This window comes from Schistocerca piceifrons, chromosome 8, assembly GCF_021461385.2.
Source record: "Schistocerca piceifrons isolate TAMUIC-IGC-003096 chromosome 8, iqSchPice1.1, whole genome shotgun sequence".
Lineage (NCBI taxonomy): Eukaryota > Metazoa > Arthropoda > Insecta > Orthoptera > Acrididae > Schistocerca > Schistocerca piceifrons.
This window is the reverse complement of record NC_060145.1, coordinates 296,390,477-296,534,655: the sequence shown is the minus strand read 5'-3', so window position 1 is coordinate 296,534,655 and position 144,179 is coordinate 296,390,477.

The window sequence follows — 144,179 nt, the reverse complement described above, 5'->3', positions numbered from 1 at the left end:
CAGTCGCCTAGAACTTAGAACTACTCAAACCTAAGGACATCACACACATCCATGCCCGAGGCAGGATTCAAACCTGCGACCGTAGCGATCGCGCGGTTACAGACTGTAGCGCCTAGAACCGCTCGGCCACTTCGGCTGGCGAAAATTTGCTGTGGTAGGAGAAAAACACAACACTCTCAGTGTGGAAGACAGCTCTTGTGGGCCAAAGGAGGTCACAGTTGTTCATGTTTTGCTTTTATAAGGAAGCCCCATAGTGCACTCATAGTAATTATTTTGTTACTGCAGATGAGACTCGGAGGTGCATAAATGGAAATGCTTCTATTGGCTCAAACACAAAAATGTACACATAGTGTGACATAATTTCTGTCTACCACTCCTCTCTATGAGAGAAACCGATCAATATTAGCTAACCATTACAGTTTTGTAACTGTAATGTAAATTTTCTGAAAGGGGTTGGCAGAAAGCTTTACCTTGAAGTATTACTTGGTACTTTTCATTTGACGTTAGTTATTAATTTTCCTACTCGGGTTCTACAGGAAATCAGCACACTGATAGATAATGTTTTTATAGGCCAAGACAAATATAATCAACTAAAATATTTTCCTGCTAAGAATGGTCTGTCTGATCATGATACACTGCTAAATACGCTACATGGTATAGCTCCATACAGTAATACACAACAGTCCTCCAAAATAGTGCATTCAAATAATTGTTATCAATTGAAAATTTTAATGGAAGCTTGCAACAGTTAGACTGCGATGAGGTGTACAGGGAATATGATGCTAATATAAAATTTAACCTATTTCATGATAGCTTTGTGAGTATATTTGAAAACAGTTTCCCTAAGAAAACAGTAAATATAATTTTAAGAAACAACCCAAAAAGCCTTGGTTTACTAAAGGGATAAAAATATCTTGTAAACAGAGAATGGAAATGTATCTTATACCTAGGAGGAGTAATAATCCAGTAACAATAAAACATAAAAACTATTGCTATGTTAAGAAAAGTTATTAAAAAGACCAGAAATACGTGAATTATGTCTGCAATTAGAATATCTGATAATAAATTTAAAACAATTTGGAATATTGTTAAAAGAGAAACATGGCAACTGAGACCACAGGAAGACTGTATTTCAATCAAACCTAATGAAAATTTGTTAAAAAAAATCAGAAGTAGAAAATACTTTTTATAATCATTCCTAAGTGTTGTAGAGAAAATAGGATACAGACATTTATTAGAAAAAGCAGGCCAGTATATGGACGAGGCAATACGTATACAATTTGATACAACTGATATTCAATCCACCTCTCCTGCCGAAATTAGGAAAACAATAAATTCACTGAAAGGTAAAAGGAACTAATAGTATTTCCAACACGGTACTAAAAGCTTGTCCCTAACAGATAAATAGGATTCTCAGCCACATATGTAGTAGTTCACTAATATAATGCATTATACCAGATTTAATGAAATACGCTTTTGTTAAACCATTGTGTAAAAAAAAGGGGATAGGTCTGATGCTAGCAACTACTGCCCAATACCGCTTCTGACAGCTTATCCAAAATTCCTGAAAAAGTAATGTGTGCTGACGTATACGACGTCAGTCTATCCACGAGCGTTAGGGCAACGGGCTGTCTGGTATTTCAGATTTCTCACCCACAGCAAAGAACGTGTTCATAACGAGATCGTGAGAGACTGTTATGCAGTTGGGGAAGGCGGTTGCAAGGGTAACTGATTTTCTCCTCCGATACTGCGAAATAAACTACTACAGACGAACATCCTTATAAACAGAGGTATTACTATGTCCTAGAGCTGTAACGAAAAAGCTTTCGATGGATAATAAAATTCTTGGAACTACCGCCATGTCCTGTTGGAATGGACGGGCTATAAAAGTTGTGCCGCTCTGCAGTTTTTATAGCTGCGGCCAATGTCGCAGATAGGGAATACAGGAACCCGGCAGCGAGCTGCAACTTTCAGCTTGTTTGCCGGCTCTCGCTGTGGATACGCGTAGGCCAGTGAGAAATGGTGCGGTCGTTTCTCGATAACAACCTGCCTGCAGCATTCCCACCGCCATCGACAAGCCTCGGCGAATTACTCATTGGGTCTGTGTAACATTCTGGATCGTTATGGATTATTTACTGCCGTCGTATCCTTCATTCTGTCGACTGCCGTATCTGACTTTTCCGGAGAACGCGCGAGGACTGATGTGAAGTAGTGGCGTGCGGTGCCGATTTGCTTACTTTGCTGATGTACTACTGTCGCGTTAGCTTTACTCACTCATTTTACACTGTCGTAAATCACTTTGTTTGTTTTTTTCTTTAAGATGAAAGCTTATTGAACTTGCAGTGAATGAGGACAGGCTGATGCGCCACATCATAATCGCGATGCGATGCAATCGCCAAATTCAGAATGAGCATAATCGAATATGACTTCCACGAGAATTGTGCCCTCCGCTACACACCGCTTGGTGGCTAGCGGAGTATATATGTAGATGTAAAAATAATGTGGAATTTGTTGCGGGACGTCATGGGATATTCCAGCCTCTGTACTTTCCTGATGCCTCGATAAGTGGTGGCTCCATAGGTACATAGCCTTTAAAATGGCTTCTGGAACGGAAGTACGTTCCAAGCAGAGAGCTGTCATTCAGGTTCTTTTGGCAGAATGGCAGAACCTCGCAAATATTCGTATGCCCTTGAAGAATGTCTACGGGGACCTGGCAGTGAATAGAAGCAAGGTATGCCGTTGGGCGAGGCGTCTGTCATCATCGTAACAAGGTCGCGCAAACCCTCTTCTGCGGGCCGACCGGCCACACAAACCTGTGGCTCGATTTCTTCAGCACTTTGGTCCCATAGGAAGTTACCACCATCAGTCCTACAATGCTGGAATGTGAGGACACTCTCATTTAAGTTGGTCGATGGATCACAATGAAACACCTTTCTGTGCAATCGATCGTCTCTGTTGTTAGTGCGGACACACTGTTGACATACCCTAAGGTGTCCTTCCTCATTCATTCTACAGCCCAGATCTCGCACCTTCCGACCTCCCATCTCTTTGGCCCAACGAAGGATGCACTCCGCGGGAAGCAGTACATGGCTGATGGGGACGGTACTGATTCAGCAAGAGGTTGGCTACGAAGTCGACCAACACAGTGGTACAATGGAGGTTGCTGAAAAATGGGCTGTTGCAGCCAAAAAGGTGGGGAATAATAAGGCCTATTGGAATCTTAAATGGAACAACAAGCTCGCAGAAAAAAATGTGTTGCATAACGTATTGAACACACATCGTATATATGTAACATTTGCTTTCCTCCAGCCGTGAATGGAAATGAGGTAACGAGCTATTCAGTCTACAACAGCCTAACCTCGATATGTTAGCTAAAATACATGTTTAAAGTCGCTGGTACAAATAAAACGTCGTCCGAAATAGTACTAAACGCTTTCTCCAAAAATTATTTTGAATAATTACTTCTGGAGCCGATTCAGCAAGGGAGGGGGGGGGGGGGGGGAAGGGAAGGTTAGTGAAAAAGTATTTAACCTCTTAGCAATAAATAATTCGGAGAAAATAGTTAGCATCTAGACTGATACAAGGATTAGTGACCACAATTCCGTTGTAGAGAGATTGAGTACCATAACACCCAAACCCACCAAGAATTAAAGCAAAAACACATCGATTTAAGAAAGTAGAAAGAAATTCCCTTGACGGTATCCAAAGAGATAGTGTCCACTCCTTCCAAACTATGGAAGTTGATAGGCTTACAGTGAATAAATTAATGAGAGATAGAACTGATCCATCGCGGTACACAAAACAGGTCGGAACATTGTTACAGAAGGAATGAAAAAAGCATGCTAAGTTTTAAAAAAATTCAAACTCCCCAAGATCGACGAGGTTTCACTGAAGCACCAAATTTAGTGCGGACTAAAGTGGCAGATGCTTTTAATAGCTTTCACAATGAAATTCTGTCTCGAAATCCAGTAAAGAGTCCAAAAACATTGAAACTAGTTCGTAATTAATTTTATAATTATTATTTGCTCTGGTGAAATATGTACAGAAACGTGAGTGTGACGATACGTCTCTGACAATAACTAGACTTCTGAAACAGAAACAGAAAATTATTTACTCTTCAAAGAAAATCATAGGAAATCAATTCCTTAGTATCTGACTACGATTTTAAAATATTCTCTAAGATCTCTGCGATGCTCCTGTACACAACAGACAACTTACCTCGTCTTGCCGCTGCAACTGAGTGATCAGCAACATGCTAAAATATTTCAAAAGTAACACTGCGATTCGTACAGAGTGCAATGCATGGACACAGTAATTGCAATGACGACTGCCATATTCTTATATACCTTTAGAAATTGAATGATCAGAAGGAGTTTGGTCAACTAACCTTAAACGTTGTTAAAAAGTAAAGAAACCAATAAAGACTTTAACCAACTATATTTGCAATATATGTTGTTTCACACTGACAAACTTTACACAGAATATTAATTATTCCAGGACATCTATGCGCAATAAACATGTTCTGGCCACAATAAAGGTAGGAATATTATTCTCACTGTATGCATACACAAATCTAACAAACTCCCCAGTGCGCAAGCAACCAACAACTACGTGCAGCAAAAAGGCAAATTTACCAAAAATCCTCAACTAATAACAAAGTCTTCTCCAGCGCTACTAGTACGATCACGGCAGCTTGCAACCTGTCATGTCGCGGGTTTTCTCTCCACCGCGTGCTTCATCCGACCACTTCCAGCTTTTCTCAATGACAATTGTTTGCTATCTACTGTTCGTGATATTAATATTTCAGAGTTTGTGTATGGGCATAATCATTGGTCAACTTTCCAAAGAAATATCAACTTTCATAACCCCCCACCCTCACTCTTAAGAATTTTGTGGGATGATTCTTGCCTAACATGTTGAGAAGGAGCAAATGCAAAATTCTTAGATAACATAATTAAGAAAAATAGCATAAAATGGTTTAAAAAGTGGCAGAATATATAAACATAATCATAAGATTACGTAAGTTATGTATATAATAGAAAATTGATAAGTTGTAGAATGCAGTCAAGAAAAAATAATGTACAAGTATCATGTTGTGGCTGTAGGCACTCATCTGCACACAACATTGATAGTACTTAATTTGACAGGATACCAAAATGTTATTTATAGTTCTTCACGAGTATAAAAATGTCTTACAGTTGTGTAGATACAAATATTTCATAGAACTGCAAATAGTGCAACAAATAGTGCAAACAGAGAGAAAATAAGTATACAAGTATCACTGGACAGGTAAGGGCTCTTATCTGCATGACACTGGCGGTTGTTCATTTGACAAGGTAATAAAATGTTATTTACAGCTATCTGAGACAGTAAAAATCATCTGCCAATAGAAAATCATGTAAAGAAACACATGTTCTAGTAGCAGTTGACTCAGGGACAGTTCACACTATGTCCACTGACAACCACAACATAATGTTAATATATTCATTTGAGAACACACAAATTTGAGGTGTAAGCATACTCAGGGACTCATTGCATACAATTTTGTCCACTGAAACCACTTCTCAATGTTAATATATTCATTTGATGACACACACAAATTTTTGGTTTAAGCAGACTCAGTGAATCATTACAGAAATAACAGACATATTGTTGAAAGACATTAACAGTGACATATCTAAAAATCTTACAATTTATCAGAGATCCCAGAGTTGATATGTATACATAATAGATACATGTCATTTAAATTATCATACAATAGAAAATTAGCATTGCTCAAAGAGACATTTACATACACAGTAAAATTACAGGTAAACAATCAAAATATGAAGTTCATATAATCCAATTCCTGTGGTAGATATTTAAGAAAAATATATGAGTATAAATGCAATTCCTTCTTGTAGACTATAAGATACTTCAGCTCGAGTCAGAGTAAGTTAGTAAGGAATGTCATTTCTTATGAGTGCATATTCAATTTAGTTCTCATAACTTATTACATATTTGGTGATTGAGTAATAGGTCTGTGATTATAACAAGTATTTCCTTATTTACTAAAATGTAATCATTTCATGTTTTAAAATTGTAGTAATGTTTACATGATGATCATCGAGTAGAAAATAGTAAATAGCACCACAAGGTAAATATCGTCAGATGTTAAAAGTCAATTTGTCTTTGTGTGGAGTCAGAATGGTATGAAGTTGGAATAGTATGGCGTCAAAATGTTATGGAGTCAGAATGGTATAGAGTTATAGTCTCACGCAGTCAGAATCGTGTATATGGCCACACAACAGCAAAATAAATACGACATTCAAAAGGTGTATCTTATAAAACAACCAATAATTACATAACCCACTCTAAAATGCAACACAAAAAAGATTTATCTTGAACTGTTAAGTAGTAGCTGAAAGAAATGGTTTATTAATCGAAAATGAATGAAATAACTTCTCTTGAGCTTTAATATTGCTTAACGATAAGAAAAGCAGAAGAGAAAGTCTGAAATAAAATTTTTTAATAGAAAGACACTAAAGTACTGAAGTAATGTATTTTACGCAATTATATACAACCATGAAAATTTAGCTGACCATCGTGCATGAAGCTGTGAATATGCTACACACTGAAACGAAAAGCTGGTGAAATTGCGTAACATATTTATATACAAGACATGGATCACTGAATTTAGCACGCCTGGGTACTTCTGGAATATCTGTTTCTCCATAACAGACCACTGCAACATCCGTATTGTTAGAATATAACTCGCTCGCTACGTATGTTACGCTCCGATCTGAAAACATTGTTTAGTTCATACAAATGCATGGAGTTGTGTGTTTTTTTATTATTTATGAAACAGAAAAAATTCGGTTATGATCATGTCACACACAAAAAAGTATAGTAAGTGTGTAAGGTTTTGATGACAGAACAACTGTATAAGCTGTAAACATTTTTGGTCGAATGTTGTAATCTTATCACATTTACACAGTTTACAATGTGACAATGCTACGACAGTTGTCAAACTAACGCATCTTGTCCTCAGAAAGTAAAATAATGCTAAATACAACAATGGTAAATTTTAATTAGAAGTTTCTTTACAAAATTATTCTTACAACTATGTCATGATGTTGGCCAGTACTATGATAAATTGCCAATTCCAGTTCAAAGTTTGGTACTATTTAGGATGACAATCAAGTCTATGGAGGATAGTAAGTTTTGTGATAAGCTGAGCAAAAGATTACCCAAGGTCGCTCGAGTTTACTGTGGATGCAAGCTGGTGAACCAACAAGTATACACCGCTGCTCGAAATCTTCACCTTAGCTGCGATGAGCTGTCATCTGCATGGCTGCTATCATCCTCTGAAATTCCTGTAAAATCTAATTAAAGCTTTGCTGATTTTTCCAGCACAAACTCTCCCTTTGTTTCTCATTATGCAAGAAAACATGTACTCATCCCTAGTCTTGGAATATGGCGATATGCACGCGCATGGAGCAGCGTGCATATTAAAATGCCGTCTCAGTCATCGCAAGAACAATTAACTAATTGCCGGGTTCGTTTCTCCACAGTTGGAGTTCAACGATGTTACAGCTAATACACTCCTGGAAATGGAAAAAAGAACACATTGACACCGGTGTGTCAGACCCACCATACTTGCTCCGGACACTGCGAGAGGGCTGTACAAGCAACGATCACACGCACGGCACAGCGGACACACCAGGAACCGCGGTGTTGGCCGTCGAATGGCGCTAGCTGCGCAGCATTTGTGCACCGCCGCCGTCAGTGTCAGCCAGTTTGCCGTGCCATACGGAGCTCCATCGCAGTCTTTAACACTGGTAGCATGCCGCGACAGCGTGGACGTGAACCGTATGTGCAGTTGACGGACTTTGAGCGAGGGCGTATAGTGGGCATGCGGGAGGCCGGGTGGACGTACCGCCGAATTGCTCAACACGTGGGGCGTGAGGTCTCCACAGCACATCGATGTTGTCGCCAGTGGTCGGCGGAAGGTGCACGTGCCCGTCGACCTGGGACCGGACCGCAGCGGCGCACGGATGCACGCCAAGACCGTAGGATCCTACGCAGTGCCGTAGGGGACCGCATCGCCACTTCCCAGCAAATTAGGGACACTGTTGCTCCTGGGGTATCGGCGAGGACCATTCGCAACCGTCTCCACGAAGCTGGGCTACGGTCCCGCACACCGTTAGGCCGTCTTCCGCTCACGCCCCAACATCGTGCAGCCCGCCTCCAGTGGTGTCGCGACAGGCGTGAATGGAGGGACGAATGGAGACGTGTCGTCTTCAGCGATGAGAGTCTCTTCTGCCTTGGTGCCAATGATGGTCGTATGCGTGTTTGGCGCCGTGCAGGTGAGCGCCACAATCAGGACTGCATACGACCGAGGCACACAGGGCCAACACCCGGCATCACGGTGTGGGGAGCGATCTCCTACACTGACCGTACACCACTGGTGATCGTCGAGGGGACACTGAATAGTGCACGGTACATCCAAACCGTCATCGAACCCATCGTTCTACCATTCCTAGACCGGCAAGAGAACTTGCCGTTCCAACAGGACAATGCACGTCCGCATGTATCCCGTGCCACCCAACGTGCTCTAGAAGGTGTAAGTCAACTACCCTGGCCAGCAAGATCTCCGGATCTGTCCCCCATTGAGCATGTTTGGGACTGGATGAAGCGTCGTCTCACGCGGTCTGCACGTCCAGCACGAACGCTGGTCCAACTGAGGCGCCAGGTGGAAATGGCATGGCAAGCCGTTCCACAGGACTACATCCAGCATCTCTACGATCGTCTCCATGGGAGAATAGTAGCCTGCATTGCTGCGAAAGGTGGATATACACTGTACTAGTGCCGACATTGTGCATGCTCTGTTGCCTGTGTCTATGTGCCTGTGGTTCTGTCAGTGTGATCATGTGATGTATCTGACTCCAGGAATGTGTCAATAAAGTTTCCCCATCCTGGGACAATGAATTCACGGTGTTCTTATTTCGATTTCCAGGAGTGTATATAGCTGAATGTCAGCCGCAGTGAACACAGTGTTCACACAAATTTCTCCTCTGCATCGTACCGAGCATTATGTGCTGCATTCTGCACTGGAAACCAGTTCAGAGAAGAATCCTCGAAAATTTCGCTCTTGTCTTTCTCGTAGCCGAACAGTCTTTCCGCCTGGGTTCTTTCGTTCTCCATGTCACAGCTTTTTTCGACCAACAAGAGCGTTCCTCTTGTTTTTTGTTGAAACTCTCTCTGCCAATCGCAAGGGCCCTACCACTAAACTGTGGTGAAATCTGGGCAGTTTATTCCTTCCTAGTTCGTTTCCACCAATCAGACGTTTTGCGCCAACTCCAGATGACTAAAAGTTACATGCGTACATAATATGTGTACCAGTCGCTGTTCACGTGATCAACTATGTCACTGGTTTCGTTCATATCCATTTGGAATTTCCAAATGCAGTTTTCTAAAGCTTCTTTCTGTTCTACTTCTGGTGGCCTGTTACTTGCTCTCCAGTAGGTGACACCTGTCTGGACGCTGACTCCTGCTGTGCCCCCCCCCCCCCCCCCAAGAGGTTTCCATGGTTCCCACTTGCTTACACACAAAACGTTTCCTCTCGCTGCTTGTTTCACCTTCTGCTCATTGACATGTATTATACAGGAGCAGTATGTTAATACTGTCGATTGAGTGTCATCCCTTTTGCATTACGTACTTATAGGCAAACCTGGTCATTAGCACCGAAGTAAATTAGGTGTCATATTCAGCTTCCCGTTATGATGTATAAAACTCTTGTGTAAGGTGCGAAATTGACCTTCATTTATTCTGCCACCTTACAAGTGTAAACAATAATAAATATAGAGACAAAATTTTGCACTGTGACTATTTCAACTGGCATCTTCGCAAAGCTAGGAAATTCATTTCAAGTATACCTCACATAATTCAGCAACAGAGAAAAAATCTTTGTAAAGCTATCCATGCTCGTTACTCGACAGATACATCCACATACACACCCTTATCTCCAAGTGGGTGAAAAGAAAAGTGTCATCTGCAAGTGCTGGTGTTTCATACAGGTAAAAGTATTGTGCTTTCTGGAGTTTACAATGTTTATAGAAGATATGATTGGTATCACAAACCGTAATTTGTTTCCAGAATGGGATTTTCGTTCTGCAGCGGAATGTGCGCTGATTTGAAACTTCTTGGCGGATTAAAACTGCGTGTCGAACCGAGACTCGAAGTCGGGACCATTCCCTTTCACGGGCAAGTTCTCTACCGACTTTTTTTTCATTTTGTTCGTTGTATCTGGTTGTAGCAGACGTCACATGACATCCGTTGAAGTTCGTTGTTGATCACTCTGTGATTTTTTTTACTAGAGAGACTAGCCAGCTCTCTGACCAAGCACGCTAAGCTACAGTGCCGGCACCGACTGAGCTCACGACCTGTCCTCACAGCTTCAATTCTGCTAGTACCTCGTCTCCAACCTCCGTTTTCTTTCCAGTTTATAGCTCTTAACGTCAGAGTATATCTTGTCAGTAACAACAAAACTTCAAGAGTGCTGTCGTCTCGGAAATCCTTTGAATACAAAATAAATCTCTTATGAAGATATCACTGTGACTCTGCCTTCGTATAAAGTGCCACACAAACAGAACCTCCATGTATCTAGTACAGCTGGGGGTTATTTTCTTTAAAGACTGTACGTTCCTTACCTTGTCTTGTTCCATAAATAGCTGCAAAAAAATATTTCCTCACTAAATCTTATATAATGCTTCCTCTGTCTCCTTAGAACAACATATTTTATTAACCTTCAGCTAATATTCTACGAATCATAATCTACTTCATATAAATACCATAGTTGCACCATAATAAATCATGATAACATCATAAGCCTCACATGGTAATCGTAAAGCAAAGATTCTCATCATATTCCATATCCATATACCAAGTATTTCCAAGTATTTCCTAGATTCATCACATGTATGCACACAACTCCTCAAAACGCTTCACAAATAGTGGAACAAGAATCAGTCAGAAATGTTCCAAGTTAAACTACTGCCAATCAGATATACCTTTCTCAATTGAAAGCCATTCATTCACAGTCTCTCATTCAAAACGAAGTCAGCAGCTATACCTCTACAATTCATCACCTACTTTACAAAATATGTACCTACAGAAAATTAATCTCATGCACTTTCCTCAGAAATATCACAGTATTCTGTCTGGTAAAGGTAAAGCAAAACGTACATCATAAGTTACCACTAGACACAAGAAAATTAATTACATTTACGTACTATCTTCCTGAAGAAAAAATGAGTAACTTAGAACCTCAAAACCAATCCTACTTTTCTATACCAAGACCTCAAAAGAAAAATTTCAAACTCGTGAAGTAAGATGATGGTATAACATATCAATCAGGTATATCACCAGTAAAGTCAGAATAATACCACCTAAATATAATTTGTTGACAGATGGCCTACCAATCCATATGATCATAAAGCAAATGTAGATGCAATATATTGTCTGTTTATAGTGTATTATCAGCTTGTCAAACTACGGTTAGCAAATTCGAGGCACTTTTCTTCACATAACGCAAATGACAGATCATCTTTAAAATTCCTTTATAAATAGATTGACTGCAAGATATACATTAACAGATACACAGATTAGTTGAACAGTATGAAACAGTGTTGAAAGCTTAAGTAAGAAAACGTACTGCAAAAGCGGGGGCACCTACGCTCGCCACTGCATATGTTTATCAAAGTACATCAACCCCCCTAGGGTACTATTCTTTGTACAATTTGATGTTCGATATATGATGAAGACCTCGTGATTTTTGTGTGCGTATTGTTTCAAATCCCACAGTATTAGCATGTGCGATTCGCCGTATGTGAAAGGGACCTTGATACGCCAGAAACACTTGCTACTTAAAGACTTTCCTTTGTGAGATAAATGATCTGATTTGAGGAACGCTTTCAGACCTACCTGTAAACTCTTGATGTTTGCTAGTGGATTCTGTAGCTTCTTCCTTTTCTCTGCCGCTTTCTTAATGGTCTGCAATGCTAAATTAATTATTTCGCGGTGTCTTAAACGTCGTTGTGTCGGAAAGGCTGCTAACTGTTTTACACTATCTGGTGGTGATTTATTCTTTAACATAAGGAGTGGAGATAAAGTTGTAGAATCTTTTGGTAGTTCGTTGATATTTTCAAAATCGGATAGCTGTGAATCCCAATTCTTGTGTTGACGATAGCAATGTAATCTGTAAAGTTTACTTAATTCTTTCATTATGCGTTCAGAGGGGCTTAATACGTGATGTAAATATTATTCTAGTTCTCCTGCGTCTCAGTGTTTTTAGCCATACATTGGAACGAAATTTTGGGCCATTATCAGAAATTACTTTGACTTATCGCAGTATTTGATTCGTTTTGCCATTTCTCCTTTATCTCTTTCCAGGTTGGATCTTTTCCTGTTCATGAGCAACATCACATAACGAGGATGAAATGAAGATTTCAAAGACTACTCTTTGGATATGTAACAAACTGAAATTATTTCCTTTTTAATATTCTTCATTACTCTGGACTAAAACAATAGGTGAAAGTGAATCAGCAATGATGTTTTCCCACCCCGGAATGTAAATCACAGTGAAACTGAATTCCGGAAGGAACAAAGCCCATCATGATTCAGTTTATATGCCATAAGAACGTGAAGTGCCCGATGATCGGTATATACTTTGGTGTGTTTACCTTGTAGGGAGTAACGAAATTTATCAAATGCCCAACCTATGGCTAATGTTTCGAACTTAGTGGCAGAATAGTTACGTTCGGCTTTGGTTAAGACTCGATTGGTAAAAGCTATACTTTCCTGTGTATGAATTTCATTTTCTACAATTTCTTGAAACAAGTGTACACCAAATCCAGATTTTGAACCATCCGCCGAAAGGCAACAATCAAGAGATAATCGTGATGTGCTAATACGGAAGATACATTAAGCAATGAAGTTTTCAGATCGTCGTGCTTGGTCTCGGCGACATCATCTCAGTCCCAGACTGTATTCATACCTGTGAGTTGACATGAACGAGGTGTAGATAAGCTCTCTAAGCTGATGAAACGTCAATAAAAAATGACGAGATCTTAGAATCATGTCAGTTGTCGTTTGTTTATAGGTACAGGCATTTCTTCAATTGCTTTCAGCTTTTCTGGATCGCGCGATATACCTTTTGTAGAGAGAATGCGAAGAAGAAATTTAATTTTCGTTTTCCCAAATTCTGAATTTTCTAAGTTGACTGTAATGCCATGCCCAAGAAATGTCTGAAATAGTTCGCTTAGTACCTTGTTGTATACTGTCCACGAATTTTCCGAAACCAAAACGTCGTCAAAGGTGGTGATCCTGTATTTTAAATACTGTGGTAAGACAGTATTCAGACCTCGGATAAATGCCGCAGATGAAACATTGAGACCAAATGGCAATTTTCGAAATTGGCAGCATTTTCCAAAATAGAGAAAGGCTGTATATTTCCTACATTCAGAGTGTAATTTGATTTTCCAAACACTAGATCGTAAAACAAGAGGAGACATTATCTTTACACTCTGAAATTTCCGTAATAATTCGTTTAGTGTTTGTGGTCGATCCGTTTCTGGTTATATTATAGTGTTGATCTGTATGGAATCGAGAACATGTCTGATAGAATCGTCTTTACATCTACATCTACATCTACATTTACATACATACTCCGCAATCCACCATAGGGTGCGTGGCGGAGGGTACCTTGTACCACAACTAAGCATCTTCTCTCCCTGTTCCACCCCCAAACAGAACGAGGGAAAAATGACTGCCTATATGCCTCTGTACGAGCCCTAATCTCTCTTATCTTTGTGGTCTTTCCGCGAAATGTAAGTTGGCGGCAGTAAAATTGTACTGCAGTCAGTCTCATACTCAAATGCTGGTTCTCTAAATTTCCTCAGTAGCGATTCACGAAAAGAACGCCTCCTTTCCTCTAGAGACTCCCACCCGAGTTCTTGAAGTATTCCCGTAACACTCGCGTGATGATCAAACCTACCAGTAACAAATCTAGCAGCCCGCCTCTGAATTGCTTCTACGTCCTCCCTCAATCCGACCTGATATGGATCCAAAACGCTCGAGCAGTACTCAAGAATAGGTCGTATTAGTGTTTTATAAGCGGTCTCCTTTACAGTTGAACCACATCTTCCCAAAATTCTACCAATGAACCGAAGACGACTATCCGCCTTCCCCACATCTGCCATTACATGCTTGTCCCACTTCACATCGCTCTGCAATGTTACGCCCAAATATTTAATCGACGTGACTGTGTCAAGCGCTACACTACTAATGGAGTATTCAAACATTACAGGATTCTTTTTCCTATTCATCTGCATTAATTTACATTTATCTATAATTAGAGCTAGCTGACCTTCTTTACACCAATGACAAATCCTGTGCAAGTCATCTTTTATCCTCCAACAGTCACTCAACGACGACACCTTCCCGTACACCACAGCATCATCAGCAAACAGCCGCACATTGCTATCCACCCTATCCAAAAGATCATTTATGTAGATAGAAAACAACAGCGGACCTACCACACTTCCCTGCGGCACTCCATATGATACCCTCACCTCCGATAAACACTCACCATCGTGGACAACGTACTGGGTTCTTTTCAACGACATGTAACGGGGTGTTATATAAACTCACAGCATACTCAATAATTCTCTGATCCAGCATCGATTGCATTTCCTGCTTATCCTTTTCTCTGTATTCCTTAACCTAGAATTCGTAAAGAAAATTTCGAATAGTTAATGTCTAGTGAGAAAGAACTTCAGAATGTGACTATAAAATTTCTAATAATTCATGTGTGTCTGCATCATAATCTATTTCATCACTGAGTACTCACTTTTTAATTAACTGTTCTATGATAATAGATTGTTCACCTTGTCTATGAAATGTTTTTACGTCGTTCATGCAGTTGTCTTACAAATTCAGTGTGTTTTTGCTCGAGTGGAAAAGGAAAATGCAAACAATTCGCATCTTCGTCTTCCTTATTAGCCAACCTTGAAGTTTTGTAGCATTACTTCGGCATCGCAAAAGTCTAACATCGCTTTATGTTCTCGTAGAAACTCTACACCCAAAATTGCTTCTGTTGAGAAAAGAGGAACTATCAGAAAATTCGCAGAAAATTTGTGTCCCTGACACATGAAGACTAACAGAGTTTGATTACGTATATCTACACTCTTTCCTTGAATCACTCCCTTCAGTTTGGTTCTTAATGAAGGCAAAGTTAGACAAACAGATGATTGAGCACATTTACTAAACTCTGTCTCACTAATCACTTTAACTGGGCTAATAGAATCAACTACAGCAGAAAGTGAAACGTTTCCTATGGAAAGTTTTACAATAGATTGTACAAGTGTATTTTCACAGTCGTCATTTTCTTGTAATAATGTATCCCTAATGTCAGCAAAACCTACAAAGTTAATATGGTTCATCTGTAAACTGCCGGCAACTGCAAACGGTTTGTTTGTAGGCGTGGCTGCTAGTCATTGTTTTGCCTGTTCGTTTTGCCTGGAGTCGTTGCGTGGTTTGGGCAATCTGATTTCTATAATTGCTTCATGCTCAAAATTATAATATCTACGATCACGCCAGTTGCTGTTTGATCTGTCATCGTAATTATTTCGTCTTACGTAACTGTTAGCAGTGTTATTGTCCCGTGGGCTCGATGCCCTGATTTCTACAGCCTGAGCACCACGTTCGGAATTAAAATTTGTGCGGTCACGCCAATTTCGATTTAATCTCATTACCATCGGTTCTAAAACTGTCTTCATTGCCACTACGTCGATGTTCACGCGATCTGCGGTCTCTCTCCCTGTACTGATAATTCCTACGGTTACGGGAATCATTCCTCGGGCGTTTGTAGTCTGTACTGTAGGGCTGATGTCTCATATTATGCCTGCTTTCGTCGCGTCTTTCATCACATCGTTCACGCGAATTCCATCTACGTTTTCGGTTACGGTGATGACGGTAATTTTCCCAATACTGATTATTGTTGTCCCGCTATGTTTTATCATTATTGTCAAATCAAAGTTCTTGCAAAAGAGCTTGAAAGTTCCCAAGTCATTCTTACAACGTCATGCCAAAACGATGTGGTTTAGTCTGATAGGTAATTTAGTCAGATAAGTGCGGATTAATTCCGACGGACATTGCGGAATGGTTAAATATCTGTTCATTCGCATCATGTTCTCAAAATACTGTACAGGAGTTGAAAAATTCGACTGTTCATAATTTTGCATCATGATAATGTTATGTTTCAAGCGATCTTGAATTTTTTCGGGCCAGTAAGCGGACAAGTATGCATGATACCGTGCGTGTGACATACGTTCTTCTTCGAGATAACCGCAAATGAATTCCAGTTTGTGGCCAATTGGCCATGTTAGTGGTAAAGGAAAGTCAAATTGTTGTAACCACTCCCTTGGGTGAATTTCATTGCTAGCATTGCGAAAAATTTTGAGTTTCCTTAGATTGAGGAAATGTTTGTAATCAAAACCATCGTTTATCTAAACTAATGAGTTTTCTGTCATACCGTAACTCACATTCCATCCATTGTGTCCTGCAAACATATCACGTTCACGAGAAAAGTGATTAGCATTTCCAAAATTAGTGCGTTCATTGAGATTTTCCACGTGGTAATGATCGATCCTAATGGTTATCGTTAACGGGGCCGATATTTTTTCGATATTGGCAAGCTATTCCTGTGTCGTTTATTTTGCTGATTAATAGTCATCTGTCCTTCTTTAAAACGTTGCAGAGGCTGAAATTCTTAGGTATCAGTGAAATGAACCGGCTGAGTATCGTCTTACCTTTTGTCTGAATCATCGTTTGTTTGCGTCACTCTCTCGGATAATTCTTCAACACGTTTTACAACAGTCATCAACCAATTTTGCGTCTTTGAAACTTCAGTGCTAGATTGTAACTGTAATGTTTCGAACTTTTGTGCTAATTCCTGTATTTGCAAATTCTTGTTGTGAAGTCTATTGTTGCAACTCGAAAATACCAAAAGAATGGAAATGATCAAGTCTGGACTCAAGAGTATTAATATTAGACTTGAATCTCTCACGTACCTGAGTTTTCAACCGCTCTGACGTTCCCTCGAATTTACGATTTAAATTCTCATTAATCTCATCCCTAGATTCTTTGATCACGTTATTTATCTCATCACGAAACAATCTGAAGTTCTCTTCCTATAGCTTGAAATTATGTTCCTGTTATCTGCTAGATTCTTCGATCTCGCCACGTTGAGCTAGTATTAATTATGGAACATTATTACTGAAAGAGGGGAAGACAGAATTATTTTGCTCTGGAGAAGTAGAAGCAATACCTGAATCTCTCATAACGAAATAGGACTGTTTTATATTATTTTAGTCGCCTGAATTTCGTGTAGCTCCCTGCACTTCATCACTCATGATACGCAAATAATAGCCTAGACTCTGATTATTCACACTATTGGTCGGAAGTTTCTTGACTTAATTACCCTGAGAAGAATTTTGTACACCATGTTTAAAATTTTCTAAATTTTCGTCTGAAGCTACTTCTACTGTCTTGTCCATTTCTGCCCGTGCTCTAATTTTCATTGTCGTTACAGAAATAAATAAAATCACACAAAATACAAAACAAGTATCTTAACACAAAACTGTTAACTTCGCTGTTACACATTAAATTGCGAACTAGAAAACTGCTGAAATGAAAAGTTTTGAAATGACGCGAAGCAGCACGCAAGCAACGAAAAACACTATGCAACAACTACTGACCAACTGCTACTGCATAAAACTTTGCAAATCCAGCAACAAGGCGAAGCATCTCTAACTGCGCAATCATCCAACGAAACGAAATCGTGGGAGAGTCGTCAGGCGAAACGTATTCGTAGTTAATTATTTTAATTATTATTTGATCTGGTAAAACATGTAAGGTAACATGAGTGTGACGTTCTTTCTCTGACAATAATAGAATTCCGATTGAGAAGTAAAAAACAGAAAATCAATTAATCTACCAAAAAATTATAAGAAATCAATTCCTCAGTATCTGACTGCGAGTTTAAAATATTCTCTAACATCTCCTAACAACTGTTCTGCAATGCCCCTCTACGCAACAGACAACTTACCTCGTCATGCTGCTGCAACTTCGTGATCAGCAACACGCTAAAATATTTCAAAAGCAGTGCTGCGATTCATGCAGAGTGCAATGCATGATCATAATAATTGCAATAATCACTGCCATATTTTTATATACCTACAGAAATTCAGTATCAGGAGGAGTTTGGTCATCCAACCTTAAAGGGTGTAAATATACTAAAGAAACCAGTAAAGACTATAATCTACTACATTTGCAATACATATGATTTACGCACTGACAAACTTTACACAAATTTTTGATTATTCCACAATGTCTACAGTCAATAAACATGTGCTGGTCACAACAAAGGCACGAATATTATTCTGAATGTATACATACACAAATCTCACAGAAATCCGTCCAGTGCGCAAGCAACCAACAACAACGTGTAGCAAAACGGAAAATTTACCAAAAATCCTCAATTAATACCAAAGTCTCCTCCGGCGCTACTAGCGCGATCACGGCTGCTTGCAACCTTTCACGTCGCGCCGCTTCTCTCCACGACAGGCTGCAACCGACCACTTCCGACTCTTCTCAACAACTATTGTTCGCTCTCTACTACTCACCGCCTGGCCAAACAGGCCACCAGTAAACCATCTCTGGACATTGGCCTCCCGGAGTCTGATTTGCGAACAGTCTTCGAGCTTTGGGACACTGAATGGCGCAACCTGACCACACCAAACAAACTCGGTCCTATCAAGGAGACGACGAATGTGTGACGGTCATCCATGCGAGCCACTCGCAGGGACTCAGTTGTCCTTTGTCGGCTCCGCATTGGCCACACCCGCATGACACACAGCCATTTACTGCGCCATGAGGACCCGTCTCTATGTCGCCTGCGGGTCGGCTTTAACGGTGGTCGACATTCTGTTGGCCTGTCCCCTTTTAACTGTGCTCAGGCAGACGTTTGTGCTGCCTGATACGCTCCCTGCCCTTTTAACAGATGACACTGCTATGGAAGGCTTAGTTTTGCGTTTTATTCGGGCAGGAGGCTTTTATCACTTAATCTATTTGTCTTTTTTTGTGTTGAGTTCGGCCATTGGACTACGATTTTAGACTGTTTTTTTAGTGTGTTTCTGGGTGGTTAGCTTTTCCTTTTTTGTCTCTATGGTCGGCCAACCACTGTAACACTGTCTGATTTTAATACCTTTTTCCTAGTCTCTGTCCAAGTCTTTCTTATCCTGTGTTGTTTGTTGTGTTCTCTATTGTTCGTTTTTATTCTGTGTGGGTGTTTGCAGGTTTGGAAAAAGGGACCGATGACCGTAGCAGTTTGGTCCCTTCAATCCCTTAAACCAACCAATCTCTACTACTCACGATAATAATACCTCAAATTCAGAGTTTGTGTATGCACACCACAGCAGAGTCATTGGTCAACTTTTCTAAATAAACATTAACGTCCAACTTCTAGCATTCTGGTCTTCTATAAAACATACCAGCGGCAAAACACAATAAATATTTTTACTGCGCGATGGCAGTGATATTGTTATCGATGAGTGCCATTAAAGCGGAATTACTAGGTACAGTTTTCCGAAATACCTTCATAAAAGAAGGCGAAGTAAATATTCTAGAATTCGAATGAACTGCCAATATAAGTAACTTAATACTTAAGAAAGGAAATAGGAATAATCCGCTGAATTACAGATAAATATTACTAACGTCGATTTTCAGTAGGATTTTCGGACGTACACTGTTTTCGAACATCGTGAATTACCTCTGAGGAAACGATTTATCGACACACAGTCAACACTGTTTCACAAAATATCTTTCTCGTGAAACACAGCTAGCATTTCACGTAAGCGAGCTAACGAGTGCTACAGACAGGGGATCTCAAATTGATTCGATATTTCTAGATTCCCAGCAGGCTTTCCGCATCACTCGTCCCAAACATCTTATAATCAAATTGTGTACCCACGGAGTATCGCATCACAAGGAAATGTCACAAACTCCACCTTATATTTTAAGGAGGTACCAGCGTAACAAATCGATCCAGCGAGAAAAATTGCGTCATAATTCTGATAGTACACAATTACGGCATTCCGAAAGTACAGCTTTGAAACGTTCAGTCAGCCCGAGCGCGGAGTACTGTACACCAGAGTCCTCCTACTCGTGGAATACTGAAGGGAAGAGGAAGGGGGGAGGGCATGTAGATATATCTGCCCAAGTGGTTTTGAAAACCATTTTCGAGAACATATGTCATTCTACGAAAAAATAAACAAATAATATTATGTACAGTGGTGTCCAAAATTAAAGCAGAAAACGAAAATTTTGCAAGGTTGCGTTTATTTTGCAACAAAACAGTATAAACAGCTGATAGTAAAGTAAAAACAATGTAAACAACGCAGTACGTAATCAATGGCAACATGCGTAAATGTAGACGAAAATGTTCGTCGTTTTTTTTGCTCATTAATGCATCCCAGGCATCCCAGGCATGCTCTATGGGACTCAGATCGGGAGAGCGAGCAGCCCACGCCCCCCCCCCCCCCCCCAAAAAAAAAACAGCAATATCTCGTGCTCTATGAGGTCGAGAATTATTGTCAGTCAATACGGAGTCTGGGATCACGACACCTCGCAACAACAGCGCATGAGATCCCAAGAGCTTCTCAAGGTACGTGACAGCTGTTAAATCTTGCTGTTTCACCTGTACAGTTCGAGTGGTCAACATAGTCCCTACCGACACCATTAGGGATCCTTCTCGATATCGGTCTCTTTTCACAATGTTTGGGTTCCGAAATCGTGTTCCACCTGCCCTCCAGATGTGAATCCGTCGTGAATTGCTCTCCAGCCAAAATCGGGACTCATTTTTGAAAAGAACGTCTCCGCTCTAGACTTCCCCTTCTCTGAAGACACGCCAAAGGTAACAGGCAGCAGGTCTCCAACAATAAAGGCTACTCTGCTAAAGCCTACTGCACAACGTTTGCTTCGATACAACACGTCCACGGGATGCTGCGAGGTCAGATGCCAGCTGCAGTGCCGTTGTGCCGTTAGAGCCAAATAGCAGTCCACTCTTTCTATGTCACACATGGTCGGTTCTGCCCTGGTCTTTGGGGTACAGCTTCGATCGAAATGAACTGTTTCCACATCCGACAAACAACAGAACGATTCGCATTAAGCCATCTGGGCACACCAGTTTTGCGACTTTTCTGCTCCCATTCTTCCTATGGCCCTCCGCAGCAGAGATGTGTAGGCATCTTCTCTGTGGCATACTGCACCGTCTGTGACTGTACACATAACGATTGTGGATGTGGGACTATCCTGCAAACACTACCCTGCTTTATTGGTGCTCTGCGTCATTGCTGGCGTAGTTGTTCATTGATCGGAATGCCACCTTCCGTGCCGAACACGGTCGTGGGATCTGTTGACATTTTATATGATTATATCGTGAACTAGACAGAGGATGGGGAGATATCAGTTTGTTGCTTTAATTTTGGATACCAGTGTAATACAGCAGCCTCACGCACATATACTTTCAATATTATTCTAATAGTATTCTTGTATCGGTATTCTGCAGCTGTATATACACCTCAAAATCGAAATGAATAACCCTAATAATACACTCCTGGAAATGTAAAAAAGAACACATTGACACCGGTGTGTCAGACCCACCATACTTGCTCCGGACACTGCGAGAGGGCTGTACAAGCAATGATCACACGCACGGCACAGCGGACACGCCAGGAACCGCGGTGTTGGCCGTCGAATGGCGCTAGCTGCGCAGCATTTGTGCACCGCCGCCGTCAGTGTCAGCCAGTTTGCCGTGGCATACGGAGCTCCATCGCAGTCTTTAACACTGGTAGCATGCCGCGACAGCGTGGACGTGAACCGTATGTGCAGTTGACGGACTTTGAGCGAGGGCGTATAGTGGGCATGCGGGAGGCCGGGTGGACGTACCGCCGAATTGCTCAACACGTGGGGCGTGAGGTCTCCACAGTACATCGATGTTGTCGCCAGTGGTCGGCGGAAGGTGCACGTGCCCGTCGACCTGGGACCAGACCGCAGCGACGCACGGATGCACGCCAAGACCGTAGGATCCTACGCAGTGCCGTAGGGGACCGCACCGCCACTTCCCTGCAAATTAGGGACACTGTTGCTCCTGGGGTATCGGCGAGGACCATTCGCAACCGTCTGCATGAAGCTGGGCTACGGTCCCGCACACCGTTAGGCCGTCTTCCGCTCACGCCCCAACATCGTGCAGCCCGCCTCCAGTGGTGTCGCGACAGGCGTGAATGGAGGGACGAATGGAGACGTGTCGTCTTCAGCGATGAGAGTCGCTTCTGCCTTGGTGCCAATGATGGTCATATGCGTGTTTGGCGCCGTGCATGTGAGCGCCATAATCAGGACTGCGTACGACCGAGGCACACAGGGCCAACACCCGGCATCATGGTGTGGGGAGCGATCTCCTACACTGGCCGTACACCACTGGTGATCGTCGAGGGGACACTGAATAGTGCACGGTACATCCAAACCGTCATCGAACCCATCGTTCTACCATTCCTAGACCGGCAAGGGAACTTGCTGTTCCAACAGGACAATGCACGTCCGCATGTATCCCGTGCCACCCAACGTGCTCTAGAAGGTGTAAGTCAACTACCCTGGCCAGCAAGATCTCCGGATCTGTCCCCCATTGAGCATGTTTGGGACTGGATGAAGCGTCGTCTCACGTGGTCTGCACGTCCAGCACGAACGCTGGTTCAACTGAGGCGCCAGGTGGAAATGGCATGGCATGCCGTTCCACAGGACTACATCCAGCATCTCTACGATCGTCTCCATGGGAGAATAGCAGCCTGCATTGCTGCGAAAGGTGGATATACACTGTACTAGTGCCGACATTGTGCATGCTCTGTTGCCTGTGTCTATGTGCCTGTGGTTCTGTCAGTGTGATCATGTGATGTATCTGACCCCAGGAATGTGTCAATAAAGTTTCCCCTTCCTGGGACAATGAATTCACGGTGTTCTTATTTCAATTTCCAGGAGTGTAATAATTAAAGAGCGCTACGATGCTTATTTAATCATGCACTTGTACGTTTCATGGAATTTGTGTATCTCAACATAAAAATGATCAAAATAAAATGATCCCCCCGGTATCTACAAGCTAGAAACGCGCACTTTCATAAAATGAATAAAGAATGTTAACAATGTCAAAACAATGTTTCACAAACCTCCCACTCACTCCGCAGTACAGTACTTTGCGTTCAAGCAGTAGGCGGCTGTTGTGGGGGTGGGGCGAGTGACAAACAGGTGCGCGCCCATGTCTAAAACCTGTCCTTCCAGAAGGTCATTACTGCGTACCATCAAAATTGTGGTCTAAATTTTGGCTCGGGATCGCCTGCTGTGAACTGTGCTTTTTTTTTCTCCTTAAAATATGAGGTCAAGTTATTGATGCTTCCTAGTCAAACGTGCAACTAAATTCGCGATTTCCTGTGAGGAAGATCGCAGTTCGTAGTAACCGACGAAATCAAAAATGATATCGGGTGTTCCCCAAGGAAATGTTATAGCTTCTCTGCTGCAGCTGAACTATATAAACGGTTTGGGAGACAATCTGAGGTGCCCTCTTAGACGTTATGCAGATGATGCTGTCATTTACGGCCTAATAAGGTCATCAGGAGTTCAAAACCAATTGCAAGTAATGGAGACACGATAACTGCCCGGTGGAGAAAGTGGCAATCGACTTTAACTAATGAAAAGTGCAATGTCATCCAAATGAGTTTTAAAAGGAATCCATAAAAATTTCGGTTATATAATAAAGCAAACAGTTGTAAAGGCTGTCATATAACTAAATATCTGGGTTTTATAATAACAAACAAATTACAACGATCACATAGAAAATGATGTGGGGAAGGCGAACCAAAGACTGCATTTTATTGGCGGAACACATAGAAAATGTAGCAGTACTACTAAACAGACAGCCTGCATTACACTTCTCAATTTTCTTCTAGAATACTGCTGGTTGGTGAGTATGTGCTCCATGTAAGTTCGGCGGAGGACATGGAAAAGATCAAAGAAGGACGCCTTGTTTTTTATTAGCGCGAAACAGAGAAGAGAATGTTACATACATGATACACGAGTTGCGGTACAATAATTAAAACAAAGACATATTTCGTAGGGGTGAGATCTTTTCACGAAATTTAAATCGCCGGCTTTCTCCTCCAAATACGAAAATATTTTGTTAATGCCCGTCTACAGAGGTGGAAATGATCATCGTAATAAAATAAGTGAAACTGGACATCACACGGAGAGATTTAGGTTTTCTTTCTTCCTGTGCGCTCTTCGAGAACGCAACGGTGGACTAGTAGGATGGAAGCAATTCCATGAACCCTCTGCCAGGCAACTAAAGTACGCATTTTATAGACATGCAGATATGGATGAGATCTAAACAAACTGCACGTATTTCATAACAATAATACCATAGTTTTCTAAGAATATTATAGATCATTCGAGCACATTATTTTTAAACACAGTAAAAATGAACATTCAAAAATATCATAAAATGTTAGTATTTCACGGTCCAAAATACTGTCAAATACTCAAAAATACTCTCAAGTATACATAAATTCTTGAGCATTCTAGGAGGAACAGTCTGGCCAGTCTCTGCGTCTTCGGTTCCCTTAAGAAATCCATGGATGTGATGATCACTATTGATTTCTTCGATTTGAAATGTATTATATTAAAATGTATTTTTATTTACACAATTTTTTTCTGTTTTTTCGCATTGTATGTTTTTAATTTCTCAATGGATCTTGGATGTGAAGGATGTGAAGGAGTTTTTGTCATCAGCCTCACGCCAGTTTTTTTCTGTTAACGGAAACTGACAGGAAACCACTCCGATCTCTTTGGCGTGACCTGGCATGTCCGAAAAGCACAAAGTTTTTGAAGTGAAATGAAATTGGGGATATTGGTCCATTTCTACAGCTCCTCAGTACCATTATGGTATTCCTAGTCAAATTATACTTATCTTAATCCAGCGCAAAATCGGCCTGCCAGTTTATCCGACACAATTAATTAACATTTTAATACACATGATCTGCTAGACATCCATTCCTCCATCACTTTTTACTATTATCATTTGATATTCCTAATCCTTGTTCTACATTTGCCAAAGAGATGACGCTTCACAAATTTGTTGGACCTCGTTCAACGTTCTTTCTCTTTTCTCCCCCGCTTTAGATCTCACTGCAGCCGGATACAGACAGACGCATTTGACTCCTAGAAGTACCAAACGCTGACGATAATAAACATGCGTAATGAGATGCTACGAATGATCCAGAAAGTACTGTGCTAGAAAGAAATAAAGTCATCGTTAGATATGTGGAAGATTAGTAATGTTAAGAAACAATGGCATGTTCTATGCAACCTCATGTCGTACAGAGTACCTTTTGTATCGATCATAATTGCTGGGACTTTCTTCAACAATGCTTTCGTTATTGAAGAAACATGTAAAATTTTTCAACCTAAGACAAGAATTAAATAGTGATTTCATTTTGGTGGCAACAGGGTCTCCAGCCACCACACATTGCCTGAATTATAACATTTTATCACACTAGCTGCCACAGGATGAAGTACACTTCCGTTGACTTTGTTTCCATAAATGTATAACCGCACCTGTACAGTAATGGAAACTAAATAAAGTACAGTTTTACATCGTTCACTGATAGGTGTGTGGTAAAACGGTCGTACGGATGTTTGTTTCATAAATAATCGACCGAGAAAGGGACATCTAATGTTAGAAACAAGTTCAGTTACTGCCGTAAACTATTTCGGTTGAGGAACTCTGTATTGGGTAACAAATCTCTCTGGGCTGTAATTAAGGCTGTGTCGTGTTCCACATTTCAGTGATCATGAGACCATTCAGCAATCTCATTTTTAAAGCGCAGAGTTGTGTTCTACACAGTGCGGTTGTAACACGGCAGAATAACTTAACACGACTTCAAGTTTCAGATACAGGAAACAGTTACCCATAGAAGATGGTGTTTAATTCGACACGCAGAATGTGTTTCATTGTACCGGTTTGCTGTTGCTAACCTGCCAAACATTTCAGCTTTTTGAGTCAATTACTACTGAGACTTATTTCCGGGTGGGTGTGCGGTTTGCTGCCGAAAAGGATAGGTCTCGATTTACTGTTATTAGCGCTAGTTGGAAATTCCGGCGAATAGTGATTACCGTATCGATTGCCATTTGGATGCTATTACATAAAGGCATCGTCTGTGGCTGTGACTGAACTCAGAAAGCAGCAGTGGAACAGAGCTCGCTAATCGATGTTTTAACCTGGCATTAACCGAATTTTCTGAAGGACCGTACGTAATTTATGAATCTCCTCCTACCTCGGCGAAGTAGTTGTCATTGACACAAGAGTGAGCTTCCTGGTGGAGGGGAAAGACAATTGATAGCCAAAATTTAAATTTAAATTTAGTTTTAACTCCCTGGAATTCTATCAGTTTTTTCGAAATAGTTTGCATCTACATCTGCATTTACTTCCGAAGCTATCTTAGCGTGTGCGGCGAAGGGCACCGTTTAACACTGCTAGTCCTTTCCTTTCAAGTTCCACTCGCAAACAGAGCGAGGAAAATCCTACTGTCTATTGGATCCGTACATGTCCTGTTTCTCGTATGTTATCTTCGTAGTCCATACGAGAAATGTATGTTGGCAGCAGAAGAATCGTTCTGCAGTCAGATTCACATGCCGGTTCTCTAAATTTTCCCAATAGTATTTGTCAATAAGAACGTTGCCTTCCCTCTAGGGATTCCAGTTTGAGCTTCCCAAACTTTTTCCTTACTATTCGAGTGTTGTTCGAACCCACCTGTAACAAACCTAGCAGCTTGCTTCTGAATTACTTCTGGCGCGGATCTCAAACACTCGAACAGTACTCAAGAACAGGTCGCACTAGCGTCTTATATGATGTCTCACTTACAGATGAACCCCATTTCCCTAAAACGCTCCCAATAAACCGAAGTCGAATATTCGCTTTCCTTACCAAAATCCTCACATGCTCTTTCGATTTCATATTTAAAGGACGTGACTGAGTCCAAATGAGACTACTAATACCCCATCCGAAACTTATAGCTTTGTTTTTCCTACTGCTTTGCATTAAATTACATTTTTCTACAGTTAGACGTAGCTGCCATTCAACAATCAACTAGAAATTATATCTAACTCATATTGTATCTTCTCTACTCACTCACCATCGACATGATCCTGCATACCACAGCAACATGTCCGTCAGATCATTTATGTATGTTGAAAATGATAGCGGTCCTATCACATTTCCCTAGGTCACTCCTGAATGCACCCTTATCTCTGGTGAACAAACTCGCCGTCAATGAGCAACTTGAGAAGTCTTCGAGCCACTCACGGAGCACCGCGCCAACCGCTTTCAGAAATCTAAAAACATGGAATCTGCCTGTTGCCCTTCATCTATAGTTCGCATTTTATCCAATGGGAAAGGGTAAGCTGAGCTTCGTACGAGCGATGCTTTCTAAAACCGTGCTGATCCACGAACATTAGCTTTTCGGTCTTAAGGAAAACTCCACATGAGCTCTACTATGACTGATTTTCTGTTCGTCATCATATCAAGAGACATATTGAAACTTCCTCTTTGAATGTAAAGAATGACTGTGCTGGTAAAACTTCTGCATTACTTGATTTTCACACTTCAGAGTGAAACTGAACGTTGTAACCTCTCCACAGAAATTTATTATATAATTGAACCATATGTAACCTCCCAACAAAATTATTATAATTAAATGAAAACGTACCAAGTGTAACCTCCCCACAGAATTTATTTAGTATTTATAAATATGAACCAAGCGTAAACTCCCCACAACAATAATAATTAAATGAATTTTTTTAATATTGTAACCTCTGAACAAAATTGGCTCCCATTTATAATCTGTGTGCAGAAATGCATTCACATTTAATGTTCCCACAAAGTTCTTTTCTCATTTAATGTTAAGTTCGCAACAGAAAAATTCCTAAACACCAAAATAATAAAGAAAATTTAGTAACCTGGTAAATTTTATGACGACAGCAGCGCTGCGCCTCGGCCCTGCATTCTGAATAAAAAAAGCAAAAATTCTTACCTCAATAAAAACTGCAAATATGTCTGCTCTTACATAAAAATTTTCGGCACAGCTCCGTGCAATGCTGGCCCATGCTTTGTGATTCGTGAAAGGAATTAATTATTCATTGGATAAAATCTTTAAATTGAAATGAATGCTTTTTTTAAAAAAAGATTACTTTATATTATAAAAATTATTATTGGGACATTTTTTTGGAAGAAATTAAATGACAATTAATATACATTACTAGATATGCGCAAGGCTGCTTCTTTACCTTCTACAACAATACTCATCCTCCAGAGTCCTGACCAGAGTCCCGAGCAGAGCAGACAGCCGACTCACGCAGACAACTCAAGACTACTGTCGACACGCGCAGACTAGTGCAGACTCGCGACAAGCAACAACTAACGACATACTGCTCTCTGGTCAGAGCCTCTCCGAAGTCTTGCCCATTGCAGGCAGCGCATATAGCGCATACCTCACCTCTTACAACGTACTGAGACTGTTTTCTCTTTACTTATTCTGATCATTTATAAACTGACACACAAGACTTTAGCGCAACGCAATCTGACTTTCAATAATCCCTACAAAAGAATAGCCCTGACTAACCATAGGTCGGCCGGAGTGGCCGAGCGGTTCTAGGCGCTACAGTCTGGAGCAGCGCTACCGCTACGGTCGCAGGTTCGAATCCTGCCTCGGGCATGGATGTGTGTGTTGTATTTAGGTTAGTTAGGTTTAAATAGTTCTAAGTTCTAGGGGACTGATGACCTCAGAAGTTAAGTCCCATATTACTCAGAGCCATTTGAACCATTTGACTAACCATAACTTATGCCCTTCATGAATCACTTACCTCACCAAAATCTTCGTTACTGGAACTACTGCAATACAGCGAGCGCCAATACTGCCAACTAAATAAAAGATTCTAACTACTGTAGGCACTAACTGCTGATAGGCATATAGTTAGCAAATGAAAGATTTTGATAGTGAACATTGTATTTACCTTAATAGTGTTAAAAAAAAGTCATTATATATATAAATTCGTGACATCCAGTTTAACAAATTTCCTTTTTCTGCGGACACACATCCAGATCGTCCGCTTATATAAACATCTCCGAACTCTGGTATCTCTCTCCCAACATCTATCATTGCTGGCGGCTCACCTACAACTGCACAACGCTACAGGCTGTTCACATCCAACTGCCCAACACTACACTGGCGGAAAACTTCCAACAACAAGTCCTACCAGCCACAGACTGCACACAGCGCAGTCAGCGATTTTAATAGAGACCACTACGTGGCGTTAACAACATAAAAACCTGAACACCCTACTTACAATATGTGAGAGGAAGTGATAAGTTGTCAGACAGTTCTTCGATAGTAAGGTCTCGGAGATTCAGTATTGACATCGCCGTAACGCTCTCGCTCCGACTAAGCAACCCCGTGACTAAACGCATCGCACTACGTTGGATTTCCTCTGTCTTCTCCGTTAGCCCTAGCTGGTAAGGGTCCCAGTCTGATCAACAATATTCAAGAATCGGTCGAATAAGTGTTCATTAAATCACTTATGTCAGCATGTGTAGCTGAGTGCTCAGCACCGCTGAATATCTTGAGCGGGGCCCAGGTTCGATTCCTGGTACTACCAGGAATTTTTCCATTGTCTCAGCACTGTTACTGGGTGCACTCAGCCTCGTGAGGCCAACTGAGGAGCTGCTCGACAGATTAGTAGCAGTTGAAAGGTCCAGAAAACCGATGACGACAGGGAGACTTGTTTGCTGGCCGCAGGCCCCCCCCATGTTGCTTCCAATGGCGTCGTAGGAAAAGGATGATACGACGGTCGGCCACACCCGATTCTGCCGTCTAGGGCGACAACGTGGTAACTTCACCTTTGTATCTAAAGCCAGTCCTGTCATAGATGGATTGCAGTTACTTAAGAGTCTTCCAAGAGATTGACTGCCCAGATGGACCAAGGAGCTACGAACAGTGTCTCATCAATGATCATTCAGAGAATGTTGCAGCGTTGGGTCTCTGCTGCAGGTGCCTGCTTCATGAACCCAAGTTGACTGCTGTTCATCAGCGGCGATGGCTGGAAGTTGCATGCCAGTGCGCAACAGGACGTCAAATGAATGATGACACTTGGTCTTATTAGATGAACACGTTTAATGCTCCATCGGATTGACGGTTGTTGACGTGCACAGCTCGAAACGTCTGAAAGCAAACCCCTTATCAATCGTAGTAAATCGTATTAAAATTACTTATTCTCCTTGTGTCTTAAAACAGATACAAGTGCAAAAACATTTTGCATACTGTGCTTAATTTTGAAGATTCTTTTGGTACAACGCGCATGCTATACATAGTGCAATACATGTTTATTAGGAAAGGACGTTGAATAATTACAGCGAAATTAATACAACAAACTGTAAACAATAGGTACATAACGAATAAAATACAGAAACGAAAATATATCTGTATGATTCCAACGGGTTATTTTACGAGATAATATTCACAGTCACCTTCTATAATAGCCGCACTCAGTGGATATAGAATCTAAATCATGTCCTTCTGTGTTATTTCTTGAGCAATATTCTTCCTGGGCAACAATCGTAACTACGTTCCATTGTTTTTTTGCAATTTTCAGTCTTTCTTGTCCCCTCCTTCGACCACTTCCTCATCTTTCTCCTCTACTTCCTGTTACATCCTTGGTAACTTCTGTCTGGGAATGGGATATATTTTTATATAACTTCTGCTGAATTGGATGAATGTAGTTCTTCAGATCCTGAAGTATTTTCTATTTTTCAAATTTTATTTCAAAGTCATTTTGATGAAAAGATTAGAGAGGCGTACTAATGGGGGACCAGATCGGGCTTCGAAAAACCGCTTTTGTTAACTCTGCATCACGGCTTAGTGAATGCTTCAGCTGCATTGATAGAGGAGTTCCTTTGCTGATTCAGATCTATCTGATATTTAACCACTGAATTTTATATCCTTCTGTATCTTTAGCAAGTTTATCTTTTGTTTTGGCTTCCATGACTTTAATTGACAGAAAGTTCTTCCATTTCCTTTCCACTACGGTAAATATTTTTCTATCCCGTTTCCTTGCTTCCATCCCGTCTCAGGGAACCAATACGTGTCTGAAGTGCTTCTTTGCCTTTTCCGAGAGAGCAAAGTCGTAATCACATGTTATATATGTATGGCCAGGTTCAAGCACTTTACTATGTATTGTGTCAGTATGCTGATTTTGTCTCAAGATCTACAAGCGATATTTCAAAGTATGGTTGCAGTAAGTACTACTGTAAGTGCTCTTGAAAGTGTACACATTAGTCTATTGCTGTTCTTAAAAAAAATACATACCTTTAACTTCGTTATAAATACAGCAATCACTTATACCAGTTGCATTCTAAATGCAGTCCAGGCATCGGCTTAGAGCTTAAACCTTTTCATCAAAGAGGGCGGCACTAAGCAGGAAACCACTTCCAATTCTTTTACTCAGGTGAGATCCACACTTCCAAATGTGCATTTTCTTGTGAAATGTCATTTGTTCCACTTTTACTCTCAGCCCCTTAACTATCTGCATCAGTTCAACGATTCTCCTTGACAACAAGAATGAACTGCGCTTTATTTGCAGTCGCTTTGGGGTCTCAGTTGTTTCAGAGACCCATAACTACTAATAGTAAGAGACCAAGGTCTCCAAATATTCACTGTAGAATCCAACACATATCTAATACGTCACCGATGCTTTTCCAGTAATGAGCGATTTTGGTTGACTCTCCGCTCCACGTTCACTTGCCTCAACATCTGCCTTCCTGGCGTTCGTGGTATGATTGAAGGAAGGAATCATTTTACAATGGTCCACACCGAAACTGTTTCGGACTATTGAATTCAGTATTTCGGCTTGCTCTCTGTCTCCCCCGTTTCGGTGCCATTATGGTCAGTGAGTGACTGAATATATTATTTTAATATGCTTAGTAACCTTACGTAAGGCCAAACTGCAATGGCACATGTTCAGTGAAACTTTTTTTCTTCGAAATCACACCGTGAAAGCAATTTTTATGCTTCAATTCTTAAAGCAGTGTTTATTTTTGCACCACAGAGAATGGTTCGACCTGGTGAACATTGATCAAGTTAAAATTCACAGACGATTCCGGCGAACACGTTGAAGAGAGATTCATGGAGATTCAATACATTAGAACTTTTGCTTACTAATGATGAAGAAAGCCCTGTTGTATTAGATCACAGATGTGAGCTTCGAACAACTGATAGGGATACTGAAGATGTGCCATTTTCGGTCGTGGTAAATGAGAGTAACGAGAATGAACGATGAGAAAATACAAGCAACTGCGAAGCAGAATCCGAAGAGGAGGGAAATTGTGTGCTGGGTTAACCATCAGTCCTTGTGGCAGAAGTAACTGTTAATTGGGTGAACTATTTGAATGTTGGAGATGAAGAAGAAGTGTGTGAAGATAAAGCCTTGGAACACGTAGTCATCAGTGAGTCGGAAATTGAGGAGACCGAACACGTGGGCTTCAACGTCATTAGAGAGAGCTGTCAATTTTGATGTCTTCAGTGTTAGAAAAACTGTTGACGCTCAGCTGGCCACGCCAGAGGAACACCAGTGGAATCATTCCAGGACCGATTCGGATAGTTACGAGATTGTGTCACAAAACGAAAAAGAAAGATTTACGATGAGATTAAATAAGAGAAATTGGATGCTGGTATTTATGGAGATGCGGACGAGAAGAGGTATTTCTTATGAAGAGCAGAACAGTGTAGTTGAATATGATCCTTGAGGTAATCTGTTTGAATAAGCATTTGAGTAGACAGGTAGCTAGTCCATTGGTGCTGGGTGTACATGTTGATGATATTGAACAGAACAATGTTTCTCGGCCACGTTAATTTCACCTCTGTGTTAGACAACTTAAGTAAGCCGAGCGATAACGAATGTGGGTACTAATTCAACTGTGTTAATAAATGTAAGGGATGAGATAACTAGACAAAGTAATAAATTCTTATTGTTATCAGAATGATTAAGTTTGCTCTTGGGAAAAAATCCTTTTGAAATCGCAGAGGCGCTCGAAGCAGTGAAGTTATCTTTGCAGTAAGTTCTTTTGCATGTATTGTTGTCTTTCCCAGGTGAGAAAAATGTAGAACTTGAGGTGCTACGAAGTCTTAAGTCAAAAGGCGAACAACATATCACGAACATCAAGAAGTTCAAAGAGTAAGAGCTCTATCAAGACTACTTGTCTCACTATCCGTAGTAAGGTACGAGTAAGTCTGTGCAAAATGTGTGTAGCCCAATCCTTATTTTGATATTAATCGTGAGTTTACACAGATAATAATTTCTGTATACGGCGGTTTTCGGTCATATCCATTTGGGAATATTGCGTCATCGACACCTGAACGAGAAGCGTTATGTAAGTATTGCTGGAGAGTACCCAAAGTGATGATGTGTGCATGCTATACTGATTTTTCTTTATATGTGACATGATGTGTATGGATTATTGATAATATTGAGGTCACTTGAATTAAGTCGTGAAGGGAAATGATTAATGGAGCCAGTTGCGGGGAAAACACTAAGCCTATAACACAGCGAATTTATCTTGTTGTACTAATGTGAAAATGAAGAGTTGGAACACGTAGTCACACGTGTGTGAGAAGGTGCAGACTTGGAACACGTAGTCATCAGTGAGTCTGAAATCGAGGAGACCGGATACGTGGCCTTCAGCGTCATTAAAGAGATAGTCTACACTGAGGTGACACTAGTCAAGGGATGCCAAAAAGTTCTTGTAGGACAGCGAGAACTGTGTAAGTCTTTTTGTAAAATAAACAAACCGTACAACCGCTGCTTGAACCAAAATCTTTTATTGTGTACATGGCCGCTTTCGGAACACTTACAGTTCCATCATCTGTTTCAAACTGTAACAATGAAAACATTGTGTCGCACGAGAATGAGCGGTGATCCTCAAGTCTGGAATGTCAAATAAGCAACATTCTAAATTAAAATGGATTAAAAGAGAGAACAGGACGTTACTTGCAAATAAAGTCATCCTCACTCCAATATTTTCATGTGACCAAAGGTTCTATGTCAAAAGGATAAAAGGGACCTAAAAAGATCTGAAAAAACCGACATCGCGACCAGACACCAAAAGTTGCCAGAATGCTGAAACAGGTAAATGCAGTAAAAGTGGAAGGGAGGGGTGGAAACGGTGGGAGGGGGGTGGGGAGAAAAATCGCATGTTACATGGAATTACATAAATTCGACAAAAACCGTTCCCCGTGCGGCCGCGACCGGGAGCACAAACAGGAAAACTATGTGGTAAGAAATACTAGTTGCTAGTTGTGAGTACTTGAGGCGGCACGTGCCACATGGTACAGGCATGGTGCGAAACAGACGTGAGATTGGTGAACTGTCTACACTGAAAAAGTGGGGAATAGCAGCAGGAGGGACCAAGAATCATCAAATCATTAAGAGGGAATATGACCTGAACACACGAAAAAAATTAAATAAAATAAAAAAAAACAAATAAAAACACACAGAGAAAGTATTATGTTATTTCGACGCATTAACTTTCCTGGATAATGTCATAATTAACTGAAATATTTTTTGTGATACATGTCAGTGCGTTCATTAATTGTATCGAGAGAATGGGCATGAAGACTTCTTAGGATTTCGATTTCTTCCACGACATTGAGTATTTGACTCTGTAGTGTGTAAGACAATTAAGCTATCGCTAACTTGCTACAGCTGATGTTGATTGTCAATTACATGCACTGTCACAGCTAATCTGGAATTGACGAAGTCTTCATGTTATTTAAATCTTTTTTTCCCCTGTATAAAAATTCCTGCTTGTCACGCCAATGTATCTGCTCAGGTCAACAATTTGCTTCTGTTGCAAACGGGTTCTCAGGGGAAAGTCTACGACTTTACAAATTAGTTCTCTGGGTTACCTGCTCTTGAGAACAGTCACTGGTGTTATCTTAGTGATTCCATGTGGCATCTTGTTCATAACGTCCCGGAAGTGGCGCGGAAAAACACGCCAGGTGATGCATCGCTTCGCCCAGTATATACGGCAAAGGGTTTCTTCGCTTTTCATTATTCTCTTTCCCCGGGATGATTGGGGATGCCCTGCAAATGCGTATATCATTTTAATCCCGTGTTTTCTTAATACTGTTTGCAAGCTCTCTGGCTGGAACTGGGGTCAGATACTCTGTACGGTTGCCTTTTCTTGGGGAGGGGGGTGGGGGGAGAGGGAGGAGGTTAAGTTGACACAATTAGATGTCAGGCCCACTACTACCAGAATGTAACTACATCCCCTACCTGTGCACAAAAATCGGTTGTAGTAAGGTGTTTTAATTTAGATAGGATTATCGGATGCAGAGGTGCCTGCATTTTCACCGTAACATGCTTTAATTTCTGACAGGCTTTACACATCGACAAAAACCTGTGAATTTTTCTGTCCACATCTTTAAGATGACGCAGCGTACTTAATTTCAGGTTGTATTTCCTGGCTTCAAAATATGCGTAGATGAGTGTGCTAGATTATCTTGTTCACAAATTCATCTGGAATGCAAACACTGCAGGGCGCTACTCATCCTTCACCGCGAAGGAACAAGATTCCCTTTCGCTATAGGTAAAATTGCCCGAGCTCAGTTTCAATCCCGTCTTTTAATCTCTTCTTTAGGGAAAGTAGAGCTGGGTCATTCTACTTAATCCCGCTCATGTCCTTTAAGCTCATGGTGACATAATTCTCGAACGTCACCTTCTTAATATAATACAGGCTGTAGTGTTCTTCTTCTAGTCCGTTTGCACTACTTAATCCGATAGGAAAACGTGACAGCGCATACACAGTATGTTCTTCTTCCCTGGTATGTACGTACTTGTAAAATCGCACACCTGTAGCATGTGTACCCGTCTCGTGAGATACTTATTGTGGAATAGGAACTCCAAGGCTGTGTGATCGGAGAAGACTCTTGCTTTTCGAAGCCAAACACGACCGCCAAAGCTTCCAACTCAGTTACAGAGTAGTTTCTCTTGCATTTACTGCGAACACGGCTTCCAAAAGCGATGGTACCATGCACCATGCTTTCCCCTTCCTGATATCTCTGGAAGATCACTACGCCAAGTGCAGAGTATGAGATGCAAAATTTCGAGGTTTTGAGTTACCGTGTGAGCGATCCTCCGGACTCGAAGAGGTCCAATATAGATAGGGCAAAGTTGGTAGCAGAGCTGTTTCAGTTGGTTAGCCAGATGGAAACTTTTAAAGTGGGGTGCAACAAAATCGGTGCAATAACCAGCGTGGTTTTGGGATCATATCGTCCCAGTCCCACGGTGTCTTTTCCCCAGTGAGCTGCCACAGTCGTGGTGTAGCAGGTTCCTTTAGATGAATGAGTCTCGTGTATAAATTTGGCACGCCAAGAAAGCCACGGAATTCTTTCTTAGTTGTTCGAACAGCAAATTTGGCTATTCCCCCGATCTTGTCCATTTTTGGTAATATTCTTCCGCGGTGATGACGTTGCCGAGGAATTTTACTCGTGAGGTCCCAATGCATGACTTCGTGATGTTGGCTGTTATGCCGCATTCCTTGAAGGTCTGTAATATTCCTCTTCATATCACACTGTGTCCTGTCCATATCGGTTCCACAATCAAGAGATCGTTTCTGTAAGTGCTAATTCTTTGCTTTACGGCATCCTTTAAGATACTTTTAAGTCCCCTAATGAAGGCAGCTGAGGGCAGGTTTAACCCAAATAGTAGCCCTTCGAATCGCTAAAATCTACCGAAGGGGAGGATGGAGTGTATTTCCTGCAGTCTGGGTAGAGTGTAATTTGCCGGAAACCGGACTGCAAGTCGAGGGACGAGCATACTATTACGCCATGTAAGTTTTCTAGGAGTTCCTCCAGCTTGTCAGGACCATCTGTTCTACGATGGTATTAGTTTGGCGTGAATCCATCATCAAAACGGTTGAGTCGTCAGACTTTTCCACTACCATGAGGGTATTGTTGTACATGGAGGTTGCACGTCCAATGATGCTGTCGTCTACCATCCTCTTGATCTTTGTGGCATTAGGCGCATTGAATCTGATAGGATGGCAAGAAGAATTTTATGTCCTGGTGCACCCGGAATGCGTATTCAAAATTATGGATTTCTTCTGTTTTTGACAGAAATACATTTGCGTTTTGAAGTAAGATTTCTTCCAGATCCTCCTTGTCATTCGTTGGAATGTTTTCTACGTTTCACAACATGTTATCAATAGCGCAGCACACCTCAAATCGAATTTGTTCATGATCTTGCTTGGTGTAACTACGCTCCTGACGCCAAGATTGATTTCTATCTTCCTCCCGTTTTGTGGTGTAATTTAGGTTGAGACATTCGGCATGAATTTGCGCACATATTGCGTGATCAACAAATGTAATTTTTCTGACACCATCTGTTTTTTGTAATTTGAGCTCTCCTTGTATCACGTCTAATACAGCCTGCTGTTGGTTCCGTAAATCCATGCTGAATATTATTTGAATTGTCAATGAAGGGACGACCAAAAAGTTCGTTTCCAAAGTATTTCCTTGGCAGCTGAACATCAATCGGGTTTATATCCGCACCTCCATATGCTTTCCTCTCAGGGCGACAGTGATGTTCGTTTCCTCCAGCGTGAGTGCTGGTCAAGGGTGATTCGCAATACATTTCTTGTACGCAGATTCCGATATCACCGTAACATGACTTCCACTCTCTAAAATCCCAGTCACATTAACGGTGCCCACTGTGAGGTCAGTAATAGAATGTAGACTCGGTCGTGTTATGACTTCTTTATCCTACCGCGAAGTCTCACTTGTGTCTTCTTATTCTAACATGCTAATGTTGCTCGTTGCGATAGCGGCCTTGTTTAGAGCTGTGTCCGCAGCAACCGACAGTCAGTTTCTGCTTAGACTTCTGCTACGTTAGGTGGGTTAGGTGGCCTGGGTTAGGTGGCATAATCTGGATATTATGATCTTGTTGGTTATTTCGCTGACATTGACTCTTATTCTTTCAGCTGATTTTTTGCTACTGTGGTTCTCCTGGATTCTCTGGATGCCTGCTCTTTACACAACGGGCATTTACGACACTGTTGGAACGTCTTTGCCAGGAGACCCACTTTCTCTTCGGCGCTCCTGTCTCTGGGGTGTCCAGAAACATCTAACAAGTATATCCCGGTAGGCAATTTTTCGCTTCTTCAGCCGAAAGCATTGTCTGTGCACCGGAGCGAGAGATTCTTGGGACCAGCATTTTGTTCCCAGTGAGTGCTTTGAAATGTTCCTCACCCTAGCAGCTGCACTTGGCTTTCAAGCTCAAAATGCCCACTGCAAGCTTTTGTTGTTAAATGTCCAAACCGCCTGCTTGTTCTCATTCCTTGAATATACTATGGGAAGGAGAGCTACCACAAAGATCTCGCATGCATTGACAATGTAGTACATGCTCCCTTCAATGCCTGCTCATGCTGATAACTTCCTATCGTCTCACAAAAAATGATATCTAGGGTGTAATAACGACATTGCGGAAAAGTTGTGAATACAAAAATAAGTAAGAGAGTGATTTGTCCTCTCTCACTTCTATACACATAAATGATACTACAGGCGCCGGCCGCGGTGCCCGAGCAGTTCTAGGCGCTTCAGTCCGGATCCGCGCGACTGCTACGGTCGCAGGTTTGAATCCTGCCTCGGGCATGGATATGTGTGATGTCCTTAGGTTAGTTAGCTTTAAGTAGTTCTAAGTTCCGGGGGACTGATGACTTCAGATGTTAAGTCTGCTAGTGTTTAGAGCCGTTTGAACCATTTGATACGATAGACATGGTGAGCAGCATTTTACAGTTTCTGCGATGAGTGGCAGCTTGCTATAAATGTAGAAAAAAGTTGATGTAACTTTCTAGTATAACATTAGTTACATCGATTAGATGTCAGGGTGTAACGTTGGAATGTGCACGTCGTGTTAGTACTATTATTGAGTACTGTTCGAGCGTTTGGGATACGACGAGGTCAGATTCAAGAAGGACACTGAAAATATTCTGAGACGTGCTGCTACATTTCTTACTGCAAGGTTCGATCAGGGTGCAAACATTACAGAGATGCTTCGTGAACTCAACCGAGAATTCGTGGAGGAGATTTTTCGCAAGGCACTATTGAGTAAGTTTAGAGAACCGGCATGTTAGGTCGACTTCAGAACGATTCTTCTGCCGTCAACGTACACTTCGTATAAGGGATATGAAGATAAGAGACAGCTCTTCTTGGCCATCTCTAGAGCAGCATTTGAATTACACTGCACTTTGATACCACCCCTCAACATGCCACTGTACCATAGTAGCCCCAACAGACCCATTCACATGAAACTAGCTCTCTGTCATCCAGTGCGAGGAAACTGGTGGTTAGGTACGTGTCCAAAAACACAGGGTGCAGCAAATTTCCGCCCGCGACGTATGAATACACAGTTCCCAACACCGCGGACAAGACAGCCTGTGAATGAACGCAGATTGAAGTAATTCGTTAGCGCGGTATCCGGGGCGAAACACGGCAGGGGGAGGAAAGACTCGCGGCTTTCGGAGCCAGAGTCTCATCACGGACTCTTGTTTGCCGGTCTGTAATTACAGGTCCTGTGGCAATCAGTGGCCGCTTGTCACCAATCAGACGCATTCACGGCGGTGCGTGGCGCGTGCGGGCCGCCGTGCAGCGTGCGTGAGGGCGCTAAGCCGGTAACGAGCTCTTAGCGGCCCGGCTCTGCGCTCCACTCCCATCCACCTGCCCCGCTATCCGGCTTCCGCCCACGCGCTGCCGGTCCACGAGAGCAGGCCACCAGTCCTACACGTGTCCCCACCCTTCGTTCAGCGCTCTTCGCAAGCACGGCACTGCTCACGCGTTTTGCGATCAGGTGCTTGAATCAAAGATGAGATATTCAAGCAGGTGTGAAGTATTTTTTAAGCTGATAGGCTGCTGGTTCCCAGGCAACCACTGACCAGAAGAACGTGTTTCCGTTCGATGGCCTTGCAGGAGACGAACATCGCTACACGCAGAGGTATCTGTCTGTCTATGAACCTCACGACGTCCCTACAAAGACTGCTGCATACTTGGTCTAAAGCAGTGATCAATGTCCAAGCTGGATGTCGAAGACCAGATGTTTATGTGTGCCGACCAGACGTTCTCATACTTTTTATCTTATTCAACCATAGCATGACCACCACGAAGGGACACTACAGTTCAAAAGAAAACTCCTTCCGAAGCATTGCGTGCTCCAGATTTCTGGAGAAGATAAAAAGACTGTTTAAAGACTAGTGAAAAAATTGGGTTAATCTGCTACATCGTTTTGAAAAATCTCCTGTGATAAGGGCGATGACAACAAGATCACAAAATTGTTTCTGCTATTTACATCACCTATACTTTACTCATATATTTCATTATAGTAAAAAATACCGGCATGAGATGCAGCAGAAATCAATAAATTATTTACTATGTTACAAAAAGCTTTAAATACCTGCAATTCGTAAAATAAAGCGTTTTGAACAATACGCATGCCTCTTGAATAAAGCTGAAATTATTTGTTTAAACATTCGACTGTGCAAAGTCATCGAGTACAGTATCGTAGGCCTTCTGCTGTTCTGGATCTGTATAAACGACTTCGGAGGCAGTCTGAGTCGCCCTCTTAGATTTTTTTGCTTATAATGGTGTCATTTACCAGGCAAGATAGCTGTATGATGTGAAAAATTGTCAATTTACTCTAAATAATGAAATGTATGAAGTCATCCGCATGAGTACTAAATGGATTCTGTTAAGTTTCGATTACACGGTAAATAACACAAAGCTAAAGGCCATGTATTCAGCTAAATAGTTAGGAACTATAATTACCATTAATTTAAATTGGAACGATCACACAGATAATGTTATGCGGAAAGCATACCAAAGGTTGCGATTTATTGACAGAGCACTTAAAAAATGCAACATGTCCGCTAAAGATACATGTTGTGACTGACAATTGGCAATTTTTCACAAACACAACATTTATTGATGTAAGTTCACAAGGATGATGACTGAACAACAAACGAAAGGTAACAATAACGATGCCAGTAAAAGTCTCCTAATTGAGGCAAACAAAAGTTCACTTAAAATTGTTCACAAAGGTTCGTGGTAACACACTCACACACTAGTAACAGTCCAATTCAGAGACGAAGACGTAATCTTCAACGGCCCCAGTACACGACGTCGGCATCCAGCCTGAACTGAACTTTGGGGCTGGTTCTAGCCCCTAAATAGCTGTATCCAGCCAATCAGGTTTTGGCGTTGTGATACTTCCTGCAGGCCGTGGCTCGAGCTCCCTCTGCAGGAAGTAGTGCTCGAAATGTCTGTTTCCATTATCTTGTATGCAAATAGCCGGTGTTTATCATGGTGCTTTTGGTACGCCTTTGGCATAGACAACCTCGTCCTCTGTGATGTAATATGGGTTGCCGACCCTCAGGGGCTACCTTGGCTCCGGTATAACAATACCGACTACGTTACGAGTGCCCGTCGTCTTCTGAAGTGGGATTCACGTCAGATAGGACTGACGGGAGACATGGAACAAGTTTAAGGAAAGGCAACTCGTTCTGTTTTATCGCGAAACAGGGGAGTGAGTGGACGGATGTTATTCACGAGCTGGTGTCGCAATCATTAAATCAAACGCGTCTTTCGTTGCGGCAGAATGTTTTCATACAATTTCAATCTTCCACTCGCGAGTGAGAAAATATTTTGTTGTCGTTTCTACTCACGAAGAATTGATCATCACAATAAAATATGACAAATCGGAGCTCGCACGGAGGATTTAACGGTAGAGAAATAGCTTGAAGATGGTTCGATGAACCCCTGCAGACTGCAGACTAATCATATGGATGTAGATGGACTGATAAACGTTACGTGCGGGGTACCGCAAAACATCCTGATTTAAACATTTTTAAAAAGAAAAGAAATAGGACAAGTCAAAGGAACTGTTTTAACATGAATAATATCTGTGCAGTGGAAATTTTACATTTATTAAACAATGTGTCAGTCAAGTGTTGTCCTCTACTATCGATGCATTATTGTATGCGACTTCGGAATTTCTGCACCACTCTTATGAGTATTTCTTGAGAAGTTCAAATGGTTCAAACTGCTCTGAGCATTATGGGACTTAACTTCTGAGATCATCAGAACTTAGAACTACTTAAACCTAACTAATCTAAGGACATCACACACATCCATGCCCGATGCAAGATTCGAACCTGTGACCGTAGCGGTCGCGCGGTTCCAGACTGTAGCCCCTAGAACCGCTCAGCCACACCGGCCGGCTCTTGAGGAGTGAGACCGTTCTGCATTTCTTATGGCCTTAAGAACACCCCAAAAAAAAAAAAAAAAAATCGTAGAGGGTGATATACAGTCATCGTGCTGGCCACGCGAAGAAATTAAGTATCCGGGAAACATCGATCTCGGCACTTGGAGAGAAATCTGAGCTGTGTGAGCGATGGATCCGACCTGCTCAAACCAAACGTTCTTAATCTGCAGCACATTGAATCTTTATGAAATATATATATATATATATATATATATATATATATATATATATATTAATCACGCGGGTGCATCTCTACTGTTACAATAGCATCATCGTCTTAAAACAAGTGGGAACCAGAATGAGATTTTCACTCTGCAGCTGAGTGTGCGCTGATATGAAACTTCCTGGCAGATTAAAACTGTGTGCCCGACCGAGACTCGAACTCGGGACCTTTGCCTTTCGCGGGCAAGTGCTCTACCATCTGAGCTATCGAAGCACGACTCACGCCCGGTACTCACAGCTTTACTTCTGCCAGTATCTCGTCTCCTACCTTCCAAACTTTACAGAAGCTCTCCTGCGAACCTTGCAGAACTAGCACTCCTGAAAGAAAGGATATAGCGGAGACATGGCTTAGCCACAGCCTGGGGGATGTTTCCAGAATGAGATTTTCACTCTGCAGCGGAGTGTGCGCTGATATGAAACTTTCTGGCAGATTAAAACTGTGTGCCCGACCGAGACTCGAACTCGGGACCTTTGCCTTTCGCGGGCAAGTGCTCTACCATCTGAGCTACCGAAGCACGACTCACGCCCGGTACTCGCAGCTTTACTTCTGCCGGTATCTCGTCTCCTACCTTCCAAACTTTACAGAAGCTCTCCTGCGAACCTTGCAGAACTAGCACTCCTGAAAGAAAGGATATAGCGGAGACATGGCTTAGCCACAGCCTGGGGGATGTTTCCAGAATGAGATTTTCACTCTGCAGCGGAGTGTGCGCTGATATGAAACTTCCTGGCAGATTAAAACTGTGTGCCAGACTGAGACTCGAACTCGGGACCTTTGCCTTTCGCGGGCAAGTGCTCTGCCATCTGAGCTACCGAAGCACGACTCACGCCCGGTACTCACAGCTTTACTTCTGCCAGCATCTCGTCTCCTACCTTCCAAACTTTACAGAAGCTCTCCTGCGAACCTTGCAGAACTAGCACTCCTGAAAGAAAGGATATAGCGGAGACATGGCTTAGCCACAGCCTGGGGGATGTTTCCAGAATGAGTTCTGCAAGGTTCGCAGGAGAGCTGCTGTAAAGTTTGGAAGGTAGGAGACAAGATACTGGCAGAAGTAAAGCTGTGAGTACTGGGCGTGAGTCGTGCTTCGGTAGCTCAGATGGTAGAGCACTTGCCCGCGAAAGGCAAAGGTCCCGAGTTCGAGTCTCGGTCGGGCACACAGTTTTAATCTGCCAGGAAGTTTCAAGTGGGAACCAATTATCCCCACACTTCCAGCCGTGCACGATACAGTAACACGGTCATTATTTAGTGGCTTTTCTGGAAGTCCACGAGGGTTCTGTCCTCTTAAATATCGGTAATTTTGACGATTACCGCATCACGTGAAAATGTGCTTCATCACTGCAAAGGACCACAGCAAGATCACCACATTTCCTAGGGCGTTTGCACATTGCCACACGATCGCCACAGTTATGTTCAAGCAGTTGCGCAACAGTGACCATCTTATACGGGTGAAATTTCAAGGCCCGTTGCAAAATTCGACACACACTGCGCCAGATATCTGAAGAGCTCTAGCGTGTTTTCGAGCATATCTCCTTGGAGACAGCTGAAATTAACACCTTACACCACTGATGTTTTCTTGACTTAGAACGCTGCATGGCCTTCCTCCTCTTTTCCTAACCATGACACCACTTGTAAACGAAACTTACCATTTCATAGATATTCATGTCCACAAAGTTTATTTTTTCTGGTCCATCTGTTTTTTATTTGAACTTTAAATAAGGGAAAATGTTTTCCGAGCCTTTATAGGTATAGTAGGTACTTACTAAGTGTAAACTGACATTTAAATGTACAAGGGTACCTACGTTTCGATCTAAAAGGAAATAAGTTTTTGCATACGTGGTAAGCGTCGCCTAATAGCATTTATTTTGCCAGTCAACAAAATATACACACATCATAAATCTGAAGATATGTTCTCTTGAACAGATCTTAAGTATCGAGTTTTCAGGAAACTCTTCTGTATTTATGAATGCTACATGTGGCCTATTTTGTCAACACAAATGTCACGAATGGTGTCAGTTTCCTGCTCCATATTCACAGTAAAATTACAAAGTACCCGAAGTATTTCTGTGGTATCGTTGTGCAGAAAACAATGGAAATGGAAAATGGCTGGGACTTGTGTAGCTGTAAATACTTAAAAAGTATTAAACATGTTTGTTAACAACAGAATTAAATACGTTAGAGCTCATGAGTTAATGAAAAACACAGGAATATGATCAGCGTTCAGTCCTCAAATACTCATTACCTTCTTTATTATAACGTGGTAAACGGTAAAATTTCTGCCCTACACAATAATTTTAGTTCTACAGTGACAACGAAGGCACAATACAACAGCCAGTTGTACGACTAATACGTATACAAGCTAGAAGGAATGAGAGTAAAATAAAAGGTTCTAGTTGAGGCCACAAAGTCGAAAAATAAAGAAACTTGAGCAGAAGTATCAAAGTCCCAAAAACAAATACCGGTACCACTTATCAACAAAAGATAACGATACATAGATGACTAAAGCACGCAGAATCGGTCTACAAAAGGCTGGGCGTAGGACAAAATAAATTAGACCAGTAATTGAAGCCAGCATTAGAAGCCATAGAAGAATGTAGGTTATGCATAACTGACAATAAAATAAGGTACACACTTAGGGTTCAGTTCAAACCGAATCTTCTCCTACTGAAACTTGTTCAGATAGCAACACTAAGGAATTCAGTAGTCTTGTCGTCATAGCTCAATAAACAGTAACACAGCGTAAGCTGAAATCCAGCCAAACACTGATGTCTGCACAACCGCAGTTTTCCTCCGAGCACAACTGGCACAACTCTTCTTGTGTACCACCGTTCAGGAGCCCACGCACCACAGCTAACATCTGCATGGGTTCCACCAGTGTGACCTTCCCTGCACCAAAGCCGCCAGATACTGTTCGCTTACGCAGAATAGGAACCGACACCTCGGGTTGAAACAAGTCACTGCTCGCTCAGGCTCAGGCTCCACCAGGCTGTCTACACTGCTGGCGTCAAGACCTTGCGCTCTCTATCCTGACCAGCTGACTCCTATCACATTTGCTCTTATGTTGTGCTTCCTCACTGGGTCCTTGCACACTGTCCACGTCTCTCAAAGGGGCTCCTTTGGCTACTAGTCCACATGACAGTCACCACCTGATCCTCCATTTACACAGGGCCACCATCACTGGCTTCCAGTAGCCGACACCCCCCGTCCTCTCATGCACCGCTCTTGTCTGCCAAATTGTCGAAACAGCCACGCCGAGATGTAAAAAAGGCGAGACAGTCACCAATACGTGGCCCAGCACCATACACAAAGACGTGTCCTGCCGCTGCTGCCGGCCGTTGTGACCGAGCGGTTCTAGGCGCTACAGTCTGTAACCGCGCGACCGCTACGGTCGCAGGTTCGAATACTGCCTCGGGCATGGATGTGTGTGATGTCCTTAGGTTAGTTAGGTTTAACTAGTTCTGAATCTAGGGGAATGATGACCTCAGACGTTAAGTCCCATAGTTCTTACAACCATTTGCCATTTTTTTTTTTTGCCGCTGCTGCTCTTGGCCCACTCCCTTGTCACACAGCTAGCTCAGTGTGTTACGTCAGAGGGTTACCTTCTCCCTGTAATAAAAAAAAGTGAGACAATGGGTCAAAGGCGAACTAGAACGGATGTTATATTACGTCCACCTCGAACAAATGTGACTAATGGAAATGGAAATGAGCGTTTGGCGTCATTGGCCAGGAGGCCCCTTGCGGGGGAGGTCTTGCTACATTTGTTACATTCGACGCCACATTGGGCGACCTGCGCGCCGGATGGGGATGAAATGATGAAGACAGCACAACAGCCAGTCCCTGAGCGGAGAAAATCCCCGACCCAGCCGGGAATCGAACCCGGGTCCGTAGGACGGCAATCCGTCACGCTGACCACTCAGCTATCGGGGCGGACAATGCGACTAATGATAATGAACAAAAAAGAGAGGGAGATGGTGTACTGGTCCCCGTTCTACCTAGTAAGCAAAATTTTTCTCCTTGCCCCTTTGATATAAATCAAAGCCCACTGGCAGCTAATGTCTTTAATTCCTTTGTCCTTGATACAGGAACATTATTGCGGGTCAGTGGCATTCTTCCGTTCTTCATGTCTTCCCGAATGGCGATGGCACGTTCAATTAGGGTAACTGAGGGTGACTCAAGGCCCAGATTGGAGGAGAATATCATTGAACGTACGTTGCTACCTTGACGAACAGAATGACCAGATCTGAAATCGATGATACACTTTTGGGACAACATTGGACTGAAAATTCGTGACGCGCTGACAGACCAGTGTCCTATGATATACGGGAACTGGGTCACCTGATCGCAGACATCTGATGTCGCATGTCTCCGGAAACCTGCCAAGGACTTGTCGAATCCATGTATGCAAAATCGCTGCTGTGATGCATTCCAAAGGGTACCAACGCGCTGTTTGGTTGTGGTGACAATGGTTTGAATCGTCAGTGTAGAAGTGTAAGTGCGATGGTAAGAGCCAAAAATAAAGAGCAGCCCTGAGGACTGCAGCTGTGACTTCCAGGGAGAGAATAAACAGCAACATGCTAACGCGGTCCGTGCAGCCGCTGCCAGCATCGCAGACACGCACTGCGGCACCCTGCCGACTTGTTAGCGCCGACAGCGCGCCGTCTCACCTGGTAACGAGTTCGGTCGCGGGTCCACGCAGCGCTTGTCGCCCGAAGGCTCGTTACGGCTGCGAGGGCGTCAACCGGCTGCGATTGGTTCCAGCCAGGTGTAGGGAGCCCGCCACGTCCCTTGTTAACGCGGCCCGGCTTTGCAGGCGCGGCACGGACAGCGTGCCAACACAGTAATTTATTTCAAGTGGCCAGTTCGTCCGTTCGGTGCTGAATTTCCACCTCAGCACCTGTTTGCTCGCAGTGTGTCACTGACTAAGCCAAGAGAGATGAATGTCTAGAAAGATGATGATGATGATGTTTGGTTTGTGAAGCGCTCAACTGCTCGGTCATCAGCGCCCGCCCCAAGTTTTACACTGTCCAATTTTTACTCAATCCAATCCATCCACTGTCACAAATGATGATGACGACGATGATGATGATGATGATGATGATGACGACGAGGACAACACACCAGTCCCCGGGCAGAGGAAATCCCCAACCCGGCAGGGGATCGAACCTGGGACCTCGTGATCTAGTGGCAGCAGCGCTATCCACTAGACCACGAGCTGCGGACAAATATCTAGAAAGGTCTGTCATGCTGCAGTGAAATTTATGTTATTAGCAAGCTGCTTAACAGGTTAAAACAGTACACCGAACCACGATTCGCGTCAATCCCGTATGTCTAGGCACCAATAATCCGACTCAAATTTTACTGGGGGTGTTCCGTAAACATCTATACAGGCTGCTCATCGTAGGGACATATTTCTGCTCTTGTCAAGAAGAAAAGTCGCGGATCACCTTCCCTGTTGTTGCTGCAGACTACACGCAAGTACTACAATCCTTTTACAAGAATTTGGGTCACCGTTTCTGAGTTGAGTGACCATATTGTTAGCAACAGACGATGACAGGTTTTCCAACGCCAGGTAGGGATTCACTGTTGCCGCTGGTATCCGCATCTAAGACTAACATATCACAGACAATGGGCTGTATAAAAGTGCTCTATAACATTTGACTTTACAACAGTTATGCTGAATTGGTCTATTTGCAAGTATGTATGCTCTGTCTACAACGTGTATGTGTGTGAGGGAGGGAGAGAGAGAGAGAGAGAGAGAGAGAGAGAGAGAGAGAGAGAGAGAGGGATAGTACGTATGTTCGTGCAAGCAAACACATAAACATTCTATCACAAACTTTCTATCAGTACTTGCATATTTTGTGCAAGGATGAGCTGGACGTACGGTGTAAGCTAAAACCAAGGGGAAAGAAGGTGAAAAAAACTGATTCGAATCCGGACACTTGCCTCCCCCAGGGAAATGACCTTACGGGTAAAGGTATCTAAATGTTCTACGAAGGATATACATGTTCTTAATGGTCTCTGTTGGCCTACCGACAATTCCAACCTCATCAAACGGAAGCGACATTGTTCCGAAAAATAACTGAACATTAGAATATCGAGTTGCCACTAGGATGTTCATGGAACAACAACGTGATGACTGATAATCTAAATAAAGAAAATGTACGTGACATCTCGCTATAACCGTTACATTTTCATGATAACATATGAAAGTCGAAAGTATGAAAACATCCCAGCACTGTCAAAAGAGAGTGGTTCGTAGCGCTGTTATTTTGTTACTATTTGAACAACTTTCACGCTTGTTATGTCGCTGATGTGGCTGTTGGGCTCTGCAGTCACTTTAGCCGCCGTAGTCTTGTGTTGTTTTGATACAATTCATGTTAGCATACGACGATCCCTGTCATTTATATTTTTATCGGTGCCTAGCAAATCGCACAATGCCCCTTTTAATAAAATGCAGTCAGTATCCTTCTGAGCTATAAACGTTGAGTTTATTTTAGTTCCCCAGAAAATTCGTCACAGTGTCCGCTGTACCTTAGCAAATCTGCACCTTAGCAATGTTTCTGAACGTAATTGTAGTGGTTGTGTATCTGCTTCAGTCCGTATATGTAAAATAATACCAAAACTTATGGGATAACAAAAAATAAATACATGCTTGATGCTCCGCTCTTTGTGAGTAGCTGCTAAAAGCTATGAGATGCATGAGAAGTGTTTTAATTGCCAAGCTACTGACGATGAACCCTATGTCCAAATAACCGTCTGGCGATTAAGCGTCTACGTAAAGATCAAGGTGTTACAAGACATATTTTAGCAAACAAATAAAAAACTCTCATGGGGGAGGATGGGTGACATAATTTGAGAATGAACAACGGTCGCAAAAGCTCTTTTTTCTAGAAACAGAAATCTGTGTTTTACCAGAACATAGAAACGATAGTAGAAAACATGTTCATTGATTATTTGCGGCCGGCTGTTCTAGGCGCTTCAGTCCGGAACCGGGTGACCGCTACGGTCACAGGTTCGAATCCTGCCTCGGGCATGGATGTGTGTGATATCATTAGGTTAATTAGGTTTGAGCAGTTGTAAGTTCTAGGCGACTGATAACCTCAGATGTTAAGTCCCATTGTGCTCAGAACCGTTTGATTTTTTCTATTATTTGCGAGGAGGGGGTGGCAAGGAAAGCTATTCAATGATTTCGTCCAGCGTGAATTACACATACCTACATATTTCAGCACAATATCCGTTAAGCAAATATGAAATTGATATTGTGGGAATGTGTGGTAGGCAGTTAGTTCTACATGGTGGTGCACAAAAGTGTCACCATTTGTTTCATACATAATTTATGAGTCGCACTACACATCCCTTTGTGCCTCTCAATAGCAGTGATAGTAGAGCTTGGAGAAACAAATGAGTTACGAAATCATGCGTAACACGATACCGCCGCGAGGAGACTAGTGTTTACAACATGGGTGACAATGGAAGACTAACAACGCAGCAGCGATGGCCTGTTGTGTTATTTTTCCACGAACCTAAAAGTTGTTTGGTGACTTAGAGACGGTTTCTAAAACAGTTTAACACATGCTGTGTGATCGGTTTGTAGGGGAAGGATCAATACTGGAAGCGAAGCTACCTCGGCGCACAGTAATGAAGCGGTACAAGTTGCTCTGCAGAGGAACCTAAGCAAATTTTGATGGAATGCAGCAGTGCTATTGGGAACATATAGACTCACCATTCAACAGATTCTTAAATGTGTCCTCCGAAAGCACCGGTACAAGATGACGTCTGCTCAGAAGCTAAATGCAGAACATAAGCAGCAGAGGCTACTGTTTGCCCGATTGGGGGGGGGGGATAGGGAACAAACTAGCAACAACCTTTTATTTTCAGACGTGACACATTTTTGTTTAGACAGCGTAGTCAACAAACAAAATGCACGCTTTTGGGCTACTGAAAATCCTCAAATGCTTCATGAACGACAACGTCATGCTCCGAGGATTATAATATGGACCGCAAATTCCAGTCATAAAGTTATTGGACCTTTCTTCTCTGAAGGAACTGAGCCCTCCACTTTATTTGCGCATGCTCCGCAATAACTTCATTCCACAGTTGGCTGCTACTGTGTTGCCCTTCAGCACGCTGTGGTTCATGCAAGATGGTGCACGCCCACTTACTGCGAACACTGCTCACACGAACCGGGTGTCCTTCAGGTTTCCACGTCATTTCAGTGACAGGAAATTTTGACTCCCAATAGTCCAAATCTCAGCCCATATGACTTTTTTGTTTAGGTGTACCTAAAGGAATCAATTTTCCCAAAAGGTGCACATGATCTCACAGAGTTGATACAACTTTTTCTTCAAGATTATACTGAAATAGCAGAAGACACTTGCCGTAGGGTTGTCGCTAACTTCCCTGTTCGTATGAAGGAAGTTAGGAATTGGAATGGTCGAGATATCAAGCATGTGCTGCGTTAGAACAATTTGCCACAAGGTGTTTTCCTCGACTATATGCGTCCCGTTGAGTTTGCCTTGACAGTAAAGCGTTCATTAAAAAAAATGACACATTTAGTGCGCTTGTAAGTAGGCTGTTTAGGTTTTCTTATTGGTAACGCCACGTAGCGCTCTGTATGAAAATCACTGGCTGTGCTGTGTGCAGTCTGTGGCTAGTTTGCATTGTTGTCTGCCATTGTAGTGTTGGGCAGCTGGATGTTAACAGCGCATAGCGTGGCACAGTTGGAGGTGAGACGCCAGCAGTGGTGGATGCGGGGAGAGAAATGGCGGAGTTTTGAAATTTGTAAGACTGGATGTCATGAACTGCTATGTATATTATGATTTTTCAACACTATTACGGTAAATACATTGTTTGTTCTCTATTAAAATCTTTCATTTGCTAACTATGCCTATCAGTAGTTAGTGCCTTCCGTAGTTTGAATCTTTTATTTAGCTGGCAGTAGTGGCTCTCGCTGTATTGCAGTAGTCTGAGTAAGGAAGATTTTTGTGAGGTAAGTGATTTGTGAAAGGTATAGGCTAATGTTAGTCAGGGCCATTCTTTTGTAGGGATTATTGAAAGTCAGATTGCGTTGCGCTAAAAATATTGTGTCTCAGTTCAAGGACAGTCCTGTATAATTGTTTAAAGGGGACGTTTCACGCTTCTCTGTATGTTGTTCTACAAAGAGAAAGAAATCATTAATATTAAAAGTCGTAGATATGGGCTCAGTTTTATGGGTCTTGCTTCTTGGAATCAGTTTCGTTCTTTTGATTTTGATAAATGCGCCGAATAGCTGGCAAGACTTTAGATCTGCTTCTCGCAGACCACATTCGAAGAGTAATTCAGACTTACATTAGACCGCAATTATAAACGACCATTAACAAATTCTTATTTACTATTACTATTCTAGAAACACTGTGCACTACATATTAATAGAAAATAAAAATCATAATTCCTTTGAAAAAGAAGGCACTTATTTTGTTCCTTTTCAGACATCAAGCATACTATGTACAATTTCCAAACGTAGTTTTCCTTTCCAATATTCGAGAAAAAATTCCTTTGTGATACAAAATGTTGAAGTGTGTGTGAAATCTTATGGGACTTGACTGCTAAGGCCATCAGTCCCTAAGCTTACACACTACTTAACCTAAATTATCCTAAGGACAAACACAAACACCCATGCCCGAGGGAGGACTCGAACCTCCGCTTGGACCAGCCGCACAGTCCATGACTGCAGCGCCTGAGACCGCTCGGCTAACCCCGCGCGGCTCTGTGTGATACACAAAAGACTAATTTTCGCAGCCTTGTGTAGATGAACATGAAGGAAGAGTAGATGAGTTAGTCTCGACTGTGTCTTTGTTGATCGGGGGCGAGTTCCACGTCGTCGCAAAGTGCTGAATAACCTCTCAGAGGATGCTGACGATATTGAAACTGTCATAATCAGAATCATTAGGAGAATTATTTCAGAAACAGCTGTTTAAACCTAACATGTTCAGCAACAATTTACCTACGAATAGAAGATACATTACATGGTTTTACACTAGTCGTAATAGTTCGCATTATTTCGAACTGTCCATGAAGCCTTACAGGTTAATGTGTGTTACGTATGTACTCCAAGAAACTCTTTCAAACGTTATGCAGATGGAGGATTTGTTTGAAAGGACATGACAGCTACATTTGGAAGATGAAAGAATCACTTAAGACCCTCTTGACTGAACGTTCATTCAATCGGGCTCAGAAAGGGATCGAGAATCTGAAAAAAACCTTGTTTAAGTCTTCGTTTATGAGACTATTCTTAAGAAACAGACGATGTTTCTGTGTGTTTCAGTATTTACCTTAGTCGTAAGGTATTAAGGTATTTTGGGCATGCATCCGTGGTCTAGGGACAGACGGGGTCGGCATTCCGAGCAGCGCACCGCAGGTGTTGTTGTTTACCCGCTAGAGCGCGGTCATGCGTCACTGTATTGACTTACAGTCCTGGTACTGACCCGCCATGGCGTTATATCGACAAGCCACAATCAAACTAACGTTCAACGCATCGTACAGGAGACCCGAGACCCATGAAACAGAACGCTTTCTTCGAGACGCCATGCACATAGAACGGCAAGAAATGATAGGCATCCATTTGTCTATTGCATCTAGCACAGTATACCTCAAAGTGATTAATGAAGCGGCCTGTGATCTACGGCTTCCATTTCTGCCACGCTGACGGTAATGTGAGTGTGGTAGCACCTGACCATGCTGGTCTGGCGGTACGTACCGTACGCATCTCTGAATGCCGTTCGAAGTTGCCGCCAACATTGTCGTTGACGTTCTGTGGCCATATGGCACAGTTTTCAACCACACAGCGGAGAAACGGAATAAATTTCAGACGTACCCTGTACTTAACAGTGTACGCTAAGTGTGCAAAGAACTTAAGGAGCACGCCACAGTATATGTTTTCATTTGCGGGTGCCGCGCAATTGTTATGTATGATGGCCAACCGGGCTACAGCCTGGAAGGCCATGTCCGAATGAGTCTCTGCAGCGCCACCTTGTCCAGGTGCCATGTAATGAGCTTCCCCAGCTATCCACGATGACCTCTCTCCCACTAACGTATGTGTAAGTGGCACGACATGATGTGACGGATGACCAAAACCTGATACCACCTCAAGCCGCTACAAGTTCCGTTGAATAGTCGACAGCGACGGCGATGAGGATGCCACCGCAACCGAACAGTGTAGGGATTCCTGCAGCCTCTGCCCGGCCGGATCGGAAACAGCGATTCCCAAGGACTGCGTCGAGCCCCGCCCTCCAGTGGATGTTGAGTCTCGGACCCACAAGTAAAAATCCAAGAGGCACAAGAAGAGGCGATTGTCAGGGATATCAGACTCGTTGAAGACAACGACTCTGTTGCAGCGTCTACAATTGCAATGGATTCCTGCGGCGTCATTCTCCAGAAGGCGCAAGACAGTACGGGAAAATCGCCCACTCCTGGTGGCGCTGTAAACGGGTCGACTTCCAGAATGTGGGCTCCTGTGAAAGTGGCCAGCCACCACTGACCTCCCAATCCTCTGTTGGTGATTGGGCAGGCGACATGGAGGCAGATCGACATGGCCCCGCAGGCGTTAGCTGGGACAGATACAGGGGAAAACATCAGACAACGCCCGAAGGCCAATAGCTTGAATACGTGGAAGTTGTATGGAGCACGGGCAGGCACCGTTTCTCTAATAAAAGTTTGTCTTTTACCTTTAAAATTTTCCAACTTTATTAACTTGATTTTAAAATAGTAAGTGAACATTTGTTATCATGAACAGCAAGATTCTCAATATAGTTTCTCAATAAAAGTTCCTGAAGCATTATTTAATCAACAGTCTTTTGAATAATAACAGAGCAAAGAATAGTTCTCAGAATCAGTTTAAAGGGCTTAAACTCAAAATCCCTTTTTAAGGAAAGCAAAAAAAATACAAATTGCATAATGCAAGGTTAAATAAAAGATTCTAACGCCACATGGCAATACCAAAATCTTCCTAGATATCACCTGTGATCTCTAAAGGCGATAAAATATCGATCACAAAATTTTAATTCAAACAACAACTTAAATACAATAAAATCTGATTATTATCAACGTACACCCAGACCCCGTAAACTCTACCATGCGCACCGTATCACAAAAAAATTTCTTTCCTCTTAAACACTTTACACCATAAACCTCCCTACATCTAACACATACGACACTCAACGAATTATGACAAATAATTAAGCATAGTGAACCGTGATTTATTTTCAAAGAATATTCTTAAGAATTTGTTTTATTTACTAGCGATTCATCAAGAACATTAACACATTTAATCACACTATCTAAGCATGGAAGTAGTTGCCAGTGAGTAACATGAAATCACAACCAAATTCCTTTTAACAAATTGGAATTTTATGCACTTTAATAGTGCCTAAAAGCATTTTTTAAAAGAAACAGATTGAAAATTATAATCAGGAAGCGCCCTCTAAATATCAAAGTTACAATTTATTCAGAGGCAGAAAGAAACACGTTTTGACTGTATGAGCTTTCTTGCAGAGAACCTTGTCGCTCCCTTTTGACACGGCCGTAGTTACGACCGCCCACAACAGCCTCTGAAAGACTACACTGGTGCAAATCTGCCACACACCAGATTACTTTAAGAGTTTTAACAATTTACACAAGCACACAAACTATGCACCCCCAGTAGAAGGGATGGAAATGGTACAAAACACTAACAATTAAAATATTGACCTTGCCACCAAAGGTGCAACTTGATTTTAACTGCTAGGAAAAGTCTTACGGTGAAAGGGTGGCAATTTTATATGCTAAAATGATCATTTAAATAAAAGCCCATGAAATGCAATCTTATATAAAATTCTACAAGGTTGGCCAAACAGTAGTTAAGATGCTCTACACTACGCAGATACCGCCTCTCAAGATCATAGGCAATAATACAAAAGTTTCCAAAGATCAAAACATATTTCAGGTATTAGGCCGTTACACTCCAAGCAATAAATTCGTTAACACACCAAATTCGACAAACGTGACAGAGGCAGCTACTAACGTACGGTAGACTGATAGGGAGATTACCGAACAACCCGAACCAAAGGTTTCTCTAACCCACCCCTACTCGACAAGAGAAAAACGGACCACCCAATTTATAAACAACCACATTCCCACGAGTGGGCAAACGGAGAAGAATGGTGGGACGACCCCAAAGTGAAACGGCTGGTGACCTCACCAAGAAAACAAGTAGAATTTAACAAGAGTAAATCAAACAACATATCACCAATCACTTAACTTCTAATAAACTGCGATTTCTCGAGAAGACCTGGCGCAGCACCCTCAAATCGCTCTCGCGAACAATCTGCTGCCAGCCGCTTCAACGGACGCAGGAAGGCGCGCCCATCTCCCGTCTCACGGCGTCGCACCTCGCACCGGCCAGACCGATGTCGTGGGTTAACTCCTGTTGCTCTCGTGTCGACCGCGAAGTCACTACCCGTCTCTATACGCCGCGCGGCCCACTGGACTCACGTGCCGACCTCACACACGCCGACGCTCAAGACGGACAAGTCATCTTGTGTCTCAGTGCGTGACCGACCAACCAATCGATCCAACCGCCAATGACCATTGCCTTAGCAAACTCGAGCAGACTGGCGGCCTAACGCGCAGACTCAGATGCAGGAATTGAGCCGCGACCGGGCGACCACTCGCATGTTCTCTTAGTGGCGGAGTGGAAAGACTCTCATTTTGGCGACTTTGAAGGTTGATCCGAACGACAAACATGTACTAACTACCTAACAAATGCAGACGAGAGACAGACTAGCAAACTGGGGACGAGAGAGCGACCCAGACTGACCGACTGGCGAGCTCATAGCGCCCCTTAAATGCACGTGAATAGGCAACCTTTCCCCTTTCCCACCAGAGGGAGACACCAAAGTTGCAATTACCACAGCGGCGCCACCGCAAGAAACGGAGGGCGACTGCTTCACACTACGGCGCGCTCTTCAAAACAGCAATTTTTACCACGGCTCAAATAGATTATAATTAATCAGGTATCTAAATCTTTTCCTTTCAAAATAAATAAAAAAACACAAATCAATTCTTAAGCTGAGTGGTTACATCCGTTAAAAAAATATACAATACATATCTTTTGATTTCGTTGTGGTTACGTGCTGTTGCGCACCGTGCTGTCCTTCAGTATCATATGCGTCACTGGAGAGATTTTCCTCGTTAACAGGACGGAACCAACTTACACAAATTGTATACTGGGATTATACGTCGATATGGAGGCAGCTCGCAAATCTTAAAACGTGCGAGAGAGTAGATGCAGTATCACTGAACATTTCGACTACACCGCACCGCACCAAACAGACAAAAGACAAATCAACAGCTGTTGCAAGGGAACCTCAGCAAAGGCAGTAATAAAATATTTGGGGCTTTAAACTCTTGGGAGAGCTTCACCAAACCACATAATGATGTCCCTAGCTAAATTATGAAAATTCTATCGGCGATTTCGCAACGACAAGTAAATTACCATAAGAAGTGAACAGCAATTAATGCGATTCATAAGCGTCCGGCTAAAAAGCTCCACAGTCAGTCTTTCCACTACTAAGAACACTTAACAGTACCTCCAAAGTTCACTTGTGGACGCAATCAGAGTGTCAAATTACTCGTTATAACTGTAGACCCTGAGGGCCGACTTAGGTTGCTTAATAAGACAAGCAATGATTCGGTCCCTTCGGTGCAAAACAGTCATTTGTCTTAAGGCAACTAAATAGATGACAATGCCGATATCAACGCTCTCCTCCCAAGCAGCGCCCTAACTGGAGACTGCAGTACCGAAGCAAAGCTGTGAACCTTTTTACAATTCTTATGTTCACCTCATACACCAAACTTGGCATAATTATTCGTCGGAATTCAATGGCAGAACCAAAAAATCACCTGTCAGCCCTTGAATGACAACACGATGACCGCCATCGGGACAACACTGACTGTCCACACTAGGATCTTCGAGCCCACGTCGTTCCGTCCCCAACCGACTGCTTCCACCGGGCCCACCGACCAAGCGGCCTTGCCCTCCGACACCGATGTCGCTCCTTACGCACAGTCCAGAGGTAACTCACATCAACTCTGTTCTTCCTCGTTCTCGCGGCACGCGGTAAACCACTTCGCCAAAGATATGTGGCGACTAGAGACTTGAATCCTATCTCGATATTGAGATCGCGGCGCGTACTTAGAAGGCGGGTGATTCCAAAAACAAAACAAAAAAAAATTAAATAGCGAGCCGTAACGGCTCACAGATGATGCGCAGCACATATCGACAACTCCTCCAGTGCCCACAGATGACATTGAGTCCGGAGGGCCCTGTCCGCTGGTACATCATGTGGCACATCATGCGGCTGGACGGTTGTGTGGGCTTGACCCTGTGCTTTACTTCCACCAGTTGAGATGTCTTGAAAGGTCAATGTCAATAGTATCCACTCCACTGTAAAGACTCGCATGTTACACGACGTGATAAGAGCGGCAGAATTGGACATTGCCCTTCTCCAGGAGGTCCGTCCAGAGCTGCGTTCAGACATTTATGGCAACAGCACCGACAGCCTACCATCTGGTGACGGTGCAGGGGGAACGTCCATCCTTCTCCGAGATGGCATGGAAGCGGTGGACGTAACATATGTTCCGAACGCGCGAGGAATCGACTCACACTTGGTGCAGTCCGCCTCGTTAACGTCTACGCGCCCTCCGGTACTTCACATCGCAGCGACAAGCACGTTTTCTATTCGGATGAGGTCGCCTCAGTTTTGCAGGGAAACATGGATCATTACATACTGGGTTGTGGTTTTAACAGTGTTCTGCAGTCAGAGGATCAGATACTGCACTGGTACGTGACCTCGCGCTCCACGACACACGGCTCTTACATCATGGGAACCAGTGCGGATGTACGCATTTTGCTGGCCACTCTGGCAGACGGCTGGACCGGATATATGTCTCGCGTGGCTTTCGCACAGCGACTCGTGATGCAGAACTCTGACTGTTGCCCTTCACGGATCATCTCGCGTGTATCCGCACTATCACCTTACCCCCAGCAACTCCGCCGACGCAGCAGAGGCCCATGGACTCTAAACTTCACCCTCCCTTTCGAGGAAGCATGTCGTAAGCAGTTACCGATACGCGGCGCCGTTGTCTCAGACGCCTGCCCATCTACGCTTCCACGTTGCTGTGGTCGCTGGGATGTGTCAAACCTGCACTCCAAAAGACTCTGATGGCATACGGGCGTGACAGATCGAGCTGGCAAAGGACGACATCGGAATTTTACTATACAACGTTACGTGACCTGGAGATGCAACCGCCGTCTCCCGAACAACAATGTCCGTACTACAGATCAAGGCAGAGCACCTAGAAGGTGTCCGCAGTCGTGCGAGAGTGCAAGACTGCGTCCCCAAGGAAATGGCAGCAGTCTATCACATCGTGCGTGAGAGGGGCCACCGCACAGTGATAAACACGGAGGCGGGCGGCCGCGCAGTAATACAAACGGACATAGCGCACACGTTCGCCCGTCACTATGGGACCTTGCACATGGAAGATCCATGAAACGTACGTGATTATGAGGAGGTGCTGCACGATTTTCCCACCCCTAGGGCGTGGCACCCGATGATACCCTGCTGTTGCCCATTACATCGAACATAGGCCGAACAAATCGCCAGGGCCGGACGGTTTAACTCTGGAGTTCTACCGCACTTTTTAAGATATCTGGGAGACAAGTGGCTCCAAACGTTTCAAGAACTGGTCCGCCCTGATCTCACTGTCCCCATGGAATTCACAGACGGCATCCAGGTTGGTGGTTGTAGCTGGCAGGACATTCGCCCCCACACTCCTCAACAACGACTACAAGATCTTCGCCCGCATCCTCTGCGCGCGTCTCCACACAGCTATCGGGAATGTCATCCACCCCGATCAGACACATTTAGGTGGTGTGAGAAACATTGATACAGTGTTAGGAGCATGCCGGGACCTAATAGCATTGACAGCGGCCTGCAAAATACGAGACGTTCTTGTCGTCTATTTTGACCACGCATTCGACCGCGTCGCCCACGGATTCCTACGCGCAGTTTTTGAATGCATGGGACTCCCTCCAGAGTCTGCACAGGTCGTCCTTCGATTGATCTACGGGGTGCGTTTCCACACGATTGGGAACGCTTTCCAGTCTAGTATCATTGTTGTTGGATGGTTAGTGCGACAAGGATGCCGCTTGTCGGGCATATTATTTGCGTCAGCTCTTGAAACAGCTTTGCACGGTCTACAACGGCGATTAGCCGGCATTTGCGTATGGGACGTGACCTTTCGTTGTGGTGCATTCGCCGATGATATAGTGTTCCTGGCCAGTTCAGTGAATGAAATACGCATGGCGCTGCAGTGGCTACGCAAGTACGAGCCGGTCGCTGGGAGCGCCGTCAACATGAAGAAGACAAACTACGTGGATGTCGGAGGGGCGCTTTCCTATGCAACGGTGGTGCCCTTTGACGAGGTGCCCGTTCTCAAATGTTTAGGAGTGCTGTTCTATGGCAATGTTTGAAGCACGGCAGCAAGTACGTACCGCTGGCTGCTACACCAGGCACGTGCTCTGATAAAAGACAATAAATTGCGTCGAATGGATACGCTCCTACGAACACGTTACGTTAGCATCTGTCTCCTAATTGAACTATTTTGCGCATGTCCTCCCCTTGACGGTTACGATGACGGACAGATTCCAAGCACCATAAAGACATTTCGTGAGTGTCGGTCTTGTTTTTAAAGTCCGATACGCCACCCCGACACTGTCCCACACCCGTGATCGCTCCATTTCCACACTATGACCGAGCGAGGAGGCGCAGTGGTTAGCACACTGGACTCACATTCGGGAGGACGACGCTTGAATCCCGCGTCCGGCCATCCTGATTTAGGTTTTCCGTGATTTCCCTAAATCGCTCCAGGCAAATGCCGGGATGGTTCCTTTGAAAGGGCACGGCCGACTTCCTTCCCCGTCCTTCCCTAATCCGATGTGACCGATGACCTCGCTGTTTGGTCTCTTCCCCCAAACAATCCAAATCCACACTATGCGTCGCACACCAATCTGATGGGAACCCTGATAGCTGACGTGGCATTACTCTCTTTATATCCACCGGTTTCTGGGGGACACATTTCACCGGCACTCGCCCAAATCAGAGAGTTCTTGATTGACCTCACGATCACACCTTTCATCAGCACGGATGCCAAGTACGAAAGACTATTATCGCCTTTACCAACAGCAGCAACCTATCAATACGGTCGTGCACCGGCACTCCTAAGCCGGCTGGAACACGGTGCGGCGAGCAGTACAGGCGCCTTTTCCACCTACGACGGTGCGTTCGTTGTGGTACGTGGTTGTGAACGTGAAGTTCGCTACTCGTCAGAGGCTGCATTCCATTCATCTGACTGACGGCCCCTTGTGTCCGAGATGCTCAGTCATTGATTCGGATGCACACCGCCTGACTTGAACCGCGACAAGCGAGTGCTGGCTACTGACGCAGCGCATGCTGGCAGCGATTGCCGGAGTCTATCTCCCATGTGTTCCGTCAAGCCTCATCGTCAATCTTTCAGTGTCTAGGAAGCCTGTATACTCGGTTCGTTAAACAAACAAACAAACAAGTCGTGTTACAATAAGAAAATTACAAATACTTAACTTTGGAAATTACACAGATGTATCGCAAACAAAGGGCGACATACGAAATAATCAGTCTTTGCAGTGTCTGCTGATCACTAACTGACAGAAGTCATTCTTTAACTGCTGTCGAAGTGCCTAACGTTGACGCTGCTATCCAAGTCGCTAATCCTGAAGCTGCTATGGAACTAGGCCGTCACCAGTCGATCTCGGCGCTTATGTCATCTTCACATAGGGGCCGCTCCTGTCGCGCTGTCGTCCTGGAGGGAGGTCCGGTCAGGGTGCGGTTGGCTGATCTCTTCTCACAGCCATCTCTTTTGTGTCGTTCTCAATTGGCATGCCGACGCTTAACTCTACGCCGTAACACCCTGATGATATATTGCGCCCAGACGGCGTATACTTTCCACCAACCAGGACAAACGCCGTAAAATGCCAAAAGCCATGGCCCTTTACTGCATGTTTCGTGATGCACACAGAGGTAGACTCGACTTTTGGTCCCGAGCGATGACGACACATGCAGCTTTCAGCCGCCACGAGAAGTAGAGGACTCACTTAACTAATTATTTTGGTTCATTATTTGCGGACCCTCCTGCTCACTGGGGCGTTCCGGATATGAGGTGCCGTACCTGAAGAAGAGTCCTGGAGCATACGCCATAATGGGGAACCCATACCAACAAACGAGATGACGACTCGGACGCCAGCTACGGCAGTTTTAAGATCTTTTGCTAACACAAAAAATCAATAAATGCACAAAAAGAAAGAAATACAATAAATAAATAAAGATCGGTAAACCCGCTAAATGATATCCCTGATCCTTTGATCCTAGAACACGTTGCGTGGGTATGGTGACGGGATGGCTTGGTTCAAATAGCACTGAGCACTATGCGACTTAACTGCTCAAGTCATCAGTCGCCTAGAACTTAGAACTACTTAAAGCTAACTAACCTAAGGACATCACACACATCCATGCCCGAGGCAGGATTCGAACCTGCGACCGTAGCGGTCGCGCGATTCCAGACTGAAGCGCCTAGAACCGCTCGGCCAACCCTGCCGGCGGTTACGGGATAGCCAGGTGTCGGGTGTCGACCTCTGCCCTACCCGTCGTGTGCTGCTGCTGCAGCGCTTCCTTCGGTAGAACACTTGCACGCGAAAGGCAAAGGTCCCGAGTTCGAGCCTCGGCCAGACATACAGTTTTAATCTACCAGGCAGTTTCACTATACCTATTGTCATAATAATAATAAAAGAATTATTATTATTATTCCATATTGCTCCTGTACTAAAAATACAAAATGTACTGCCCTTCTTTGAACTTTTTCGATCAGTTCTATCTGATATGGATCCCACACTGGCAGCAGTTCTCCAGAAGAAGAGGGAAAAGCATAGTGTAAGTAGTCTCTTTAGAGGAACTGCTGCATTTTCTAAGTGTTCTATCAATAAATCGCAGTATTTGCTTTGATTTCCACACAACGTTATCCATGTGATAGTTGCATTTTAAGTTATTCGTCACCCTGCAAACCGAATTTAGCGGATTCCTTTCAGTAATCATGTGAATGACCGGAATTTTCATTATTTAGAGTCTATTTCCACTTTTCTCACCATACAGACATCTTGTCTAATTTGTTTTAACCTCTGACGACTTTATAAGACGGCACATCACAGCATCATCCGCAGTCTATGATGGCTGCTCAGATTGCCTCCTAATCGTTTATTAGATTAGGAACAGAGGAGCGCCTATAAAACTTCCTTGCGAACGCCAGATGTCACTTATATCACTTCTATTTTACTAGATCATTTTTCGTCGATTGCTACATACAGTGATCTTTCTGGCAGGAAATCACGAAACCAGTCGCACAACTAACACGATACTCCATAGGCATGCAGATTAATTAAAGTTGCTTGTGAGGCACTTCACCCCGTTGCCATCACATGACATTTTCATTTGGAAGTCACACTAAAATGTTTACAGGTACATATTCACAGCTATACTGCTATAAGAAAGTAACGTCAGTAACATCGACATCTGAATGAATAATTCGGTCAGTCTGTAAATGAGATTGCATTGTCGCAAAATAAGGCAACAGCGCAGCACGTGGGAGAGAGATTCTCGAAGTCTAGTTTGTAACTCGCGGCTAGCCGCTCGGAAAGAGAATGAACCCTATTGGCTACTAGCAGTTAATGGTGGAGGATGCGCAGAATTGTTGAAAATAGGGCCGCATTCCAACACGGAGCGAGCTATGGTAATAGCGAACACTCTGTTCAAGAATCACAAGAGGAGGAGGTATACTTGGAAAAGGCCGGGTGATACGGGAAGATTTCAGTTAGATTACATCAAGATTCGACAGAGATTCCGAAATCAGATACTGGATTGTAAGGCGTACCCAGTAGCAGATATAGACTCAGATCGCAATGTAGTAGTGATGAAGAGTAGGCTGAAGTTTAAGAAATTAGTCAGGAACAATCAATACGCAAAGAGGTGCGATACGGAAGTACTAAGAAATGAAGAGGTACGCCTGAAGTTCTCTGAAGCTATAGATGTAGCACTAAGGAATAGTTCAGTAGACAGTACGGTTGAAGAGGAATGGACATTTCTGAAAGGGCAATCACAGCAGTGGGAAAGGGAAACGTATGTACAAGGGAGGTAACTGTGAAGAAATCAAAGGAATACTCCAGTTGACAGACGACAGAAAAAAGTACAGAAATGTTCAGGGAAATTCAGGAATACAGAAATACAAGTTGCTGAGGAATGAAATAAATATGAAGTGCAGCAAAGCTAAGATGAAATGGGTGCATGAAAAACATGAAAAAATCGAAAAAGAAATCATTTTCAGAAGGTCTGACTCAGCTTATAGGAAAGTCAAAACAATGTTTGGTGAAATCAAAAACAAGGATCGTGACATTAAGAGTGCAACGGGAATTCCAATATTAAATGCAAGAGAGAGAGCGGATAGGTGGAAAGAGTACATTGAAGGCTTCTATGGGGGGGGGGGGGGGGGAAATTTTTCTGATGTGATAGAAGAAGAAACAGAGGATGATATAGAATAGAAGGAGGATACAGTATTAAAATCAGAAGCTGAGAGAGCTTTGGAGGACCCATGGATCAAATAAGGCACGAGGGACAGATAACATTTCATTCGAATTTCTAAAATCATTGGGGGAACTGGCAACAAAACGACTATTCTTTTTGGTGTGTAGAATGTATGAGTGGCGACGTACCAACTGATTTTTGGAAAAAATACCATCGATACAATTCCGAAGACTGCAAGAGCTGACTAGTGCGAGAAATTAAATGTCGTGTGGCTAGGACCTCCCGTCGGGTAGACCGGCCGCCTGGTGCAGGTCTTTCAAGTTGACGCCACTTCGGCGCCCTGCGCGTCGATGGGGATGAAATGATGATGATTAGAACAACACAACACCCAGTCCCTGAGTGGAGAAAATCTCCGACCCAGCCGGGAATCGAACCCGGGACCTTAGGATTGACATTCCGTCACGGTGACCACTCAACTACCGGGGCCGGACACTAGTACGAGAATCATCGCCCAATCAGCTTAAGAGCTCATGCGTCAAAGTTACTTACAAGAACAATATACAGAACAATGGAAAAGAAAATTGAGGATGTGTTAGATAACGATCAGTTCGGGCTTAGGGAAGATAAAGACACCAGAGAGGCAATACTGACGTTGTGGTTGATAATGGAAGCAAGAATAAAGAAAAATCAAAACACATTAATAGTATTTGTCGACCTGAAAAAAGCATTCGACAGTGTAAACTGGTGCAAGACGTTCGAAATCCAGAGAAAAATACTGTTAAGCTATATGGAGAGATTAGTTGGTTGTTGGTTGGTTGTTTTTGGGGAAGGAGACCAGACAGCGTGGTCATCGGTCTCATCGGATTAGGGAAGGATGGGGAAGGACGTCGGCCGTGCCCTTTCGGAGGAACCATCCCGGCATTTGCCTGGAGTGATTTAGAGAAATCACGGAAAACCCTAATCAGGATGGCCGGACGCGGGATTGAACCGTCGTCCTCCCGAATGCGAGTCCAGTGTCTAACCACTGCGCCACCTCGCTCGGTGGAGAGATTAGTAATATACAACATGTACAAGAGCCAAGAGGGAATAGTAAGAGTGGACGATCATGAACGAAGTGCTCGGATTGAAAAGGGTGTAAGACAGGGATGTAGTACTGTTCAATCTGTACATCGAAGAAGCAATGATAGCAATAAAATAAAGATTCAAGAGTGGAATAAGGTATCAGGATATCAATAATACGATTCGCTGATGGCATTGCTGTCTTGAGTGAAAGTGAAGAAGAATTACACGATCTCCTGAATGGAATGAGCTGTCTACTGAGCACGAAAGTAATGAGAAGAAGCAGAAATAAGAACAGCGAGAAACTAAACATCACGGCTGATAGTCACAAAGTAGAGGAAGTTATGGTATTCTGCTACCTAGGCAGCAAAATAACCAATGACGGACGGTGCAAGGACGACATCAAAAGCAGACTAGCACTGGCAAAAAGGGATTTCCTGGTGTGGTGTCACCGCCAGACACCACACTTGCTAGGTGGTAGCCTTTAAATCGGCCGCGGTCCAGCAGTATACGTCGGACCCGCTTGTCGTCACTATCAGTGATTGCAGACCGAGCGCCGCCACACGGCAGGTCTAGAGAGACTTCCTAGCACTCGCCCCAGTTGTACAGCCGACTTTGCTAGCGATGGTTCACTGCCTACTTACGTTCTCATTTGCCGAGACGATAGTTTAGCATAGCCTTGAGCTACGTCATTTGCTACGACCTAGCAAGGCGCTATTATCAGTTGCTATTGATATTGTGAATCATGTACCGTCAAGACCAACGTTCATCGTTAATGGATTAAAGTTAAGTATTCCACCAGCTACGTCGGTTTTTCTAAATTCTAATTTCCTTGTCCTGTTCCAGACCTCACGCCAGCCTGCGTGAGCTGAAACGCGTGCCTTTCGGCCTCTTCTAGTAACACAGTGTTGGCTTTCCTCCCAACCACAACATTGGCGACGAGGCACAACTGCGTTCGTATCGATATTGCCCTGATTTACTTGTGTAATGTCTTCGCCACAGTCTCTAGATGTAATGTCCGAATTTTATCGCTTACAGAATCAGCAGATACTGGCCTTACTGGATGCCCTTGGACAGCTCGTCCAGGGTCAACGTGCGATGCAAAACGATGCGGCAGCCGCCGCTCAACCGCTAACGCAGCCACAATACGCTGTTGAACCAACTTTTCAACCGTTTGATGCTGCACTGGAAAGCTGGACGGCGTGGTGACGCCAATTTGGATTCCATCTAGCCACCTACAGAATTCAAGGTAATGAGCGGCAGCCTTTTTTGTTAGGATCAGTCGGGGTGACCACATACCGTGTGATAGTCAAATTTTTTCTCCAACGTGACGTAGCAACTCTGTCCTACGAAGAAATTTTGTCTGCATTAGATGCATATTTCAAAGAATCAGTCAATGTGGTTGCGAAACGGTATACCTTCTTTCGTACAAAACGTACGGCAGGTCAGACTAATCGGGAGTGGGTTGCAACCTTGCAAGGCCTTACTAAGGATTGTGCTTTTGAGTGTCAATGTGGACTCCCTTATTCAGATACTATGGTACGTAATGCAATTGCGCAGAACGTTTCTGATGTTTGTATAAGGGAACCGATTTTGAAACTAGTCAATCCCTCCCTTCAACAAGTGATGGATATATTGGATCGGCAGGACACACTTGACTTTGCTGAGGAATCATTTGAAACTTCACCAGCCATGTGTCAGGTTAACTGGCCCGCCGGGCAAGCTGCACGGAGCAGTAAACAGCCCTCGCACCCGGCCGCGCCACTGCCGCCAGGCTCTAAGCCACGTGTGCCGCGCCGGCCAGCAAATGCAGTGCTCAAATCCTGCCCGCGGTGCACTATTAGACATTCGCATGAGAATTGCCCATCACGCCAAGCTATTTGCTTTTATTGTAATAAAAAAGGACATGCTCAGAGTGTTTGCCAGAAAAAGCTCAGATCGGAAACTCAAAACCATTCCAGGCCCTTTGCTTCATGCCAGAATCGGAATCGAACCAAGGATTCTCAGGCTCGCGAAACTTCGCCCACGGAAATTCATGTATTTCATTCCACTCTGCCCAGTGCCACTCTCTCTAACAGTGACTGTGTTTGTCCCACAAATAGTGTGCATCGACATCGCCAGAAATCCTGTCAAGTCGCAAGTGATTATGTACCAGTGTCCGATCAGATTGCACGAGACAGTCCCTCTTGTCATCAGCAGGACAATAAACTTTTTGTGGACTTGTACATTAACGGCAAAGTGATACCATTCCAGCTCAGTACCGGAGCTGCAGTTTCACTGATTAATCAAGTCACTTACAAAGAGCTGGGCACACCTTCATTGTGTGCCACAAATGTTAAGTTAACTAGTTACTCAGGTCACGATATGCCTGTGTTAGGACAGTGCAGCCTTCTTGCAACATACAAAGGACAAACAAAACTTGTGTCATTTTACGTCCTTCGTTCTTCTTCTGCAGTGAACTTGTTTGGTTTCGATTTATTTCAGTTGTTTAACTTGTCTATAGTAAATCAGGTCCTATCAGTGAACCAGACTGTGCCTTCAGACAGTGTTTCTCGTCTATGTGAAGAATTTGCAGACATTTTTGCACCAGGCCTCGGTTGCGCTAAGAACTATAAAGCACATTTGGAACTGAAAGTAAACGCGCAACTGAAATTTTTCACAGCGCGCAATGTTCGCCACGCATTGCGTGATGAGGTCGCAAAAACATTACACGATTTGGAATCACAAGGTGTAATTGAACGTGTGCAGGCTTCTATCTCGGCATCACCCTTAGTAATTTTGCCAAAACCTTCGGGAAAATTGAGACTTTGTGTGGACTTCAAGGCAACAGTAAATCCACAACTACTGACTGCAGCTTTTCCTTTACTCCGCCCGGCAGATCTTTTTTACAAACTGTGCCTGGGTAAATATTTTTCGAAGTTGGACCTAGCAGATGCGTACTTGCAAATTCCGGTGGACGAAGAATCCCAGCGCGTTTTGGTGGTTAACACGCATCTTGGTTTGTATCGATTCAAACGACTGCCATTCGGGTGTGCATCCGCCCCTACATTGTTTCAGCAATATCTACAAACTGTTTGTGCGTCGGTCCCTACTGCAGCAAATTATCTGGACGATATTGGATCTCCAGAAAGACGGAAGAAGAACATTTGGCCAATCTCAGAACATTATTTCAGGTCTTGCGACAAAATGGTCTTCGCTTGCGGAAGGACAAATGTGTGTTTTTTGCTCGTGATTTGCCATACCTGGGACATGTACTCAATGCCCAAGGCACACTTCCCAGTCCCACGCACCTGTGTGCCAAACCAGACTTGCCTTCGCTGCAGAATTTGAAGCAGCTACAGAGTGTGCTGGGAAAATAAATTACTATAACAGATATGTGCCATATGCCTCTTCCATTTCAGCTCCGCTTCTTACGCCGTAAAGGTGTTCCGTTCGTCTGGACGACGGAATGCGAACGCGCCTTTCGCCAGTTGAAATCGGCGTTGCTTTCCAATACTTGCCTTACGCCATTCGATCCCCAGAAGCCCCTTTTGTTGATGATGGATGCATCGGATTTCGGAATCGGTGCTGTGCTTGCGCACAAAGATAGCTCGCACGATCGCCCTATTGCCTTTGCGTCCAAATTACTCTCGTCTGCGCAAAGAAATTATTCACAGATCGAGAAAGAAGCATTGGCTCTCATATTTGGTGTTACAAAGTTTCATGATTTCTTGTATGGTCGTCACTTTACCATAATCACAGACCACAAACCTTTGACATCGCTTTTTCATCCGACCAAGCCTGTACCTCCACGTAAAGCGCAGAAATTCATTCGCTGGTCTATTTTCCTCTCGCAGTACCGCTACGATATCTTGTATCGGTCCACTGCTAAGCACGGAAACGCCGATGCGTTGTCCCGCTTGCTTGTTGCTGAGGGTAGGGCATTCGATTCCTTCGAACTTGCTTGCATGTTCATTGATGCGGAAACCGATGACGTGGTCGAATCGTTTCCGACTGATTTTCGTCGTGTAGCTACAGCCACAGCTGCCGACCCTGCCCTTGCTACCGTTATGCGTTTTGTTGCTACGCAATGGCCCTTGTCAAAGTCACGGATCGGAGACCCGTTGGTTCGCCGATTTTTTGCTCACAAGGAGAGACTATTTGTTCGACGTGGTGTTTTGCTGTTGCGTTCTGATAATGATCAGTCCAGGGTAGTAGTCCCACGTTCGTTACAGTCCTCTGTCTTACAGCTTCTCCACCAAGGACATTGGGGTATAGTGAGAACGAAACAATTTGCTCGTCAGCACCGTACTTGTGTCGGAATCGATGCCGCGATTACGAATATGTGCTCTTCTTACATGGTGTGTGCCGAACAACAATCAGCACCACCGCGGAAATTCTTTGCATGGCCAAAAGCCACTTCCCCTTGGCAACGCTTACACATCGATTTTGCTGGTCCATTCTGGAATGCTCGATGGTTGGTTGTGGTAGATTCATTCAGTAATTTTCCTTTTGTTGTCCGGATGTCTTCCACGACGTCATCTGCCACCATCCAAGCGTTATCTGCTATCTTTTGCATTGAAGGTCTTCCACAGACTATTGTTTCCGACAATGGTCCACAATTCATGTCCGCAGAATTTCAGTCATTCTGCAAGGCCAATGGTATTCAGCATCTGACGTCCGCGCCGTTTTCACCACAGTCAAATGGTGCCGCTGAACGATTGGTCAGGACTTTCAAGTCACAGATGTTGAAGTTGAAAGAGTCGCATTCTCGAGAGGACGCGTTATTGCTGTTTTTGTCCTCGTATCGCTCTCAGCCCCGAGATGGTCGCTCGCCGGCTGAGTTGCTCCACGGTCGTCATCATCGACCTTGATGTCTTTGCTACATCCGCCGCATCAGGTTCCTGTGCAGAGGCAGACACCTGCTTTTGCCCCGGGCGACGTTGTCTACTACCGCCACTATCGAGATTCACGGCGTTGGCTCGAAGGGCACATTCTTCGCTGCCTCGGCCGCGCTATGTATCTGGTTTTGGGGGCCTCTGGTGAGGTGCGTCGGCATCCCAATCAGCTGTGCCTCTGTCGTCGCACGGGATCTGCCGCTCCCCGTCTGCTTTCAGCGACGGTGCCGTCCGGTCAGCGCCTTCCATCTACTGGCTCGTCTCAGCCCCAGGTGTTACCGACGCTGCCTTCAATTTTGCCCAATGGCGACGCGCCGCCACCGCTGCCGCCGCCTGTTCTCCCGCCGCCGACGCCTGCAGTGGACGAGTCGCAGCAACCGCCGGGCGCCTCCCTGGGTCACGCGCCGCCGATCGCTTCCCGTGACCAGTTGTTCTCCGACATCAAACTCTTGCCCGCTCCGGACCATATGTAGTCTTCGCCCGTCGGGTGCCCCGGCTCGATGGAGGTCGACCCTTCGGCCCCTCCTGTCTCTCTACGGGCGCATACAGCGCATGTTGCCGTGCACCCTGGAGCGGGTTTTCAGGCGTTTCCTAGCTCCCGGCGGTCCGAATGTCAGGGTCCGAATGGCACAGCCTCGCCTGTTGTTAGGCTCCCCACCTCGTCGCATACGTCAACATGGGGTCCTCCCCACGCCGGGCGGAAACCTTACGCCACAACCATACGCCGATTTGCGGGGGAGGAATGTGGTGTCACCGCCAGACACCACACTTGCTAGGTGGTAGCTTTTAAATCGGCCGCGGTCCGGTAGTATACGTCGGACCCGCGTGTCGCCGCTGTCAGTGATTTCTGACCGAGCGCCGCCACACGGCAGGTCTAGAGAGACTTCCTAGCACTCGCCCCAGTTGTACAACCGACTTTGCTAGCGATGGTTCACTGCCTACTTACGTTCTCATTTGCCGAGACGATAGTTAGCCTAGCCTTCAGCTACGTCATTTGCTACGACCTAGCAAGGCGCCAGTACCAGTTACTATTGATACCGTAATAATGTACCGTCAAGGGCGACGCTCATCATTAGTGGATTAAAGTTAAGTATTCCACCAGCTACGTCCGTTTTTCTAAATTCTAATTTCCTTGTCCTTTTCCAGACCTCACACCAGCCTGCGTGAGCTAAAACGCGTGCCTTTCGGCCTCCTCTGGTAACACGGTGTTGGCTCTCCTGCCAACCACAACACCTGGTCAAGGGAAGTCTACTAGTATTAAATATGTTCCTTAATTTGAGGAAGAAATTTCTTAGAACGTATGTCTGGAGCACAGGGTCGTGTGCTAGTGAAAGATGCACTGGGGGAAAACCGGAACAAAAGAGGATCGAAGCATTTGAGATGTGGTGCTATAGACGAATGTTGAAAATTAGGTGGTCTTTATAAGGTAATTAGTGAGGAGGTTCTGTGCGGAATCAGGGAGGAACGGAATATGTGGAAAACGCTGACATGGAGAAGGGACAGGATGACAGGACATCTGTTAAGACATCAGGGAACGACTTCCGTGGTACTAGAGGCAACTGTAGAGGGCAGAAACTGTAGAGGAAGACAGAGACTGGAATACGTCAAGAAAATAATTCAGGACGTAGTTTGCGAGCGCTACCCTGAGATGAAGGAGTTGGCACAGGAGAGGATTTCGTGACGAGCCACATCAAATCAATCAGAAGACAGATGATTAAAAAAATCGGAGTTTGACCGTTCAGATGTACGTTCTTGGAATAGTCCTAGAGTTTCTCTTGCGGAATAGCAAAATCTTACATAGTCCCAAGATTCTCAAATTGATTCAATTTGACCGGACCCAGGAAATATTTACTTAAATATTGAACACGCCGAGCTTAATTATAGACGAAAGGCGATATGAATAACGGCTCTAAAAGTTTGAGAGTACTTTTTATACGCCAGCCATTATCAATACAAGAACTGCGCATATCTCTACAGAAACAAAATTTTAATTAAACTGAAGTAAAACTCCTATACAATGCAAGCAAATCGAATTAATGAGTTTTATTACGAAAGTTAAATGAAAATACTTAACTTTGAAAAATACACAGATGTGTCGCAAGCAAAGGTCGACATGCAAAATAATCAATGTTATTGAACATAACAATTCCAAGATTGAGCTGCATAGAATGTACAAGCAAGTAACGGACTTTGACACTTCTGTTCAGGTCACCAGGCTTGAAGCTTCCGTAGAACTGGGCACGACCAATCGGGCGCGGCGCTTATCTCCTCTTCGCATAACGGCCGCTACTGCCACGTTGTCGTTTTGCGGAGGGGTCGGTCAGCGTGCAATGGGCTGACGCCTTCTTCACACCCCTCTCCGTTCTCTCGTACCCGACTGGCGTGCCGGCGCTTGATTTTACGCTGCAACACCCTGTGCAGTGTATAATGAGCAGCCCAATACTTTAGTGATAACGCTCCGTTTCCAACGCCTGTATCTCCCAGAAACTCTGAAAAACGCTGCAGAGGATGGGTTGACGGCTGCGGATCGTGAAACCGTGTCCTGTGTCAACGTCCATGCAAGAGCTCCGCCAGCGATCAGCGATTTGCCATTGCGCGTCTCGGCACGGCAGGACATGAGAAACAGCACTCACGGTTGCTCCCGCCTATGGGAGGGCGTAACTTGTTCACCAGTTGCTTGAAAGTTCCAATGAAGAGTTCCGTTTCACCACTGGACTCAGTGGAACGGTGCGGTCGTAACGTGCTTGATGCCGTTGGCAACACAAAACTGCCGAAATTCAGTCTATGTTAATTGTGGTCCATTGTCTGGAACTAACAATTCTGGTAAAGCTTGGATGAAAATGTTTGATACCACAGTCTGGATAGTGCTAACTATTGTGCGGGTGTGCGTGGGGACCACGAACGGTAACTTGCTAAGTCAGCAACAGTTCCAGTAGGGATCCACAAAGTCAGATATGTGGTGTCGCAGGCGAAGATCCGCACAGCCGGGAAATTGTGAGCCCTCGCCGATTCATATTCAATGCTTTCAGGCAAGCTTCTTAGTGCGTACAATGTCCAAATGACCCTGATGGCGAAGGCGAAGAACTTCCTTTCGAAGCAGCTGTGGCACAATCATATGGTACTCACAATTGTATGTAAGTGGATCACAGTGGAATCGAGACTGGAGAAAATGAAAAATGGAGAAGCATTCATACGAGCTGTCGCTCTAGAAAGAACGTTCAACAATGTCAAATGGTGCAAGACGTTCGAAATTCTGAAAAAATTGGAGTAAGCTACAGGGAAAGACGGGTAATACACAACATGTACAACAACACACATGTAGGAATAAGAGTGGAAGACGAAGAACACAGTGTTCGGATTAAGAAGAGTGTAAGACATGGGTGCAGTCTACCACTCCTACTGTTCTGTATATACATGGGAGAAGGAATGTCGGAAACAAGAGAAAAGTTCAAGACTGGAATTATAATTCAAGGTGGAAGGATATGAATAGTAACACTCGTTGCTGTCTTCAGTGAAAGTGAAGAATAACTGCAATATGTGCTGAACAGAATGAACAGTCCTATGAGTGCAGAATATGGATTGAGAGTAAATCAAAGAAAGACGAAAGAAATGAGAATTAGCAGAAGTGAGAATATCGAAGAAGTTAACATCACAATTGTTCATCATGAAGAAGACGAAGTAAAAGAATTCTGCTACATAGCCGGCAAAGGAAGGCGAATACAGACAGGAGACTAGCATTGGCAAAAAGGGCGTTCCTGGTCAATATTAGTCTGCTAAAATCTAAAGTAAGCCTTAATTTGACGACGAAATTTCTGAGAAGGTGCTTGTAGAGCACAACATTGCATGGTAGTGAGACATAGACTGTGGGAAAACCGGATCTGGAGAGAATCGCAACATTTGAGATAAGGTGCTACAGAAGGCTCTGAGCACTATGGGACTCAACAGCTAAGGTCATCAGTCCCCTAGAACTTAGAACTACTTAAACCTAGTCCCCTAGAAATTATTTAAACCTAACCAACCTAAGGACATCACACACATCCATGCCCGAGGCAGGATTCGAACCTGCGACCGTAGCGGTCGCGGGGTTGCGGACTGAAACGCCTAGAACCGCACGGCCACCGCGGCCGGCGCTACAGAAGAATATTGAAATTAAGGTGGACTGAAAAGGTAAGGTATGAGAAGGCTCTCCACAGAATAGGCAAGGAAAAGAATAATGGAAAACACTGACAAGAAGAAGGGACTGGATAATAGGATATCTGTTAAGATATCAGGGAATAACTTTTTGGTAATAGAGGGAGCTGTAGAGCGAGAGATTGGAATACATCCAGCAAATAATTGAAGACGTATATTTCAAGTAATACTCTGAGATAAAAGATTTGGCACATGACAGTAATTTGTGGAGTACTGGATAAAACCAGTCAGAAGACTGATGACCAGAAAAAAAAGAAAAAAACATTAAGCGGTGTTTATTGTATGTGGCTAATCGGTGGAGCAACTGCAACAGACTTTTGGGACTGGGATCCGCAGCTGCAGCCTGAGGAATTCATCGGTGGTCGCTGTGAAAACCGTTAAGTGTTTCGTTGTCCTCGACATCAATGAGACAACAAGAATTTTCTGAGGTGTGGAACGCCGAATCAGTGCCAACTGGTAGGCGACAAAGAATGTGCACATTGAATGCTTAGCTGTTGGCCTGTATACAATTTGAAACTGAGAACTGAAAAGAAGCTGAAACCATCGCTGCAGTATTTGAGTCGTGCACGGAAAGAGAGATCTGTCCCAACAACTTATAGAATTTTCTGGTATACAAGTATTAGTAGAATTTTGTGATACCATATAAGACAGCAAGAGTTTCCTTCCCAATTTGTGCCGCGTGGTCTCAGGCGCATTGCCAAGGTTCAAAACAATTTTCAAATGTGTGTGAAATCTTATCGGACTTAACTGCTAAGCTTACACACTACTTAGCCTAAACTATCCTAAGGACAAACACACACTCCCATGCCCGAGGGAGGATTCGAACCTCCGCCGGGACCAGCCGTGCCAAGGTCGCGCGGCTCACCTCGTCGGAGGTTCGAGTCCTCCCTCGGGCATGGGTGTGTGTGTTGTCGTTAGCATAAGTTAGTTCAAGTTAGATTAAGTAGTGTGTAAGCCTAGGGACCGATGACCTCAGCAGTTTGGTCCCATAGAAAGTTAACCACAATAGTTGCATTGTGCTTCGGTTAAGAGTTTGGATACAAAGACCACTGACTGGCCTGTCGAATGATCCAACTGTGTACAGGAGAATTGCCCCAAGAGGATGCGTCAACCGCCTGCACAACCGCCTAGCGTGATCAAAATGTACCCAACAGCGTTAGTTTAATAAAGCATGCTTCATTTTCTGAAATGCAACTTCGTACTTCCTAGTCCTCAAATAGAACATACTTTCCTCGATGACGATGCAGTGCAGCTAGAATCTATGCAGTGTGTGGCTAGGGTATTACGTTTTGGGTCACACTTTTACATGATTTACATCCACTGACTGAGACACTGGCGTTTCTGCAAGCAGACAAATTGTACGTTGCCGTGCTTGCCACAGTGGTGGCATTTAGCGCCACTACAGAGGCACGCCTGTCGCTTGTGTGCTGCGAAACACAGATAGCAGCATTTAGGTCCACTAGCCCGCTGCGTAGCACGCTGGTATTATTTTCAGCACTGCCACGCCTGAGATGTTTCATGCCGTGACGAGTGAACGGAGGGCACACCGTGTTTGCCAGTATTCTGAACTGCACGAATAGGAGCAGAACAAAAGTCTGCCCTATCATGCAAGACTTGATACTCCACTAATTCCAAAACCTATTTCAAACTACGGTCAAGATACTTAGGAGTCTGTTCAAGGATGCGAGGAACTGACACATTTTGAGTAGTGGCGTAACTAATCATGCCATCGCTATAGTAAAGTCTACCGTCACACTAGAATATGGAGTGCCATGTAAGTCCTTGTAAGCAGCCACCAACTGCTGATGAGTCTGAGTAGGCTGCCTACGCAAACAAAAGTAACCGTATGGCGCAGCTGCCGCATTATCCTGTTCATCACGGTACTTGCCCGGTGCAGCAATTAATACATTGCGAGCAACACTTTTAGGGCGAGTAGTGGGAAAAAGTTTACAGTCTAAAAGGTACACTGATACACCCACAGTTGGAAACAAATACAGTAGACTGTCCCTACCTTTAGAGTGATGCTCCTGGAAGTACGATTCGAGCCGTGTGTGGTACTCAAACCATTCCTCATGTTGAGATTCATTGCACGGAATGGCTGTGCGGAAGCATGCACTGCTTACTGCAGCGGTGAAACTGGTCCTGGGGGCAGCGCCGCTGTGTTTGCTCTGCTAACAGTCTGTTCATCGAATCCATTAACTCTTGCAGCTACTGTGTCTGAAACTGAAAAATCTCAGTTAATAACTGTTCTACCGGGGTCTGACCATAATCAAATACAAGTAACCGTCGTACAGAGAACAGAGCACTATCACTTAGCTATATTGAAAGAAAGTATGAATTATGTAAAGACACTTTAAACATCATCCTCTGAAAAGCAGAGAAACACAGTCAGTGTGCAGGGCAAATATTCCGACACACACAATAACACAGACGCCATATGGTGGACAAGCATGGCTGATGTCCACAATTCTGCAAGATACACATAATAAATGTGATCAGCTGCAACGACTCATCACCGCTATGTTCAGCTTGTAGTATGAGCTTTACAACGGTTTTATATTTCACACTGCTTAGTCTTGAAAGAACTGTGACAGAAGCCCGTACAACAGGGGATTGACACTTTGAAATGGTGCATCGATAATGGGTAGGCACTAGCCGAAATCTAGATTTTCGGAATAAAACCTGCAAGAAAAGGACGACTGATTGCTGTGCTCTATCATTTGAAAGTCATATAACAGTTGTTGAGTGCTCCCATGTTCCTAATGGAAGGTAACCTAATAATAAAGGTACATGGCGGGAAGCGAAACAACCAAAAAGACGACAAGCGGGCCCGAGCAGAAAAAAAAGAAAACCAGAAAAAACTTAGTTTTTCGACGTCGCTACTTTCTTGGTCGTCTCATTGTTAGGTACCCTGGAATTGGTGGGTTCTACGACAGAGGAAAATGATAAGATATGTCGGGAGTGTTTGATAAAGTTCTTGTACATACCTTGCAAGTACAGTAACAAAATCAATGAACAAAGCAAGTCTTCTAGCTAGGCCGATTTCCTGTATCCACAATAGTAACAGAGATTACACTTGCTTGCAAGCCATCGCTCCCTTTAGTCACGAATATATGTATGACTGAAGCTACTCATGTACGATCACAGTAAAATAAGAACAGGGAATAGTAGAGGGAGTATGAATGATAACAGTGGCGCATATAAGTTTACAAAATAATGGCAAGTTTTATTGAACTTTTAGTAACTACTACTAGCTGATAAATCTTACACAAAAATGACAAACACAAATCAGATAAGGAATGGTGTTTGATAAGCAAAGCATACATTGAAGTGGAAGCTATACAAATTCTCTTCTCTAAGGTGCAATCTGACTTCGTTTACATGAATCCACTGTGACATCCAACTCTTTTCAAATGGAATCAACAGCAACCAGGTATACTACAGACTATGGTTAACCTGCGAACAGGGAGTTGTGAGTATCATTTAACAACCCTACGGCGGTGCTGCAGTAATTTACCCTTTCACCTTGATTGAGGCAGCATTAGAACACGGCGAGCTGTGGGGAGGAGCGGTCGCTGCAGCAGCTGTGATGTTCTGACGCGACCACGAAAATTTGCAAACTACGCGGAACTTCCCTATCAAAGCGCTGAAATCTCAGGATATTTAAGTGTGAAGTGCAACGGCCGGCCGGGGTGGCAGATCGATTCTAGTCACTTTGGAAGGGCACGACCGCTACGATCGCAGGTTCGAATCCTGCCTCGGGCATGGATGTGTGTGATGTCCTTAGGTTAGTCAGGTTTAAGTAGTTCTAAGTTCTAGGGGACTGATGACCTCAGCAGTTAAGTCCCATAGTGCTCAGAGCCATTTGAACCAATTTTTGTGAAGTGCATCTATTCGCTGGACTGGGCAAACCAATTTGACTCACAGGTGCGATGGTCCAGGTTGGAATTGTCAAACGACAAAACGACCGACTCAGAACGAATAAGTTCACCTTCGTGACACTTGATGATATACAGTTCCACTGTTGCTACAGGTGGGCGCTGCCACAGGTTCTTAGTCCACCACAAGATACAAACCAAAAGTCTCGCCCACTAGGGAAAGACCAGAAGTACTCCGCCTGGAGAGCACCAGAAGACGAAGGCCTCGAAGAATCACCATGACTTTCCACCAAGCCTAATGTACGGGAGCCAAATTAACAAAATGAAACCACCTCCATTTTGCACAAACCAGTCCCAACATCTTCTACTCATTGAATGTTCCCTGTTGACTATTCTGCTGGCCTGGTAGCCAATCCAGACGCAGCTCCAGGATTCCCACACTCGGGGAGCAAGCCTCTACTTTGCATGTCCTGAGAGGAGCCAATCAACTACTCAAAAATCTCTCTCGTCTGAAAAATGAAGGTTTTAACCAGGGAGGCTTGATCTAATTTTTCCAGGCCGATCATTTCCAATTTATGAAAGAAGGTTGTTAATCTTCCCAGACAGTCGTGCCCATGAAATATATGTTTTGCTGCTCACTGAAAGAAAGTGAAGAATTACTGGAATCGTGGGGAGGATTACAGCGTACCTCCACTACATACAAACGCTAGCCTCTTTGTCTATATCATCCCAGCTTCTTACATGGGAAAACACGAGTTCTATGACCTTCCCAATATTTGCACAAAAGCTCAGTTTACAGTGGTGTCTCTTACATGGCTTCCTCCTCCCACTTTCAGCCATCCAAGCCGTCTTCCATGATGGACTGGCTCCTGGTCCAGGTAAAACATTTTGTGAACTGGCGCGCTTCTATCTGACCCTACGTGGAAGGAGAAAATTGCTTCAGCCAGAAGTACCTCTGCAGGTAAGAACCACTGAACACTGTTTCCCAGAATCACTTGCATGGCCAGGTCGCTGCGCTCAGCATTTACGAATCCCGATTCATCTCGATCCCTGTCCTTGATCGCCTCCGCTATGGCCTCCAGGTACAAGCTCTCTGCAGGTCACACAAGCAGTTACAAGAAAATTCTGCCCACAATTTCCTCATGTGCAAAAAGTCATTAACCACACATAGCAAATGTAGTACTAGAGAACAGGCAGTGCTGATTGCTTGGGCAGAGGAGGGTACTCTCGGAACCGGCTGCAGGTTGGCAGTGCGATCACAGGGATTGTGCCAACTTCTAAACGCGGACTGTCTTGGCGTGGTATGCACAGCAAACGATACCACAGACACTACTGCGAAAATATAGAGAACCGTCATTTGAAGTTGACTGCAAAACGATTCTTCTACCGATAATGTACAGTTCCGAGTAAGGAACATGAAGATAAGATAAGAAATTTAGGGCTCATATACAGCCGTAAATCAGTCTTTCCTTCCCTTCATTTATTTGCGAGTGGAACGGGAAAGGAAAGGACTAGGTCTGGTTCAAGGTACCCTCTGCAGTGCACCATATGCTACCCCGGGGAGTATGTATGCAGGGTTAGAAGTAGGTTGAAGAACGTTACAGTTTAATTCAGTTGTAAACAAAAATTTGTGTCAACCAAAATACCGCACATTTGTGTCGTTCACCAAAATTTTAATCGCAACTTCAGCCTGTCGATCATGTTCAGGTCTAAGTACATTTGGTGATTGAGGGAGGGAGGGGGGGGGGGAAGGAGGAGGAGAGGGACGGAAGCAGAAACCGCATCTCGCCGCCCTCCTTCCCCACTCAAGCTTTTCTGAAATGGGGGATGATGTCTATTGGCTCCCTGTCAGCCCCATCTCCCCGCACCCCACACTATTGATATGCTGTTTTACTGCACCAAGTTGTATTACGGTTTCCGGTTAACACAACTCTTAGCAAAACATGTGCGTTCCGTACTGTTCACCCGACTTTCCTTGTACGCAGCGCACTAACGATGCCACTCCACGTCTAGTACTGGTTAAATGCCTCATTGGGTCGTCAGTCCACTCTACGCTTTTCACAAATTGAAAAGACGATAAATCGTGACTCGTCGAACCTCACTACACGAATTCACTCGGCTACAGTACAGTAAATGTGTTGTTTAGCCCATTGAAAAGGTGCAGACTTGCGTAAAACTGTTAGCAACATCATTTAGCTCTAGATATCCAATGTATGCACTTACCCCCGAAATGTTTACTCGGACTTTGTTTAGGATGAATCAGCATTCACTGACTGCAGCAGTTTCTGAGTGTGATATATTCTTTGTGGAACATTGACAACTGTTGCTAAGAATTTTCATGGTAAATAAATCTGCTCTACTTGTACTTGAAAAATCAAATCATACACATCATGCACACCACTCGAGTCTCAGGATCTAAATCACATCTTTTAAAAAAATAAAAAAGGGATACTACACGGTCCATTTATATTAATTTGACCACCGCTAGTGTTCGACTCAACGTGTAGTAGCCACTCACAGATGGCAGGTGGCAGCAACAGCAGAGAGTGTCGGGGGATTGGGGGGAAAGAGGGGAACGCAGAAAAGAGTGCAGTTTTTTTCGTAATGCCGAAAGGGCGCGATTTATCTGAGGTCCAAAAGGATATGATCACTGTCCATAGGGGCAAGGATGAGAGAGTTTCCGAAACGGCAAAGTTTGTAAGCTGTTCTCGTGGTGCCATGTTCCAAGTATACCGTGCATGGCAAAAATGACGCTATTCGAAACTTGCTCCAAGGCTACCGTGATTCACCACTGGTTGTAAATGACAGGGTTGAACGAAGGCTGCGGAGTAGTGTACAGGCGAAGAGACGTGCAACTGTTGAGCAACTGATTACGAATATGAACCACGGCTATCAGCGGTGTTTCAGCGAACGTTGCTGCATATGGGCTTCTGTGGCAGACGCCTGGTTCACTCATCCATGACGAGTGCTGTTCATCGGCCACTAACGTAGGAATTTGCGCTGCAGCACCGCACCTGGAGTCGGCTGAAGGACGACAGGTGACCGTTTCAGATGACAGATGGCGTCCACTGTGTGAAACGTCTGAAAGCAAACACCCTGCACGAATGGTCGGAAGAGTCCAGGCCGGAGAACGGAGCCTTACGATCTGTGGAATGTTTTCGTGGCCTTCCCTGGGTGGTCTCGTCATTATTGAAGGCACCATGGATCAACAGAAGTATGCGTCAATCCTTGGGGATCATGTCCACCATTATGCGCAGTTTATTTCTCCTCGGAACGATAGCATCTACCTGCAGCATAATGCAACACACCTCCAATTGTACCTTCGTCGTTCGAAGAGCATCAGAGTGAGTTCACTGTATTCCCCTGTCCACCAGTCTCACTGGACTTCAACCTAATTCTCAAAATGTGAGACCACATCGACCGGGCTGTTCGTATAATGGATCCTCAAGTGAAAAACCTAGCGCAGCTGGTCACGGCACTGAAGTCAGCATGGCTCCGCATCCCTGTCGGTATCTTTAACAGTCTTATTGACACTCTTCCTGTACGTCTCCCAATGGTCCGTGCTGAAGAAAGTTCTTATTCAAGCTTTTGACGAGAGGTCACGTTAATATGACTGGACAGTGTACATAATACATGACTGGAAGATTTTCTCGTACACAATCTAATTTTTACCCGATATTCACATTTGTATCGATCCTTACAATGTTAGTTAATTATGTAATATCCCTCTGAGTTTCCTTTGATTGCTATAGCGGTTGAAGATTGAATTTAGGTCCTAGAACCCGGATTGCGTGTACGAATTTATCCAAATAAAGTATTTTTCAAGTACGGCACGAGTCGATTTATTATAGTAAAAATTCCTGTCTGGTTTGAAAGCGATTTTATTGACATGGTGTCACTCTGGCGACCTCTATCTACATGCTCTGTACGATGGCTGCGAGGTGCCCAACATATGTTGTAGACATGTTGCACAGTTCGCGTTGATACATCACCAAATCCGGCAATTTCGTTCACGATCTGGTCATCAGGACAGCACGCCCACATACGACAACAGCTTTGGGCCATTCCTCTTGTAGTGACTGCATACAACCGATTGACTCTTGCATACCGCCTTACTGCCGTGACTTCCGTCAGCTTGCAGTGTTTCATGACGCCTCGTATCAGTTCTACACCAACTGCAGAGCTCAAAAGCAACCCGTGTATTGATTTTTTATTTGATTTTATCCATTACAAATGGTTTTCTTGAAAGCCTGCGACTGTGAAACTAATGGGTTTGTTTATAAATAACTTTCTACTAGCGCTCACGATTTTCTTTTATTTATGTTTTAGAACAAACAATGATGTATTTCTGAGATCAGTATAAAACTCCATAAATAACGATCAATCTGTATAGAGAAAATCTGTTATAAAACTTGTCATTTGTGATAATTTTAATACATATTGAGACAGTCAATTTTTCAACCGTAGGATACTGTCACGGCAGTGAAAACGTAACCCATTCGACAAAAAAAATTCCGGAATCTCAATCTCAGCAGATGTGCGGGCAGTTGTTGACGATAGAATTCTTTAAATTTTGCCGATATATGTGATGCATGAAAAACTCATAGGCGAACGGTGTACTGATGATAATGATTATGTGTTTAAAGGGACTGAACTATTGGGTCATCAGTCCCCCCATTTCATGAGAGAAATATAGAAAAGGTATACAGCGAAAAAAGTGGGGACTTGACCGCTGGAAGTATATCTGCAATTCAAAGACTTCAGAAAAGTGCGTGACAGTAGTTGTAACAGGATAGGTAAAAGAAAATAGAGATAGCCCAGGTAGCATCTTGCACGAAAGGGTCTACAGGCACAGAAAAGTGAGGGGGGAAAAAAGTAACCTGCGGTCGCGTGGGCGTACATCCTGCAGTTGAAGGCACTCTCTCTCTCTCTCTCTCTCTCTCTCTCTCTCTCTTTCTCTCTTTCTCTCTTCCACCTCCCTCCTCCCACCCCTACCCCAAAAACAAGCTTAACACTGAAAGTGGAGTAGTATTGTATTTCTGTGTAAATTTTGCTCTCGCTCAGGAAATGCAACAGTTTGGTAGAGGCTGTCTCACCATCCGTAAGCATCTGAGGTAGTGAGATACGCAAGCTGAGAGCATGTCACAGATCAGCCAGCAGGGCACACGCAACAAGAACACACTTTATCGTTGTTAGACTACCACATCTGTGGTGAGGAGGACCCTCATGACGCAGAAGGAACTCATGGGGCGAACGATGTTAGTGTTCTGCTTTATATCTGTGTGCGCTTATTTCTGTAGCGTAGAGTGTAAGTGCACGTAATTAATTGCTGATAGACGTGATTACTTAGGACCCGTTTTGCATAGCTGAGTGAGGAGGAGGAGGAAGAAATTAGTGTTTAACGTCCCGTCGACAACGAGGTCATTAGAGACGGAGCGCAAGCTCGGGCGAGGGAAGGATGGGGAAGGAAATCGGCCGTGCCCTTTCGAAGGAACCATCCTTGCATTTTCCTGGAGCGATTTAGGGAAATCACGGAAAACCTAAATCAGGATGGCCGGAGACTGGATTGAACCATCGTCCTCCCGAATGCGAGTCCAGTGTGTTAATCAGTGCGCCACCTCGCTCAGTAAGCTGAGTGAGCAGTGGTGTGTTGCGTGAGGTCACAGTGGACAGTTTTCAAAATATGAAAGATACACCAAAATAAAACCCAATAAAAATTACGCACCAAAGGAACTATTGGATTTGAATGAATAAATTATCCAGCTTCCTTTAATAAAGGTCCACTGCTGGTTAACGTAACTAGTTTACAAAACAAAACTCAAAATATGAAAAATGTTTGACGCACGGTTATATCACACTGTTCACTGAACTGTACTTTGTATAATAAGAAAAATAGCTTCCAAGCTGAATATAAGCTATCTGACCTACTCACTGATTAAGTGCGTAATGTCATCCTTTGTATGTACAGTGTAACTGTATAACTATGGCCCCGAACTATTCTTGCATTTACCTCAGCACAGTGAGAGTTCTCTCGAAAGTGGAGCACAGCAAGCGAAGTCACAGGAAAGCTAAATTAAAAAGGTAAACTAAAAATAACACTGAAGCATGTGTACCGCCACCTGCAGTGCAGAAACAAACAACATCATATTTCTTGCATGGGAATAATTCTGGGTTGTAGTCTTCTACAAAATGAATTTTTAAATAGTTTCATAGCAAACAATTACTTCATATCTCCACTTTCAAGGTCGTGAACAACATTGACTTTACACAAAAATGACTGGTTTTAGAAACACTTCTAACAGATTGATAATGCAAAAAATGTACTTTACACAAAAGTTTATCCTATTCAAAATGATCTCTGTCCTTTCACTTAATGTATATGTGAGGGAATAGATTTAACTTTCCTAGCTGCGAACAATCCATGAGAAACTTTTCAACCAAATTTCAGTACGGCAATTCATTTTACAATACAGTGCTAACTACATGCAAATATGCAAGTGTTGTGACTTAGCAAGACAGCCAAGTCACAACGAGAGGAAGCCGAAAGGCACGCGTTAAGCTCACGCAGATTGGTGTGAGGTCTGGAACAGTTAAAAGGAAATGAGAACTTAGAAAATGGACGCAGTTGCTGTAATACTTAACTTTAATCCGCATTTGTAGAACATCGCTCTTGATGATACATGCTTCACTATACACTGGTAATGGCGCCTTGCTAGGTCGTAGCCAATGACTTAGTTGAAGGCTATGCTAACTAACGTCTCGGCAACTGAGAGCGTATTGGTCAGTGTAGCGTCGCTAGCAAAGTCGGCTGTACAACTGGGGCGAGTGCTAGGAAGGCTCTCTAGACCTGCCGTGTGGTGGCGCTCGGTCTGCTATCACTGACAGTGGCGACACGCGGGTCCGACGTATACTAATGGACCGCGGCCGATTTAAAGGCTGCCACCTAGCAAGTGTGGTGTCTGGCGGTGACACCACAGCAAGACTGCAGAATTACCCTTGACTCACAATTCATCACAAAACTCTTTTCAAAATCCATAAATACTGTCATCATCTTCTTATTCAATCATTTTCAGTAAATTTGTATTCAATATTTAGTAGCTCAATTCCAGATGAAAATTTCGCGACCACTCAGTTCCACGTCTACTTCCCAACAAACCGCGACTAATAATAATCGTCTCTCTGTGAGCGCCCTCAAGCAGTGACGGTGTAAAGACTCAACCACAGATCGGTGAAGAACATGGCTTTCTCTCGTATCTATGCGCATCAATATATGAATGTACAAAATTAACAATTCTGTAATGCCCAAGATGACATGAACACCTCATAAACAGCCAATTCGTTTGGAGATACATTTGCACCTTTCGAATGAACCAGTGCATCGATAGGAGGCAAATATTTACCTTCCATGGTGTACGCTCAGAATCAAGTTGCTCTCTGGGTCTTGAACGAAGTTTGCTTTCCCCGACTTAGGCCTACTAAATATAGAAAATGCGGCGCATATACATAAATTACGTTTATGGCTGGGAGTGGTTGCGGGCTACTGGTGTTCCTGGCTCCCGTGTACCGTGCTCGGACGTCATCCATCAAGCCGCTCCGTCAGCTTCATTTCCTCCTGAAAGCAGCAGGTTTGGATGCCTCCGCGGGTAGTTTCCGCGAGGCATAAATTTACCTCCTGTTGCCAGCCGGAACGGCGCCCGTTATTTTTCAGTCGAGCAGCTTCGCCTCTGAATTGATAGCTTTCACTTTCACAACCGGTCAAAACAGGTGATTTTGGAAGTGCGAGTCTTTGTCGTAGTAATATTTGTCACCCACTATTCCAAAGAGCAGAAAACGAACACGGGTTGTAGTATCAAGCAAATAGCATCTAACAACGAATTTTTGCAGAGAGAAAAACATTTTCAGAAAATCAAGAACATTTAAAGTCCAGTGATGAAGTGAAGGACTTTAAGTAAAACAAAAAATACTAGTATCAGTCATCGAGGGAAAGAGCTATAACACGCTCACGATCTATATAATGAGATGGTTGAAGTGATTGAGATACTGAATATGTACTGGATGGGAGCAGGGTTAAATGCCAGCCCAAATATTTAGGTATACTTGAAACGGTGCCGGGATGGTTCCTTCCCCATCCGAGATGTACGTGGTCACATTAATGTCACCAGAGCCTACTACGTACGACGTTAACGCGTAATGACCAATCACAGACGGCAGGAGGCAGTACTAAAAGTGTATGGTATATAAAGAGTGTCGCGAGGGGAGGGGGAGGGACGGAGGGAGGGTCGAAAACAATGCAGTCGTTGTCGTAATGCAGAAGGAAGAAGCAGAGCGATCTGCTATCGTTGTTGTAATGCAGAAGGCGGAAGCGGAGCCATTTATCTGACGTCCAAAATGGCAGAATGATTCGCTTTGAGGCCAAGAGTAGAAATATTTCCGAGTCGCCTAAGTTTATAAACGGTTCGCTTGCCACGGTGATTAAACAACACTGAAGAGTCAAAGAAACTGGTACACCATCTTCTAGGTCTCCGCGAGCACGCAGAAGTGTAGCAACAGTAGTGCTGGAGGGAACTGACACCATGAATCCTACTAAACAACACGTTGCAACGCATCACAGAGATGCTAAAAGATGTTCATGTCTGGGGTGTTTGGTGGCCAGTGGAAGTGAAGGAAGTCAGAAGAGTTTGCTGGAGCCATTCTGTAGAAATTCTGTACTTGTGGTGTGTCGCATTGTCCTGTTGGAATTGTCTAAGTCCGTCGGAATACAGAATGGAGATGAATGGATGCAGGTGATCAGACAGGATGCTTATGCATGTGCCACCTGTAATAGTCGTGTCACCCTGACAGGCAGTTTCCATGAATTCATCCGATCGATACAATTTGAAACGAGACTCGTCAGACCAGGCAACATGTTTACCGTCATCAACAGTGTAAGGTTGGTGTTGACGGGGCCAGGTGAGGCGTAAAGCTTTGTGTCGTGCAATCGCAAGGATACACAAGTGGGCCTTCAGCTTCGAAAGCCCATATCGATGACGTTTCGTTGAGTGGTTTGCACACTGACACTTGTTGATGGCTCACATTGAAATCTGCAGCAATTTTCGGAAAGATTGCACCTCTGTCACTTTGAACGATTCTCTTCTGTTGTAGTTGGTCCCGTTCTTGCAGGATCTTTTTCCAGCCGCAGAGATGTCGGAGATTTGATGTTTAACCGGATTCCTGATACTCGCGGTACACTCGTGTAAAGGTAGTACGAGAAAACCCTGACTTCATGGCTACCTCATAAATGCTTTGTCTCATCGCTCGCGTGCCGACTATAACGCCACGTTCAAACTCACTTAAATCTTGTTAACCTGCCATTGTAGCAGCAGTAACCGATCTAACAACTGCGCCAGACACTTGTTGTCTTAAATAGGCGTTGCCGACCACAACGCCGTATCCTGCCTGTTTACATATATCTGTATTTGAATACGCCTGCCTATTTTAGTTCCTTTGGTCCTTCAGTATATATCGATAGTTGCAAAACTGGAGCCGTCGAGAGTTGTTGCCAAGTCTTCGAAGTAAACACTCTAAAAACGAATTCACGGAATCCAAATATTGGGGACTCCAGTTATGCAAATTTCGATATACCTGATTAGCTATAATAGAGTACATTGGAGCCTTAGACGGCATTCATGAGATGCCGAAACAGGTTGCCTAAATAAATGATCTTTTCGATACACACAGCTGTTTTGAGATTGTCCTTCATAAATAAAAAATTTAAAATGATTATGAAGGCTTACTTCTCGAGGTTACAACTAAGTGTTTAATTATCCCTTTTATAGTAATAGGTATGGTTTTGTGGGGGGCGATCGTCACATTGTTCTAGGCTCATACCGTATAGTTACGGTTGGCCGGGTCTGGAGAATAATTATGTGATTTAACGACCACAGTGGGGATGGTGCACAAGGCCGCACCAAGACCACGGCCGGCTCCACGCCACGCTACCGTGCGGCCGCTTCCTGCCGGCTGGAGATGAATATTCAGGGGGCAGAGCAGGCAGGCCGTCTAATGACCGGAGCCGCAGCCCTTGTGCTGGGTGCGCGCCCTTCCGCTGGCCACCCGGCCGTCGCCTCCGGACGCGCCGGCAATGGACCGCGGTCGGCCGCCACACTTGTGAATATTAACGTGGCGCAACCGGGCCGCTGCGAATCTGCATCTGCCGTCTGCGCGCACACTATACGCGTCGTGGTGCCGTGGCATGACGACTCCCCGACGCTGTGGATGCTATCCACAACTCTTCGGTTGGAGGCAGGGAAACTTGTATCGCCGTTGTGCATCTTCATGTTTTCGCGGCGAATCACTGATCCATTATATCGCGTGATTCAGAATGAAAGAACAGATTTTATTTGCTTACTATAGACAAATTATAAAAGACAAAAACGCTTTGTGCATGTCAGGGAAGAGAGAATAATTCAAAGTTTTGACACAGCTGCGCTGTTGTTTGTTTGGAACAAAATGGCGACTATCCCATTAATCATTTGCACAAAGTCAGTCCTTTGTTCAAGTGCCATGTGCATCTTGTCGTCGATTCAGCAGAAAGGCACCTCTGAACAAGCAGATTAATGAATGGCGCACAGAGTTCTTTAGTTCTTTGAGGTTGGTTACGTATGCAAAGGGAGAGGCACTGGTCGGCCACGCACTTCTGATGAATGTGTCCAGCGTATCCGAGATATGTTCACACGAAGCCGTTGTAAGTCCAAAAGACGGACAAGCCAGGAAGTTCAACTTCCTCGAACAGAAGTATGGCGCGTTGTGGAAAGACGCCTGCATATAAAGCCTTACATGTTACTGTTGCTGCAGTAATTCCGTCCTGGCGACCGCCACAGAAGGTATAACTTTTGCGTTTCATTTCTCCTGGATACGGCAGAGGACACTTTTTCCGAGTTTTTGGGTCACAAAATCCTTGCGTCATCGTTGAACATGAAAGATACTCACCGGAACTGCATTTGTTTGGTACCGTTTCTGTTCACAATGCTTGTGGACCTTTCTTCTTTCCGGAAGAAACTGCGACAGGAATGTCACGTTTGGGTATGCAGTAAAATTGGATATTCTCTTACGATGATTTCGTTTTAATTCATAATGGGGCCCAACTTCAGTTCTACCTTCAGGGGCAGCGTTATCATCCCACTGCCTTAGATTGGATGAGATGAACAACGAGATCTTGTTCATTGATTTTGTAGTCTTTTTCTGTGAGGTGTACGTAGAAGACAGTGTCTTTGTCCCACCTATGGCAGCTACTCATCAAGAGCTGAGAGATCGAATTGTTGAAGCCGGTCGATGTGGCCGAGTGGTTCTAGGCGCTTCGGTCGGAAACCACGCTGCTGCTACGGTCGCAGGTTCGAATCCTGCCTTGGGCATAGATGTGTGTGATGCCCTTAGGTTAGTTGGGTTTAAATAGTTCTAAGTCTAGGGGACCGATGACCTCAGATGTTAAGTCCCATAGTGTTCAGAGTCATTTGAACCATTTGAATTGCTGAACCTGTCGAGCTGTCGGTTCAGTAAACAACAACAGGTTGATTCGTGTATGGAATGAAATGAACTACCGCTCTGATGTTCCCCGAGCAACACATAATGCTCATGTTGAGCATATGGTATAGTGTCTGTGAGAATATAAAACTCTGAACCTTCCTCTTTCCATTAATATGCGCAATGTCTTCCCATCTTCCATAGTGTGTCTATAATACACAATTGAAATTTGTTCTTTCTTTTTGAATCACTCTGTATTTCAGGCGTGCAACCAAAGGAATTGTACTAGCCCAAATATTTCGGCCTTATACCATTCGGCCACTTTCAGTGTGAGCCTACAGGCTGACACTACAGCACCCGCCCTAGCGTCGTTTTAAATCTACGGACAGCACTACTTGTTACGTGGCAGTTATGCCAAAACTGGTACCTAACCTGTTTCATAATTAGAAATGCAGATACGAAAGCCACTAAGGACATATTGATCACCCTGCATGAAAATTGTAAACAATACTCATTACTGCCAATGCTTGCTTAACTAATAATTTTTATGCCTTCTTTTTTCGATACGGTGAGAGATTCTTGTTATTTTCGCAGCCTTGAGGGAGGTCTTTTAGGTACCAGAAGTGTTGTACAGTTGTTTGGTAAGTCTCTCGCATAGGACTAGAACGGGTGATTGCCGTCTGTCATGTCTGGTTAGCAGGAGCATCGAAGAGACTGGGTGGTCTGCCATAACAACTACATTCTGAGATAAGCGAAAAGGAACCCTTCTTAGCTAGATAATAATCTGAAGGCCAGTTGAAAACAAGAGAAATGTCTGAAGGTGGCTTTGTTAGCCGAACACTGGTTAATACAATAAAAGTAATACTGTAGAACAAAAGCAAACTGGTGCTTTTCGTTTATTATAATGTTGTTCTACCACGAACCGACGGAAGATTCAGTTAACATGAAAACAAGAGACTTCATAATATGGGAACAGATGCTGAGTTCTGGTATGCTTCTCTGTTATGTTTGTTCAAATTCTAGCAAGGGGTATTCTGACTGGTTCATAGTAATTATTTCGGTAGAAGGGTCAAGTTCCTGCATATGTGAACGTGCAGGGTTTTAGGTCAGATAGGACAGAGAATCTATCATGAGCTGGGATATTTTTCTGCCTTTTTTTTCCCGTGTTATACCTCATTGGTTATCTATATTAAAATCCAGAAGAATAGGGAATCGTTAAACCTTTTTATAAAATTATCGTTGGTCAGGATTTTCTAGGGCTGTTGCAATTGGCCAGTCAAATTCCGTCCCTGGCGGAAACGAGTTAAGTTTTGGAGGTAAAAGTAAGAACAGATGTGGCTTATCAACTCCGCCGCCGAACACAAATGTTCCGTATCGCTGAAGTTCACTACAAAGAGAGGCCGAGTTCAAATTTTGAGCCACCACTGCAGCCATCTTAAACACTCACACAGCTTAGGAGGGGTAAGCATGCGCTGTCGTTGCAGCCACTGAGACAAGTGGAACATGAAATAAGTTTATCTCCATCAGGAATTCTTTTTCCAGATTTAATTTTTGCAGTCAGTTACTTGCAGCCATATTGCTCTTCGCGAAAGTATTGGTGTTTGTTTATACTTTACAAGAGGCTTTTCTTTAGATAACTAATGCCCTTCATAACTGTTAGCTGCATTTAAGAGATTCTTTCATTCCGTACTTTTATGTACCCGCCCAGCTGTATCAAGGCTACAGTTCGCATTTACAATCCCTTTTCCACTTATTAAAGTTTATATACTTGATTCAATAGATAAACCGTTTTCTTTGATGTCTAACGACAATAAACCAAATTGTTATAGTAACAACTAGTTTCGTTCTGTAGTTTCATGGCTCCCTTCAGTAATATGTCCATGTGAAGTGTGGTACCCACACTTCCATGGGAGATCATGAAGACCTTCCTTCGGTGCTGACACAGTATACTATCCTTTCAGTTCGGTCAAGAGTTTGTTCACGAGCTGGCAGCTACTAATGGCGACCTGTTAGACATTTCTGAGATCAACTGTACGTAAAAAGAGGAACCTTTGGATCTGCCCACATTGTACTCGTCCAGCAACGACTTCCAGTCTTCCTGGCAGTAGACGCGGACGAGGTACATCAACTGGAAGAAGTCGACCCAGACGAGATGATCCAACAGCTCATTCGGATAGTGGAGGCTCCTACTTGCTTATCAACTTATTCCTGAACCAGATGACCCGCGATCGTCGAGAAGGGGCAATCTTCAACGTTGTCTGGCATTCAGGGAGGTACCCAGTAGACCGCAAGAGAGCCAAAGTCTGGAAAGAACCCGCAACTCCCGACCAGCTACCAACTCACCAGCTTGCTGCTGGGCATCAAGAAGCCATTTGAAACGATATGTCTGCACCGTCTGCTCCGACACGTCGTGGTGTAGCAATTGCTGTCAGGGAAGTATTTAGAATTTCGTCAGGGGTTTTCAATGACTTACCAGCCTCCACACCTAGTACAGAAGCCGCTGGAAGCTCTCGAAAGGAGGAAATTCTTTGGGACAGCGTTTTTCGATATCTACAGGTTTTTTGATTCTGTTTGGAACAACGAGCACCTCAATAACCTCACTTGGGGCGTTTCCTCCGCGCCTTTACCTCATCGGGCAATACTTGGAGGTGCCGACGTTAGTCTGTGTGGAAAGCATATTAACAGGGCGCTGCATTCTTGCCAGTCACTCTTTGGACTGCTGTTGCACGTATTGTACACAGCGGACGTGTGATCAAATCCATCTTGTTCTTTACACCGACAATACAAGAGTCTATCCCCCGCAACAGCAACACCATCAATCTCCAGAGCTACCTCCAATGGGTCTGCGACGCCTGATGGGAATCTATATACAACCCCTGAACACTAGAAGATGGATTCAGAACTAAAGTTCCTGGAGCACCAGTATCCAGGGCGACGAAGCGGATAAGCACTTACAAGAAAGGAGAATCAGAACGTGAATAGATTCCAAAGGTATGACAATTACCTTTGGAGGCACAGCAGTCAAGGCTTAAACTGCATAGTAAACTGGAGGAGGGGGGGATAATGGACAGTCCCGTCCTTATTGTAGCCAGCCAGTCAGACAAATCACACCGCTGTATGAAGCTGGTCGAAACGCACAACACTAGCCCACTGCTGCCACCCCCATTGAGTGCTTTGATTTCGCTCAGGACTTCTCTTTGGGTGGCTGGAACTCTACTGTGAAGTTGCTAGTTCCTGTTTATGGTATGGTAGTAAAATATGGACTGTGGGAAAACCGGAACAGAAGAAGCATTTTAGATATGTTGCTATAAAAGGTAGCTACATGGTAAGAAATGAGGTGCTCCTCCGTAGAATTGGTGAAGGAAGGAACATATGGAAAACACAGATAAGAAGAAGGGACAGGATGATAGGATATGTTTTAAGTCATAGTGGAATAACTTCCATGGTTCTAGAAAGAGCTGCAGAGAAGACAGAGATTGAAATACATTCAGCAAATAATTGTTGATATGCGTTGCAAGTGCTAGTCTGAGATGAAAAGGTTAGAGCAGCATAGCACAGTAGAGGAGTTTGTGGCGAACCGCATCAAACCAGCCATAATACTGATGAAAAAATGCAGTAGAAATAGATTCCCGCAGGAGGTCGGACATACTTGTGCATCCGCACTGAGGAAGCTGGATCCATTTCCCATCTAGGGAAATTAATTATATGAATGCGTGGAGTCTGTTCTTTTGGACATGTTCCCAGGTCGGCAGCACAAGTACGTCCGACCTCCTGTGGGAATCTCAGAGTAGCGAGCATGGAGGATATATGCACTGAGGAGGGTTGCGGTAGGTGGGAACGTGAATCGGGCGTGTGGCGTGCCAAGATAGTCCACGCGGGTGCGATGACACTGTGTTCCAGGTGGCGCAGTAGTTGGCGCACCTGCCTAGTAAGTAAGAGATCGTGCGGAAGGTGTAGGTGAGTTTTCTCTCGCCACAGATGAGCGTTGGGAGAAACCCTATTTGCTCTCTAACCTTCATACCGCACCGACACATGTACAGAGTGACACAGAAAAACGGAAACATTTCCACAATCCAATAAAACTAGAAGTGTTGAAGGAAAGCAATTGCATTCTTTGTAACTGAAACCTTAAAACTTTGCCATTTACGAAACATTGCTGGCCTTTATCATTTTTTAAGGTAACGTCCTTTAGATGTCGTTCTCCTGTACGAATACATTCGTGAAATCTACTGTTGAGATTCGGAATATTATTATCCTTCGTGTTTTATTCATCTGGTAAAGTAGGAAGCTTTAGACAGGGCACTTTTAATGTTAAACTTATGATAGATACTTCAAAAAGTGTATTTACAAACACTGTACTGCAGTACTGGCTATACTGCAGGCGACATAGAGCGACATGAACGATAGTATAGATTGTACCATTACTGAAGCGTTTCCAGTATAATCATCACAATTCCAAATCTATCATATACGTTATGGTGGTTTAATCGTTGTTCAACAGAAATAAGTGAATCCACAGATGATGTTGAAACATCACCGAAGCCGTTTGGAAAAAGGAGTTGTGGTTTGCTCAACGCAAAATATTTTCAAAAATTTGTGTAATCCTTCCTATTCCTGTTTAAAAAGTTACAATCAGCTCAGTAAATTAAGGGATCATCCACGATGGTATGTTTGCTTGTTGCCACACTGTGAAGTCTAAACTGAGGCGAAACACAATGTAAAGATGTGACAGACTTCGTATGTCAGTATGTGAGCATTTCCGAGTGTCAACCCGCTGGAGTCTTCGTGTTGAATCAAAATTTCAACGAGTTCTCTACTCGTCACCTTTATGTGAATCGTCGGTTTTCTGTTGAATGTAATGTCCTGTTGCTACTGATACTGTTCGTTTTCCTTGTACACAGCCCACACCACTTTTAGACATATAAACTCTAAACCAAATAGGCTTGGGATACTTCTCCCTGATAGAATTTGTTGTATCCATCTGATACTCCCTCCACAGGGAAGACTGCGGTCCTGTAGCTATAAAATATCACATTACACATGATTCCGACATTTCACCTGTAGGTATCTACACTAAATGCACATTGAATCAATTTTTTTGCGAAGTTGGCTGTTATACTCAATAAAATTTTACGTGTGAATTATATATTGCTAATTTAACTATGTAAACAATGATTTAGAAGCTCATATTGTATGGATTCATATTAATGTGGCCACCGCCAAAGTCTGACGTCAGCATGCTGTAGCCATATACAGACGACAGGTGGCAGAACTAGCAATGGAAGGTATATAGAAGTGATTAATATCACGGGATGTGGAAAACAGTACAGTCGCCGTAATGTGGAAACTGAGCGATTTACATGATGTCCAACATGGCATGATCATTGGCTTTCGGGCGAAGTGTAGGAGCATTTCGAAAACGGCTGAATCCGTTAATTGTACGCGAGTTACTGTGGTTATACTGTGCATGGCAGGAAGGGGCGACACAAAACCACTATCGAGGCAACTGCAGTTCACTTCGTGCCATAGACGACAGGAGTGAACTACAGTTGCAGAGATGTGTACACATGAACAAAAGTGCAACCATAGAGCAGCTGACTATGCAGATAAACCCAAGGGTTACCAACAGTGTCTCACCAGCGAACGTTGCTGTGAATGAGATTCTGCGGCATGTGCATGGTTTATACACCCATGTTGCTATTCACTGGTGACCAAGGCTGGAATTTTTATGTCAAACCGCAATGACTGTCCACTGTGTGGCCTTCTCAGGTGAATCCCTTTTCATGCTCCATTAGCCAGATGGTAGATATATGGCTACAGCCTGAAATGTCTGAAAATAAACGTTCAGCAGCAATCTTTGGAAGGGTCCTGGCCTGAGTACATCCTTTGGGGGATTTCATCATTCTATAAGGCACAATGGATCAACACAACTTATACATTTATCCTTGGGGATACTACATGCTGCCCATTTTTCCTTGGCACGATGGCACCTACAGGCAGGAAGTAGTGGGGCAAAGGGAGCTCTGTGCACTTTTAATATCAAATTGATGTGCTAATTAATTAACTTGATAAATTAAACTATACCTTAACTCTGTGTACTGCTAAGTGATTTTTCATTTAACCACCCACCCAGGCTAAGCTGAGGCTTCTGGTCGCTGATGACTTGTGACTACCCCTGCTGCTGGCTGCAGCACACTGCGAGACAAACAGGCACGGTTTGAATGTATAGTTCCAACTGCAATTCCACCCATTACATAACATCTTCCCATTTTAAAAAATAAATTTTTCCCAATACATACAGGGATGCTGTGTTCTCCTTACTCCTTGAATTTCTCATGTGAAATGCAGATTTATCCATTTTATAAGAGTTATTTTCGTAGACAGAAGAAATGAGAGCATTTGTTTGTTTTCACAGTGCTGAAGTACCTTTACTTGTTGCGAAAATCGTGTACAACATTATGGCACAAGCGACATTTCCTCTATGTATTCCATCATCAGGTAGAAAAATCTGTTCTTATCAGCTCAATATCTCTTGGACGCTGAATAACAGGACTGGAATATTCAACCCATTTTGGCTCATGACAGAGTGCTAAGAGAATGTTCTACCTCTTTCACAGGATGGCTCCTCACTTTTGAACTCTCTTAAAGTAGACAAATGCCTTGTCACCTACAAAGTCTCTTAAGGTAGTAGCACAGAGGAGTTGTAAATATCACTTTAATACCATGCACCACTTTATAATATTGGTAATATAGCTTACTTTTTTAATTAGGATGGTGATCTCTCTCTTTTTAGATAAGAGTTATAGATTTTGTTAAAAGACCTCGCTACAACGAAACAATGTCCGATTACCACCCCAACTCATGGATCGTATTCCCGGTACACTTACGCACAACCATGTGCCCAGTGCCACATCATTCATACCAAATTTATTGTGTAATTAATTAAATTTGCATGGTGACTATTTTTTTTCCTGCAGTCGGATTAGACTTGTCAGGTAACCGATACAGACTAGTCGGTCTAATGGGGCAGTAGTATGTTTCACTCTCGTCTCATGAGACACGTCTGCCCCCTTCCCCGCCACTGCCACCGCCCTACATGCAAACAGCAGCCACTACTGCCACTGCAAATGTGTATGAGCCTGCAGATCTGGGTTTGCATCAGAATATAGCCCTGTAGGAGTATTTCTATTGACTCCCACCATATTACTGATTAAATTCTTCGAGAAATCAAGTTTGAATAACTGGAGAGGATCAGATGTTCTATTTGAGGAACACTGTTGAAAACTGCCATTTGAAGCTGATTGCAGAAGGATTCTACTGCTGCTACCGTATGTTCTCCGTAAGGATCACGAAGGTAAGATACTAGAAATTAGCGCTCATTTGAAGGCATATGAACTGTCCTTTTCTCCCTCACTCTGTTTGCAAGTGGAAACGGAAGGGAAATTACAAGTAGTGGTATAGGTTACATGCACTCCGCCGTACACCATAGTATGGCTTGCGAATTATACGTGTGGATGTAGATCTAATCTACCTATTGAAATGTCAGTCTATAAACTTATAGCCACACAAAATCATGGAAGAATGTCGTCCTATTTATCGAGAAAACAATAGACGGAACTTCTGCAGCTGATTGTCTCTCGGTATTAGCCTCTAATTTTCTTCGCAAGATATTTGTGCGAGGGGTAATGTGATTGTCCACAATACTTAAAAGGAACATCATAGAGGTCACCTCTCAACTCCCATTTCGTCTGTGTATTGCATGACTGTCTTATTCTCACGCTAACGTACGGGACGGAATTCACGAACATGCAAAGTAAATGTGGAATATAAAAAGAAATTCTGAAGGATAACACCAACAGTTCATTGGTATCGAATAACTGTCCATAAATATCGGATCCTGCAGATGTCCTCACTGCTTTATTGCTTTCCTATGATTATTACGCTAGAAATAAAACAGCGTAATGATGTCAAATTCTTGTTGACAGCAAAATGTCTGTCTCTCTCTCTCTCTCTCTCTCTCTCCCTCCCCTCCTCCTCCTCCTCCGCCTCCTCCCCCCTCGTAATTTTTACGACATTCAACGAAGTAAAACTAAGAACTATAAAAACTTCGTAGCCTGGTAGACAGAAAAGATTTTACCACACCTCTCCCTTCCAATATATCGGAAACAAATACTGTCTACTTGTTGACATGGAGTATGTGTGATGGTATCATGAGATATAGATGTACAGGTCCATTGGAGGTGGTGTTGTTTCATAAGCAGCTTGATCCCCCCCCTTTTTTTTGTACTGTGTCACATACTAGAAATGTATGACAACAACCTTGTACAGCGATGTCATTTTGTTCTTATACCATGATTTTGTGGTATGGGCCGGGTATTAAACCAACGTTAACACGCTTCCATCCATTGGCTCTCACAGAAAGCTGCACCTCGCATGATGTAAGTTACTCGCACAACATACGGTATGGTTAAAATAAAAGACAGAGGCTGTGTTTCTTATTGACAAAAATGTGGATGATATCGCAGCTTATGGGCACTTGAATAGCTTACAGTATTATGGAGCTTTTCCAAACAGCTGGGTGGGACTTAGAGCGCTTTGCACTGGCATTCTTTAACAGCAAACATGCCCATGTCAGCAGAGGACTTCCAGTACGTTGTGATGGACCATGTCTACCAAACCGATGAAAAACCTATATCGGCACCCTCATATAGACAAATAAAGATGTATGTGAAGTACTCCATTTACCTAGCACACCTTGGACGTAAATCGGGTCTTGAGTTTCATAACTGCAAAGATTCTGAGTCAGTCACAGGAGTCTGTGAGGTATTGCCCATCTCTGTGTATACATCTGCTTGACAGTTGTGTGGAAGAGACTGTTTTGTTCACGGAGTTACTGCTGTATGGGGTGTAATTTCACATGCCAAACAAAGATACTATGCGTTTGTCTATTTCCTCATAAGATGCCGTTGTTTCATGTATTTTTCGTTGCTGATGACTGTTTCATGGGAGTAATGCTAGCATATCATAATTTCTGAGCCGTAATTGGACTTGAATAGTGGGCGCTATCACTTCGAGAGAGCCACATAGTGCATGGAGCACAAAGAATGTTTTTTTTTTATTAATTTTGGTTTTGGTGTAGGTGGTAGTAATTTTATCACTAAGCTTCTCACCATAGTGAATGGGATAGAACATTGCAGGCCGAATGCATGTTGGGTTCCGGAAATATATTTCCTGCATTGGACTACTACCAGTGTTGCATTCTACGTGACTAATATATTGGAACCACACTGCTTTAACATTATAGCATGTTTAAGTGCAGAACAGTGCAGCCTTAGGAGTGTGTCTTTACGTTCTATAATTATTTCTCTCTTCCCAGTACCTTCTTGGTATGGAATTGAAACGCTACTACACACTATAGAATTGATAGTAGCCTACAAGTGATTTATACAAAATGTTTCAAACTTCTTCCTTCTGGAGTATCATCATGCATAAACCACATGCTTCTTCTTCTTGCTAACCGGGTATTATATCATCAAACATTCTGAAATGTATCAGGCTCATATGCGGTTCGATAGATAGTTTTCTAACAGACAGGGAGCAGTATGTCGTCCTGAACAGGGTGACTTCAACAGAAAGAAGCGTAACTTGAGGTGTACCCCACGGCAACGTAATAAGTCCACTGCTTTTTACGATTTACGTAAACGATCTGGTTGATGGTATTGACAGTGGCATTAGACTGTTTGCCGATGATGCAGTAGTCTACAGGAAAGTAGTGTCACACGAAAGTTGTGAACAAAACAATGAGGATTTGCAGAAAATAAATGCGTGATGTAACGACTGGCAGTTATCTCTCAATGCTCGTAAGTGCAAGCTACTGTATATAACAAGGCAAAAATCCCCATAAATGTGCGAGTACAAAATAAATGCCCATTCTTTGGAAACGGTAACATCCGTCAAGTATCTGGGCGTGACTGTTCAAAATGGTCTCAAATGGAATGATCAGATTATTACACAAGTAACGGGCAAGGCGAACTCTAGATTGTGGTTTACTGGTAGAATCCTGAAGCGATGCAGTCCTTCAATAAAGGAAATAGCTTACAATGTGTTAGTTCGTCCAGTCTTAGAGTATTGTTCGTCTTTATGGGACCCTTACCAGTTGGGTCTGATTCAAGAGATTGAGAAGGTTCAAAGAAGAGCGGCAATATTCGTGACTGGTACATTTAGCCATCGCGAGAGCGATACAAATCTTATAGAACGTTTGAAGTAGGATACACTTGCACTTAGACGACGCGCTAAGCGGAAGGGCCTGATCACCAAATTCCGAAATCCAGTCTTCGCCTAGGACCAACTATCAGATCGCACAATGATCATCATTCAAAGATTAGGGAAATTAGAACTGCTACCGATGCTTTCAGACAGTCGTTTTTCCCTCGCACGATCCGCGAGTGGAACAGACGGGGGGAAACATGACTTTTTTCGTGAATTGTGCCCTCCGCCACACACTGCTTGGTGGCTAGCGGAGTATATATGTAGAAAATTATTCCATTCTTCCATCGGTAGGATTGGCAACTGATGATGCATACTATTCGTGCTCTAAGGACACAAGTCCTATAGGATTCCCCTTGTACCATATGTTGCTATGCCTTGTAATGATTATGAATATTATACTGTAAGGTATTGAATGTATGATCTTGATAATTGACACAAGCGCCACCTACCAACTAGAGCTTATTAGCTTGTGTAGATGCAACTTTAGATGCCTTCAGGCCTTCGCTAGAACTTATGATGTACCTGCATGTACAGATTATTTGATCTCGATGCTTATGTAATAATACTTTAAATGCTATGTTATGGCTACCAACCATGCTATTACTTTTATTCTTAGATTTTATCTTATGTATTTTTTGGATTTACTTTTTTATGTATTCTTAGATTCCCTGTATATCTGGTCTTCAGCCAATTGAACTTATTAGTCTCACGTTAGTATTTTTCTACATTTTAACAGATCTGATTATGGCAGTACGCCGAAACTGGTCATTGTGAATCATGCAGTTACATGCGATCAAGACATAGATTTACAAACAACACGCCAAAGACGACATCGAAATGGTATACAGACCTCAAGTCTTCGGTTGGTAAACTTTCTGAGATCGTCGAAACAGTAACACGAGGGGTTTTGAAGAGCTGTTACCACGCCAGATTTGGCTACTGGTGTTGCTGCGTGGCTGTGCATCAGATACGGTATTCGCAGCCGGTCCGGTTCTGGACACTGCAGGGCGGTGCGGGCTCTGAATCCGGCCTAACTGCAGCCGGAGCTGAACCGCGTTAATTTCACTGTTATGTCGGCCGCTGCCTCAGGGGACGTTTTAATTGTCGCTGCAGCCAGTCCGGGCCGCGGCACGCCGGAAGACCCCCACACAGAGGCAGCACTGAGGGAACCCCCGCAGGGCTTTTCATGGACAGTGGCTGTTCGTCGAGTCATTAATTCCAGATTTAGTATAATCACCCACTCACCTCTCATCTGCGTCACTCTTCAGTGTTATTTCACTGCGCCAAAATCTGTTGTCTGTATTACATTGTCTCTCAGATCATTGATGACCAATGTCATTTTTATATAATGTACTTCTTACAAAATTCCTTTTGAATTCTGTTTCAGAATATTGTCCAAACTTGTCCCACACGTCTATTCTCTTTCCAACAACAAACAAAAAGAATTAGTACCTTCGGCGATTATGTTTGACCTCTTGTAATTATTTAAACATTTGTCTCGTATTTATATAGGATATAAAAGGCCTCAAGATGGTGCAGATACCGAGTAGGTTGAATGAGAAACTTTTGTAGCTACTTGATTGTACGTAAAACTAGTGAACTTGTGAAAGCTTAACAATTTCTAACTTGGTTTGGTAACTGGATATAATCCTAATCTCCACACACCCACTTAATGCCCATCTGCTCCTAACCAATCTTGTCCTCTGTTTCCACCCTCTCCACCCTCTCTCGGTCCAGCTCCTCCTCTCCACTGTCTGTGCCCATTCCTCTCCCTTTCCCCCCCCCCCCCCCCCACCTTTCCGCCCCTTTCCCCTCTCTGAGTTCTCTTACCCATCTCTCTGTGATCTTGAGCCTTGTTTATCCTGTTTACAACTAAATCTTGGTTGGGAAATAAGGTTGATTAAAATGACTGGGTAAATTGGGTGAGATGGTTGGTATATGCCATATGGGGTATGAGGGAGACTTCTCCAGCTGCTGCATGTGTAACTATAGCAGCTTCACTCATATTAATTCACATAACTTTAACATGCGAATATATACAGTTACAATATTCCGTATGATTCACATATCGCAATAGTGTGCCTAAAATAAACCGATAATCCATAAGCACAACTTTTCCATTTTCCGTAAAATCGTCAGCGAGAAAGAAAACAAAACAGCCTAATCATCACGTACCTCTGTATAAGAAAGAATCTATAAGGCAGAAGGGAAGATAATTTGTCTAATGGCTTGCATGTCCTGCTCTCATAGCTGAAACTGAGAGCGAGAAAGAAAACGAAAACATTATCACAGTACAGCACTTTCTTTCATGCAGTTGGGTTTAACAGAAACCTTGTACATTACAGTGATCCTTATTTTGCCTCACTTTTTCTTCTCAAAAAATTTTACGTGCACTCCTTATGTTTTCTATTTGGTTAGTTTTATCTGGAACAAAATTCGTCCAGACAGAATAACATTAAACAATAGCGACTTGGGCGACCAATTTTAATATTGGCAGTTTTGGATTCATAGTTTTTGTCAGTTTAAAAGTTATTGATGAATGCAGAAAATCAGATTTAAATACGATTTTCGTTTTCAGGGCACATTTAGTATTCTTTAGAATATTTTCTTTTCTGGGTCCTTCTTGCAATTCCGGTGCAGTCTACGATGTTCTTGTTACAACGTAATTCCAATTTCTTTTGCTCCTCATCTATGGTCAATAATCGGTGAAAGTCTTACATTCTTTAACACACCCTTCAGCAGACTCGTTAATAGGTTTCTAATCCTTAACTATCTTTTTAGCAACTAAATATGAAGCGCTGCTCGTACATGTCGAAGGATACTATTGAATAAAACTGCTGTCCATAAACTTCAGGCAAGAAAACGGATCTCTCCTCTTGCTTGGCATAAATTCCGTTACGTTTTCTCTGAAATAAAGATGAGAGTGAATTAGGAAATGTATGTTAACGAATTAAAACCAATAATAAACAGTAATCAGAATAATATTATATTTACCATTTAATGGTCCACGAAATTCTCCACAAAAAGGAGTATACCTCTGATTTGTAGATTCTCTCTCCCCAAATTTGCTACCATTTTGATTTTGGTTTGTACGTCTACTCGATCATCATAAGATCGTTAAGAGAAACAACTGTTCTGAGAAGCATCGAAAATGATGACTACATCTCCTTATAGTTGCTTTTCAAACAGTAGAGTCTATCATTTCATATGATTTCACATTTTTTAGCAAACATAGCTGCAGTTGAAGAGCTTCTACAGTCCCACTGCACTGAATCTAATGTTTTACATAAATACTGGTAACGGAGAAAGAGTCAGCTCTGAATGCATTTTTATTTGCAATGGATAGTTCAAGTTTCGATTTTAGCGGAAACACTGAAAAACAATAAATTGCTCTTGCTATACATCCTGCTTTGTGGACTGCTGCAGCAGTGCATATTTTCTTTCTTTTCCAAAGTCTCGTAAGAAAAATAGTACACAAACCTCTATAAGTTACTGCTACGGTCGCAGGTTCGAATCCTGCCTCGGGCATGGATGTGTGTGATGTCCTTAGGTTAGTTAGGTTTAAGTGGGTCTAAGTTCTAGGGGACTGATGACCACAGATGTTAAGTCCCATAGTGCTCAGAGCCATTTGAACAATTTTTGAACCTCTATGAGTTCACTATGATCACCTCTCACTGTTGGTTTGCCTAGTTCGCTTACATAAAAGTCTAACATCCCCTTCATTTCTGAAACATTAAGAAATTTTTTGCAGGTGTGAGAATTAATGACGTTGATACTTTTCCGGTTTTCTCCCAAATGTTTAAAACCTGGTAAATCGGGACTACTTGTTATGCTATATGCTTTACATTCGAATACAGTTTTTAAAACCTGTTCTTATAAGTGATGAAGGAAAGGGAAATACGAGAACCCCCAGTCCGATTGGTGTTCAAGTAAGACGCATGCCCCATTAAGACGGTCAGTGTTTGAGGCAGTTGCATCGTTGCAGAGTATTTATACATTGTCTTCAGTAATCTAGTACGCTAATGCATTTGAAACAGCGTTCGCTTGCGCTTTAACAGAAAAATTGTGCAATTCTGGGACGTCAATGAGCTGTTCATGGTTCCCAGATTTAACAATGACAGGAAGTCTCACTTCTTTTGTGTGCCAGAAACACACTTAATGCTGGCAACACTTTGCCATCCTAATGAACACTAAGAGCTCATACTTGAATGAGTATTCTATTGCTTCAGACTGCTCTCTTCTCTTCTTCGTCTGAGTCTGTGAATAGAAAATTTATTAATACAGACCTCTTCAGTATTGCGACCAAATACCTCTGCTGTCGCCTGAAGAAGATGTACTTAACTAAGCTGACATCTATTCAAAGCAGCCACTAATTTTTCGGTAGCAAAATCTTTGGCACCTCACCTCACAGCATTCTCCAGTGAACTACTCTCAGAAGTACTTCTAAATACTCACCAACACCAATCTGAATTTCACCTGACTTGAAAATCCCCTATCTGATTTTTCAGATGATGAAGAAGGAAAGACGGCAGAAGATGTAGGAGTAGATGCTGGGCGTTTTCGTTTCTCTTGCCTTTCTCTTGGCCAAGGTTTTCTGCCTCGCCCTTTCTTCTCTATTCCCAAGTGTTTGGTAAACTGCTGCAAGGTAGCCTTGACGCCCTGGCTGTCTCTGGCGCTGTAAAAACAACCTGTCTACTTCCAGTTTAATTGTGTATGGAGCACTGCCATTTGAGATATCAGACAAATTGTTCAAATTATTTGTAAACTTCTTTTCACGGCGCTTAAGCTAACTGCACTGCACGTGCGTTTACTGACAGGCTGAGTTGACGTCAGCGAGACGTCTGCGACCAGTACTAAAGATCATGTTTCTCATACGAGTTCGCGCTCAAGTCTGCACGGGTTACAGTGTTTCTATCGCAACAAAATTTTGTTCAGACATGTTTTAGACATTCAGACAATACTAGATGTCGAGCGCACAAAAACAATGAAGTTGTAAAATGAGGGACACCATACAAATGTACGTTGTATTTAAAAAATACATAGCATTTTCCGTCTGAATGTTTATTAGTGTACCGTGCAAATATCTGAAGTAAGACTGTCAAGATATTTTCAAGATTTTTACTAACAACGCCCCCTTAACAACGCTTCCCTTTTCTATATTAAACATGTGTCTATATATTACATACATTAAAAACATATAGCGTATCTCCGCCAGAAAGATCATTATCGTATCGTGTGCAACTTTGAAGTAGATCGACCAAGAACATTTCGAGATTTTCAATAATTAAGTTTTTCCTTTATATAATAAAAATTCATTTATATATTATCCACTTTAAAAGAACACACAGCCTGTGTTCGTATAAATCCGAATGTTTATTATTGTATTTTGTGGGGATTTGAAGTAGTTTGGTCAAGAAATTGATACACCTGCCTAACACTGTGTAGGGCTCCCGCGAGCACGTGGAAGTGCCGCATCACGCAGTGGTATGGACTCGAGTAATGTCTGAAGTAGTGCCGGAGCGAACTGACGCCATGAATCCTGCAGGGCTGACCATAAATCCGTAAGAGTACCTGTGGGTGGAAATCTCTTTTGAACAGCACTTTGCAAGGCATCTCTGATATGCTCAATAATGTTCATGTCTGGGGAGTTTGGTGGCCATTTCAAGTGTTTGAACTCAGAAGAGAGTTCCTGGGTCCACTCTGTAGCAATTCTGGACTTGTGGGAGTGTCGCATTGTCCTGCTCGAATTCCCCGAGTCCGTTGGATTGCGCGATGGACATGAAGGGACCAAGTGATCAGACAGGATGATTAAGTACGTGTCACCTGTCAGAGATGTATCTAGACGCATCAAGGGTCTCATATCACTCCAACTGCACACGCTCCACACCATTTCAGAGCCTCCGCCAGCTTGGAGAGTCCCATGCTGACATGCAAGGTCCATAGATTCATAAGGTTGTCTCCATACCCATACGCGTCCATCCGCTCTATAGAATTTGAAACGAGACTCGTATGACCAGGTAACATGTTTCCAGTCAATAACAGTCCAATGTAGATGTTGACGGGCCCAGTCGAGGCGTAAAGCTTTGTGTTGTTCAGTCGTCAAAGTACACGTGTGGGCCTTCGGCTCCAAAGGCCCGTATAGATGACGTTTCCTTGAATGGCCCGCACGCTGACACTTGTTGATGGCACAGCACTGAAATCTGCAGCAATCTGCGGAAGGGTTGCGATTCTCTACAGTCGTTGTTGGTCCCGTTCTTGCAGGATCTTTTTCCGGCCGCAGCGAGGAAGGCAATTTGATGTTTTACCGGATTCGTGATATTCACGATAAACTCGTGAAATGGTCGAATGGTCGAACGGGAAAATTCCCACTTCGTCGATACCTCGAAGATGCTGTGTCCAATAGCTCGTGCGCCAACTATAATGCTACGTTCAAACGCACTTAAATCTTGATAACATGCCATTGTAGCAGCAGTAACCGAACTACAAACTGCGCCAGACACTTGTTTTATACAGGCGTTACCGACCGCAGCGGCATATTCTGCCTGTTCACGTATCTCTGTATTTGAATACGCATGCATATACCAGTTTCACTGGGGCTTCAGTGTATATTTATGCATTGCACATACCGAAATAAATGTAGCCGATGACCGTCTGAATATTCATTAGGGTGTTATATAAAAATTTAGAGTAAATGGGTGAATTAGTTTTGGAGATTTTTAGTCGCAATGTTAAGCAATGACTTCTTTTATATAGTACTATAGGTTAAACCGATCTCTCTCTCTCTCTCTCTCTCTCTCTCTCTCTCTCTGTGTGTGTGTGTGTGTGTTTGATTTAGTATTAGGTCGCAAAAGCCGGCCGCTGTGGCCGAGCGGTTCTGGGCGCTTCAATCTGGAACCACGCTGCTGTTACGGTCGCAGGATCGAATCCTGCCCCGGGCATTGATGTGTGTGATGTCATTAGGTTTAAGTAGTTCTAAGTCTAGGGGACCGATTACCTCAGACGTAAAGTTCCATAGTGTTTAGAGCCATTTTGAGAGTGCAAAACAGAATGTCGCTCTTGTCACATATCATCAATATGGAGTATATTCCACACGGCAGTAGAACTGCTTTTAGTCATATTTTACCTTATTTTTGAGGTATGTCACAGGTGCAATAAATCAGTATACATCGTTGAGTTCTATTACCTTCATTGTATATCAGTTTATTTAATTTTAAAAGTAGTATAGTATACCAGACCAGTATATTATAAAGACAAACGTTTTTGTATTGAGTTTCAACCATATAACGATAATGATTGTAAGATGATAAATAAAAATATTAAGACTACTTAAGAATTACCTGAAACAATTCTAGTAATTCCACTGCCAGTTCAATGCTAACTGCTATTTGGAATGAAAGTAATGACTAAGATATAACAATAGAGACTACAGACACAACAAAGATAGTAGTATTAGGGTCTAATAACACTATCTATAGGAATTAATAAGGAACATAAATGATTAAGGCATGTATTGCCAAAAATATGTATTACATTTATGGAGCAAATAATCAACGAATTCATCTGGTTTAAAAAAATTGGTAATATATTTCTATTTATACAGTCAAATACTAAAGGCTGAGAGCGAAGATAATTTCAAAACAACAAAACATTCTCACAAAGTACAACATATTTTTTTGGAAACTGAGACTAAGCCATTCTGACAGGAGTAAATTTTAAGTGAAAGTTTCAATATGTTTCTGACAGGAGTAAATTTTAAGTGAATGTTTCAATATGTTTCTGTATCAGCCAACTGAGTGAACCAGCAGGCCCGCATGGTTCCGCCCTACTGGTCGACGTCGGAGTCAACCTCTTGCTGCATCAATAACCTCCCCATCATCCAAGTAATGCTTCCCGTGGAGTGTATACTTGATTGGGCAAATCAAATAGAAATCAGATGGTGCGATATCCAGGACGTAGGACGGAGGAGGAAGACCAGTCCAATGAAGCTTCTCTAGGGTGCGCAGACTTGTCTTGCGTTGCATTTTTCCTGCCGATTTTGCGCTGGTATAATGAGTGTGTATGAAGCAATTAAAATTTTGTCTTTGTATTGAGCTTGCACGTACGGATTCCGTTACAGACTGACGTCTGCTTTGTACTGTTCAAACACAATTGACTCCAACCTACATTTTCCTTTGTCCACAGCTGGTTGTCTAGTGGCTAGCGTTGCTGCCTCTGGATCACGGAGTCCCGGGTTCGATTCCTGGCCGGGTTGGGGTTTTCTCCACCCGGGCACTGGGTGTGTGTGTTGTCCTCATCATTTCCCCATAATTTATGAAAGTGGGGAGATCAGACTGAGTAAAAATTGGTAATTTGTACGGGCGCCGATAACCGCGCAGTTGAGCGACCCACTAACCAAATATCGTCATCACCTTTACCTTTGTGCCCTGTCGCACAACGGATACAGCCAATATTCTGTATACATCACGTGACACAGCTTCAGTAGGAACTAATAAAAACGCCGAGTTTTCCACTGGGTTCACAAATCAGAATAAAACAGCTGTGTCATCATAGGAACGTATTTATTAAACTGACACACCCCGCTTACAACACATTTTAGTTAACTCGGCAGAAGAATTATTTATGTCTTACACTAGCTCTATTTTTAGTAAATCGGCCAGGCCACGATTTTTTTCTGATTGGGAAAAACTATCGCTATTGAAGCAAGAAAACTGATAGACATCATCTCACGAATGCCCTGCAATACTACATTCAAACTTGCCCGCCTGATCACAACTGCAGAGGAGAAAGTGCAGCTCGTCTGCCGATCTCGAGTGCCGCAGACGAAATGATTTGCGAGTCGTACCGACTCCCGAGCAATCAGGGTCGGTACTTCTTTCCACACTAGACTGCTTTCTAATTTATTTTAGTATAAACAGCAGCTATAAGAAAGTCAAGAGTACGACTGCGTGCTGAAAAATAATGCTTTCGAATTTCTTATGAGAAAGCTGTTAAGGCTTTTTAAATAAAATAAATTTTATTAGCATTCTACATCTTTATCCTTCACGTGTACAAATTTATTGGTCAACGTAGTCACCCTGGCGACGAACACTTTTCTGCCGACGAGAAAGCAGTTTGTTGATACCGTCACTGTAGGGTGCTTGGCGTTGACGTTGATGACGGAGCCACTGCCTCACCTCTGCTTGCACCACTTCATCCCTAACAAAGTGAAGTCCTCGAAGAAGTTTTGGAAACAGATGAAAATCGTATGGTGCTAGATCGGGACTTTCTGGAGGACAGTCTATGGCAGTGCACACTAGTCGTCGGATTGTTGAAGATGTCGCAGCACTCATATATGGTTTGGCAGTGTCAGGAGAGGGCGCTCCACGTATGAACCAAATGTTCGAATTGGTGATTTAAGTTTCCTGAGGGTCTCTAACTGCCTTCCGGAGTTTATGATGGTGCTTTTAAGCATGAATCCCAAATGCGCCAGGGCTTGAACACGACGGAACACTGTGAACATGACGTTGCCTGCTAATGGCACGGCCTTGAACGTTTTTGCCATCAGTGGTCCTTTGTGGCGTAACTCCATTGATGATCTCTTATTTTTGAGTACGAACAACCCAGCGCCACACATTATTTATGTCGATAACACCATCACGGTAAGCATCTCTCATTCATCTATGGATTTGAATTGTGAGCACGTTTTCTTCTGTTAGAAACTCGATTACCGAACGCTGTTTCTCACACCCTGACATATTTACGTCACTCAACACCATGTTACATGCTATAATTCGGAGTTCTCTGGCGGCAGAAGGGCGCAGATTGCGTCAGCAAATCGGGAGAGTCGACCAATTAATCTACATGTCGTGTAATACCTCAACTGATATTGAGAACAGAACAACAAATTCGTAAGCATTAATTTTCGGCACGCTTTTGTATGTTTAGATGACTTTGTGGGAGACCAACTCTACTTGCCTGCAAGCCTCGAGTTTCGGAAGCAATTTTTTAAATGAAAACGGCACACACAATTAAAATACAGAGCTGGGACTCGCTGGCTCAGTCTCTGACGAACTCCGGTATTTTGTAGGTGCGAGACTACACACACGGATCGTAGCGTCCTCATCCTCTTGCGATCAACAGCTGAGTGGTGCCGAACTGTCGGCTGTTCCCTTTGAACTGCAGCCCATCTAATCACTTCCACAGAGCTATTGTGGCTCTTGAAATCCTCGGCCAGAATGTCTGGCCAATTCTCTACACTTTTGCACAAGCCTTAATCTCAGAGAGCAGCCACAGCCAGTCTCCTCTTGCAGTACGGATCACGAAGTAATTTTCACAGAGTAGCATATACTTTGTAATGACATGAAACACATACCTAAGGAGGCAACAATTTTAATGTAATTGTTGCCTCCTTAGGTATGGGTTTCATGTTATTACAAAGTATATGCTACTCTGTGAAAATAACTTCGTGATCCGTACTGCAAGAGGAGACTGCTATCATCGTTGGGCTAAGGTATTTGATTTTTCAACAGAGCTAACTCCCTACTGGAATGCTATAGGACTTAATTACGGTTGTCTCTGAGTCATTAATGCCTAGGCCCAAGATCGCTAAGGCGCCGCCGAGAGCTCTTCTTTTCTTCGAGAAAATTGCTCTCCGCCGTATTGTTGTCCTAGGCTACAAAGTCGTTTGAGAACGGCAAAGTAAGTTCTAAGTTTTGAAAATTACACTTTAAGCCAAAAAAGGGCACCATTAAGGAAGTATCCGAACGGAAGCGACATCGATAAATGTGATCTATGTGTACAGACAAACAAATGATTACAATTTCAGAAAAATTGGATGATTTATTCCAGACAAGGAGCTCCATAATATGAGCGAGTCATTAACACGTCGGCCACCTCTGGCCCTAATGTAAGCAGTTATTTGGCTTGGCAACGATCGAGAGATTTGCTGGTTGTCCTTCTCAGGGATATCGTGCAAAATTCTCTTCAATTGGGGCCATGGATCGTCAAAATCCCATGCTTCAAAAATGGATCAAATGGCTCTGAGCACTATGGGACTCAACATCTTAGGTCATAAGTCCCCTAGAACTTAGAACTACTTAAACCTAACCAACCTAAGGACATCACACACACCCATGCCCGAGGCAGTATTCGAACCTGCGACCGTAGCAATCCCGCGGTTCCGGACTGCAGCGCCAGAACCGCTAGACCACCGCGGCCGGCTCCCATGCTACGTGGAGGACCCTGCCCATAATGCTCCAAACCTTTTCAGGTGGGTAGGTATCCGGCTACCTTGCTCGCCAAGGTAGGGTTTGCCATGCACGAAGAAAAGCAGCAGAAACTCTCGCCGTGTGAGGGCATGCATTATCTTGCTGAAATGTAAGTCCACAATGGCTCGCCAAGAAGGGCGACAGAGCACCGCGTAGAAAGCCGTCAGCGTACCACTGTCCTGTAAGGGTGCAGCGGATGACAACCAAAGACGTCGTGACATGTAAAGAAATGACACGCCAGATCACCACTCCCAGTTGTCGGACCTTTGACGGGCGACAGTCAGATTAGTATTCTAACGCTATCCGGGGTGCCTCCAGAAATTTAATTTGCGTGACAAGTCATTGATTGCACTAGTCCTGCTTAGAACTGAGCTCCGACGAACAGCGAAGACGTGTCTGGAGACGCCATGGACAGCCGTGGTATACCAACCTGACTGTAGCCCGCCGTACGGCCTGACAGGCAGGAGCGATGGTTTGGAGTGCCATCTCATTTATTCCATAGCAGGCCCATTTGGGTGTCATCCGCGGCACCCTTGAAAGTGGGACGCTACTACTTCTTTGCAAAGTTGGCCCATGATTCTAAGTTGGTGTGGATACACAAACTCTAAGTCTGACATATTATTATCATGACTAGTAGCGAGCGAACAGTTCTTTTTGAGATGTGGTCGGACGCAGCCTGCTGTAGGGAGAAGCCGCGCGGCTTGAGGCGTTGCAGCCTGCTATGATCGTGCTAGAAGCGCCGGAGGAGACTTTGGGGTTAATTGAGGATTTTTGGTAATTTGCCTTTTTGTTGGACGTAGTTGTTGGCTGCTTGTGTACAGGAGGGATTCTGTCAGATTTGTGTTTGTATAGCTTGAGAGTAATATTCGTACCTTGGTTATGGCCAGAAACGTATTTATTGAGCGTATACATTGTGGAATAATTAAGGTCTGTGCAAAATTTTTCAGTGTTTAAATAATCTGTTTTACGAACATAGCAAATTAATGACTTTATTAGTTTCCTTCATTGTTTTTTACACAATTTAAGGTTGATCATTCAATCTCCATATAAAACAATGGTAGTAGTTGTTGCAGTTGTTATGACCATGAATTGTGATCTGCATGGATGGCAATATTTCTGTTGAAATTTTGTTAGCATGTTGCTCATCACGCATTTGTAGCGGAAAGTGGGGTAAGTTGTCCGTTACGTACAAGAGCATTGCAGAACAGTTGCTAGAACTGGTTAGAGAATATTTTAAAACTAGCAGTCAGATACTCAGACCTAATTTCCTCACGATTTGTACGAAGAGTAATTTATGTTTTTTATCGTTATCAGTCAGAATTCTATCACTGTCAGAGATGCAATATCACGCATTTCCCTACGTCTTTTAAATAAATACTAGTCACTTTTCACCCTTATATCATAGAGGTACGTCGACGATATTCTGCTCCCCGTTGTGTTGCCATACATGGAAAGCCATCCTGGGTTTGTATTTCAACAAGATAATGTCCGCTCGCACAAGGCGAGGGATTCTACTACTTGTCTTTCTGCTTTCTAAATTCCACCTTGGTCACCAAGGTCGCCGAATCTATTGGCAATTGGGATCGTTTGGAGCATAATGGGCAAGTCCCTCCAAACATCTCGATATTTTGACTATGTAATGCGCCAGTGGAAGTGGGATACGGAAGTACTAAGAAATGACGAGATACGTTTGAAGTTCTCTAACGCTATAGATACAGCAATAAGGAATAGCGCAGTAGGCAGTACAGTTGAAGAGGAATGGACATCTCTAAAAAGGGCCATCACAGAAGTTGGGGAGGAAAACATAGGTACAAAGAAGGTAGCTGCGAAGAAACCATGGGTAACAGAAGAAATACTTCAGTTGATTGATTAAAGGAGGAAGTACAAACATGTTCCGGGAAAATCAGGAATACAGAAATACAAGTCGCTGAGGAATGAAATAAATAGGAAGTGCAGGGAAGCTAAGACGAAATGGCTGCAGGAAAAATGTGAAGACATCGGAAAAGATATGATTGTCGGAAGGACAGACTCAGCATACGGGAAAGTCAAAACAACCTTTGGTGACATTAAAAGCAACGGTGGTAACATTAAGAGTGCAACGGGAATTCCACTGTTAAATGCAGAGGAGAGAGCAGATAGGTGGAAAGAATACATTGAAAGCCTCTATGAGGGTGAAGATTTGTCTGAGGTGATAGAATAAGAAACAGGAGTCGATTTAGAAGAGATAGGGGATCCAGTATTAGAATCGGAATTTAAAAGAGCTTTGGAGGACTTACGGTCAAATAAGGCAGAAGGGATAGATAACATTCCATCAGAATTTCTAAAATCATTGGGGGCAGTGGTAACAAAACGACTATTCACGTTGGTGTGTAGAATATATGATCTGGCGATATACCATCTGACTTTCGGAAAAGCATCATCCACACAATTCCGAAGACAGCAAGAGCTGACAAGTGCGAGAATTATCGCACAATCAGCTTAACAGCTCATGCATCGAAGCTGCTTACAAGAATAATATACAGAAGAATGGAAAAGAAAATTGAGAATGCGCTAGGTGACGATCAGTTTGGCTTTAGGAAAAGTAAAGGGACGAGAGAGGCAAGTCTGACGTTACGGCTAATAATGGAAGCAAGGCTAAAGAAAAATGAAGACACTTTCATAGAATTTGTCGACCTGGAAAAAGCGTTCGACAGTATAAAATGGTGCAAGCTGTTCGAGATTCTGAAAAAAGTAGGGGTAAGCTATAGGGAGAGACGGGTCATATACAATATGTACAACAACCAAGTGGGAATAATAAGAGTGGACGATCAAGAACGAAGTGCTCGTATTAAGAAGGGTGTAAGACAAGGATGTAGCCTTCCGCCCTACTCTTCAATCAGTACATCGAGGAAGCAATGATGGAAATAAAAGAAAGGTTCAGAAGTGGAGTTGAAATACAAGGTGAAAGGATATCAATGATACGATTCGCTGATGACATTGCTATCCTGAGTGAAAGTGAAGAAGAATTAAATGATCTGCTGAACGGAATGAACAGTCTAATGAGTACACTGTAGTGTTGGCAGAAGAGCCAACACTGTGTTGCTAGAGGAGGCCGAAATGCACGCGTTTAATTACACGCTGACTGGCGCGAGGTCTGGAACAGTTAAGGGAATTAATAGTAGCAAATAAAGTACGTAGTTGATATAATACTTAACTTTAATCCACAATTGGTGTACATCGCTCTTGACGGTACATGTTATAATGTCAATATCAAATGCTATGACGCCTTGCTAGGTCGTAGCAAATGACGTAGCTGAAGGCTATGCTAACTATCGTCTCGGCAAATGAGAGCGTAGTTGTCAGTGATCCATCTCTGGCTAAGTCGGCTGTACAACTGGGGCGAGTGCTAGTAAGTCTCTCTAGACCTGCCGTGTGGCGGCGCTCGGTCTGCAATCACTGACAGTGGCGACACGCGGGTCCGGCGTATACTAATGGACCGCGGCCGATTTAAAGGCTACCACCTAGCAAGTGTGGTGTCTGGCGGCGACACCACATACACAGTATGGTTTGAGAGTAAATCGGAGAAAGACGAAGGTAATGAGAAGTAGTAGAAATGAGAACAGCGAGAAACTTAACATCAGGATTGATGGTCACGAAGTCAATGAAGTTAAGGAATTCTGCTACTGCTACCTAGGCAGTAAAATAACCAATGACGAACGGAGCAAGGAGGACATCTAAAGCAGACTTTCTATGGCAAAAAAAGGCATTTCTGGCCAAGAGAAGTCTACTAATATCAAATATCGGCCTTAATTTGAGGAAGAAAATTCTTTGGATGTACGTCTGGAGTACAGCATTGTATGGTAGTGAAACATGGACTGTGGGAAAACCGGAACAGAAGAGACTCGAAGCATTTGAGATGTGGTGCTATAGACGAATGTTAAAAATTAGGTGGACTGATAAGGAATGAGGAGGTTCTACGCAGAATCGGAGAGGAAAGGAATATGTGGAAAACACTGATAAGGAGAAGGGACAGGATGATAGGACATCTGCTAAGGAATGAGGGAATGACTTCCATGGTACTAGAGGGAGCTGTAGAGGGCAAAAACTGTAGAGGAAGACAGAGATTGGAATATGTCAAGCAAATAATTGAGGACGTAGGTTGCAAGTGCTACTCTGAGATGAAGAGGTTAGCACAGGAAAGAAATTTGTGGCGGGCCGAATCAAACCATTCAGTAAACTGATGACAAAAAAAAAAATACGCCAGCTGAACATATTTTGGTACTATATTGCTCAGGAGGACATCAAAAGCCATCAGTTACTGCCAATCCGAGTAACTGTTTGCACAGATACCAGAGATGGACAACGGAAATACTGACTCGCTCAATTTATAAAGCTCTTCCTCTTTAATAAAAATTCCAGTTTTTCTGAAATTGTAACAATTTGTTAGCCTTTACAAGTACATCACATCTGCCGGTTTCCGGCCCATTCGGATAATTTCTTCGTGATGCCTTTTCTTACTTTTTTCTCCTAACTTGGTGAATTATCATATCTTTTAATTTTCCTTCATTTACGGAACCCATTACAAAATGGACAAAAGTCGTAAATCGCTTAAAGTGTTAATGTGTGGAATACTGCATCAGGATAGAAACTTACGCTAGTTTTTAAATAATGCAAATTGAAGTGTAAATAGGAATATTGTGCGTCTCGTGTACTGAAGTCTAGCGCGAAATCATTAATGCAGTGTTCAAAGGTTAGTGGTCTTTGTTTATACTTGCATGCATTGTCTCACATTTACCGAAAATGAACGCAAGCTGTCGTTCACAAAACGAAGATGACAGTGGTGTTGATATATATAAATTTCGTTAGAGCCTTCTGCACGATTATGCCTTCAGGAAAACGCCTTAGTCTAGTGTCCTCAATATCTGACAGTTTGGCTGAATACAAAGTGCTTTACTTAGTTGTTTGATATCAGCTACCTTCTGACACGTTACCGATAAAAGTGATCTATTTACGCCCAATTAATACACTGCAGGCCACCGTAAATGCAACACCCTGAAGGAAGCATCCGAATCAAGTGAAATTTACACCATGGGTTTGCAGCTATGAGATATGCAACTGATTAGAATTTCAGCGCAGACGCACATCACGCGCGCCTGTGGCGCCACCTCATACCGCCATTTAAGGCTTGGCGATTTCGACGAGTGTACGTTCGGCACGTGTGTTTACCTCGTGGTTGTTTCACAAGACGATCAGTTATGCCTCGTAGACAACAGCGAACATCGTTTGATCAAGTATCCGAGTTCGACAGAGGAAGGATAGTGGCTTACCGAGATTGTGGATTATCATACAGAGAAATCGCTAGTCGTGTTGGACGAAACCAAACAACTGTAATGCGGATATGTGACCGTTGGATGCAGGAGGGTACGACGGACCGACGTGATCAATCGCATTCACCTCGGTGCACCACTGTACGTGCTGATAGGCAAATTGTGCGCATGGCAGTGACGGATCGCTCAGTGACATCCCGAACCATAGCACAGAACATTGCGTCTGTAACGCATCATCCAGTGTCTGCGCGTACCATTCGACGCCGTTTACAGCAGAGTGGTCTGTCCGCAAGACGTCCATTGCTTCGTCTACCATTGACGCAGAACCACAGACGTCTCCGTCGCCAATGACAGACGGATGTGGACGGCAGAATGGAATGACGTTGTCTTTACTGACAAGGCACGCTTCTGTCTGCAGCACCACGATGGTCGGATTCGAGTGTGGAGACACCGTGGAGAGAGGATGCTGGACAGCTGCATTATGCACCGCCACACTGGTCTTGCACCGGGTATTATGGTATGGGGCGGTATTGGATATTACTCTCGCACGCCTCTAGTACGCATTGCCGGTACTTTAAATAGCCGGCGCTACATATCCGAGGTGCTGGAGCCAGTTGTCCTTCCTTACCTCCAGGGCTCGGCCACAGCCATATTTCAACATGATAATGCGCGACCACACGTGGCACGCATTGTCCAAAGGTTCTTCGTCAATAACCAGATTGAATTGCTTCCCTGGCCGGCTCGCTCTCCGGATCTTTCACCGATAGAAAACATGTGGTCCATGGTTGCTCAACGAGTGACCCAGATTACATCCCCAGCTGCCACACCAGATGATCTTTGGCAACGTGTGGAAGCTGCTTGGGCTGCTCTACCCCAGGAACACAGCCAACGTTCTCTTTGACTCAATGCCGAGACGTGTGGCAGCGGTGATCTCCAACAATGGCGGCTACTCTGGCTACTGATTCTGGCATGAACCACATGTCACAGACGTCTGTAAACGTAATCATTTGGTCAACATGTTATCTACAAAACATGTAATCTACAAAATAAATTTTGTTGTGCTACCTCTTGTCTTTCTTGGTGTTGCATTTACGGTGGCCAACAGTGTAAATAGTGGTAAGGAAGTCAGAAAATGATGACCACAATGTTTTGAAATTTTATCAGCTACAAGGATCAAGACATTGTTTCAGATATATTTATTATGCTTACTTGTGTTAGAACTGGCCCCAAGAAACATGTAGCGAAGTAAGTCCTTACCACAAATTACAAGAAAACAAATTCTGCATTGAAAATTCATTTAAACTGTAATATTTCTACACTTCTTGCATTGTGATGGATCAAGCGTTACCCATACGTGAATGCCTTTATTAAGTTCCGCTGAATAATACCACAAATCATACCGCAAAGTTTTATGCATAAACTGATGTAACGAGTCATGAGATAGAGATAAGCACTTATACAGATGGCTGTAGTATGAGGTACACAATGTATACAAGGGGAGTGCACAGGCAAGATTGTCATTTGTGCTCATGTGAAAAGGTGGCCGACGTGATTCTGTCCAAACGACGGAAATTAACAGACTCTGGACGCGGAATAGTAGTTGGAGCTAGGCACGTGGGACATTCCGTTTCGGAAATCGTTTGGGAATTCAATATTCCGAAATCCTCAGTGTCAACAGTGTGCCGAGAATACCAAATTTAAGGCATTATCTTTCACCGTGACAACACAGTGGCCGACGGCCTTCACGTAACGACCCAGAGCAATGGTGATTACGTAGCGTTTTCAGTGCTAACAGGCAAGTAATAGTGTTTGAAATTACCGCTGAAATCAATGTGGGACTTACGAAGAGCGTATCCGTTAGGAAACTACTGCGAAATTTGGCGTACGTAGTCTATGGCAGCAGACGACCGTAGCGAGTGCTATCACTAGCGGCACGACATCGCCAGCAGCGCCTCTCTTGGACTCGTAACCATACCGGTTGGACGCCAGACGACTGGAAAACTGTGGCCTGGTGAGAAAAATCCAATTTCATTTGGCAAGAGCTGATGGGAAACCATGGACTCAACTGACAACAAAGCACTGAACAAGCCGGTAGTGGCTTTATGTTAGTGTGGGTAAAACAAAACCGCTCGCTGACTAGAAGTGATTATGTTCGGCTACCTGGAGACCGTTTTCGGCCATTCATGGACTTCTACTAAACAACGATGGAATTTTTATGGATAACATCGCGAAATGTCACAGTGTCGTAATTGTTGGTGATTGATTTGAAAAACAGTTGGCACAATTCGAGTGAATGATTTGGCCACCCAGATCGCTCGACATGAATTGCATCGAACATTTATGGGACATAGTCGAGCAGTCAGCTAGTGCACAAAATCGTGCACCGGCGTCACTTTCACAATTATGGGCGGATATAGAGGCAGCATAGCTAAATACACTACTGGCCATTAAAATTGCTACACCTTGAAGATAATGTGCTACAGACGCGAAATTTAAGCGACAGGAACAAGATGCTGTGATACGCAAATGATAAGCTTTTCAGAGCATTCACACAAGGTTGGCGCCGATGGCGACACCTACAACGTGCTGACATGAGGAAAGTTTCCAACCGATTTCTCATACATAAACAGCAGTTGACCCGCGTTGCCTGGTGAAACGTTGTTGTGATGCCTCCTGTAAGGAGGAAAAATCCGTACCATCGCGTTTCCGACTTTGTTAAAGGTAGGATTGCAGCCTATCGCGATTGCGGTTTATCGTACCGCGACATTGCTGCTCGCGTTGGTCGAGATCCAATGACTGTCAGCAGAATATGGAATCGGTGAGTTCAGGAGGGTAATACGGAACGCCGTGCTGGATCCCAACGGCCTCGTATCACTGGTAGTCGAGATGACAGGCATCTTATCCGCGTGGCTGTAACGGATCGTGCAGTCACGTCTCGATCCCTGAGTCAACAGATGGGGACGTTTGTAAGACAACAACCATCTGCACGAACAGTTCGACGACGTTTGCAGCAGCATGCACTGTCAGCTCGGAGACCATGGCTGTGGTTACCCTTGACGCTGCATCACAGACAGGAACGACTACCTAGGTGCTCGAATGGCAAAGCGTCATTTTTTCGGATGAATCCAGGTTCTGTTTACAGGATCATGATGGTCGATTCCGTGTTTGGCGACATTGCGGTGAACGCTCATTAGAAGCGTGTATTCGTCATAGCCATATTGGCGTATCACCCGCCGTGATGGTATGGGGTGCCATTGGTTACACGTCTCGGTCACCTCTTTTTTGCATTGACGGCAATTTGAACAGTGAACGTTATATTTCTGATGTGTTACGACTCGTGGATCTACCCTTCATTCGATCCCTGCGAAACCCTACGTTTCAGCAGGATAATGCACGACCGAGTTGCAGGTCCTGTACGGGCCTTTCTGGATACAGAAAATGTTCGACTGCTGCCCTGGCCAGCACATTCTCCAGATCTCTCACCAATTGAAAACGTCTGGTCAATGGTGGCCGAGCAACTGTCTCGTCAGAATACGCCAGTCATTACTCTTGATGAGCTGTGGTATCGTGTTGAAGCTGCATGGGCAGCTGTACCTGTACACGCCATCCAAGCTCTCTTTGACTCAGTGCCCAGGCGTATCAAGGTCGTTATTGTGGCCATAGGTGGCTGTTTTGGGTACTGATTTCTCAGGATCTATGCATCCAAATTGCGTGAGAATGTAATCACATGTCAGTTCTACTATAATACATTTGTCCAATGAATACACTTTTATCATCTGCATTTCTTCTTGGTGTAGCAATTTTAATGGCCAGTAGTGTATTTCTGCAGGTGACTTCCAACGACTTGTTGAGTCCATGCCGCGTCGAGTTGCTGCACTACGTCAGGCAAAAGGAGGAGTACTTAACTCTATTAAAAGCGTCATGTACTTAAAGGTTGCGTGTGACTCAACCCACTACGAGAACTGCGGAAACGTGCCATTTTAGATTCCTTTTCACTCTGTAATTCCTCAGTAGACAAAATATTATTGATTTCATTGGAAAATGCCATTTTAAAGCAATGGAAAACGTAAGTCTGTAAAAAAATAAAAAAAAGAAAGAAAGCCTGATGGTGCTATCAACGAGGCTTTTGTTTCTGTTTATCTTGACGAAGACAAATAATCGATTCTTCTGCCAAGATGAAAGATATATGGGTTCAAAAAAGGAAAGTTTGAAACTCTTAGATTTACACAAATAGTGAACTCATCATGCGCTCCTGGCCCTGATAACACATTTCTTTTTGACAGGCAATTTCTGCGCAGACGAACGTACTATTTCCGTAAGCCAAATATTTTTCGACCAATCTAATGAAAATACATGTTCGTAACTATAATACCAGCAGACACTATGGTACGGTATCAAGTCTATTAGGAGAGCCTAAGATTTGCATGGCGTTTAGTTTTATCTAGAAGGGTCAGTCGTTCAGCTGTGTGCATTTCTGTTGAACAGCAAACTGAGTTGTCACCTGAGATTGCGGAAGCTGTGGACACGAGAGGAAGCTACGACTCTGTGGGGCTGGTTGCTCACTCGTCCTCACTTCGCGGTCTTGACTGCCTGAGAAGTGCCCCAGCGGCTCGGTGGAAGAGCGGTATCACCTGCTGTGACGTCATCGGCAGATGCGGGCGCCACCCCGACCACCCCTCCGCTCGCCGTTCAGTGCTGAATCATCAGCGGTCCGCACGAAGTGCGCGATGCAGCGACGCCTCCATTAGCTAATCGCGGAAAGAGCGGCACCGCTGAGCAAATATTGGGTCGCCTTGTCTCACGTCGGACCCCAGCGAATACGATATTTGGAGCGGGTGGCGTCATCCCACGGCGGCGGCGGCGGTGGCGGCCGGCGCCTTTCTAAAGTTTCCTAGCCTGGCGCCCTCTGCCGTTTTCAGGTGGGACGACAGCGGATCTGTATGTTTGCTCAGTATCGTGTTACGCCAACGGCTGCCGTTGTAGCGCGGTCGTCGGCTGAGCTTCTTCCTCCGTGAGAGACAAATCGTGCAGAATTTCTCGCAGTCCTAAACAGTGACTTGGGTTCCGCTATCATTTACTTTTTACTGTGAGAACCACTCGATCCCTCCAGTTTATTTCATAGAGTAACTTGTAACTTGTAATGACAGAAAATTGGAGGCACAGCTATTTAGGCAGACAAGTGCAGAGATTTCCATACACTCTGTCTTTTGCACTGTCTTTACAAATAAACTGTCCCTAATCTCTCTTCTCGTCCTTAGCGCTGTTGTCTGAACAACATGGAAGAAACACCCGTTCTTTCTGTCCCATTCCATCGTTCAGTAACTTTCTCGGCGTGTTTCTCAGCAGTAGGAGCCCCACTATGAAATAAGCTTCCTCGTTATATTAGAGAAATGGATAACATCTCTAGCTTCACATGACCGTAATGACATGTCTACCAAAGCAGCAAGAAGATTACCATTGCCCCTCTACCCACTTGTTACCCTTGTATATGCTTCTCTTTGGGACCAGATGTTTCTCATTTCCCAGTATCCAGTATCCTTCTCACAAAACTCACTATATCAGAAAACATCTATTTTGTACATCCGCAAGTTCTCTTCATATCTGCCACTATCATTGTTGTTGTTATTATCGTCACTATTGTTACAGTGGTATTAACTTTATTAGTTCATAGCCAGTATTGTTTACTCATACTTCGACTTGAGGAACTCAATTCACTTTAATATTATTTTTTATGTTAAAATTGTTATTTCTTAGGTAACTATGTTGTGAGAAAGGTATGATATCAGATCAGTTTAGATAAGTAAGTAAATACATAACTGGTTTTTCATTCCCAGTTTATTGCACGATTTACTTTGAAACATTTCGGATTTCGTAAGGGCGGGTCCTGAACAGACGCAAATTTTGTTCTAAAACAACTGACAGAAAAGTAAAGAGAGCAGTGGCGAGTATTTGAACTATCCTCTATCACATGTTTTAGAACAAAGAATTTACGACAATAAATGAAGGATGAAATTATGGAAATTACTTGCTAATTACAATGTGCATCTGAATTTGTTGAATACACTTAAATCATTTTACAACACCAGTAGAATTAGCATGCATGAAGAGTTATTGACTATAAACCTAGGACTGAAAGAAGCGTGTGATCAGTCACCAATGCTTTTTCAAATATATATCGACGAAAGTTGTAAGACTGGCATTTAAATACGCCAAGAAAATGGACCTGGGAAGAAATAAATTCAGTAACGCTATTTTGTTAGCTGACGAACACGTTCTTACAGCAGACAGCAAAAGTGCTTTATCAGAAATTGTTGTTCGATTTAATAATGTTCCAAAATCATATCGAATTGCTATATGTGTAAACAGCAGGAAAGTAATATCTTTGGAAAGGTAATATGTAAATAGAGAGGAAGTATGGATAAACAGTGAGATAATAGAACACGTAAATTCTTTTAAATACTTCGAAAGAGATATATCAATGTACGAAACTAATTCATATTTGGTCCAAAGTACAGATAAATTGTATAAGGAAGTACCTGGCAGAACTGTGGGGATAGAGATCACATTAAGACATACTCGCATTGGATTCGAAAATAAAAGGAGAGTGGCAAAGAGTTCAAGACAGAAACAAAAAGTCAGAAACTAAATGATAAAAGAAATAGGTCCTAAAAAAAAAAAAAAAAAAAAAAAAAAAACTGGTGCGAGAACACCAAAATGACGCAACCTAAAAGCCCATTACTGCAACAAGCATTACATTTTCATCAAACTGAAAGATAGGTAGGACTATATTACGAGAAATCAGGACTTCAGCCGCCTACCGGCACTGAAATAAATCAAAGGTAAATGTTGAAAATTTGTGCTGGAATGGGGCCCGAACAGGGATTCTCAGTTTCTTGGTTGGTTTAAACGCCTCAGCATCCTGACACGCTTCCCGTCCAACCCACATTCTCAACTCGTCACGCACAAGGTACCGCCCCCATCCATTAGCTCCAGTCCCTGTAACATCCTCTAAGTGCCCCAGTGGCTCGGAAGATGTGGTGCATCCACACTGAAAGTGCTTAGAACCGTCCTAGCTCATGCATATACCGGAGGATCAAAAAGTCAGTATAAATTTGAAACTTACTAAACCACGGAATAATGTAGATAGAGAGGTAAAAATTGACACACATGCTTGGAATGACATGGGGTTTTATTAGGGAAAAAAAAACAAGTTCACAAAATGTCTGACAGAGGGCGCTGGACAGTGACTGCGCATGACATTCGTGTATAACAGGAGCTGTAAAGAGAGAGAGAGAGAATCAGATGTGCCAACAGTCGCAGCATGTTGACGTTACCTGAAAAGGCGCTTTTAGTGAAGCTGTATTATCAGAATGGGGAATGTGCTAGTTTAGCGTTACGATCCTATCGCCATATCAAGGGTATTCGAACGCGTTAAGGTCCGTTGACAAATGCAGCTGTGGCGAGAATGATTTCAAAGTTCGAAGCCACGCGTTTTTTAGACGATAGACACCGTAGGAGCCGACCGAGCACAAGGCGTATTGCTGCTGAGACAGTTCAGGAAGAAATGGAGGCTGTAGCGGGTTCGTCTATGCACGGGGAAGTCAGTGCTCGTGCAGTCGCACGTCGCACCGGCATTCTATACACTACTGTTTGGTTGGCACTTAGGGGTATCCTCCAATGCTATCCGTACAAAATCCATCGGCATCATGAACTGTTACCTGGCGATTTAGTAAAGCGGAGGGCATTTGAGGTGTGGGCGTTTCAAAAGATGGCGGAAGATGACGATTGGTTGAGTAACGTGTTGTAGGCCGACGAGGCTCATTTCACGCTCCGAGGGTCTGTCAACGCCCACAACTGCAGAATTTGGGCTACCAAAAATCCTAGAACTGTCGTGGAAACTCCATTGCACGACGAGAGAGTCACGGTATGGCTTGGATTTACTAGATCTACGGTTTTTCTTCGAGGAAATACGTGATTCTGGCTTTGCAACTGGTACCGTGACGGGTGAAAGGTACGCCGATATGTTACAGAACCGCATCATCCCCAGCCTGGCTGATAAACACCTGCTGGAACGTACGATGCTTATGCAGGATGGCGCTCCACCCCATATCGCTAGACGCGTGAAAGATCTCTTGCGCGCGTCGTTTGGTGTTGATCGTGTGCTCAGCCGCCACTTTCGTCATGCTTGGCCTCCCAGGTCCCCAGATTTCAGTCCGTGCGATTATTTGCTTTGGGATTACCTGAAGTCGCAAGTGTATCGTGATCGACCTACATCTCTAGGGATGCTGAAAGACATCATCCGACGCCAATGCCTCACCATAACTCCGGACATGCTTTACAGTGCTGTTCACAATATTATTCCTCGACTACAGCTGTTGTTGAGGAATGATGGTGGACATATTGAGCATTTCCTGTAAAGAACATCATCTTTGCTTTGTCTTACTTTGTTATGCTGATTATTGCTAATCTGATCAGATGAAGCGCCATTTGTCGGACGTTTTTTGAACTTTTGTATTTTTTTGATTCTAAAAAAACCCCATGTCATTCCAAGCATGTGTGTCAATTTGTACCTCTCTATCTACATTATTCCGTAATTTATTCAGTTTTCAAATTTATACTGATTTTTTGACCACCCGGTATATTGATAAACGGTGTGTGTTCCATCGGACATGTCCAACAGAACGCAGACCACATGTCAATAGGGTTATAGGACTGCCAATGAAGTGATGAGAACAACAGTTCGATTAAATTCGTTTTGGTTTTGGACGGACCAACACCCACTAATTGAAATGAAAGAAAATGAAGGAAGAAGAAGAATAAATCTCAATATATACCCCAGGATACTACAAGTAGCCAAACAGTAATTTTGAAAATTATTTTTCAGTGGTAAATTGTCACACGTTTAGGTAAAGATTTAAATGATATGAAAATAAGCCTGGATGCCAATAGTTGCTGTAAGCATTTTGTTGACACTGAAGAGAGGGCTGCACACGGTACGGCAAAGACATTATTAATTTTTAAGCAAGATGACGTATAGCCAACAAGAAGCTGAGAGACTCTGTGATCAGCAGTGTCGTATAGTGATGGTGTTCGTGGACAAATATGTTGGGAGAATACCATTCCGCCACTAAAATTGCGATACGTATTTCCTCAAAGCGTATCTCCAGCAATGTAGAAGTATTAACAAGCTTCATAAAATTCACCTTTCAGCATTGCTTGCACAATTTAAATTTCCAAAATAATCTAAAAAATGGTTCAAATGGCTCTGAGCACTATGGGACTTAACTGCTGAGGTCATCAGTCCCCTAGAACTTAGAACTACTTAAACCTAACTAACATCCATGCCCGAGGCAGGATTCGAACCTGCGACCGTAGCGGTCGCGCTGCTCCAGACTGTAGCGCCTAGAACCGCTCGGCCACTCCGGCCGGCCAAAATAATCTGCTATAAATGATAAAAACATAACTTAAAATTATTATGACTGTTTTGTCCATAACATTTATTTTAATGTGTTTGGTGAAATGATATTACAGTGACTGAAACAATTAATTGTTACAATGAAATGAAATACTACTTTTTAGTACCGTGATATAAATTCAGTAATCATATTTGACACAAAAATTCATTCTTAGGAGAACGTAATTTTTCTTCATGGAATAGTTTGGTAGTTTTACGTATCTGCAAGTGATCACATCATTTCACATACTGTAGTAGGCGCAAAACGTTTTCGATATTAGATTGTTTCCAAAACTGGCAACTACAGTGATTTTTTTGTGTGTTTGCGTGTTGTACATGTATGTGTGTACTTGTGCTGTGAATAATACATCAGAAGGTCACATAAGACTACACACGAGATATTCGCAACAATATTTTTATCACGAGCTAGTACTGTCATTATTAAGTCTTTCTATATTCCAGCGCCCAATAAATAAACCACTTTGGATTGTCGGTATATACGTAAAATAAATTAGGAACAGGTAATGGCGGATACAGAAAAACCTCAAGGAGGGGGCACTAAAGATTTCTTGAGCTACCTTTGCTTTTACCGTAATGTAATTAAGACACATGTAAAGTTTAAGAAAGTTTTATTTAAACTGATTATAGACATATACAAGACAATGCCATCTTTTGATATCAAAAAGTTACAGTTGTGGTTCTCTTCCTTAAATAATAAATTCTATTCGCCAGTTGTTCCTGGCAAATAGGGTAATTACATCGTCAATAGGACAAACAATGTCAGGGAGAGTGTTCAACAGAGCTAAGCTCTTCTCGACGCGTGTATTACCAGAGATACTAAACACCTTTTTCCAAAGCTGTTTCACAGAGGAAGACCGCACTGCAGTTCCATCTCTAAATCCTCGCACAAACGAAAAAATGGCTGACATCGAAATAAGTGTCCAAGGAATAGAAAAGCAACTGGAATCACTCAATAGAGGAAAGTCCACTGGACCTGACGGGATACCAATTCGATTCTACACAGAGTACGCGAAAGAACTTGCCCCCCTTCTAACAGCCGTGTACCGCAAGTCTCTAGAGGAACGGAGGGTTCCAAATGATTGGAAAAGAGCACAGATAGTCCCAGTCTTCAAGAAGGGTCGTCGAGCAGATGCGCAAAACTATAGACCTATATCTCTGACGTCGATCTGTTGTAGAATTTTAGAACATGTTTTTTGCTCGAGTATCATGTCGTTTTTGGAAACCCAGAATCTACTATGTAGGAATCAACATGGATTCCGGAAACAGCGATCGTGTGAGACCCAACTCGCTTTATTTGTTCATGAGACCCAGAAAATATTAGATACAGGCTCCCAGGTAGATGCTATTTTTCTTGACTTCCGGAAGGCGTTCGATACAGTTCCACACTGTCGCCTGATAAACAAAGTAAGAGCCTACGGAATATCAGACCAGCTGTGTGGCTGGATTGAAGAGTTTTTAGCAAACAGAACACAGCATGTTGTTATCAATGGAGAGACGTCTACAGACGTTAAAGTAACCTCTGGCGTGCCACAGGGGAGTGTTATGGGACCATTGCTTTTCACAATATATATAAATGACCTAGTAGATAGTGTCGGAAGTTCCATGCGGCTTTTCGCGGATGATGCTGTAGTGTACAGAAAAGTTGCAGCATTAGAAAATTGTAGCGAAATGCAGGAAGATCTGCAGCGGATAGGCACTTGGTGCAGGGAGTGGCAACTGACCCTTAACATAGACAAATGTAATGTATTGCGAATACATGGAATGAAGGATCCTTTATTGTATGATTATATGATAGCGGAACAAACACTGGTAGCAGTTACTTCTGTAAAATATCTGGGAGTATGCGTGCGGAACGATTTGAAGTGGAATGATCATATAAAATTAATTGTTGGTAAGGCGGGTACCAGGTTGAGATTCATTGGGAGAGTGCTTAGAAAATGTAGTCCATCAACAAAGGAGGTGGCTTACAAAACACTCGTTCGACCTATACTTGAGTATTGCTCATCAGTGTGGGATCCGTACCAGATCGGTCTGATGGAGGAGATAGAGAAGATCCAAAGAAGAGCGGCGCGTTTCGTCACAGGGTTATTTGGTAACCGTGATAGCGTTACGGAGATGTTTAATAAATTCAAGTGGCAGACTCTGCAAGAGAGGCGCTCTGCATCGCGGTGTAGCTTGCTCGCCAGGTTTCGAGAGGGTGCGTTTCTGGATGAGGTATCGAATATATTGCTTCCCCCTACTTATACCTCCCGAGGAGATCACGAATGTAAAATTAGAGAGATTCGAGCGCGCACGGAGGCTTTCAGACAGTCGTTCTTCCCGCGAACCATACTCGACTGGAACAGGAAAGGGAGGTAATGACAGTGGCACGTAAAGTGCCCTCCACCACACACCGTTGGGTGGCTTGCGGAGTATAAATGTAGATGTAGAGATATACTCGTAACACGAATTAGGTATGGGAAACTATTGATGTGTTATTAGTAAAAATATTGTTACTAGTCTCGTAAGAGTATTTTTACTGAGAAATTTCTATACATTGCTATTATTGAAACTTATTAATCAACTGATCACTCTCACTCTTGACCAACCTTCAACTTGAAATTTCTACAACTAGGGCTTTTTATTTATTCATTCTTCAGTCTTAATATTTCTGCTTCTGAATGTGAACTAGCTTCCTATTTGGTGAATAGTCCGTATTTATCCCGCGATCACTCACGTTGTTAGAAAAAATTTAACGTTTATGATTTTAGTTAAATATTCCAGCTCATTTCAAAGCTAATGAACTGACGATCTAGAAATGCTTTCTTTCATACCCCTTGTTTCAATTAATCTATGACTTGACAGTCAAATTTCAACCATAGTTTCCTAGTTGTGTCATTATTGAAGTGGTGCGCAGTGTTAGATTTTTCGTAACACGGGAGTCTTTACGTTACAATTACTTCTCCTTTCGTGGTAGGCCGCCTTGCTTCACTTAGAGTCTGTTTCTTGTACTTGTAACACGCGGTTGTGTTCGTTTGTTTCCTCCAGGAAGTGTTCAACGTATCTTACGTCTTTTACAAGAAAGGTAAGTATTTTTATTGGGTTTTACGACCTGAATGAAGTAATTGTTTATACAAAGTACATAATATTCTCTATCGGATATAAAAACATATAAAACTTTTAAGGGAAGAAGTCATGTCAGAGGAACAGATACTGATGTGGCTAGATGAACCACTAGACGAGGATATTTACATAGAGGGTCTGTCACCAGATACTGACGCACCCTCTGAGCATGAAGAGATCAATACCACAACAGATTAGTCAGAGAGCGAATCTCATGCTCCTGCTACAGCTGTTTCTCAACACACAGATCGTGAAACCCTTCTTGGTAAGTATGGAATAACAGAATGGTTGAAGCAACACGCTCCTCCAGCAAAACCCGCCCATCAGAATATTGTAACATAGCTTCCAGGTGTGAATGGTGTTGTAAAAAATTCGAAAACAATTTTGGAATGCTGGAATTATTTTTTCCCGATAGTGTATTAGGTTGCATTGTGGAATACACAAACGAAGAACTTGACAGAACGGCAGCATCTTATTCATGGAGTGCTCGAGACTTCCCACGGACAGATTTTGAAGAGTTGTCTGCTTTCTTTTGGTATATTATATCTAGCAGGAGTGAAAAAGGCACAGCATCTCAATACTGATGAGCTATGAGCCACTTATGGGACTGCACCAGATTTCTTTATTGCATCAATGGGCAAACAAAGGTCCCACACGCTTCTCCAAGCTATAAGTTTTGACAACAAAAAAATGTTCAAATTTGTGTGGAATCTTATGGGACTTGACTGCTAAGGTCATCAGTCCCTAAGCTTACACACTACTTAACCTAAATTATCCCACCGAGCGAGGTGGCGCAGTGGTTAGCACACTGGACTCGCATTCGGGAGGACGACGATTCAATCCCGTGTGCGGCCATCCTGATTTAGTTTTTCCGTGATTTTCCTAAATCGCTCCAGGCAAATGCCGAGATGGTTCCTTTGAAAGGCCACGGCCGACTTCCTTCCCCGTCCTTCCCTAATCCGATGAAACCGATGACCTCGCTGGTCTCTTCCTCCAAAACAACCCAACCCTAAATTATCCCAAGGACAAACACACACACACCCATGCCCGAGGGAGGACTCGAACCTCCGCCGGGACCAGCCGCGCATTCCATGACTGCAGCGTCTGAGACTGCTCGGCTAATCCCGCACGGGCTCATTTCGACGACAAATCTACGAGAGCTCAGAGAAAGGAAACCGATAATCTGGCACCTATTAGAGAAATATTTGACGAATTTGTGATGTTTGCAAGAAGAGCTATAGCGCTGGTGCATTAAATGGTTCAAATGGCTCTGAGCACTATGGGACTTAACTTCTACGGTCATCAGTCCCCTAGAACTTAGAACTACTTAAACCTAACTAACGTAAGGACATCACACACATCCATGCCCGAGGCAGGGTTCGAACCTGCGACCGTAGCGGTCATGCGGTTCCAGACTGTTGCGCCTTCAACCGCTTGGCCACCCCGGCCGGCGCTGGTGCATTAACAACGATAGACGAGATGTTAGAAACATTCCGTGGACGTTAAAAATTCAGGCAGTATATAGCAAACAAGCCTGCTAAATATGAAATCAAGGTATGTGCGTTCTGTGAAGCCAGAACGTTTTATACGCTAAATATTGATGTACAGGATGGGACAGAGGAAACGCGTGTGTTTTGAACCACTAGTACGCGGCGACCGAGAGGGGGTATTGACCTTGAATGAATGTTGGCAGACTGCCCATACAATGTAGTTTCAGTCGCTATGGGGCTTTGGAGCGAAGAGCATCGTGTGTTCGTTGTCGAGAAGTACTTTAGAAACATTGATTCCGTAGTCACAGTTCAATGTCTTTTCCGTCAAATTTTAGAGCTGGACGTCGAGGTAAAATGCCTGATCGAAATACTTTTCTCCGATGGGTTGCAGCGTTTAGAAGTACTGGATCTGTGATGAAAAAGAAACCACCTGGTCCTCCCTGTTCAGTTCGTACTCCGGAAAATGTAGACCAAGTGTGAACGGCAGTTCTTGCTAATCCGAAAAGATCGGCTGGACGACAGGCTGTAGCGCTGGGTATGTCACGTCGTTCGCTTCAGCGCATCTTACGCGAGGATCTTAAGTTTCGCCCATACAAGATAATGACCGTCCAGCAGCTTAGTGAAGGGGATTTTGTGCAGCGCAGAGAGTTTTGTCGTGTAATGGACGAAATTTTTACGGTAGATGCAGATGCTACAGTCTTCAAGAGTGATGAAGCACATTTTCATTTAGATGGTTACGCCAGTGTTCAAAATTGTCGGTATTGGGCGCCAGAGAACCCACATTAATTACACCAAGGACCTCTCCACAGTTTAAAAGTAACAGTGTGGTGCTGCATTTCAAATATGGGGATTGTTTGACTCTATTTTTTTTTGGAGAGGAAGGAACTGCAGTTACTGTGACATCAACGCGCTACATTAAAATGTTAAACAACTTCCTTCGTGCAGAACTTGAAAGGTGTGAAGTGAACGTGAGAGAAATATGGTTTCAGCAGGACGGTGCCACAGCTCACATGGAGAGAGCATCCATGGAAGTAGTCCGACAAATGTTTCCAGGACATGTTATTTCGAGATATGGTGATGTTTACTGGCCCTCTTGCTCACCCGATTTGTCGATATGCGACTTCTTTTTGTGGGGATGTTTAAAATCAAAAGTCTATATGAACGAGCCTCGCACAATCGATGACCTGAAGAATTCCATTCGTCAGGAAACTGAAACAGTGCCAAATGAAATGTTGGGGAGAGACATGCCTAACTTTCCGGAGAGCATCCAAATTTGTATCCAGGAAGAAACCGTCATCTCGAAGACATTATTTTTCGAACCTGATTAAAGTATGTACGGTATACTTCAAAACTGCATTAAAAAAATCTATCACTTAATACTTGTATTTATTATTTTTATCAAACTGTGTCCCAGTCATTCAATAGTGAGAAACATGCGTTTCCTCTGCTTCCCCCTGTATATGCAGGCAAACAGCCCACTGTGCCATATCAACTATCCAGTGAGGCAGAGAATGTGGTGTTACGATTGATTCGACCGACTGACAAAACAGGCAGAAACGTGACGATAGACAATTATTTTACATCTATACCATTGGCTAACAAAATTTACGCTAATCATCGGCTCACAATAATAGATACTCTACGGAAGACTAAATGAGAAATTCCGTCAGAACTTCTGGGCGTAAAGTGTAGGCAACTAAACAGCAGTATATTCGCATTTGGAGAAAAACCAAACAACAACTGCTTGATTTGCCCATACGTCCCAAAAAAAGAAAAAGAATGTTCTAATGTTAGCCACCGTGCACAGCGACGATGCTCTAGACGCTGACAGTGGCGAAGCGAAAAACCTGAAGTCATCACATTTTACAATCTCACAAATGGAGGTGTAGATGTTGTCGACCGTTTGAAACCAGAATATTCTGTTTCAAGAATAAACAACCGCTGCCCTCTTACACTGTTCTTTAGCTTGTTGAATATCGGAGCAATAAATTCTCAAATAATATATAAGGTAAACACAAATGACTTAATTCCACGGAGAAGATTCATCACAGAATTGAGTATGATTCTTACAAAAGCCCACATGATCAAACACTTGTCGATTCCGAGGAATCGCTTGAAGGAGAAAATAAAAGGTTTTGTAGACATTTGCAAACTACCGACAGCTAAAGAAGAAAATGAATCAAGAGAAGAAACAAGATGTCACTATCGCCCTAAAAGGAAAAACTGATTCACACAGTATCACTGGTATCATTGTTCCAGCCCTATCTGTAAAGAACATGCAGCATCGAGAGTTCTTATTTGCCATGAGTGTATGTCACAACATGCCATACCTGAATCTGACGAGTAAAAAGGAAGATGTTTAACCTCAATTCATCACTTGCTATCGATATTACAAACTGCTGTTCACACAGGTGCTGTAATTGTAATCAAAAAAGTTTGTGAAATGTTTGTATGTTGAAATATTTTCAAGTTTAGCAAATTACATGTTCCATACCATGTTTATACCAATTTATAATGCTTTGGTAATAATAAAGAAGTGATTTATTGTATAAACGTGTCTTTTTCTGAAATAAACCGATATAAAAGGTGCTAGATCTCATTGTTAGAAGAACTCTAACACGGGAGTTATCACGTGACAACAATATAAGCGAGCGATCACGAGAGTGTTCAACAGAGCTAAGCTCTTCGCGAAAGTCAGTTACCAGAGATATATACATCAATAGTTTCCCATACCTTACTCGTATTACGAGTTAGCTATGGGAAACTATTGTTACGTTATTAGTAAAAATATTGTTACGAGTCTCGTAACAATATTTTTATGGAGAAATTACTACGCATTACTGTTATTAATACTTCACAATCAACTGATCACTCTTACCCTTCACTGATCTTCACACTAACACTTTCTACAACTAGGTCTTTTTACTTATTCATTCTTCAGTCTTAATATTTCTGCTTCCGAATGTGAACTAGCTTCTTATTCGGTGGTGGTGGTGGTTAGTGTTTAACGTCCCGTCGACAACGGGGTCATTAGAGAGCATCACTTCACTTGCTCTCATTTTCATTTCGAGTTAGTAAAACAGAAGTGGAAAATATCGCGAAAGAAATGCGAAGAGCTCTGTGGCCGTGATGCCAACCATCACATATGCCGCAGTCAACAACACATCATTTTCTAGTGTTGCAAAGGAATGAGTTTGAAGTAGAAAAGCAGTTTCAAAACTGCATTGGCACTACTGATGGGAAACACATGAAAAGGTGTGATCACCCTCATTCTGAAAAACAATACAATTATAGAAACTATTTTTCAGTTGTTCTTCCTTCAATAACAGGTGCAAGACATAGAAAAGTCGTTATAGATGTTGGAACATTAGGGAAAAACTGTAACGCTGGAGTATTGAGTAAGTTTGTTTTTTATTAAAAAAAAGGAATCATATCAATGTACCTTCGCCTGGAGATTTCTTCGTTCCAGTGTTGGTCCTACTACAAGTATCTGTCGAGTATGTAAAATTGTCGTGAAGGATGTACTTAATGCGACCATACCTTGCAATATATTTCATAGTACGAAAAGCAGTATTTAAATAAAGAGTTCCTACAATAAGAACGGTTGTGGAATGCTGATTTGGTATACCTTCATCAAACTGATGAATTTTGTTGGCCAGTGATACTGATGAAAATGGAGTAAACAATGAGTTAACAGTGGGAACAAACGTTATGTCCCTCCGCGAAATTAAATTCTTCACAGTGAGAGGCAACAAGAGTTATAAATGCCTTCTGTGATTATTTTAACAGTACATAAACCGAAAATGTACAATGAAGGTCATTTAAAAGTGTATAGTGTGAATAATGTGAATATAACCAATTAACATTACATTACACTTTAGATGAAGCGAACATGTGTCGTTTCTTTAACATCTTGTATATAAACCTGAAACATACATTTTTTATGACTTCTCTAAATATTGCCTCATTCATTTATATCAAAATGTGAACACAGATATCCCAATACACTCATGTATAAACTACTAAATTTTAAATCACTTTATCTTATCGTAGCACTTAAATTACTTGCAGGTACTTATTTCTGAGTTTCTGCAGTGGAATATGAAAATTTCGCCTGTGGTGAATGAGGACCGATGTGTTTCAAAGCTACAGGACAGAATTTTTTGAGATATTACATTGCAGATAAACTGTGTAAGCCATTACCTATGATAATAATGTCCACCTCTTTAGCAGGTGGTAACGTGGTTTCCTCCCATGCACTAGGCCCTGGTTCGGTTCCCGGCCGGGTTGGAGGTTTCCTCCACTCGGGGACTGGCTGTTACGTTGTCCACATCATCATTTCATCCTCATTACCCGCAAGTCGCCCAATGTGGCGCCGCCAGAAATAAGACTTGCATGAGTCGGCCGAACCCGAATAGGACCTCCCGCCCAAGAATGCCATACGATCATTTCATTACATATGAGCCGGCCGGAGTGGCCGAGCGGTTCTAGGCGCTACAGTCTGGAACAGCGTGACTGCTACGGTCGCAGGTTCGAATCCTGCCTCGGGTATGAATGTGTGTGATGTCCTTAGGTTAGTTAGGTTTGAGTAGTTCTAAGTTCTAGGGGAGTGATGACCTCAGAAGTTAAGTCCCATAGTGATCAGAGCCATTTGAAGAGCCATTACATACGATAATAACGAAACAGATATCTCTACAATGACTGCAGAATGCTTAGAAACAACGATAGCCAACATCAAACAAAGGAAAAATCATCCACTTATCCCACATCAGATAAAGTGATAGACAGACAAATTCGGAATGAAACAACAATACTATTATACCAAACATTTCAGAAACTAATATATCATTTTCTTTTTTACAATTATAAGATCAAAGCTACAACATAATATCCTTTCTTTAGTTGGTCGTAACTGCGGGTACCACAGGTTAAACGCAAGTATAAAGAAATACAAGAGCACTGGAACATGAAATTTACGTTTCATCAATTCAAGCTAAGTGCCTTTTATTGACTGCGTCACTATACTTCAAAGTGACACAGGTACGTGACACTATTTTTCAGCACAGTCGCCAAGTCTCTGCAAGCAAGGGTCGGAATTTTCAACACCCGATCAATTACTCGACGATAAGAATTCCCTCATAGGACACGGAGCCACTCAGGAGCCGCTATGATGCGTCCTTATTGTTGTAAAACCTCTTTCCGTGCAGGTGTTCCGTTTATTCCATGTACCGCCAGAATTTCGCAGTGCATCAATGGACAATTTACACGTTTTGCCAATAAGAATCGTACTGACGCTTGTACTTCAAATTTGGTGTGCGTCTGAGTTTGCCGATTTACTCCCACACTTTTATCCGTAGCACATCCAAACCGTGTCTGCAGCAGACCCGGAATACGTACTCTCTTCCGGCAATGCGGCACTCTTGTGCGCAACGGCCTTAGCGTGAGACTTCACGTAGAAACGAATTGCATCACACGCAGGAAGTACATTGTTCACAGTGTCCGTACTTAAATAAATGAAGTAAATAAAAACAACGCCTTCTGGTTGAGCCCACTGCTCTGGTCACAGCTGTTTACTATTGATCAGTTATAAACCTGTTTTAGTAATTCTTCTTCATGTCTCACAACGTACGCCTTTTCCACACTGCAGATATCGGCATATCGAATTGAGTTGACATTAGGAACATTTTACAACACACTTAACAATCTCTTTCCAAAGCCTGTCAAACGTGACGCGGCCGCAAGATTCATGCAAGTCTCATCAAACGTCACGTGTTTTTGCGGAAGACCACAAACGTCACTCAAGTGGAACGATCCATAACAGCAATTGCTATTGTTTTATGTCATCTGAGGTGTCGTTATTAGTAGTTGTGGTAGTAGTTTTATTCATCCGTATATCACTTTTACTAGACATCACGGTATTAAAATTTAAGAAGAACGAAAATAACGTAATTCAACTTGCAAAAATTTACTTTCACAAGGCTCAGACAGGTAGTCACCTTTGGCATTATAATAGGAACCGTCCAGGCATCTGAAGTAATTTAGGGAAACCACGGAGAACCTCTATAAGACCGGCCAGATAGCATCCACGCTCGCGAGTACAAAGCCAGTGTGTTTATAACACCGTGATGTCATACACATATACCTAGCGTACAACACTGTTTTACAAAGAAGTTATTTAATAATTAATACAAAAGGATAGTGTTACACAGTACGTTCATTTCAAGCCCAGCCACAGCTCACTCTATACACACTATACAACGATACACATGAAATTTCATAGTGTAATAATAATGATCAACAAAAGTTGGGGCCATAGCAACAACGTTTCACTTCCATTCTGTGTGGTCAATCTCTTGTTCGCTAGCCTGGAAAATTGAGTCAGCGTCACTGTATAATAATTGAGTGTTGGCCAAAAAAGAGGAGGAAGTATTATTATTGTATCTTGTATAGCTTTGTGAGTAAGTTTTTCCAGAGAAGAAAAAAGAAATGATGGGAAACACAGCGTAGCTGTAGCGAAGTGATAAATATTTCACTGCCGGCCGTGGTGGCCACGCGGTTAAAGGCGCTACAGTCTGGAACCGCGCGGCCGCTACGGTCGCAGGTTCGAATCCTGCCTCGGGCATGGATGTGTGTGATGTCCTTAGGTTAGTTAGGTTTAATTAGTTCTAAGTTCTAGGCGACCGATGACCTTAGAAGTTAAGTCGCATAGTGCTCAGAGCCATTTTTAAAATATTTTACTGTCGTTATTGTTATTTATCTGAAATATATTTTCTTGCCAAACTTCTACTCCATCTTATTCAAATAATCCTTCACTGTGTAGAACATATTGTTTAACAGATATTTTAACTACCTTTTTAAATATGTATGATTCATAAATTTCTTTATCTCCTTGGACAGTTCATTGCACACATTTATTCCTTGGTAGAAAATGGTGTTTTGAGTTTTATATTTATTTTTTCTCCTAAACTGTAAGTTCAGTCTAAGCTTTATTCCATGGCCATGAGCAGAGCTTTGTGTGCAGTAATTATCAGTGTTAACTGGTAAACGTACTCCCATGATGTAGTTAAAATTCCCACTGATCTGGGCCGATCTTTACAGTGACTTCGACTATAATTTTTGGTTATTATTCTTATGGCTCTTTTTGCAGTTAGAAATATGTGTTGATATTTCATGCAGTTGCCCTAGATGAAATAATTCTGTAGCTAAGAACTGAGTGAACATTTGAATAGTATGTAAATAAAACTCAAAAGCTGTCACAGACTGATGAAAGGACAATATGGGATAATGTGCTATGATATTCTGTTTGAAAATATCACTTCCACTGAGATTCAACATTCATTTTTAGAAGTTCTGTGTTTGTTATGCAGTCCACAGAGGTACCATCTACATTTAATTTAATTCCCCCTCATCAAACTAAATTTCGTGGCATTTGTTTTTTTGTGTTCAATGTCACTTTAAGTAATAGGGTAAAGAGAGTTCTATGCCACATTGTATGTATTGGTTGCATACATTCAGAGCCATGCATATATTTTGGGCAAATTATCCCCTTCCTTTCCTTTCAACCTTTTGTTGTGCTGATTGATTTATGATTTCTGGAGAATTGCTTTATGAACCCCAGGGATAATCCCTCCTTCTCAGAAAATTCTCACTCGTATCATCCCCCCTCTCCCTCCTCCACTACTCTGGAAATCCCCAGTCCTCCACCCCTGGCTCTCGCTGATACAAGCACACTTTTGATATCAAATTAATTGAATAATTAATCACACTGATCAATTAACCACCCCTTTCAGTCCTGAGAAAGCACCCTGCCTTCGTCTCCTCACCCCCACTTCCCCTCCTCCCTACATCTGGGAATTGGCCCAAAAAAGAGTCAGTCTGTGATGGAGAGGAAGGATTTCATGACATAAAATTGAAATTGATGTTAATAAATATTGATGCATTTTCCTTACTTAATCAGTTTGTAGGAGACCCCACCTGTGTAGACACTCGCCGCTACATCTGCATGCCGTGGAGGTTGGGACCCTACTGAAGCTCTGTTTCCACACATCGCCACCAGATGGCAACAGCGTACCAACTGACTCTCACACCAAACTTGCTCAATTTGTACTGAGCTGTAAGAGAGGAAGGACTCAAGAAGATAATGGAAAAAAAAGAGAGAGAAAGATTTTGTGATATAGTACGCATTTTATTTTGCTGGACATGTTAGCTCAGATCAGAACCATGTTACTGCAATTTCTTAGTGTGCAGCGCTTCCTAGGAACGTGATGTAATGTATTCAACTGAGGAGATGTTGGTGTTGGACAGAAAGGAGTCTAATAAGTGTTTTACCTGTAAGCATACCACTGGGGACTGTATCCACAGCCTAGTACACGAGGAATTGTAGGAAATGATAATGGATGAGCATAGAGTGAATACTTCTCAGTAAATAATATCGATACAGGAGGGTGGGCCAAAGATGCATTTCACAATTCATAGAGACTAGTGTTTGTGCTGGAGGCGTTCATACTTTTTGAAATGATCTGTCAATCCACTGTGCACTGCTCGACAGAGCTAGGTCATGAAACTGCCACAGAGGGTGCTTGAAATAAGCTTTTTTCTCCCCCATCATTTCCCTTGGCAACCAATGGGGATACAGCATTCACCTCCTGCCTCATCATAAAATTGGCGGAAGTCAAAAGGAGTGCAGGAACACTACATCCAGCCACATGATTGTGACATTGAGCGATATAAAAAGGATGCACTCTCAGTCACAGTCGGTTAGTGAAAGAATTGTGATGTGCTAAAAGTAGCCGAGATCCTCAACTGTCTGTCCGTTGCAGAAGAAGTGTATAAGCAAGAACTCGTTACACATCTTTGCTACCAATACTGCACATAGCTGTTCTTTCTCTCCTTTGTCACATTCCACTGTTCAACTCCATGTAATTGTTGAGGATGCTTATTGTCTCTTCTTTCTGTCCAGACCAACAACGACCTCCAGTGTATCTTCAGCAGCAATAGTCTCCATGGTGTTCGGACCGGCAGCGACCACCAGAAAGTTCGGGCCAGCAGCAGCCACCACTGGTTCTTTGGGAGCTGCAGCGACCTCTGGGATGTCGGGGCTGGCAGTGATAGTAGCACCATGGGATCGTATAGCGCGCCTTAGCAGCATGTTGGATTAGGACAGCGATATGCTATTATCCATGACACACATTGATTTGTGTAATGAAAACACCCAGGCAGTCCCCGACTCTCAGAATAAATGTGTTGTGGACCCTATGCCACACAGTGCAGGTCAGTACTATTCTCCAACATACGTACAACCCGAGAACACTTTGGTGTTACGGCAAGGACAGAGCGTTGCTGTGGTGAATGAGAAGCTGCCGATTCGCCTCATTGCTCTACTGCTTTTCACTGCAACTTGCAGTTTAACAACTAGCAGTTCAAAACTCTTAAATATTGGTATGCAAGTATCAGTGGACTATGACTGACGTGTTCTGAAAGTGCATTGATAAGGGTTAAAGTCTAGTTCATGGAGTTGGAATGAAATGAACTCTGTAATGCAGAGCTCCTTATCAATCCACAGATGATCTCTGAGTATTCTCCAACTCCAGACATTTACGCTCACCTCGTGCTATCTATAGCATCATTGTACTGTAGCCTGACACTCTTGTTGACATCTGGAGGTCGATACGTTTATCTGCGTTCTCCATGGGTACAAACTTGTTCAGCCTAATTATGGTATTATCCCTTGTGTTGGTAAGCCTGGAGAGTGGGCTGCCGTGTATTCAAACTAAGTATAAAGACATTGTGAACTATCTCCGTATGTATGGTGTACATGCAGATAATTTAGAAATTGATACAGTGTCAAAAGAAGAAGCTAAAGGAACATCCAACAGTTTGAGACAAATACATTCTGAATTCTGTGCATACAGGAATCATTTATGTGCAAAATACTATATTGTTACGAAAACTGAAGCAGTGAATTCGTACAGATGAATACCATTGCTGATGCATAAATAAAAGAAAAATTGTTGGAAAGCTTCGTGGTTTTCCTCTTTTAACCACCCCATCATTGTATAATGTAAGTTGTAACTATTGCAACTCAGTTGGTAAGATGATTGCACTATAGAGGCTACACATGAAATTATTATTATCATTATCATTATTATTAAAACTTTTCATTTTTCCGAAATTGCCCATTGCAAGGTAGGGTGGATGAAGGATGAGGACATTGTGTAAGTACTGGTCCTTGGATGGTGTGGAGGAGGACCAGAAAAAGACGAAGAAAAAGAAGAAGAAGAATGCGATACTCCTATCCGATAATATGCGAGCAGTAATAATAGGTCCATTCAACTGTGGCAAGACAAATGTTTTCGTGTTGCTACAAACACATTCAGATAAGACCACTTTGAATGTGAATGCATATTTTCAAAAACCCTGTTTCAGCCCAACAACCAGCTGTGGAAAAAGATACTGCAGGTTGTAGATGGTATCACATACACAACGTTCAGTCAGAGCGGTGAATTCCCCTCTACAGAAATAGTAAAGCAACGACAGAGTTCATATCCGAAGATGTTGCTGAGGAAAACCAAGATTAAATTTAATGATATTTCTGTTCTGTCACATCGGTGCTGAGGTATTTTATTTGAGTCAAACATATTCCAGAATCCGGAAACAGTTGGTGAGGGATAATGCAAATCTCATTATAGCTTTCAAACAAGACAATTTGAATTTAGAACACATTTACCAGCTGCATCTAGGAACTGACATGTCATTCAATGATTTTGTAAAGATGTATACAATCTGCTGGATAAATCAAGAAAACTGAATGATGGTAAGTTTAGATGGAACTTCCAAGATTTCCTTCACATATAGCTATGAAAAGTGTGATGAGTATTTTAGTATAAGTATACATCACACCATGGACCAGTTCACACGTGCACCAGACAGTCAGTCCAACAAGACAGGTGTGCATAGATAGAGAATGTATCTGCACATAGACGGAAAATTTCAGTCTCTTGAACATAAAGTTAAGGAGCTAGAGACGTATGTCCATATCTTTCTGAGACTAACCAATGTATTAGATGACAGGATTAAGGAAATAGAGAATGTACACCAAGATTATTCTGAGAAAGAAAGTAGACAACTTAGCTGTAAAGGCTGAAGGAACTGAAAAGAAAGTACGTGATTTAGCTGTAAGGGTTGAGCGACATGTACACTGTTCAGCTGAAATATTATGATCACCTACATAATAGTCCGTATGTCCACCTTTGGCACAGATAACAGTCGCGACACCTCATGACATAGACGCAGTGAGAGCTTGGAGGGACACTGGATGGAGTTGACACCATGCCTGCCCACACAAATCACCTAGCTCATGAGCTCTGACGCCACATTAAGTCACATCCCAAATATATTCAACTGGGTTCAGATGTGGAGAGTTGGAGGCGGGGGGTGGGGGAAGGGGTGTGCAGTACATCAACAGGAACTAGCCACGGTGTTCCTTGAACAACCCCATCACACTCCAGGCCTTGTGACATGGCACACCTTCTTGTAGAAAAATGACACTGCGATTGGGAAACATGATCGACATGAAAGGGTGTATGTGGTCTACAACCAGTGTCCTACACTCCTTGGCTGTCATGGTGCCTTGCCGAGCTCCACCGGATCCTTGGATGTCTGTGTTAATGTTTCTCAGAGCATAATGGAGCTGTCGACAACTTGGCTCTGTCCGACAGCACATGTGCCAAGCAGCTATTCCCCTGGAAGCCGGCGGATTCACACTCATCAGCATGGTGAAGAATGTATTGGGATTCATCAGACCATGCAACTTTCTCCCACTGCACCAATGTCCAGTTCCAATGTTCTCATGTCCATATCAGCTGTAGTTACCGATATTGTGGTGTTAAGAATGGCACATGCCTGGATCGTGGGCTGTGAACTCCCATCATTAGGAGTGTTCATAACATTGTTTGTTTAGAAACATTTGTACTCTGCCCAGCATAAAAGTCTGGTGTTAGTTCCGCCACATTTCGCCGCCTAGCCTATTTTACAATTCTGTCCAACCTATGACGTCCGCCGGCCGGAGTGGCCTAGCGGTTCTAGGCGCTACTGTCTGGAACCGCGGGACCGCTGCGGTCGCAGGTTCGAATCCTTCCTCGGGCATGGATGTGTGTGATGTCCTTAGGTTAGTTAGGTTTAAGTAGTTCTACGTTCTAGGGGACTGACGACCGCAGAAGTTAAGTTCCATAGTGCTCAGAGCCTATGACGTCCAACATCTGTAATGATATGTGGCCACCCAGCCCCTCGACTTCTGGACGTCGTTTCGCCTTGGTTTCACCATGAATTGAAGACACTTACCACAGCACTCATCGAACACCTGTCAAGTTGTGCAATTTCTAAATCCTCGTGCCGAGCATCCAAGCCTTCAGAATCTGCCCTCACTCAAACTCAGGCAGATCACATGCTTTCCCCATTCTACACACATATCGCGTGTGTGTGTGTGTGTGTGTGTGTGTGTGTGTGTGTGTGTGTGTGTGTGTGTGTGTCCTCACCAGCTGATGCTGCTGTCGCCTGGACAGGTTTGTATCGATAGTAGGTCGCCGGTCATGATATTCTCGCTGACTAGTGTATATAAGGTGCAATCTGCAAGGCACCCTGCTTAATGAACAAAAGGATGTTGACCAAGGATAAGGTGATCACTGTGCGGAAGGCTGTTTGAGAGGAGTTATGGCTGCTATGGTTAGGACATTTAGATCGAGAGCAGACACTGAGAGAAAACTTTAATACAGATACTGAATCTCTCAATGACCTATCAGCAAAATTATACAATGACGATAATGATACTATTGGCAGTTTAATTATCTGTCACAGTGATGATAGGATGGAAAAAAACATATGGTGTCAGTGGTAAAAAAAACATGCAGCATATAAGTTTAAATGAAAAAAATGGTATAGGCAATAGGTAATTTCTAAGAACACCAGGCCTTATGAACCTCATTTTCCTAAAACCCTCGAAAACAAAATTTTAACCCAAATACTTGGAGATGTATTTTAATATACTGCAAGTGACAGATGTTCACAGGAAAGGAGGAAGCCAACAAGATGCAAAATACAAATAAAACCATTGATACTACACAGTCAATATAACAATGGTGACAGTATTGACATGCAGCATAAAAGAGTCAGTAATTAGCCCTCTCAGTACATATACTACAACTACCCCAATGAGCTAGAAGATTGAGTACAAGTGTTCATAGCATCAGCTGCTGTGGCCAATACTGCTCATTCGAATGGGGTTGTCTCAGTAACTTCAGAGCTTAGAGAGAGTGGTATAACTGAATAAGTATGGAGACAGTA